General features: G+C 34.1%; 4 protein-coding genes across 6 annotated transcripts; 1 reads left to right on the top strand and 3 right to left on the bottom strand.

Annotated features, from left to right (window-relative positions):
• Window positions 1-34,938: 34,938 nt before the first annotated feature.
• LOC126778153 (uncharacterized) lies at window positions 34,939-37,952 on the bottom strand. Its single transcript, XM_050501590.1, has 4 exons — window positions 37,565-37,952; window positions 36,832-37,158; window positions 35,672-36,541; window positions 34,939-35,249 (listed from the first exon to the last, which is right to left on the bottom strand). The coding sequence occupies exons 1-4, from the start codon at window positions 37,742-37,744 to the stop codon at window positions 35,040-35,042; spliced, it is 1,587 nt and encodes a 528-aa protein (XP_050357547.1). The 5' UTR covers window positions 37,745-37,952; the 3' UTR covers window positions 34,939-35,039.
• A 4,671-nt stretch (window positions 37,953-42,623) lies between these two features.
• Window positions 42,624-76,255, top strand: LOC126778074 (protein polybromo-1). Of its 3 annotated transcripts, XM_050501429.1 has the most exons (33): window positions 42,624-42,914; window positions 43,074-43,223; window positions 43,558-43,729; window positions 44,349-44,479; window positions 45,147-45,401; window positions 50,124-50,279; window positions 50,671-50,773; window positions 51,175-51,406; window positions 51,611-51,726; window positions 52,229-52,479; window positions 53,059-53,332; window positions 53,867-54,131; window positions 54,681-54,779; window positions 55,129-55,290; window positions 55,811-56,017; window positions 56,352-56,531; window positions 57,051-57,199; window positions 57,553-57,671; window positions 58,529-58,642; window positions 61,876-62,042; window positions 62,190-62,256; window positions 62,622-62,727; window positions 63,514-63,647; window positions 71,477-71,596; window positions 71,763-71,886; window positions 72,403-72,594; window positions 72,937-73,076; window positions 73,647-73,749; window positions 74,336-74,377; window positions 74,727-74,955; window positions 75,045-75,121; window positions 75,433-75,562; window positions 75,899-76,255. In XM_050501429.1, exons 1-33 carry the CDS (start codon window positions 42,789-42,791, stop codon window positions 76,176-76,178), a joined length of 5,172 nt encoding a protein of 1,723 aa, XP_050357386.1. In that variant the 5' UTR covers window positions 42,624-42,788; the 3' UTR covers window positions 76,179-76,255. The 3 variants fall into 3 exon arrangements, with proteins under 3 accessions (XP_050357386.1, XP_050357388.1, XP_050357387.1); XM_050501431.1 differs by lacking the exon at window positions 74,336-74,377; XM_050501430.1 differs by lacking the exon at window positions 74,336-74,377 and having other exon boundaries at window positions 73,647-73,750; window positions 74,716-74,955.
• A 2,318-nt stretch (window positions 76,256-78,573) lies between these two features.
• On the bottom strand, window positions 78,574-81,570 carry LOC126778253 (protein BCCIP homolog). Its single transcript, XM_050501742.1, has 7 exons — window positions 81,361-81,570; window positions 80,742-80,868; window positions 80,539-80,666; window positions 80,021-80,157; window positions 79,427-79,563; window positions 79,081-79,226; window positions 78,574-78,753 (listed from the first exon to the last, which is right to left on the bottom strand). The coding sequence occupies exons 1-7, from the start codon at window positions 81,478-81,480 to the stop codon at window positions 78,682-78,684; spliced, it is 867 nt and encodes a 288-aa protein (XP_050357699.1). The 5' UTR covers window positions 81,481-81,570; the 3' UTR covers window positions 78,574-78,681.
• A 2,811-nt stretch (window positions 81,571-84,381) lies between these two features.
• On the bottom strand, window positions 84,382-94,790 carry LOC126778040 (odorant receptor 4-like). Its single transcript, XM_050501387.1, has 12 exons — window positions 94,752-94,790; window positions 93,933-94,039; window positions 93,263-93,411; window positions 91,907-92,059; window positions 91,278-91,457; window positions 90,416-90,568; window positions 89,665-89,785; window positions 86,085-86,181; window positions 85,521-85,622; window positions 84,943-85,031; window positions 84,522-84,588; window positions 84,382-84,445 (listed from the first exon to the last, which is right to left on the bottom strand). The coding sequence occupies exons 1-12, from the start codon at window positions 94,788-94,790 to the stop codon at window positions 84,389-84,391; spliced, it is 1,314 nt and encodes a 437-aa protein (XP_050357344.1). The 3' UTR covers window positions 84,382-84,388.
• Window positions 94,791-114,364: the final 19,574 nt, after the last annotated feature.

Genomic DNA, 114,364 nt, shown 5'->3' with positions numbered 1-114,364 from the left:
CAACTTGGTGCCCAGGGATAGGATAGGATAGGAGGATAGCGCATTGGCTATCTAAGGAACGGTTAATATTTCTAACATTGCCGAAATCTAAGAACGGTTAGAGTAATATTCCCGTTTTAATAAGGGATTGTAATGAAGTAAGATATTTTTTTACAATTTTTTCTACATAAACCAGAAGTTTATAGTTACCAGAATAGTTTTGTCTGTCCATGATAACTTCCCATTTTATATCATATAGTTACATAGAGACTATACAACGCTGCTAGCGCAAAAGCTCGTGTATGAAACCAGCAAAAGAGAGGGTTGTAAATTAAAATAAATTTTCGCTATACGTACATTAGTTCGAAACAAACAAAATAGAGTATTAAGCTAATAATATCAGTTTCTATATATTCCCGTCAAATACATATCTCTTATACACGACATATTGAACTTATGGCTTATGATATTCGTCTACATTTGCAGCTTTTTATAAAAAAAAAACTTCCTAAATAATATAATATAAAAAAATTATATATAATTTTATAAATATGTTTTGTTTTATATCAGATGAATCAAGATTAATGTACTATCGACTTCGCAAACTTACCTATTTTTTCCTAATACAGTCAAACTATACTTTATAATAATAAAAATCTACAAACCTAGTATAAAAATTAGACATTTGCTATTAAGCATAATGCAACGGCTATTTAATAGCTATCGAAATCCAATGAACATTAAGTTTTTTCTCATCCCCCGGGCCCGTGGACTACAAGCCCCCGTGTGACGAATTAACGAGAAAAATCGGCAATATGATGAATGGTACCACAGATTCGCTTCCCTATAGCGGTGAAACCGACATCCTGATGAGTAATAAGGCAGATCGAACACACAGCTGTAAAAATCTTAAGCTAAAATACTTTCACATACATTTCGGACATTTTTATGTATTCGTTACATATAACAATATCATACATAAATAATAATCAATGTTTTTTTCTTCATATATAAATGATGATTTATATTCGAATGATATGACCATATTTTCGATTGAAGTTATATTTATGTGTTTTTTATTTTTCAGATATCATTAAAACTGTGATGCAATGTCTATCTAAAAATAATAAAATCCTACGCAAAACACGCTGCCATTCAAGTGATCAAAGCGTTATTCTAAATTTAAAAGTTAAGCCAAACAGATAATAGACTCAGATTAAAAAAATAAAAATAAGACAAAGGTCAAATTATTAAAAAGGACTTGTGTTCATGGCATTAAGATCAGCTTCTCTTGTAGTAATTAAAACATTTTCAATAAAAAATGCAATTAATATTGCAATCTTGTATCGTTTTTTAAAAGCTCTGTTTAAATACGCCCTTAGCTGACAAAAGTGCAAAAAAATAAAACGGCTAGCATCACCGGAGTGTCTCCTATATAAAGTATAGCACACCCGGGTTCCACAAAAGCCTTTGAAAGTGAATACAACAATAGTTCATAATGAAGTGGTTTTGTCACTCGCTATTTCTCGTGTGGGTATATTAAAGTACAATTATGATATAAATGGGCGTTTATTGAGCGATTAGCGTGGACTGATCGCATGTTTTGAAACTGGCCTTTCGAAATGTACATTCGCCCACACAATACCTGATAATTATTGTTTTATGGCGATTTGTATATTTAATAATTTGTTGTTCTAACTATGGTTATCGTGACATTGATCGGACAATAAATATTTCACAATATATGTAATTAAATTATAATAAAAACGTTTTGTAAATGTCTTTTAATTTAAATGTTAGTGTCACAACAAAATGGTATTTTTTATTAATTATAGTAAAATATATTGATGCAGGTGAGTTAAAAATCAAGGTCTATAATATTTGGGCGAGACAAAATAATAATACAAGAAACTGCCTTGTCAGCCATAAAAACTATATCACGATTAGTTACCTTCAGTCTGTAATTACCCTGGCTGGCTGCTTAATATAGATTGCTTGTTGAAAAAATAGACGTTGACATTATCATTTATGAGTTCTTTAAAACTATTTCAATATTACTATAGAAATAACTATGTGTAACTCGACAAGTAATTTCATGCAACAAAACTGAATTTTTAAACTTTTTAACTGAACTTTTTTAATTAAGGAAACAATTCAATCACGTTCTCTTTTTGAAAATGAAAAACGAACGTCACACTTTCGATCACAATGAAATACTTCAATAGATAATGATGCTGTAATGAAGTTTGTGAAAGGAACATACAAACGTCCTCATAAATTACATATACTATATTGCGCGTGATGTAACAGTAATGCGTAAAGACACGGCATTGTAAAATATTATATTTAACACACTTAAAGACCTATTGATGTTTGCAACACTCACAGGAAATCTTTTAAAACAAAAAGTTCAACTAGCACACTATGTGTTTTAAAAATTGAAAATGGCGTCTAATAATGTAAGTACTATTTTTTTTAATTAAATGGTGGGCTCGCTTGATAGAAAGTAACTACTACCGCCTATGGACATCTGCAACACTTGAAGCTTGCAAGTGCGTTGCCGGACTTTGAGGAATCGTAACCTCTTCTTAAAGGTTTCCAAGTCGGAAAAAACACCCGCAAAACCTGGTTCTAAAGTACAGATTATGTGAGACAGAAAATGCTTTAAAATTCGCGCTGTTGTAAATTTCTAGATATCGATATTTTAGCGACATACCTCACTTTTACATCAAGAATATTGAATTTCAGCTTCAGATATGAAATTCTAATGCAACTAAACGCGAGTTTCACGTGAAAAATACGCGTTATTATAAAAATACCGATTAAAACAAAGATACCAATAAATTATCAAACATTAAATTTTTTACGCGATAGATTAATTTACAAGACGCTTAAGATTAAAGTTCATGAAGTTTGGTAATTTGTATTTAATAAAAAACAATAACTTAAGGCATTCCAAAAGGCAACTAGAGAATGCGGTCGACGCTCACTTGACAGGGCTTAGTGTTAAACAGATAAGAATAATTTTATTATCAGCTTACTCCATACTAATTCCCGTTCATATGAAACCATCACAAAATACCACCTTATTATTAATACAACAAAACTCGTATTTGATTGAACACATATATCAAAGCAAATCTGTCGCTTGACAAGCGATTACACTCGAATCAAAAGGAACAGTGTCTCATTAATTTCTCGTAAAAATCAATTGATACACCGACGTATCTTTAATACGACAGGGTTGTTGGATACTAAAAGATTAAATAGTTGTCAAGGATCGTGGCAAACTAGATGGGTCAACAATGCATCGGCTTCTTTGATTAGTGTGAGGTTCTCGTTAGCTTAGCGGCTGTGATGGCGTCTATTCATATCATGACGTGAAATTGATATTAGACAAGTGGGCCTTAAGTAGAGGCTTAGTCGACAGGGTATTTTTTAAAAAACAAATTATATTCACACGTGTTTAGTTATGTATATTGAAAACACATTGCTAGAAAAATGAGCTAATTTAATTATAAAAAAAAATAATAATCGAAGTATTGACCATTATTTTCGGCTTTCGGCATTATTTTTGGCTATTTTAATACAAGTTTAATAGAATAAACCTAGGGCCCGTCACTAATCGATGAACTCTTGAAAGTCGTTTTTACTGCCTTAATATTTTTTTCTGTAAAAAGTTATTCAAATCTTGAAAAATGGAAATCAAAATTGCAAAACTAATCAGTACGACATACAAGATTTATTATGATTTAAGCCAAATGACCAAGCTTAGAAGACACAAAAATAGGTAGATAAGTTACATGGGTACACAAAAATAACCTAATTAGTATTTTTTTTTTCAGCCTTTTGCCGTCCACTGCTGGACGAAAGAACGATCTTGGGCAGTCCGCATCCATCCCGAACCTGCCTGTAATTAGTATTACTAAGGATTAAATATATATTATTCAGAAAAGTTAGTTTTTTTTTTCATTTAAAGCAAATTACTGTCATTTATTGTAACGCGAATAAAATTTGAGTATTTAACATAATAGATAAAATATTACTGTAGGATATTTAATCCATAGTAATATATTTACTCTCTATTATATTTTTTTTCGGATATACAGCAATTGTTTTGCATAAAGCAAAGAATTATTCTGTAAAATTCTACTAACGGGCGAATTCGTTAACTTACTTCTGCTAACTTAGTCTTTTATTTCAGGGACGTTAAATGCTTGTAGACGTGACAACAATTACTTAGCTATTGTGGCTATTCTAGTGTCTTTGAAAGCGTTAAAAATATGTAGTCATACACTGTATCTTTATACAATATCCAGGTTTTCAGTATTGAGCAAACGTCTATTAGTAGTTTCTGCTTAAAACGTTAATAAACAGATCAATTTCCAGTTTCATATCGATTCAAAATGAATTAAAAAGACATAATTTTTAAAAATAAACTACACTCTACATCACACTTCAATCTAAAATTAAATTCTTTCTTACTTTTATTTAATAATGACTATCTTACCTATTAGGTCTAGTGACCTACATAAGGCCACAGATCTGTCAAGCCTCTTTTCATCATTGGATTATGATTTTATAACTCATAGAGAGTGAATCTGTGTTTGCGCACACAAATCTGTGTTTGAGCCGGTTGGCGTGGTTGGTAGAACACTTGCCTTTCACGCCGAAGGTTGTGGGTTCGATTCCCACCCAGGACAGACATTTGTGTGCATGAACATGTCTGTTTGTCCTGAGTCTGGTTGTAATTATCTATATAAGTATGTATTTACAAAAAGAAAAGTAGTATATGTAGTATATCAGTTGTCTGGTTTCCATAGCACAAGCTTTGTACAAGCTTAATTTGGGATCAGATGGCTGTGTGTAAAAATGTCCCGGATATAAATGTTCACATATATCTGTCCTGCGCAGTTGGTTAATCTCTCTTGAGGTTGGCCGCAGTGTCTCATATCGGTCTAGAGGACATCATAATTTAATAATAAATTATCAAAGGGTAGTATCGTATAGTGCTCTTTTTAAATATATTTTTTTAAATAAAACGTTATAGTAACAGTAACAGCTTGTAAATGTCCCACTGCTGGGCTAAGGCCCCTCTCTCCCTTTTTGAGGAAGAAAGTTTTATAGCTTATTCCGAGATGGCCCAGTGGTAAACATCGTAAGGAAACCGACATGTGTCTAATTTCACCGAAATTCTGCCACATGTGTATTCCACCAACCCGCAATGGAGCAGCATGGTAGAATAAGCTCCATAATGTTATAAGCCATTAATATTTATGTATAACAAAATCAGTATCGGTCTAAGCGATCGTCTGTGCATACTATTCTACTACATTTGCAGCACTTCCTTTCCGATCGTTGCTCTAATTGCTGCTTTAACAGGCTGCACGGATTCTGGGCTTCTATTTTTTGCCCAGAAATTTTCAATAGAATTCCGACGTTTGCAAATTGTAATTGTTAACAGTCCTGTAGTAGCTCGCAAGGACGTTGATCCTGCGCCTGATCCCTTTATGGTCGCGTCGGATTTTCTTTCCTATAAGTAGATGAGACTTGATGAAATAGCTTGATGAATGAGAGAGACAGATCATTATATTTGCGCACACACTTGTAAACAACACACACTTATAAACAATAATATACACAACAAATAACTGAGGATAAAATTGGTTAGGAGAGAAAAACATAGAAAATATTATTTCGGTTTTCTACTGAAAATCTATTTCTTGATAACATCGCTTTCTTAAAGCTGTTGCTCATTTCTTTCTTCGTTCAATCCAAATTGTGCATAATACATAAAACACTTCGGCACTAGCCCGTCTGTCACTTCTATTCAAGTAATAAACACAAATCGATTTGAAAACTTCAGTGCTTGCCGACGCGACGTTTGAACTTTCGACCGTTAAGTGTTTTGGAATATTGGTACTCGCAGACTGCAAGACAGGCCACTTTAGCCAATTTAAAAACTTCAACTAAAGCTGCGCACACATATTTATATTATATTATTATCATGTTTTTTCTTTCACCAAAGAGGGCATCGAATATTGAAACGCTCCTTTTATTTATGCCTAGCTCATGAATCGAGGATTTAAAAAACAAACACAATATATTATCATATTATTTTTGCTAATTTCATAATTTGTTGTTTAATTCAAACAAATTTTCTTGTAATATGCATAGGGAAATGACATTTCTTACGCAAATCAAATGTTTTTATTACAGTAATCATTACTGTAAAGCGTTTATGTATCGTCATTATTTTAACTATACCACAGTTTCATTATAGACAATATATAAATATACATTACATAAATTTACTGGTGGTAGGGCTTTGTGCAAGCTCGTCTGGGTAGGTACCACCCACTCATCAGATATTCTACCGCAAAACAGCAATACTTGATATTGTTGTGTTCCGGTTTGAAGGGTGAGTGAGCCAGTGTAATTACAGGCACAAGGGACATAAAATCTTAGTTCCCAAGGTTGGTGGCGCATTGGATATGTAAGCGATGGTTGACATTTCTTACAATGCCAATGTCTAAGAGCGTTGGTGACCACTTACCATCAGGTGGCCCATATGCTCGTCCACCTTCCTATTCTATAAAAAAAAAAAAAAAAAAAAAAAAAAAAAAAAAAAAAAAAAAAAAAAAAAAAAAAAAAAAAAAAAACATATATTCTAACAATGTGATATTATAAGATATAGGACGGATAGAGTAGTTTTTATCTCAATTATTGCTGTCTTACGTACACTCAACTCCGGATTTATGCCTAGGCGCAAGTCAAGGGGGCTAGCCGAAGGCTCCATCCATATAAAAATAAAATAATCGTACTCTAACCGCTTCGGAATAGGAAGGCCTCAATTGTCAAAATGCCTAGGAGTACTGTATCTCTAGCCGTACACTTTATCAAGGTACTTATAGATGAACGGAAGGGATGTTTAGTGATGAATGCATTTCAAAGAGATTAAAGCTCTAACGTTCTAGATACAAGTAAATCTGCATTATTTCACATTTACTAAAGTAATCAAGTGTAATGTAGTCCAGAAGCTAGCGTCCCATCAGCCTTTTAAATAATTTTTGACAAATTATTTTTTAATTGTGATCAATACGTGTTAAGTAAATAAAATGCAAATGAATATCTTAATATAAAAACATTTCTTTTTTACTATCTCCAATGAAACAAAATTATTTATTTTTATTTAATATGTTTTTATTTTATTATGATTAAAATGTATATTCATTTTTTCCATTATATACTAAAATTAACAAGTATATTATATATGACTTAAGTTTTTATTATTAATAATATCGTCAAAACCTGACAGTCAAACCCTAACAGTAGGTGGTCAGGTTGGCATTAAGCAGCGAGTAGATTAAATATGCGTTTCTGCCCGTCAGAATAACAACATGTCCCGTGCAAATAAAATCGTAACATGCCTGTCACTAGAGAATAGTATATATTGTAACTATGTAGGTTTTTAAATAATTCATTGCTAAAAATTAAACTTTTATGCCTTAATACGAGTACAATTTAAAATATTTAAAATGGAGAACAAATTTGACATCAACTCTTACACTAATATCCTAGTTTCTTACCATTACTACATTATTTCACTAACAAACAAGCGTTCACATCAAAGGTGGGACATAAAATTACGATTATGATATTTCGTTTGAAATTAATTACAGATGTAAACAGCAACGACCGACGGCCTCTCGCCTTTGATAAATCACTGCGCGTTTATAGTCTCCTGGTACCTCAGTTTATTATTTCAAAGATAAATAATTATATTATGGAATAAATTTCCTAGCGGAGAAAGGTCATCTCTATCGATGGTATTTTTCTAGCATCATAAAGGTTACATACAATTAACAGTAACACAATAACAGCTTGTTAATGTCCCACTGCTGGGCTAAGGCCTCCTCTCCCTTTTGAGGAGAAGGTTTGGAGCTTATTCCACCACGCTGCTCCAATGCGGGTTGGTAGAATACACATGTGGCAGAATTTCAATTAAATTAGACACATGCAGGTATCCTCACGATGTTTTCCTTCACCGTTAAGCACGAGATGAATTATAATCACAAATTAAGCACATGAAAATTCAGTGGTGCTTGCCCGGGCTTGAACCATGGTAATCCTATTTTATGGAACTGGCCGCCCCGAGTTCATACGGATAAAATTCATACACCAGCTCCCATTTCCAACGCCTCCCCTCCTCTGGAAGCCAAAATTTCCAAAAAAAATTCTGTATCGAATGCTTACGTTATAAAATAAAATTATATTCCTCAGATCTCAAGTCTCAATAGTTTTCCTGTGCGTTTATAGTCAGTCAGTACAAATGATTATAACAATAATAGGTAGCAGTTCCCACAACGCTACCGTAATTATTGGTACTGATATAATAATCTCTGTATTAGTAATTGGTTATAACTATGACATGTATAAGCTATGATGAATTATCATCCACTGTTATTAAGGAGAATAGTACCAGCCTGTAGATGACTCATTGCTTGGTCTTCTCTCCTCTTCAGTTAAAGCTTATTCCACCACGCTGCTCCAATGCATGTTAGTACAAACGTGGCGGAATACGACACATGCAGGTCGTAAAATCACGATGGAAATCGATCCCAAAACGTCTCATTGACTCACATAGATTTTCTATCATACTAATGTTAATCAAAAATACATAAATAAATATTCTTAAAATGTGATCTCAACTGACCAACGTAACAATAGCCGTCAACATTCATAAAAATAAATACTGTAAAATAAAATACAAATAAACGCCCTACAGTCAACGACCTTATTAAGATATACTGCCAACTGACAGTATATCTTATAAACTTACACCTGAAACATTTACAAAGACCATTACAAACATACGAATTGTTTGTACAAATATTTATTTATCAAATCAGCGAGCATCTTAAAAGAAGTCAGTTGTAACAAACGTCGTTAAACTAAAATATTCATTAAATAAGTTATATACCTAAAATAAATAAATATGTACCAATAATTTTTTAATTTAGTAATTATCTTTATTCTTTTCGTTTTAGTATTTTTTAAATTTGGAACAATCTTTTAAAATGACGTAAATGTAAAAGTAATAACAGTCAGTCAGTCAGTCGTAGCAGCACACCTGAATAAAAGTATATTTTGACATTCGGAGAGTAGAAGAGGTCTTTGCCGAGTAGTGGATTGAGAAGCTTAACAAGCCATAGCTTTATGTTTTTAATGGATGTTTTATTTTTATTCTTTACTGAACAGAGCCTATTTCACTGTACTGCAACAAAAAAAATCAAATTGGTAGTCGCTCTGTAGCTTCGCGAAAGCAGTATAACTAAAAAAACACAATTCGTCACATATATAATAAATATTCGTCATATATTTAATCATCAGTATACACACACAATTGATGGTATTTCTCTATGCATTGACAGCAGCGGACAATTGAAAGCTAGACGCGCAAGAGATATTAGTGTTCAAATCTGCGTGCAAGCACAGGTAGACTCTTTATCCTCACTATTATAATGGGATAACATAGCAATTCGACCAACTATCTGAAGCCCTATAAGTTAACCATTAGGCCAGCGAGGCAATGCTGAACCGAGTTTGATGATAAATAATCATGATTCCCACTCTCTTTAAATAGAAAACGTAGTATAACCGAATTCGAAACTGGTTAAAAAAAATCAACTTTTCCAAGACCGAGATTTTTTTGATAGAATAAATAGAACCATTTTGTTTGAACACGGTAGTCGCTCCCAGATTCTCCAGAAGTGCTACGTGTAAACTAAGTATTAATAAAACTAAGCAATATAAGAGCTATTCACATTACAGGGAACGATTATTAACTAAAATATATTTATAACAATTGATTTTGTTAACAATTAAATTAACTCGTGTTTTAATTTAACAATTAATGGCTATACCGCTTTCTGTTAAAATAAATCACGTTATTTCTCCCTACATAAAGCTAATTTTTTCTTGGAAACAAGAAGCGAGTTTTTTTAATAATTTCACTTACAGCATTGGCAATCTCGTTGATGGCACTACATAATAAATTACAGATCAGTTTCATGGTGGCGCCGGCGTTGTCTTTTCATTTGCTTTTTGTGATATTATATACAATAGAACCTACTTCTACTTATATGTAAATACAAATTAATTTATCAATAACTATCTTATGAAATAAACGCACAGATAATAAACGTATCTTTTTTTTATTTATCAGTTTTATAAATTCTTATGTTTTCTCTGTATTTCGATGATTAATTGTATTATTGACTTAATATGTCAATTAACAGAAACATTTCATTTCGACATATAATAATATAATTATTAACTTAAATCAAGTTTCTTACGAGCTGCAATGAATTGGTATTAAAAAAAAAAATAAAAGTAAATTAACCACGCAGGTCTAATTTTTATACATACCTACTTATATTGTTTTTTTGACTATCCATATATAAATTTACAATTACAACTTAATACGAATAAAAATCAACGCTATCCTATTCGAATACAGTTGATTTCCTTTTATACACTTTAAAGAAAATATATTTCTGACATTATTTAAAGTACTATATACTAGTAGGTTAATGAAGTCGACTCTTAGACCAACTCTGCCTCAGGTCGAAGCTGGTTGCGAAAGCTTCCAGCTGGAACTACAGAACCGATTTGCCATGTTGGAAACCAGGCAGGGCATTGACGACGCCACCAATGGTCTGGTGCGTGTCATCCGCGAGGTAGGCCAAAATTACTTTCGACAAAAGAGCAATGGACGTAAGTCGAAGCTCTCAGGCGAAACTCTGAACGAGATGACGAGGAGACGAGAACAGCAGAACATGACGCCATCTGAGTGTCAGGCACTTAACAGGAAGGTTAAAAAACTAATAAGGCGTGACACAAGACGAGCGAATACCCGGAATATTGAAGATGCTATAGCACTCAATAGGGGCTCAAAGGTTCTTGCAAAGTCACATACCTCCTGTTGTCACCTGACAAAACTCAGAACCATACAAGGCACAACCGTCACCTCAAAACCAGAGATTCTAGCTGAAGTCGAAAAGTACTATGGCGATTTATACTCATCACGAGTACCTCCACCTGAGTCCCACAGTGCGGATGACCCACGAGCCAGACTAACACGCCATCTATCAGACGATCTTCCCGACATCGATTTGCGCGAGATTAGGATTGCTCTCGGGCAACTTGGAAACAACAAGGCTCCAGGAGATGACGGAATTACCTCAGAGCTTCTCAAAGCAGGAGGCACAACAGTTCTGAGAGAGCTGGCAAACATCTTTAATTCCGTCCTCCACAATGGTATAACACCGAAGACATGGAGCAGAAGTGTGGTGGTGCTGTTTTTCAAGAAGGGCGATGAAGCTCTTCTGAAAAGCTACCGCCCCATTTCACTTTTAAGCCATGTTTACAAATCGTTTTCGAGGGTAATCACGAATCGTCTTGCTTCGATGACTTCCAACCCGTGGAACAGGCTGGGTTTCGAAAAGGCTTCAGTACCGTAGACCACATACACACACTGAGGCAAATAATACAGAAGACCGAGGAATATAATCAGCCTCTATGCCTAGCGTTTGTGGACTATGAAAAAGCCTTCGATACCATCGAGTCCTGGGCTGTTCTGGAATCCATGCAGAGATGCCTAATTGACTGTCGGTATGTCCAGGTGGTGAAGTGTTTGTACGAAGCCGCAACCATGACCGTCCAAGTACAAGATCAGAGCACAAGACCAATCCAATTGCATCGCGGGGTAAGACAGGGAGATGTAATATCACCGAAACTCTTTACCAATGCATTGGAGGACGTCTTCAAGACGCTCGATTGGAACGGACGCGGCATTAATATAAATGGCTAACACATTACACATCTGCGATTTGCCGACGACATTGTCATCATGGCGGAGACTCTGCAGGATTTGGAAGAGATGCTAAACAGCCTGAGCGATTCTTCAAGACAAGTAGGTCTCGGGATGAACATTGAAAAGTCCAAAATTATGGCAAACCGTCATGTATCCCCGAGACCAGTGGTCGTAAATGGCTCTTTATTTGAAGTTGTGCAGGAATATATCTACCTGGGCCAAACTATACAACTTGGCCGGCACAACTTTGAGAAGGAGGCTAAAAGAAGAATACGTTTGGGCTGAGCGGCATTCGGGAGGTTACGTCATATTTTTGAATCGTCGATCCCACAGTCGCTTAAGACCAGGGTCTTCAATCAGTGCGTCCTACCTGTAATGACTTACGGTGCCGAAACGTGGACACTTACCGTAGGACTGGTCCACCAATTTAGGGTCGCTCAGCGAGCAATGGAACGCGCGATACTTGGGGTTTCTCTGGCAGATAGAATCCGAAATTAGGACATTCGCCAGAGAACTAAAGTCACCGACATCGCGCTTAGAATTAGCTCGCTGAAGTGGAAGTGGGCTGGTCATGTCTCCAGGCGCATTGATGGCCGATGGAGCCGACACGTGTTGGAGTGGAGACCACGCTTAGGCAAACGTAGTGTAGGACGCCCTGTGACAAGATGGGCCGACGATTTAAAAAAGGTGGCAGGTTCGGGATGGATGCGGACTGCCCAAGATCGGGATGGTTGGCGTTCTATGGGGGAGGCTTTCGTTCAGCAGTGGACGGCAAAAGGCTGAAAAAAAAAATACTAGTAGCAGCCTGTGAATATCCCACGGCTGGGCTAAGGCCTCCACTCTATTTAAGGGGAGAAGGTTTGGAGCTCATTCCACCACTCTACTCCAATGCGGGTTAGTGGAATACACAAGTGGTAGAAATTTCAAAATTCAGTGAAATTAGACACATGCAGGTTTGCTCACGATGTTTTCCTTCACCGTCAAACACGAGATGAATTATAATTACAAATTAAGCACATGAAAATTCAGTGGTGCTTGCTCGGGTTTGAACTCACCATTATCAGTTAAGATTCACGCGTTCTTACCACTGGGCCATCTTAGCTTTAGAACCATATAAATTATAGTTATATATAATGACATAATTATAGTAAATCTTAATTAAGAAATAAGTTATTACAATTTTAATTACAAGCCCGGTCTAGTTTAGAAGTAATTTTACTTAATGCATTACTCAATATATAGGTTCTAGGTAATTTAGCACTGGTATTAAGCGCTTGTTGATCTGCATAGTTAATTGCCTTACTAACTGTTCTATCCTGTACAACTAATTATCTTATTAAGTGACCATAATATACAAGATAAACTAAATTAAAAATATACTTTAATTTCTTTGTTATTTTAATTGATTTAGTCTTGGAAGATCATTGAATTTTTTAAATATTAAAAATCGATAAACTATGAATCGTACAGGATCATCTCAATCTGCCCAGACATTACCCACACGCAGAACATAAACAATAATATAACCGAGCCGGCGTAGTAGTGAATTGCTCCTAATTATGTCGAAATAGGCGTTAATAGGACACCTAATGGCCATTTTTATGACCCCAGAGCGCCGACAAAGAGCCTTCCGTTGTTTTTATTGACCCCTTTTTTCCTAAGTTTTTGAGTAAACAAGTCGGATATATTTCGATAGATCAATTTGAGCCTTCAACTGTTCGTAATGTTTGCCTATTTTTATGTCACTGCATAAAATACGTTAATGTACGAAATGGATCAAATATTGATCACATCTACCATATATTATAAACTATGCAAATAGAGCAACAGCTTGTCTTGAGAAGGGGGCTTAGACCGCATCCTACCACGCTTCCGATGTGCCAGAATTCATCCGACTCACATTGGTTGAGATGAATTTTAATCACTTGTGATCTCGCAATTTTCACCTCGGACACCTTGGCTTCATCCTACATATAATAAATTTAACATAATGGTGTTTTAAATAATTTTATTTAAACATCATGTATCGGATAGATCTATATATTAACCATATTAGGTATTAACAAACGTATATATAACTCTTATTATAATATAATGTATTATACCGAAATACAATTTCGAGAAATGTTTACTGGTGGTAGAGCTTTGTGCAAGCTCGTCTGGGTAGGTACTACCCACTCATCAGATATTCTACCGCAAAACAGGATTACAGTACTTGGTATTGTTGTGTTCCAGTTTGAAGGTTGAGTGAGCCAGTGTATTCACAGGCACAAGGGTCATAACATCTTAGTTCCCAGGGTTGGTTCGCATTGATGTAAGCGATGGTTAACATTTCTTACAATGCCAATGGACGTTGGTGACCACTTACCATCATGTGGCCCATATGCTTGTCCGCCTTCCTTTTCTATAAAAAAAATTATGTATCTAAATTTAATCATTATCCCAATTTTTTTTATTTTTGTCATTGATATATATAATTTTTGTACATGATGTTGTATAATAAAATATGTGTAGCTTTATAAAAGTTACATTTGTGATTATTCTATTATTTGTATTTATTATTTCCATTCAATATATTAATTACAGAATGCACAGATAATAAATATCTTTTATTTTAAATTATCTGTGGTTCTGATACTAGTGTTACAATATGGAAAAAAGTATAACATGTATCTATCAGAGGTAAGACAGAAATAGCAGTAAAATTTAATTTAACCATCACAAAACCAATAAGTATTTTGAATAGCCGAGACCACTCAACTTTATCATTTCAATATGACTTCGGAAACCGCTTTAGCGTTGGAGCGCTATCAATTTAGTACGTAATATTCAATCTGGGCTGAAATTTCATTACAACTGATAAAGCATCATGTACAATCGAGCTAGAACTTAAGAAAATGAATCTGTCCGTTCGATTCGCTTTAACCTAACCAAGGTTCAAAAAGAATAGGTACCAATGCACCATAATTTATAGCAAAGCCCGAGCGAGCTATAACGTTATAATAGCCTTCCAGACACCTTCGGTGGTGCGACAGGGACGAAGCGATTTGCGTGAACGAGATGAAAGACCAGAAGCGCCGCTCCACGTCAAAATACGTGCTCCATTCGTTTTATTGCCGCACCGTGATGGTAAAGTGAGATTAAACGATTGTCGATATCGATGAATTTAATTGTAATTAATTCTTCATTATACATATATGAAATTGTAGTTGTACTTAATACTAATAATTGCTTATTTATTCTTGAGAATAAGGGAATTTTCATATATATTTTTTAACAATTTTTATCCTTTAAGGATAATATATATTTTTAGATAAGTAAATCGATCTTGGATTCGTTTTAAAATTTACTAATAAGAGCAGATATTTAATGTAAAAATTAAAATAAATTGAATCTTAATGAATCACAACTCACTTACTTTTTTGTAATTTAAATATATTTTTACCTAGAACCATATTTTTTAAAACTCTGTTATTCCGTCTTTTCTATATACAAATTTAATATCATATTAGTACCTTAATTTAATTGGGCTATTTATCGATAAAATTATCTCCCATACACTCACAGCACTGACCGCGGTACCGCGGCAACATCAAAGGAGCCCACCTCTTTGATGTGGCCGGCGGCGCGCGCCTCCAAATGCCGTAAGCGACAAATCCATACGTCATCCTCCTGTCATTATAACGCCTCACAATCGAGTCGGGAATGTGAAATTACTTAAGAGACAATATAAATTGACAAGGCGGTTTAATAGCGATTACTTGCTTGAACATGATTCAAGTGTCATTTTGGTCGAATGAGCTTAGTGATACAACGAGGGTCGACTGTAGTAAGATTTCAATTAGACAATATTAATAAGATACTTTTCTTTCTTTAAAGTAAGCAAAATAATAATAAAATGACAATACTTATCGTTAATAATAATTAAAAACGTAGGTTCAAATCTCGGAAACAATCTAGTTTATTTAATTAATTTTATAATTCGTGTTCTGTGATTATGAGGGTGCATCTGTGCTGCGCACACTCTTGAGTTTTATGATATTGACTGCGCAGTTGGCTGGTTTCTCTTGAGATTGGCCATCGTGGTCGAAATCGGTCAAAAGGAAGTCATCATCATTATACCTAATGCCTGTTATAAATTCAAATTATTTACATATATTTGAGAGCATATTATACTGAACTCGAACCATTTCTGTTAAATTTCAATATTATATACTTATTAAAGTACCTACTTATTAAAAAAATAATAGTGCATATTCGAAATTAATACTTTAACGGGTTTTTGTGCAACTTAAAATTATTTTTAAATAAATAAACTGTACACGCGTATTTTTTATGCACTTTGATTTCAAATTATACGGTCACAACTCAAAATGGTGGAGTAATTTGATTGTTTCCTGTTAATAACAAAAGTTTAAAGCATTACTTACGGCTTTTCCAATGTGCATCTCAATAACAATAGCTTTAGCCGATTGTGTAAGCAGAAAAAGTAAATTACAGGTTTGTAGCACAAGGGCATTGTTGGGATAATTTGGACAACCCCTTTAGCTTTGTGTGTGAATACTTAAGTTCGGTTAATTTCAGGTACTGTTCTTAATGACTGGAACTTTAGATTTAACTGTTTGATTAGAAATAATTTTCAGAGGCATCCGGACGATAAGAATTGTTCAATTTTTTACTGTTCTTTTTGTTTTTTGATTTCATATAATAATATCGAGACGTTACAGTAATATTATGAATATAAAGGTATTGAATAAAATTCTTCACAATTGTTTTAATAGAGAAGCATGATTACTATCCTTATTCTAATACTGTTTACAATAAATCGGTCTTGTAAGGATTTATATAATGAACTGTTTGCCAAGCGAGTTGCTTGACCTTAATGATAAAATATGTGACGGTCAAGGTGAAGATTAAGACACGGTTTCCGCAAGGTCGAAGAATCTGAAACACGAATGATACAGACATTATAGCGAATGATAAAAAGGTATTCATCTCATCAATCACACTCGAAACGTTCTAAACATCTGACTCTGACATCAGCTAATCATATAATTAAATAAATTTAACAGATAACCGTGCATAATTAGCAACAAAGCCACAGTTCCCGCGTCAACCTTTATCAACGAGAAAAATCGTCTAATTCACACCTTAAAGAACCCAATTTTGACATACAAAAGTTTTCGACTGGTCAAATTAATCAAGTGGTCCCTAATTATGGCGTATTTTAGAATGTTTTCGGACAGAGCGACACAGTTTTGACAGAGGCGTAAAGATAAATGATCGTTAATTGCCCAACGGCTGCCAGCGGGCGTGGTCCGATACGTTGTATCTAATGGGTTCTATATTGCAACTGTTGGCCATTTGATTACTTAAACTGAAACTTTACTCTATTAAGAAACATACTGCTATTAATTTCAATTGCAACCTCATTAATGCAAAAAGCAATAAATGGGAACGCATAATTAAATATACAGATTAACAATATTTAATACTTTATTTCGGCAATACAACATTTATACAAATAAAAAGCTATATACTTTATGTTATTTTATACGTATACGCTGACTTATTGTGAAAGCTATAAAATTATAATTTCAATAGTTATATACCAATTGCGAGACTTATTAATTTCAGATAATATTACAGAGCAATATCAATTAAATTGTAATTTTCCTGTACATATTCAATAATATTATGAATTGTTTCATTTCACAATTTCATTAATCAAAAAAAAAGTAAAGTAACAAATTGGTAAGTTGTTACTTTACTTTTTTTAATATCAGAAATTAAAGAAAAACGATTAAACAATTAGCATAGGCAAAAACAAATTATTTTAACACCGATTTTAAAATAATCCTTTGACATCTGATGATAAGTAAGTGTAAACGCTAAAACAGGTGCACTCTTAATTCCGTAACTCTCATAATCCGATGGAAGAACAAATCTGACTCGACCGGAAAGAGTTCAATCGCAGGATCAACGGTTTTACGTGCTTTCCGAGTCACGGGTGTGTATACACTTCCAACTTCCAGACTCCGGGTTGCAACTTACAATTATTCGGCAGAACTAGCCACTAGCCACCCAGGCAATCAGTTTAACATACGCATATTATGTTTACACAATTAGGTAAGGGTTTAGTAAAATAATATACAAATAATTAGGTAAAATCAATAAAATTATTGTTTTTTTTTCAATTCCTATTATTATCTCCTCATTTTTGTTCAGATTATATAACGACACGGAGATACAGGAAAGGATAGAGTTCAATATCATTTGCGCTCAAAAATATGTCAAATTTAAATTTAAAATAGGCGTTAGCTAGAATATGATGAAGATTTCCTCGTAACCGACTCGAACACGGCGAACATTCACAACTAAAACTGGGCAACTGTTTAAGAGATACAGTAGACAAGAGTGTGCGCAAACTATTGCCTCTACGCTTATAATTCTATTAAACGGCAACCTGATATGTCTTGAGAGAACTCAAAACGCTTTTCAGAAACAAGAGCATAAACACTGCCACCTTCAAAAATGCAGACAGCTACTGAGTATTTCTGGTTAGAATACCCATTTTTATTGACAGTTTTATAAGGTAACCAATAGTTGGCATTTGACAAATGTCAATTGAAAAATCATATTATATTAAACAAAGTCCGTATAAAAACAGCCCAAAAATTATAAAACTATAACAATTTTCTTAAGCTTGACTGAAACTGGTACAATATTTAACTGCGTCGTTGTTTTTGCTGAAGGTGTACCCCACACTAGCAGACCTGTCGTGTATTTATATATGTGTATAAAATATTATCTTTTAAAGAAAATGATAATAATTTTATTAAAATAATGTTTATTATACTTAATACCCTTAACTTTAAATGTCATCAAGTTGCTTATAATCTTTTTTCATAAATAACCTCAAATATTACTCAATTTTATGTGTTTATGTAAATTAGAAATAGTCTATAGTCTGTGAAACGCTATATGCGGGACAGCTTGAAAATCTCTAGACTTCTTAATCATATTCTAATTACCCTCTTAGCAAATTTTATTACCCATTTAATAAACATGATAACGGTGGGAATATTTCAATAGCAGCTTATATAATATCAACCAAACGTTTTATAAAATAAACGTGTGAATAATGTAATGAAACATTGTTTATTTAATATAATAATGTTAGGTGTGGTTCAGATGATGACTGCTCATGTCACGCCCTAAACTACAAAAATGGAATATTAATTTCGTAATTGTATGCGATAATTAATCATCCGAGTTGAATTCTGCAAACTAATCTTGCATTTGGTTCAACCTAAGTATACATTATAAGCGTATGAGAATCGCTTATCTTTGAAAAATCATTCCTTTATCGTATTGGCGATCGTGGGAACATTAATTTGACTCGTACCACTTCATAACATCGAGATGTCTACTTGAATGAATCAGCAATCTTTCTATTAACCTGCATCCATTATTACAAGAGCTTTTATGTCTCTTCGTTTCAGTAGTAGCTGTTGAGCTGGCTCCCGTTTTCACAGATCTAATTCCTTTGGTCGTATTACCTAATGAGTAGTTATCTTTTCTCCGAGTGAACGTGTCATAGATAATTCGATTTAATGCTCGCGTCCCTGTAATTATCGAATTAAGGACGTCGTTTGACTATTATTTTAAAAGCTTTTTTTTTTAAATATTATCGTTAAAGGAATTTTTTTATTTTTAAATTATTTTAATAAATTAAGGTATCTTTGTGCAAGGTTACGAATATATTTTATCTTCATGGCATTTTTAATAATAGGTCGATCCTTAATCAAATATCCAAATCCTCAAAACTATGCTCCTTAAAGTATGCTATGCTACTAAATTGTCTGAAATTTGACATGGTCAGTTTTCTATTTGTACGAGATCGTGTAAAGAATTGTAAAAATATTTGTTTTCATGAATGAATATAAAGTAAATGCAAAATTAAACTAATTGATATATAACAAAAATGCTTAGTTAATATTCGAATGGATAGGGTATAATGTGCTTAATATCTTAACCCAAGCATTTGATTTATAAACAATACGTCAATGACGTAAGCTTCTTTAGAGGCACAGATTTATCGCTAGAGATGCGCTGGCGCATGCTTTGGAGTTGCCGATATCGACTTATCGATGTTCAGCATTAGCATTTTGTAATAATTATTTACCAGGCTTAAATGATATTTAATGAAACGTTTCAAAGTGTATTTATTTTTTTTATATATTTTGAATATCATAAAGAATTTATGTTACAAATTACCTATAATGTGTGTTCTAGAGTATTACGTATTGTTATGTTTATTAGTACTTACATTGTAAATACATACATGGTGCTAAGTTAGTTCCTACTTGTATACTACGGGTAGGTACGACATCCTTATTTATTATATTTTTGCCTTTAGCTATTTTAGTAATTTTATATAAGTAATTATAAAATTTTACCCTCAAGTAGATAAAGAAGGTTTTTGATTCAAAGTTATGCTCGGTCTGATGATTCTATTATTATCATAGATAACCTACCTATACCTATGATAAAGACTTAATACAATATATTCGCCAATTTATTAAGTTACTACTGCATATCAACGGACCATTTCAGTTAATTTATAATAAATCCCATACATTTCTAAAGTAATAAACTGTGCTTAAATATAAAATTCTTGGGTTAAAGTTCTAAATTATATAAAATTATATTATATATATAGAGGTATGACTTAAAATAAATTTCATCCGCCACCGTAAATTTTCTACGAATATTCCACAATCCCTACAACGATTAATTTTATCGACAACGCAAATCACAGGCACCACTATCCGCCATTCCGGCGATCTTGAATCAACCCGTTAGTACTTCACTACTACAGAAACACACATTCCCATCTCTCTCGCGCAGACCGAGTTGCATATATTGCATTCCCCTCGCACGTCAATAAGTGGTCCCTGTGTGATGTGACGGCGGTTTCTTTGAAGTGTAAGCCACGCCTCGCTCCGCGCCCGCCCGCCGCCCTATAGTTAATTCGTCACACAGTAATGACAATGCTTTAATTACAAACGGAAACGTACAGAGAAAATATTATCCGTGGAAGTGAGACGGTAAAGATACGGTAAGCTTATAAATGAAGTTTCAGCTACGTTTTTGATATCATTTCGCGCCTTAATATAATAGTTAATGAAGTAATTAAACGACCGTTAGCGTTGTCTAAGGTGATGCCGTGGGAAACATGTTATTGCATTTTCGCTAAATATTGCTTGTATTGTATGGATAAGATTAGTTATTTAATTTTTCTTTGAATGTTTTTTTTTTTTTTAATCAAATATCACAGTTACTCTTTTGTCTATTCTTACTTCGAGCATTTTTTTTTTTTGTTATTGTGACGTAGAACTCGCACTATATTTAACATAATTATAAGTCTCAATTTTATTTAACTTTGAATGAATACCGTTACAATAGAATTACTTAACATAAAACAACAAACTTAGAATTTCAACTACATTGGTTACATTTAAGTAATAAAGATTTGTTTTTTAAAACACTTTAATTTTATCTGTACGTAAATAATATTCTCTCACTGGACTCAAAGATTTAGTGAATATACCGTAACCGTAACAGCCTGTGAATGTCCCACTGCTGGGCTAAAGGCCTCCTCTCCTCTTTTTGATGAGAAGGTTTGGAGCTTATTCCACCACGCTGCTCCAATGCGGGTTGGTAGAATTCACATGTGGCAGAATTTCAGTGAAATTAGACACATGCAGGTTTCCTCACGATGTTTTCCTTCACCGTAAAGCACGAGATGAATTATAATCACAAATTAAGCACATGAAAATTCAGTGGTGCTTGCCCGGGTTTGAACCCACGATCATCGGTTAAGATTCACGCGTTCTTACCACTGGGCCATCTCGGCTTTTTAGATTCACGCATATAAATTTGATTATATTCAAAAAAAATAAAAATATTAACTTACAAGTAAATGGCAACATTCATAATAAATATTAAAAATCATGAATCAAATATATATATCACGGCTAAAACAAAAGTCTTACCAATCATAATCAAAGCAACATGAAGTACATATCGAAGTTGCACTCCAGAAATCCTTTAGTTGATACACCGAAGCATTCTGAACACACTCTTACGTAATTACAGTCGGTCGGTTCAAAGGGACCGCCGAGGCGATCGGCGCCTTTGTGAACTAATAAATGAACTAACCACTGTACACTGAACTAAATCTTAATTTGAACTTATACAGTTCATTTTCGTACGAACATTGATGGTTTCCTTAACACCTTAGCAGAGTAAGGAGTCATATCGGTTAGGCATTTTGCCACGGATGTGTCAAAAGAGGTTTTATTAGGTACCTAAATGAGACCGCACGGGGTGTTAGGAATTAGGTCATTCGGGAGTTTCTGTTGTAGTGTTCTTGATTGGAAACCTTATAATACTATAATGTGATTACAATAATAATATTTAAACCAAATGTAATTTATTAATCATAGGTAAGCAATAAGATATTTAAAAATGGGTATGTTTTTATTATTTATATATGTTTATCTATATTTATTTATTTGGTTTAATTACAAACACTTACACTAAAGCAGAAAATATATTTAAAAAAAACTTAGTTTCATGTTAAAATAGTATTGTAGTGATTAATAATAAAATATTATTTTTATCTTTCATTATAAAATCAAAATATTCTTAAGGCATATTTTACTCGAATGAACGGCAACAAAATACATAATCATTTTTTTACTTAGCTAAATAAATAATATTTACCTTAAAAACTATTCAGAAAATTTGTTAAATTTAATAAATTATAGGTATGCATTGAAACTTTTCATAATATTAACATATAAATTATCATAATCACATAAAACTATTCTCCAAAGTAAATTAGTCTTAAATAAATGACCCCCACTACAAACATAACAGACCATTATTTGTTTTAATAAAACAAACTGCTCATTAAATCGAATCGCGTGTCCCATCGTCGTAAATATCGCGTATTACGTTCCACGTGTTTATTTTACTTTTAAAAACCTTTACACAAAACCATCGATTTACTAAGAATATTACGATACCTCACACGGCGCTGATTACGGGCCGTTTAAGGTTTATACCCCACGCGACTTGATACGAGTCTTTATTCTTAATATGTTTGAAGTCATGCTTTCAGAAATAAATATGATCATATTATTTTTATGGTAAATACTGATACTTATAGCAAGAGATTAAATAAGCTTGTCTCTTACATGGAGATATCCGTAAATTTACATATTGTAGAAGTTTTTTAATTTTTTTTTTAATGTAGTTACTAAGCAAAGGTACAACCTAATTCTACAAGTAGCACTGTATTTAAATGCGTACATATACAAATAAAACTAGATATCCAATATTTCCAATATTCATTATTATTCCTATTTTTTTTAAGCAATTTGTCTTAAGTGCCATGACATATGGTGTCGAAACGTGGACACTAACGGCGGAACTAGTCCACAAATTCAAGTTCGCTCAGCGTGCTATGGAGCGAGCTAAACTCGAAGTATCATTGACGGATAAAATCAGAAATGAGAATATCAGAAGAACCGTAGTTACCGATATGTCTAATATATAAATTAGTCTGCTAATTTTGCAAGTCATATGAAGTGGCAGTGGGTTGACCAAGTACGTCGAAGGGCCGATGCCTGTTAGAGCACACGTGTACTTGAGTGGAGACCGCGGATCATTAAACGCAGCGTAGAGCTCACTCCAGCCAGGTGGACCGACCTGAAGAAACGACTAGATGCGCAAGGCGAAGAACCGGTAGTCTTGGAAGAGGCCTATATCCAGTAGTGGATTATAATGGGATGTAAATTATTGATTGATTATTATTCTATTTTATTTTTAATTTACTGTACTAATTATTGAGCATGTATCGTTTTATAATAATAGTTACAATAAAAATAAGTAGATACACTTTATTCAAGTGGGATCTTACACGTTTAAGTTGTGATTTTAAAAGCTTATTATAATTGCAAGCATTTATTAAATGTAAAGCTGCCACCAGCTTGGAATGTGGATTAATTATATAGAATTACTTATATTTATAATGTATCCTGTATTGAAATCAACGATTACGAACTCCAAGATTTATTATCACTTAATCGCTTATGTATTGAGAAAAATGCCGTAATTATGTTATTTTTCTAAAATAACATTTGAAATTCTTAATTATCAAAGCTAAAGTTTCTGCCATAGAATACGACTTCCCCATGAAGTATAATAAGGTCCTACAGACCTATTTCGGCCACGGCGGCCAATCTTTAGAGAGATGAGCCAACTGCGCAGCACATATTATTATAGTGCACAAGTGTGTGCGCAAACGCAAGTGCACTCTCTATTCCCAAGCTCTCATAATTCGATGGAACGGCAATCCGAAGTAGTATGTATGTACCTTGACTTTGGTATCTACTTGTAATTGACTGTGGTATCCGAAACTTAAGATTTTATCTTAACTTCTCGTATTTGTATTTAAATAATCGATATTAATATGAATATGAATAATAATGTTGAATGAAATTAAATTCATTACTTTTATTTCAAGAACTTCATTCTTATATATCATATTAATATATACCAATTATATACTAACGATTCCTGCAGAATATGATCGTTTCAAAATTCGACATTGATATAAGTATTAAATGTAAGGTACGAATGACACTAGATACTGGCTTAAAATTCAATCCAAAGATAAAACAGCAAATAAAAAAAAAACGAAAATACGGTTAAAATTAATTAACTGAGTCCTTTAATTTACGATCAGTAGTCTGTAATTTGAAGTTATTTCATATATTAAAATTTATCGTGGACAGTGGAAATCGACAAGGGAAAAGACCGATTATTAAATGTTTTCTCTTAACTTGCCGATTACGCAGATGGAATTATTAACAGATGTACGCACGTACATCAGTAAAAGATTCTTTTAACCTTAGCTGACAAGTTAATTTTAGCCTCCTTTGCATGAAACGGAATTAATATGTAGTTCTTCTTAGGTGGCGGCATTTAACTGACTGTAACGTAATAATGGTAATACCTACTAACCTACAGTTTTTTTATTTGTACAGATACTTGAAAGAACGTCGAAAAAAATGTATTGGTAAAATAAAATTAGCCGTTTTGGTTAAAGCCTAGATTAACCTAACAAATAAGTCAGATTAAATGAATAAATATAAGTACCTACCTAGCTATGCCTTCTAAATAGGTCCTTACGTTCTGCTATATAATTGACTACAAACAGTTCTTGATTAATATAATATATTTATTTTTATTACAGCACTATTTCGCTTAAACGCTTATATCCACCGCAATTTTACTTCCTTTGGAAGTACTTTCCTTTCGATAAAAACTTCGTCGACATTCAAAGACGCCATTTTCGCGAATCCACAATGTAAATTACTCAAGATCTCGACCAATTACATCGCGTCAATTCAATTACAAAATTGTTTATTTGTCTTTGTTTCTTTTGTGGTTGGTATAGGTCCTAAAATTAGAACAATAAGTAAAAAAGAAGTTGAAGAAGTACTTGTCTAAACTTGACATAATTAGATATTTCAATACTGCTAGTGTAAAAGGCACTGCCGTTTAGAGCTTATAAGGCGCCATACACTGAGGTCACGAGGTACACTTTTGACTTTTTTATCGAAAAAATTCAGTAGCAGCTCAGTCTGGATGTTGACAGTCTACTTACATTCCCATGTCTCAGCATGCAATGTCATTGGTCCTGCGCCGGAATTCTCATCGATTATGTTACCATCTCATCGGATTATGACAGTGCAGTTGAACTCTCCGTTGAGATTGGGCGCCGTGATCCTAACTGATCAAGAGGTCATTATCATCACTGTAAATTTATTTAAAATATTAAAAATAATTAATTAAACATTAGTAAAATTAATATTTAGTAAAAGTAACAGTCTGTGAATGTCCCACTCCTGGGCTAAAGCCTCCACTCCTTTTTTGAATATTAATATTTATCTTTAATTAACATATATCATTTTTTAAATTGATTACAAACTTAATCGAAACCTACCAATAAAATTGTTTGTTTCCGATGTTGAATTAAATTGAATTAAATATCTTATCATAAATTATACCTATTGACCATAATTTTATAATATGTTTTAGAATTAATTTTATTAGTTTATATATTTAGGAAGTAGACACTTAATTACATTTAAGTATATATTAAACTGGTAAATAATTGGTTTTATGTATTAGGTATGTTTTTTACAAATATTATATTGTAACACCTAAATCTACACAAATGCTTACAATTTCATCAAAAACGTTTGTCCTTTATTTGTTTATTTACTAGTTCACCTCGGCTTCGCCCGCCTTTGACAACGTGTATGCAAAATTTTATGATTATCTGTTGATTAGTTAAGGTGTGACAAACAAACTCACGTTCGCATTTGAAATATTAGTAAGGATTAGGAAGGCATATAGCACATGGGCCAAAGGCGTCAACTTTGATTGCATTCTCTCTTCCAACCGGAATACACTAATCCAAAAAAATACATAGATTTCGATAGAATAACAGGTTAAAGAAACTTTATATAATAAATAAATAATTGGTGGCAGGTAAAAAATGCATTCTGCCACCGGCAGAACTTACAAAAAGCTTGATTTGTGCCCGAATTAGTGAAGTAATGCTAACGCTGTACCCAACTTATTCTTAATCATTTTTATAATATATAAATGTAAAATTACAAATATAAAGTGCTTTTAAAATTTGATTGTCTAAAGTATATTTTGATACAAAAATATTTGTTTATCGTTACGTTTTAATACATATTATAAACTACCTGGAGGCCATCGTTTTCAAAATATTTTTTTAATATAAAACGGTTTTGAATAAGGTAAAATATTTATTATTTATTTTATTTATATGACCATTATAGTACAAGATTTACATTTTAGTAGATATATATTATTTGATTTTTATTATTTTAGTCAAATTTAAAATAGTCCCTCCCGATTCCCACCCGACGCAAAGCTGCCCATAATGCAGGCCGCATTTCCGCGCTGTATGGCAATGGACAACCTTTGTGCCAAGTGGGACCCGGAGCGACTGTCAAATCCCCTCTCTCTAAGGCGACAGCCAATTTCCCTTATTAAACTAAGGGCATCCGACATCCCGACGTCTGGAACGCTAGTGGCACAAATAAATAATTTTTAAACAAGGGGGCATACTTCTCCCGCTTCCTCCCTGCTGCACTCTCAGCAGCCGCCCCAGCCGTCCGTGTTGTGTGGGCCAGTTGAGAGGCCGCGAAGGTATTGACACAGGTAGCATCCCATCCCAAATAATTGTTAAATACATATATAAATACCTACCTACTTCATCATCACCAAAATATTCACGCTTGCTTATTTTAAAAATCTAATTAGTCGTAAAGCTTGTGCTAGTGGTGGGAGCTACTAGTCCAAAGAGTAGAATCAAACCTGCGACTATTTACATCACTAGGTAGCCGATGAGCTATTGACGGATTTTTGTTTCTAATACATAACAAAATACCTAATTAAATTTACATGAGGTAAAAAAAACATATGATTTATTTTCTAGTCTAGTCTAATAAGCGCCATTAGGTATAAGTATACCATAATATTGAATCCGTTAATTTTTTTTTTTAAATAAAAACAATAATGTTGCAAACTGTAATGATATTAGAAACGATCATAAAAAACAAAATCGAATCACAATTAGCGTTTATCCGCCATATAGATAGCGAATTACCATCTTGCGCAAGCGTAATAGATCATTGTTTGCCGTTATTATTATGGCCACCCAAGAGTCATGCTGTCCCGCTCGCACTCTTGGTGGTCCATAACGAGAGCTAACAGGGAACCGAATATGAGTATCCATTTTTTACACGATTACCTCAAGTCTGTTTATAATAAATTATCTTACGACGAAACGTAATTAAGTTTATGGCATTGTAACCACAATACCATAAGTTATAGATATCATTATTGCGTGAATAAACTCAATCCTTAATACAGTTGACCACAAAAGCTATTTACAAATTAATCCAATAACAAACCTTATTTTAAGGACTTATGTGCTAATACTAATAAGAATATTTTGTTCTTCACTGTACTGCTTATAATCGATGAGACAGTATCAAAATTGCATTAATTCGATCTTATCCGATATCGATGCGTGGACGATTAATCACTCGATGAAACTTGAATCGATTTTATTCATCGTAAATTTTCAGGCGCGTAAAATGATTCATGGTCGAAAATTGACTGCTTTTATTTACAAGTCACCTACATCTGAAATGAAAGTTGATACAAAGCCGTTTGTCGTTTTTTTTTATATTTAGTGTTTTACTTGCTTTGCTTTTAGGCTTTCAAATTATTATTTAGACGTAAGTAACAATTAATTTCTTGTGTAAGCAATTACAAAATAAATATTATGTAGGTATATATAATATACATTCTTATTATAAAAATCCGTTCCTATTATATTATAATGTTTTTTTTTAATTATTACGTATTTTTTCCGTTAATAATGAACTATTATAATATTATTTATTTACAAGTTATAAATACCTTCCCTAGTAATACCTCTAATAAGAAACGTACGTATCGAAATTCTATAATAATTAACCAAAATAAATTACTAAAACTTTTTAATAAGTAATACCCAGTCAGCCAAATAAAATATCATAAAGAGCATGCTAAATAATTGCCGAAACTACGTCACATAACATCAACATGTTATTAAATAAAAATCATCCTATTATATACTTACGTCTTGACCTTTGGCCATTTATTACCCGTCACATGAAGTCGGGACATATTGGGACACGTTCGCACGTTTTTCCCGTCACCCGTCATTGAGGGCACGGCGTGTAATGGCAGTTTTGTGATGCGAAGACGTACAATCAATCATTCCGACATGTATCAATAAGATTTTATGGTGTTCGTGGACGGAGTACTGTTGTTCCGTACAATGGGAAAATGGGAAAAGGTTTACTTAGATCAGTCATACTTTAGCTTCACTTTACTCGGATTTTTAGGGATTTGTATGTTTTTTAGAAGAAATGGTGAGCTATGTTGGGAATGTTGGAATTGCGTTTGGAATTTTATAGACACACTAATTTTATATAAAAAAGGAAAATGGACTAGGCTACCTAATGGTAAATGGTCACCACCACCCATAGACATTGGCGCCGTAAGAAATATTAACCATACCTTACAACTCTAATGCGCCACCAATCTTGGGAATAAAGATTTTTTTTGTGACTATGACACTGTTAGTTATACAATATAATTTTATTTTCTTAAACGTAGACATTTGTTGGTTTTAATTTGTATAATATTTTCGTCTCATTGCTGTTAGGAAATGCCATAAAAGTTATACATTCATCAATAGGTAACGTAGTCTTAAAATGCTGGTTAACATCCTGCCTAAGTGACTCGATCCGAACACATTCCTATAATATATATGTCTTTAGTTACACCACATTCGGTTCAATTGGCAGTTGTTAATTTTTTTAGTAAATACGCAAATGAGTTTAATGGAAGGTGTCCGAAGCGAAGTCTTAAAGCCGTGATGAGGTCTTGACGACTAAAGTCACATTAGTCTATCCATGGTTTATTCCAAGGTTGTGGTTGCATTGTTCTATACCATATGCCCTTTTCTTTTGAACGTTCATCAAAATATTCTCTCCTGCAGAACATACATTTTTCTTTATACATTCAAATAAAATCTGAAAAATATGGGTCCACGGGTATTGCTATACCATCGACACTAGCTTGTTTTGCCAGGTGGTCCGCTATCTCATTGCCAGTTATTCCAACATGTGATGGTATCCACTGAAGAGACACAGATTTTGTGGTTTTATTTAATTTATCAATTTAATCTACGATAGTGTAGGCTATTGAAGTACCCCGATAACTGCATACCCCGATAAATGCACCACGCATTTAGTCAAATGCTGAAGAGCACTCTTGGAGTCTGTTAAAATTAAGAAATTCTGAGATTCAATAGTAATATAGTATAACATAATACAATGGATTTTTTACTAAGTTGAAATGTCAAATGATTTTTAGTTTGCGCATCATATAAGGCTCCACCTGAAGCGTTTATATCTTTTGATCCGTCTGTAAATATTTGATAATGATTTTTGTATGTATTGTTAGTAAACTGGTCAACTAATGTTTTAATTTCTATTAAGCTATATTTATTTTTTTATTTTTTATGGCATAAGGTTACATTTAACGGCCACTCAGAAAGGGGAACAAAGATGTTATGTGCCTTGTGCCTGTAGTTACACCGACTCACTAGGGTGAGTGACTCACAGATTCGCTTATAAAAGATTGCGAATGATAACAGCTTCTTTTTTTCCTCCTGAAAATGAATATACATTCCACAATACAGACGAGCTGAAAACTACCTAGAGAATTAATGATTTAACAAGCATTAATAAAATTAACATAATTATGAGCGTGCTGTCAATAATTATTAAGAAAACATTTATCGTTTTTATATGACTGTTGATAAATAAAATAATTTCGGAAAATATTTTAATATTATTTCGTGGCAGAGAACACATATCGCCTCCTTGAATTCTGCGATAAATGATGACCAGTTATACTTGAAATAAAGCTTTTATTTATATTTAATTTGTATGCAAATCTATAAAGTGTGATTACATACTCATTACAAAGCTATTAGTAGTTAGCCCTGATGGCAGCGTTTTGTGGAATCTCGTCCGCAGAGGTCGCACCCACTCATTAGTTATTCTACCAAACATCTATACTTTGTGTTGCTCTGTTCTGGATTGTATGGTGAGTTAGCCAGGCACAAGGAACTTAACATCTTAGATCCCACAGTATGGCATTGCGTATTGATAGTGATTTTTTTTTTGTCTGTCTGCTATGACGATATTATTATTATCAATAAAAAACAATAATAGAATATGTTATTTTTTAAACATTGTTGGCGACATTAGTAACACTAGTACTACGTATGAGTCACCTTAACCGATATTCTAATTTTGAAATAAAATGGCTTCTACTTTTGACTAACTTATGTTGAACAACAAGAAAAAAAAAACATTTTTCTTTTTATTTGCAGTAAAATATTTTTATCATTAATCTCGTGATATTGGTGCATATAATATATCAGAGTGTCACAATTTACACTCGTTTAATTATGTTCATAAATATATGAACATATATAGTTATGTCTTTTTACTTATCCTACCAAGATTAAATAAACACTTGAAAAGTAATGTCCTAATTTGAACCCGATATTTGCGAAATATTTTATCCACTGTCATTTTGAGATATGTATACAGGTATATATTATACGTCAATCAAAAATACAGTTAGTCAATCAAAAATAAAGTATAATAAATACAGTTAGTTCTTCAATATGAGTAGGTATAGAAGTATACTAGTTTATAACATACTATCGTTATTTTGTCCGTTTACTGGCGTTGATAAAATTTGCTTTTTTATTACATCCACAGTTTGATAAGTAGCAGGTGCTGGTCCCTAATTTTTTTTTTTGTTTATTTCGACACTAAACAACTATTTATCGGGAGATAAATCATCTCTTTTTATAAATCTAAACACTTTTAAAAGCCAACTTTCATTATATTTAAAAACAAAATATTAGGTGTGTACATTAAAAAAAATATATTGTATGTATTTTTTTATAAATGACAAAGGTCGAAACTTTCTAGAAAATATAACGTACCTATAATATTTTATATTTAATATAAAATACATTCATCGACAAAGGTCTTAAAAATAGGTTCTAACAAGATTAAATACATAAAATCATTATTTGTTTTAAATAACAAGAAAAACAACTCTCAACCAAACAAACATTAACATACAAAGCTACGAATTCGCAATCCACATACATTGTTAAAGACATTATTTTGTACTGGTCTTACGTATGAAAGAGAGGGACTGTCATCCCTCTCGTACTCGGGCGGGGCTCTACACGGAGTTGCCCACGTATTTAGAGGTCTCTATGTGAGGTCCCGAAAGTAATTTATTAAAAGGCCCCACAAATGCAGCTTTCGAAACACGATTCAAAAATTACCGTACGAATTAAGATGTAACGATACTTTTCTCCATTCTGTAACACTGCAAATTTACAATAATTATTTTAATTTGTGGTTTATCAGTGCTCTAATAAAATAGACTATTAAAATGTTATTTAAACACGATTCTAGAAAGTCTCGATAAATATTAATAGAATTTGTAACATTAGTAGGCGTTTATAAAATGTTTTATGGCCCATTCGTGATTTGTAATGTTTGGGAAAACTAATAAGCATTAGTGCCAAAGTGCATGACCTGTTATTTTACAGCTCCCTAGTCCAAAAATATGAGATGATTAAAGATTAACCTCCAAAACAAAAGATATTTTTATTTACTTGAATATTTAATTTAGGTACTTAGACAGTAAAAACAAAAAAAAAATCTTACATATATTTTCAATGAACTCACGCCTTGTCTCCCTTATTTTTGAAATGATAATATTTACACCTACATTCGTTTGAAATTAATTTATCTGTAAGGGGAAAGGAATTTCTTAAATTTCGTGAGTATGCCAGGAATATCCTGGTGATAAATAATTCAGAATTAACGGAAATGCTCACATAGAGCGTTACAAGAGATTTTGATGAAAACTAATTAACCAGGAAGTAAGAGAATTACAAAGTGGTTTAACTAAACTGCTTTATATTTTCATACATTATTAATACCGTAATTATTTCAATTATTCTCGTCTTTCAAAACATATTTTGACTACAATTAGGTACAGTCAATCGTATTCAGCGTATCAGATTATAACAGTTCCTTTAATATTATGGTTTTTTTTTTAATGGGCCACCTGATGGCTGATGGTAAGTGCTCACAACCGCCTATCGAAATATATTTCCCTCTCACATAATCAATGTGCCACCAAACTTGTGAACTGAGATGTATGTCCCTTGTGCTGTAGTGTACTTACTGGTTCACCCACCCTTCAAACCAGAACACAACAATATTAAGTAAATGTGTTTGGCGGTAGAATTCATTTATATGAGTAGATATTGTAACGAGAAAGATAATACGGACAGATAGACAAGAATGAAAAAGATGCAGAAAACTAGCAAGAAACGAAAGTTACAAATATTACATTTTTATGTTTAAATATTGGTCTGAAAAAAAAGCTATTATTATTATTTATAAGATACGGACTTACATTCAATTTCAATACAAAATACTAATATGGACCAATATAAGTACCTATCTAAGTTTTATCCTAAAATAGTTAAGAAAATAAGCTAAGCTTAATCTTCACTAGTAGCAAAACCAAATTATTCTAGATATGAATTTAAAAAATATGGGTCTATAATTTTAAATAAATTATAATTTTATTATTCAGTGTTATCACACTTAAACATACAGCACTCATTGTGTTTATTTAAAATTGTGTTTTAATTATAAATTACATCTGTAATATTTTTTTCTGTGTATTGTTTTTTTTTACATTCATTTCATTTGGTGGCTATCAAAATGAATTTAAAAATTATAGCCACCTAGCGTCTATAATGTGTAACTTACTTTCATATACGCTATTCGACACTAGATGGATTTAAAGAGTAAAACTTGTTTTACGTTTATATAATTAGAGTTTAACGTTTTCAAAATTTATTTTGTATATTATATTTCGTCATCAGCTAACACTTAAAAAATCTGCAGTCAACAATACCAAACAATAAAATCAAGCTTCCGACCGACTGCTAAGAAAAATAGACATTATTATCGCATCGTGACTTGGAATCGTAAGATCTGTCATCTGCCAGCTGTCATATCATATGACAAACATTAAAATTATTTACTAGAACTAGATTATATTCTTTTCTTTTTTTATTTAATAAATTAAACGATAATAATGAATATTGAATTAATTAAAAGATTGATTGAATCAAATAATGAAACCAGTCCAGAATTCACGTATTCCAATCCACTTTTAGACAAAAACGTAACAAGAGCATTGTCGAAGAGTTTTGTGAAAATTCTCAACATTTCAAAAAATAGCTCTAATAAAAAATTAAGACTTGCGGTCTTAGAAAATATCCGTAAAATGTGTAAAATTGAACCAGATGAACATATTAAAGTTGATGAATCATTAACTGAACTCCTGGTAAGTTATTATGAAAACCAAATTGAAGATGTGAATAATTCAAACAATATCGACGCGATAGATAAAAAGCTAGATGCTTTTCTTATTCGAAAATCAAAGGAAATTTCAATAAATTCTTCTATTAAATCGACTATGAACCCTGAAGTAACACAGGCTTTATTAAATTTAGATGAAAAAGTGACACTTAAAGACAGTTTAGCAAAAGACATTATTCATTGGAATCAAGATGACAAAAGATACTTAAAACTTTTAAAAGAATTCTGGAACTCAGATATGCACATTAGATGCAGTAATATGTGTGATGATACATCTATAAAAATTAAAAGCGAAATAGAAAAATTACTTCTAGATATTTCATATAATTTACTTCACAATGATAACATGGAAATTGAAGAACTACTAACTTCTAATATGTATAAAAGTTTAATTAAAACATGCTCAGTTTCAGCAGTATGTTTTCAAATCTGTATATGCATACTTAATACTTTATTTCTTTTGAATAATTTTCACACTAAAATACAAAATTTAATTTTTATTTTTGTTCAAAAAGTAAAGTCGGCATGCTCAGAAATTACATTTGCCATCCTGTATCCAACTCGTCTCACCCATTTAGTTACACTTTTAGATATTAATTTAGATGAACTACCATCAACTCTAAGACTAAATTATGTCAGATTAACAGTCAACTATTTGAAAACAATACATGAACAATCTCAAAGTGATTTAATATTATTATTTTCACATTTCCCACAATGGGACAACATATACTTCGGAGATTTAAATTAATATAATAACTTAATACTGTCCAATGTTTTATTTTAAACATATTCAAAACAAATCAAAAGCAAAAACATCAATTAATTTTAAACTTTTATTTTTAGCCTTTTAATAAACAAAACTATAAGGTTTGACAAGAACTTAAAAAAACAACTTTTTTTAAATAAGTTTCATAATAAAAATGTAATTAATGAAAATATTTTTTTAATTGCTTGTACTCTATCATGTCTGCTAAGGAGAATGATGGATCCAGATATAATTTACCACATATGTAGGTTATAAGTTTTAACTTTCTTCGTTGGACTGCATGTGGAAGACTTTCCAAATGTTTCCCCATATTCTCCCAAAATGGAAAAGTCTTATTACAATAGCCACAATGATATAAACCTGGATGTATCTGCAAATTAATAAAATTTTATTAATCCTAGTAGTTCTTTACATATACTCATTTTGGTGTTAGTATTTTTTTAATTTTTTCATTGTCACATCATTTTATAATACTTTATGTATGTAGGTGTACAATATTTTTCTTATTTTTGTACATCATAAGAAACATAATTAAAATTCAAATAGATTTAGGTAATAGTCTATTTAGAACCAATTTTTTACATTTTGTTACATAAACCATTAAATTAAAAAAATATTAAAATTCTCATTTAAACGGTTCAAAATATTGAAATTAATTAATTATGCTAGTTTCCACCTGTATGTGAGGAGTGCAGTTATTAAGTCCCCTGTGTCATTTTACATACCCCTGACAACATCTAGGCAAAATTCCATGATAATAAGTTTATATTACATGATAAAAGTAAGAATTACCTGTCGAACAAATTCCTCATAACCCTCCAATACAATAGGTAAAACTTTGCATTCAAACAAAATTTTTCTATGTTCTTTTGATTTTACATGTTCTTTTATCTCACTCATATCTATTGTCAAATCACAACAAAAACACTTCATCAACATTTTAATATCATCAATCAAGCACATTAGCGTATAACTGAAGGTGGTGAGGCCGATGCCATTATTTATAACAACATAACTTAACTCATCAATCTCAAACGGACCATACATTACACTTAAAAATGTTCTATATGGAACACTATTTATGTTAGGTTTCTCATGCTTTTGTTCTTTAATTAAGCCTTTAAGTTCCAAATGTCCTCTATGATGAGCTCCTTCCACATGTTGTTTTGCAGTGTAAATATGTGCTGACAGCCATTTATTACATAGTGAGCAATAGCCCTGTCTTCCACCCTCATTCAATTTTATAAAATTGGCTCTTCCATATGTAGCTAATTCTGCCCTTTCCTTGCCTCTATCCCGCCTAAGCCAGAATAAATCTGCCGCTATTATTTCTTCTGGCGATTGGTGAGACTTCTTATGCTGATATATTGCATCATATGTTAATTCCACTATTTCCTGACACTTCAAGCATGTAGCTTTGTTTTCAATTTCGAAACTGAAATATTTATCTTCAATTTTTTTCAATAATTGTGTCTCAAATGGTTCTTTGTGGATATTTGTGTCTAAACTTGGATTTAACTTTTTTTTTATATTTTTTTGTGATATTTTTTTACTATTGTTTTCATTTTCATTTCTATTGTGATTATCAGCCAAATGTGTTTCTAAGGATTTACTATCCAATACTTTAGCACATGTAAAGCAATAAAAGTTATTTTCTCCCAACTACAAGAGAAATTAAAAGTTTATTATTAACAAAAAACAATCAACTATTTAGCAATGAAATATAAAGACACTATTGCTTTGCCCATGTCTTCTCTCTCATCATAATTCAGAACTGCTAAATACCAAATTCCATAATTCTTTCAAAATGACTACCTTACTTACTACCTTAGGGATTAAATTTTCAAATACCTACTGTGTTCTATTGGGGATAGTTTGGGGCTGAGTGTTTTATGTCTGTCAGTCAGTCAATTAATCTTTTATATAGATGGATTTGATTGATTTTATTGTACCTGTCTATAAAGCTGATCATCCTTAATGGTGGTTTCACTCTGTATCAGTCTTATCATATGATTAAAGGAATTTATATGAGCCAATAATTTTTCAACTGTTTCATTGCATGTTAAACACAGATTATCTGCAATGCCATGCCATTGCAGTTTAGTGATAACTCTATTTTGTACTTTAATTGACCCATCTTCATCAAGATCTACATTTGATGCTCTTAGTTTATTCTTATCAGATTTTTTTATTTCTTCATGATTACTTCCTTTTATGTGATCCACTGCATTTTGTGTCACTATATTACATATTTCACAATAGTAATATTCATCAGCAAACTAAGAAAATAATTCTATATTAACTTAACATTAAATATAAATGTAATAATAAATATTAATAATGTTGACTTATACAACTGATTGGCTACAATATCAAGAGAAATGAAAGTTTCAAAAGATGGTATAACCAGCAATTTCATATCCTCGATTGTCACTGGATTGAACGAAATGGTTATCATAATATCTTATTATAAATTATTTTTTTAATTTATAATAAAACAGCATTACGTGCTTTCAGAGGCACGGGAGTGTTTACACACTTCCAGACTCCGGGCTGCTACTGAAAATTTTCGACAAAAACCCAGTAACGTTTTACTGGCGCGACCTGGGATTTGAACCGAGGACCTCGGGGTCTGCGAACTTATATCTAACCACTAGACCAACAAGGCATTATAATAATAATTACCTTATAAATAAAATCCTTTTTAAATTTGGGAGCATATTCCTGCTTTTTAATATTGGTTCTATGTTTCTCCCATCGCAGATGCTTTTCAACGTGTAGTTTAATTACAAAACTTTCTTGACATAAAATACAATAGAAATTGGCTTCACCGCATAGTATAAAGTTTTTATAATACTTATCCATTGCTGTTGTAAGAATTGTAATCAAATCTAACAGATGAAATGTTCGGATAAATTGAAACAAACAAGCTTTGCTATTAATGAGGGTAGAATACAAAAATACTTTATTAAGAAATATTTTCTCAAACACTTCTTTTATGAACACCTGATATGAAGTTACAAAATATATTTGCAAATATAAGCCGAAACCATAATTACTGATTACGGATCGTAATATAAATTAAAATATTTTGAATTTAATTCAAAATGTAAGTTAATTAGTTAACACTTAACGGATCTTTTTTAACATTGTTTTTGACATATAAGATCATTGATCAGTAACCAAAAACCACTTTACGAAATTTTTAACAATATAAAACACGTTATAATTTAAGAGTATCCGAATGAAATTAGTTACCTATAATAATGTATAAATATTAGTAAGTGCTAATATTAAACTGAATTGTAAAAATATCATGCACTATAGTTATTATTATAGATAAAAAGCCAATTTAGTATTTTGCTATATTTGAGAAAAAAATCTAAAAATATATTACTGAGACAGCCTAGGTATAAAGCATTCGGAAAATGTTAGCTTTAGTTCATAAAATAAAAATAAATTGATCAATTCAAAGTTTTTAGATTTTTTTATCTGTTTTTGAACATCATGAAATAGTAACCGTCTTTTTATTAGGTCCTTACATATGAAATTAGCGTTTTGTCGTACTGACCACTTTGATCTGAAATATCTCCTCTTTGGTTAAGAATTCCAAATTCAAATTTATAAATTCATTTAGCTGGTACATTTGAGTTTTGAAAACAGTCATTCATTTGTTTTTCCTCATTATTTTTTTCTTTGGCGTCGCTCATTAGCGCACAATTGAAAACATGAAATATCGGTATATTTACGAGTACGAGTTTTACCGTGGCTCCAGTGCTGTAGAAACAACTCGAAGAATTAATGATGTGTACGGCGCTGGTGTCGCAAAAGAAAGCACGGTACGTTTTTGGTTTCAACGTTTTCCAAAGTGGAAAATGAAGAATTAAAGGCTCTTGTGGAAGCGGATCCATCACAAATCACTTCAGAGATAACTGCAGGCCTAGGGGAAAGTTATAAAACTGTATTAATCCACTTGAAGCAAATCGGGAAAGTAAAAAAAATTGAACGATGTGTACGTCATGAATTGAGTGAATAGAACTTGCAAACACGCATCGACTGCTGTGTTACTTTGCTCAACCGACACAATAATGAAGGGATTTTAAATCAAATCATTACTTGTGACGAAAAGTGGATACTGTACAATAATCGGAAGCGCTCGTCGCAATGGCTGAACCCTGGAGGCCCCGCCAAATCCTGCCCTAAACGAAAATTGACTCAGAAAAAATTACTTGTGGGTGTTTGGTGGACTAGCGCCGGTGTCGTTCACTACAGCTTTCTAAAATCTGGCCAAACGATTACGGCAGATATCTTTTGTCAGCAACTGCAAACCATGAAGAAAGAACTAGCTGCTAAACAACCGAGATTGGTCAATCGCTCTAGGCCACTGCTGCTTCACGCCAACGCAAGACCACACACTGCACAAGAAACAACCACTAAGTTAGATAAGCTACAATTGGAATGTCTGCGAAATCCACCGTACTCCCCGGACCTTGCTTCAACAGATTACCATTTTTTCCGGAATGTTGACAACTTCTTACAAGGAAAAAAATTCAACTCCAATGCGGGCAGTCCAAACCGCCGTCAAAGAGTTTATTGATTCTCGTCCCCATGGTTTTTTTTAATAAAGGGATCAATGAACTACCTATGAGATGGCAAAAGTGCATAGATAACAACGGTGCATACTTTGATTAATTAAATATATTTTACAAAAAAAAAATTGACTTTATATTCCTCCCGTACAAAACGCTAATTTCATATGTAAGGACCTAATATTAAGTATGTCATACGGCTGTGTAAGCTCGAAAAGTTGCAACTGCCAACTGATCAGCGTATATAGGCCTTGTACTTTTTTATTTTCGCAACTAACGTAACATATGTCTACACAACCCCGTTGGTCTAGTCGCTACATAAACATGGAGGTCCTGGGTTCAAATTTCAGATCGGGCCAATAAAAAGTTATTAAGGTTTTCTGTCGAAAATTCTCAGAAGGTAGCAGTCTGGATGTGTGTACATCTCTCTTGAGATTGGTCGCCGTGGCCGAAATAGGTCTGGAGGATATTATAATTATGTCTACACAGCCAACTGACGACTTAACAACAGAGCGGCATGGCGACCAGCGTTTTCGTCAAATAACGGGCGAAATTTAAAAATTTAAATACATTTGAAGGCACTTATCGAGTGAATAAAAAAAATTGTGTGTTTTTAGTGGTTTATTAGCATTATAGAATCTAATTGAGACACTTTTCAAAAATTAGTGTTATACCCTATTCGGTAATATCAGTGATATTGTGCCGTAGACAGAGAAACTAATAGACCAAGGGGCAGTATAGCAGCGATTGAGACAGAGAGTGAATGTTTCGTATAATGTTACCATAGTAACTACATTCCCTGTTTTGGGAGATAAATAATTTTCAGGATTTAATTAAAACAAAATGAGGTTTTTTTAATTAAAATATTTTTTTGTTTTCCAACTACCCCCCAAAAACCGTTACATTGTTTGTTTTTGTTTCCGTTATCAATAGTACTTCAGCATTTTTATATGGTACTGGATTAGCGTTTTCCTCAGATGTTGAAATTTAAAACACTCAATTAAATTATTAATAAAGAATGGTTGCCACATATATTTCTATGTAAACCTCTTGACTCAGATTCTAATAATTTTATAAATTCATGAAGAATGTTAAATATTGTTGTTATTAGAAAATTATGAATACATTTACTGGTGGTAGGGCTTTGTGCAAGCCCGTCTGGGTAGGTACCACCCACTCATCAGATATTCTACCGCAAAACAGCAATACTTGATATTGTTGTGTTCCGGTTTGAAGGGTGAGTGAGCCAGTGTAATTACAGGCACAAGGGACATAAAATCTTAGTTCCCAAGGTTGGTGGCGCATTGGCTATAAGCGATGGTTGACATTTCTTACAATGCCAATGTCTAAGGGCGTTTGGTGACCACTTACCATCAGGTGGCCCATATGCTCGTCCACCTTCCTATTCTATAAAAAAAAAAAACGGGTAAATTAAAATAACATATTTATATATAACGAAGCACTTTAGGCTATTATTGGATTCCGTATTTATATGTTTACATTGTCAACGAGTCGATATTTTTTACCGAAAATCGGGACATTTTTTTAGCTGACGCTGGCAGCACTTACATGATAAATAATTATAGGTTATGAATGATAAAAACTGGAAAATCCTATTATCTTTAGGATTTTCATGCAATATAAGGTTCCGTCATGCTATAGATAAAAAAACATCACTGAGAAACTATATGGATGGTTTAGGGGTAAGAAGGCGTGAATTTTAACCGATGATCGTAAGTTCAAGCCCGGGCAAGCACCACTGAATTTTCATGTTCATGCTTAATTTGTGATTATAATTCATCTCATGCTATACGGTGAAGGAACGCATTGTGAGGAGACCTGCGTGTGTCTAATTTCACCGAAATTCTGCCACACGTGTATTCCACTAACCCGCATTGGAACAGCGTGGTAGAATAAGCTCCATACCTTCTCCTCAAAAAGGGAGAAGAGGCCTTAGCCCAGTAGCGGGACATTTACAGGCTGTTACTGTACTGTTACTGAGAAACTATATTTAAGGACGAAACCGTCGTACTTACACGTGAAAACACGCCGGCAATTTTCTTCTTGCTATCGCTTTAACATGAACTAATACGAACATGAACCATTGTATAACCTGCCATGTGATATAAGGATTGTTTCTCTGTCTTTTCACTGGATTAGAATCGTTTTCTAACATAAAAATAAGCAATAAACATGGTTACGCGATAAGGGACAAAAGATTTGATAACTCTATCTCTGTCTAAGCCATTTGTTCTCTTTCTTTTGTAACTGAGAAGGAAATCGTCATATGTCTATTAGTTTCTCTGTCTACGTATTGTGCATATAAAAAGAAGTACCTTTTAACATTATTGGGTAATATAGATAGACAAATGTTATAATAAATAGCTTTCCGATATGAAAGAAGTAAAAAGTTTCAAAAATCTTTAGAAGATTTTTATGAATTCATGACAGCCATATGAAAGCATTTTCAACATTTCAGTTGTAATTATTGTTAATAATTATCTCCATTCTCAACCTATGCATTTTTTTCATGCAAAATTTGTTTCATTTTTTTAAAATAACTTGTTAGAAATGGTAAGTCCCATACTTATTCAGTGCTTATTATGCGTACATTGCATTAAGGTAATTTTTTTCCTTTCCTTTCCGCAAGGAAATATAATCACTGCCAAATAAGATCAAAGCCAATAGCTCGATTTATGATCTCACAACTCAAATCTCAATTCAGTTGGTGATAGTTTTGCTAATTTATGTTTAAGCATTTTTATATTTAATATATTATTATTAATTAACTGAAAATCTAATTTAAACATTATTAAAATTATTGATTACACAATCCATAATAATTTTTATAAACCTTATTCAACAAATTCAAATACTCTATTGGCATTTTACAAATCGTACAAATTTTAACATTTTGTTTTGTATTTTTCAATGTTTTTTACTATGCGTCGAATTTTCGCACATATAATAAGCTATATAATTATGTACTGAATGACTTGATAAGATACTTCTTTTTATATGTATAATATCATTGTATGTAGCTCTTTCAGTTTTAACCAAAGACTATTAAGAATTAAGAAATGAAGCTGAATGCATTTTTAACACCTATTGAGAATGGCAATACTAAGCGTTTCCTTTCATAATAAGATGATAGATGGCTTCTTTTCGTAAATTGTTGATATTTGCTAAATGGACACAATTTTTATGATCATAATTCACCTAATTTATAGTGTCTATTATTGTAATGCTACTTTAATGTTGTTGAATTCACGGAAAAGCTTCAACAACGGGAAATCAGAGGTTCTTGAATAATTAAGACAATGAGTAAAAGGCGACGCGCGTCTTCGGTGGCAAGTAGAGGTGCTGATGGTGACGAAAGTGATGATGGAATAGAACTTAGTAATCCTGGGCCTCCACCAGCACGAAAAAAGAAAAAATTGGAACCGGTATTATAAAATAATTCCAATCTAACAAAAAAAAAAAAACGAAAATAGGTCATTCAACTTTAGTCTTGCATACAGTAAAGAAATATGCCGGTTTACCAAAGTGATCTAAAATTCTAGATAATTAATTTGCGGTACTTTAAGTGATATTTGTTATTACAGAGTGAAATTTGCCAGCAATTGTATGATATTATTCGTACATATAAGAAGGAGGATGGTACTTTATTATGCGACGCCTTTATAAGAGCGCCAAAAAGGCGCCAAGAGCCCCAATATTATGAGGTTGTATCTCAACCAATTGACTTGTTACGAGTAAGTAAATGAAAATATTAATTATTATTGATTTTTTCACTATATAAAGGCACTCTTGCCTGCAGACTGTGATATATAAAATCTAAAATATGATTTAATAACTCTTGTACTATAAACTCATAAAAATGTCCTTCATATATTTCATTTTGGCATAGTAACCGTACATTGGTGAGCATTAATGTAACTTTACTTCATAATAGCTTAATATTTGTAAAGAATTATAACATGTTAATTAAAACAATTAAGTGCACAATTTTTGGTATGCTATGAATGAACAATAAGGACATTTTTAATATAATAATTTATTTTGAGTACATTTTATTTTAATTTTCAGGTACAACAAAAACTTAAAACAGATACTTATGAGGATATAGAAGAACTATCAGCAGATATTGAATTATTAGTTAATAATGCCAAGGCCTTTTATAAGTCTGATTCTGATGAATACAAAGATGCCTGTGAACTTTGGAAATTGTATTCCAAACATAGAATGGCACTTGAAAGTGGTAATTATTTTTATTTAAATATATTTGCTGTTTTGAACAATTTAAACTTAAATATTTTAAAACATAACTATATATATACACATTGATCAGTCTTTCAAATAACATAATATAGTTTTTTAAAGAAGGATGAAAAATTGTTAATAAACAATAATGTCGCACTTCCAAAAAATGGAATTCCTTACCAGCTCACGTATTCCCCTCCTCTTACAACCCGGGTTCCTTCAAACGAGGTGTGAAGAGGTATCTTGCGGGCCGGCAAGGCGAAGTTGGCTAGTGCAGAACGTTTTTCCCATCTGTACTGGCCGTCGTCGCATTTGGACTCTACTATCACTTACCATCAGGTGGAGTAGAGTCATTTGCCCTCCCGGCAAATATAAAAAAGAAATAAAAAAATAATAGTATATAAATTATCAATGTCAACTAAAAATGTCCATTCATCCTAATGTCCAGTAGTTTTCCTCAAAATGCAATCATAGCTGTGCCAATATATATAATATAATGTTTATATCATTGCCTGTTTGTATGCTCCATATTGCAATGGAGTTTTAACACGTTTGTATATATATTAGATTTCTAGAACTTAAAAAGGTATTCAAATACTAATTAGAACAATTTTCAGGTGAAGAAGCTAAAACAAATAAATTATCACGTAACGGTTCCTCCAGTCGGAGATCAGACATTGCTGAGGATTTATCTGAGACATCCACTAATAATGAGGAAGAAAATATCTTTGAAGAACTATTTAATGCGGTAAGTAAACACTAATAATTAAATATATAATGTGTTAGTATACTTTTACTGTCATATTAGAAGGAAAATGTTTATTGATGTAAATAGTAATTAAGAAACTAGATTGAAAATGAAAGAGTGAATAATTACAGTAGGTAAAATTAAAGGTAGAAAATTACTGCCAAAAGTATATGCCATTCATTGATTGAAAAGTAAGATATGGTGTGTCTTTTATGACTGAGTGTATGAGTACATACCTATATACTTGTAGATGCATGCACACATGCATATTTACTGACTTACTACTATAATTACTATTTCACTGGTGGTAGAGCTTTGTGCAAGCTCATCTGGGTGGGTACCACCAAGTCATCTACTGCAAAACAGCAGTAGTTGGTATTGTTGTGTTCCTGTTTGAAGGGTGAGTGAGCCAGTCTAATTACAGGCACAAGGGACATAACATCCGAGTTCCCAAGGTTGGTGGCGCATTGGTGTTGTAAGTGATGGTTAACATTTCTTACAATGCCAATGTCTATGAGTGTTGGTGACCACTTACCATCAGGTGGCCCATATGCTCGTCCGCTTTCCTATTTTATAAAAAAATATATATATTTTTACTCACAAACACATATTAAAAATAATCCTCTTCTATTAATTGTAAAATATATAAATGATTCATTGTTCTCAGGTTATGATGGCTAATATCGATGGAAGGCCCTTATATACAGCTTTCCAATTTCTGCCATCAAAACGACGGTATCCAGAATACTTTAGTATAATAGAATCTCCTATTGATCTTAAAATAATTGCACAAAAGATTCAAGTTGGCGAGTACTCAAATTTAAATGAATTGGAAAGAGACCTGATACTTATGGTCAGAAATGCGTGTTTATTTAACGAACCAGGCAGTCAAATATATAAAGATGCAAAAGCTCTGAAAAAGGTAATTTTAAACAAATAACAAAACAAGCAAATACATGCTCATAACCAAACAATGCTAAAGAACACTTCACAAAATAACAATTAAGAAACAATTAGACCAGTGTGCAGTCTCTCATCATCTTGAAAGCTGACTGTGCCTATCCTGACATTTCTATATATTTACACTATACTTAAGAGCCCATACTACATCAGCTCGATTGAAATTTTGACCCCGTCTCACAACGCAATTACAACTATCTCACTTGCGCGTGTAATTGACGCGATTAAGGAGACGCATTGGTATATTTTCTTCATATCTGGTGCAATCAATTTGATTCTGTGAAGTGGTATTTCATAGAATTGTTTTATTACCAAAAACCTAACGTCAATTAAGTTCGGTTTAAAGACATTTATTTATTTCTCATAAAGAACACAAAAGTTCACTTATAATAAGAAATTACAATAATTTTGCCTGAGGGTACATTTAAAAGTCTGCCTTATGAATTATATACAGTGAGATAAAATGTTGCGGGTAGTTATATTACACAAACATGTTTAGGTAGGGGTTACATTAACTTATAAATTATTTTGCACATATTCCATTACACGTTTTAATATAGGAAAACTCTTGCTATTAATGATTAAGTATGATAATTTATTATAAATTTGAACTCCTTCAAATAAAATGTTTTTCTTTCCATAGTTGGTTCTGGTTTTTGGAAGTTTTAGTTTATTACGTTTTCTAGTGTGGTATGTATGTGTTTTTTTATGAAAGTGTAATTGTGAATGTGTTTTATTTGTTATTATTTTTCTAATCAACATGCAGGTTTTTAAAGTGTATAATTAATTTATATTAAGAAATTTTGTTTTTTTGTATAATTCAGCGGATGGCGTCATATAATCATATTTATAAAGAACTTTAATAATTTTATTTTGTAAAGTTTGTAATGGCTTTATGTTAGACTTCGCAGCAGTTCCCCATATTTCAATAAGATATTCTATATGAGGTTTTACTAAAGAATTATAAATAATAGGACGAATTTTATTAGGTATACATAAGGAAATTTTACGTAGTGCTCCTATCAAAGGGGATATTTTATTTTTAAGATGATCAATGTGGTATTGCCAGGTTAACTTGCTATCCATTATAAGACCTAAATATTTTTCATGATCAGTTTTATTTATAGGTTCGTTAAAAATTGTTAGTTGGTCATGATTTGGTATATTTTTATTTTTAGGCGCGAAGATCATATATGATGTCTTTTTGGTATTAATAGTTAATAAATTAGACAGAAACCATTCGCTAATAACATTTAAATCACGTTGAGCTACGTCAATTATATTTTTAATGTTATCACCAAAGTAAAATAAGCTTGTGTCATCCGCGTAAAGAGTTACATCTCCAGACAAATCAATTGTACTAATGCTATTTATATAAATTAATAATAATAGCGGTCCCAAGATAGAGCCTTGTGGTACTCCATATGTTAACGTTGCGGGCTTACTTTGAAATTTTCCGATTTTAACAATTTGCTTGCGACGATGTAAATATGATTCTAAAATTTTGATTGCCGAACCTGTTATACCTTCTTTATGTAGTTTTTGTAATAATAAATTATGGCTGACCGTGTCGAAAGCCTTTTTTAAATCGATAAAGATACCTAGAACGATTTGCTTACTATCCAACGCGTTTTTAATTTTGGTGACAATATCCACAGTTGCTGAAAGTGTATTAGATTTCGGACGAAAGCCATATTGTTGACTAAAAAAGAAGTTTTGTTTATTGAGGTAATTATAAAGACGGACATATAATTAATTTTTCTAAAATTTTTGACAAAACTGGTAAAACAGATATCGGCCGATAATTCCCTGGATCTGTTTTACTTCCGGATTTATAAATTGGCGTAACTTTAGCAATCTTTAGACTTTCGGGGAATTTTCCTTGTGTAAGACATTTGTTAAAACAGTCAGTAAGATTATCTAGAATAAAGTATTTTATACACTTTATATCTTTTACTCCGATGTTATCGATGCCTTTACTTGTGTTTACGTTCAATTTGTCGATTATTTCACTAACCTCTTTTTTTGTGGTGGGTGCAAATGACTGAATAGTGTTATTTTGTGAATGTGAAAGACTGGAAGTAAGTTTTTGATGATATGATTGGGGTATTTTACTTGCTAAATCTGAACCAACAGTGGAAAAGAAATCATTAAAAAGTTGACAAATCTCATAAGGATCATTTACTACTATATTGGAATCTCGAACAAGATTAGGAGGTATGATATTTATCTTATTTTTGTTACTGACGAGACTGTTAATTAAATCCCACATTTTTCTTGGTCGCTTTTTACATATTTTAAAGGCGTTGGAATAAGAGTTAATTTCAGCATTTCGTGTAGTTTTGAAAGCTTCGTACCTTTTGGTTTTGAATGTTGTTTCCCTTTCGGTATTTTTAATATCAGCTCTATGTTGGTTCCAGGCAATATTTCGATCACGCAAACTATTCAACACCTCTTTGTTTATCCAGTCTTCTCTGGGTTTATTTAAAATTTTTATTTTTGTGCATTTATTTTCTTGAATTTTAGTCTTAATTAAATTTTCTAATATTTCATAATCGTAGTCTTTATTTTGGATCACAGTTATTTCCATTGATTTATATAAAGCAGTATAATCAGTTGCCAAGTATTCATGTGTCTCTCTTTTCTTATCAACTTTAATCTGTTTGATATCTAGGTAAATCTGCTTATGGTCAGACAAGGAGGTATCAAGGAGAGCCATGTGGAAATTCACACCTTCCATATTTGTCAAAACGTGGTCTATAATAGATTTTGTTGTGTGTGTTTCTCTTGTACAAAAGTCTTCATTGAGATTGTTAAGGATTGCATATCCAGCTTCATTTATCATGTTCTTATAGTTATTTGTATTATGGTCATCACTTAGCAGGTTGATATTAAAATCTCCAAATATTAAGCGTCTACGTTTTTTCTCTAGCTGTTGACTGTAGCTTTCTATAAAATCTTTTGTTTTTGTATTAGGTGGTTTATATATAGCTCCAATATTAATTGCATATTTTTCTATATATATCCAAATGTATTCGTTTTCTTCTCTATTAATAACTTCAACATTTTCATGCATAAGACAACTATGAATATATGTATATAGATACTCCTCCCCCAATCCCACCCTTTCTATAACTATATATGTGCGTATAATTTGGAATCTCAAGTAATGATGCATCTAAATCAGACTTTATCCATGTTTCAGTAATCAGTATTATATGTATAGTGCTTTTTATTGAGTGTAATGTGTATGTAATTAGATGAAATAAAATGCATACCATTTTATTTCATCTAATTTATCAATTTTTACAAGACTTCTTATATTTGTATATAAAAATTTTAATGATGATTTAGTTTTATGGATGTCCTCGTAACAATTCAGTTTCTGATAGCTAATATTAAGTTCTTCGTTGTATTGACTATTTTTGGTCCCTGGCGCGTACTGTTTTTTGGGTTGTACTTTACAATTTTTGGAACATCATTTACATATTTTATAATAAGGTCTTTTTCTCCATTTTTTTGTCGGGATATCAGTTCATCTTGTAGTTTATTCATGTGTTGTTGTTGACACTGAGTTTGATCAGCGTAAATTCGGATTTTGTCTAATTTATGTTTGCGTTTATTTTTAAGTATATATTTTGCAGTTTCCTTTTTTTCAAAGCACACTTTTAGAGATCTATCTTTATTAGGGTTGTATTTTCCTAGCCTAAAGACTGTAGTAGGGTTTGGGCAGTCCTCATAAATAGTTTTAATTAATTTCATAGCTTCATTCTTGTCATAATCACGTCTGATTGTGCTATTAGGACTTTTTGTTTCGGGAATCCCTACTAGTATGACATTTTTTCCTCGCTGAGAGCGCTCTTGTAGCTCTGAAATGGTTTCCTCGCATGACAGGGGATATTCTTTGGGATAATCAGTTTTAGAGTTATTTTTTAAATAACAAATATCATTTTCAAGAACGTGTATTTTTTCTTCTATAGTATCAGTTAGTGACTTCATTTCTTTTAAGTCGACTTTCGTTTGGTTTTGCTCCAATAATAAGGATTCTAAAGCAGCATTATTAGACTTTAATTCATCTTTTATTTCTTTTATTTCCTTATGTAAGGATAAGGAACATTCCTGGTGCGTTTTTGTGAAATCTTGAAAAAAAGACATCATCTCCTTCCGAAATTCGTTAATCAAAGAGGCACAATCACATTCGTATTTGATTTTTCTAAGCGTGATATTGTAGTCATCCAATGTTCGTAAATCCGGTGATGACCCACTTCCGCTATCGCTTATGAGTTTTCCGCTAACGCTTAGTGATTGTGAACTCATGTTTACTTAGATTTGCCGATAGCGTAATGAGTCACAGCTTGACGAAGCGACAATTGAGTGAAACGAAAAATAGCAACTTACTCGTTTACTCGGGGGGTGAGGGGAGCTGCATATGCCCTTATCAGGATAAAACGCAGTAAGTCCTAATAAGCGAGGCTGACGAATTGTGTTCTTCACGTTGTTCTAATTAGGTGCTAACTTCAATGTCTTGTCTTTTTAAAAATTATTTTATTTTTAGTATAATCGGCAACACGTCTATTCAAAGCGGCAGACTAAGCATTACTCATAGTTCATAATTAATTTAAAAAATAATTTCACTAAAACATTTCAATAGATACAAATATGAATCAAAGTGTCGCGTGCGCAGGTGATCCACGCGCGCAAGCAGGAGCTGGAGCAGCACGGGCGCAACAAGACGTCGGAGCGCATCCGCAGCAAGCGCTCGTCGCGCGCCGCGCCCGCGCCCTCCGCGCGCGCGCTCGCCATCATGGAGCCGCCCGGACACGACGACGTCTACGTCAAGGTACGCCCCACCCGGGGCCCACGCTGCCTACTTTATCATACCAACTCGTATTTATTGAAGTATCCTCCTAAAGATACTTTTGAATCGTCGTCGAATTCGGAATGACGATTCTATCGAGAGGAACAGGCAAGAAACTCAGTAGTTAATCTTTTCCACAACTTTACGTAGACAGTAAAGTTAAAACGAGTATGCTTAATGAACATGATATATTTGTAAAGTAACAAATAAAAGGCATTTAGTACTTAGTGAAATTAAATATAGTAAAGATATATACAAATTGGAATTCAGAGCAAGTGATACTTTATTATACTTGCTCACTTACACTAACAACCGAGGCTTATACAACAAATTATAAAGACCTGTCAGCTTATATTATGATTTATTTCCATAGCATTCTGAAGATAGCGGTGACAGTGACGAAGATAAAATTGACAACGAGGATTCTCCGCAGTGGAAACTTCTTGACGTTATCAGGAATCACTTAGCACCCAGTGGTAAATTACTTTACTATAAAAATTTAACTCAATCAAAAACTTAATATTTAAAATATACTTCTATAGAAAATAACGCAATGTACCAACACATTGAATAATTTTTTGTCACGGCCGTCATTCTTAACGCCAATATATAATAATATATAACCATAAAGAATATAATGAATAGCCAACTGTGCAGAATATATTATAGAGCACAAATGTTTGCGGAAAAGCAAGTGTACCCTTCTAATACCTCACTCTCATAAAATGAGACAGCAATACGACACAAAATGCCAAATTCAGGTTACTAATGCGAATTATATGACAGAATAATTCAATAACTTTTTATTTGTTCGATTAGAGTTTGAACAGCCAAGATCAATGAGGTAGTTAAAAATTAAAGTTAAATTTATTTCTAGGCTCAGCAATGGCTAATCCATTCTGGAAGCTTCCATCGCGTCGCGAATACCCTGACTATTACAAGGAGATAAAGAATCCAGTGTCCTTGAATCAAATCAAGAATAAGATCAGACGAGGCAGCTATGGAACATTGTCAGAAGTGGCCGGTGATATGAACATTATGTTTGAAAATGCAAAGCAGTATAATGTGCCTTCCTCGAGGTTGTATAAGGATGCTGTTAAGTTGCAAAGGTAGTTTTATTTTTCATATAATAATATAAATATTGAAAATTTTCCAACTTTAAAGGGACAATAATAAGATTTTCAATTTAAAATGGTACAAATTAGTTGAACATGATTCTTATTTAAAAATAGAATTGTTTGTGTTTACTTTTTATATATGTAATAATATGTATGTACAATGTATATATGTAATAATTTACATACATATTTTAGATTAATGCAACAGCGCGTTCAAGAAATGTTAGACATCGTTCAGAGCTCATCAAGTGATGACGAGAGTCTATCGTCTGTTAAGAATCAGGCGCAGGCTAACACCCCGCGACCTAGAGGTATGTACTACTCAATAATAACTAATAATCATAGATTCACCTTTAATTGTTGAATTTAGTCTTACATTTATGGAATTTTTAAATAAGTTTTAGTAATTTTGAAATGTCAAAATTATTGCTATAGTGTATATAGTAACAGCCTGTGAATGTCCCACTGCTAGGCTAAAGCCTCCACTCCCTTTTTGAGTAGAATGCTGCTCTAATGCGGGTTGGTGGAATACTTGTGGCAGAATTTCAGTGAAATTAGACACATGCAGGTTTCCTCATGATGTTTTATTAAATGAATTATAAACACAAATTAAACACATGAAACTCAGTGATGCTTGCCCGGGTTTGAACCCACGATCATCGGTTAAGATTCATACGTTCTGACAATTGGGCCATCTCGGCTGTTTTGTACAACATTATTGTATTTTTATATAACGTTATTGTAATTTGGTCCAAGAAATAACAAAAAAATTAATATATGACCAAAAAGACTAAAAATTATAACCAATTTCAGGTCGTCCACGACTCAACCCGAACCCCTCCGCCGCACCATCGCCTTCCCCCTCTCCGATCATTCAAAAAACTAATCTCCCGCTCAAAAAAAAGCTACACTACATATCTAAACAGCTGGTGGAGTTTACATGTTCAGACGGAAGACAGCCAATGTTGTTGTTTATGGAGAAGCCAAGCAAGAAGTTGTACCCCGAATACTATAATGTTATCGACCGTCCCATTGATATGTTGACTATTGAAGCAAATATTAAGGTACAAATATTTTATATTGCAATCTGTTTTCTTATATACAAAAAATGATTCTTTTTGGTTAGGGATACTAGTCTTTGAGGCATAATTTAGAATTTACCATTGGTTTGCTACATACGGATTAGATCACAATTAACGGGTCATTTTCTGTATATATATTTAACTATATTATATAATTTTAACATATATATATATTTGTTATTAATGATGATGACAGGTACATGCCAATTTCAACTTTTTTGTGTTTCAACAAGAATTGTAAATGTCAATTAGACAATTCAACTATACGTTAGCAAAAAATAAAGTTGAGTAACAACTAAATGTTCTACTGCTGGGCTAACACTTCCCTATTGAGAAGAGGTTTAGAGCTTTTTCCACCATGCTGCTCCGCATGTTCTTAAATCTAAACAATGGGCTGTCTCAGCTCAACCGAGCTTTAAGGCATTATCTTTCCTTCTTATCATTTATTTATTTTAAACTAAAATAATGACTTAAATTTGCTTGTATTACAAATGAATAATAATGATATTTCTTTACAAGTAACAAAGTTATTTGGGAAATAATAAAGTATTTTGTTCTCAGAATGACAGGTATAATAGCATGGATGAAATGGTGTCCGATTTCCGGTTAATGTTTTCAAATTGTCGTCAATTCAACGAAGAAGGTTCTATGATATATGAAGATGCGAATCTTCTCGAACGCGTCATGAACGAAAAATTAAAGGAAATTAATAGTAATTATGAAAGGAAAACTCCTATAAAGACATTCAAAGCAGCTAAGTCGAAACAGTTGTCGCCGTTCGAACAGAAATTGAGGACATTGTATGATGCTATCCGGGATTATAGAGATCCAAAAGGTAAATAATTCTATTATAATTGTACTATTTTGCATAAGAACAAAAGGTTGACCATCCATTGAAATCAAATTATTTTGTCGGGAAGAAAAATTATATTATATAATATATAAATAGATTTATAGACTTCGACTCTGTTTTACCGATTACCATAAAAGTTAGCAGCACATTTATGTACTTTTTCATTGACAAGGTTTTTATAGTAAACAATTTGCTATAATTTGCCGCCAGATGTCGCTGCGACATATGTTTATATGTTATAGTCGTATAACGTTTAATTTAAATTGATCTAAGAGATATGGCAAATAAAAATAATTTACACAAGCATGTCAATGCCTGACGGGTTTTTCAGTAATGTACAAAAAAATTGCTAAGGTAAATGGTATAAAATTTAAATTTCCATATTTCTCAAATTATTTATAAAAACATCTACCAAACCTCCATATTTGTACCAATCATATGGATGATATTAAAATTAAAAATATATAAAACAAATATATGTTACTTTATAAGTTATATTAAAAAAAAATGTTTCAGTAAATCGGCAGTTGGCCTTAATCTTCATGAAGCTGCCAAGTAAAACCGAATACCCAGATTACTACGAGCTAATAAAAAACCCGATAGACATGGAGAAGATAGCTCACAAACTGAAAAATGGAGTTTACACCGCTGTCAATGAACTTGCCTCGGACTTCATACTAATGTTCGACAATGCTTGCAAGTATAATGAACCGGATTCGCAGATATATAAAGACGCGCTAATATTGCAACGCGTTTGCTTACAAACAAAACAATTGTTAAGGTGAGAGTTTCGTTGTTTAATAATTTTGTTGTTATTGACGGCGGCCATTGTCGAGGGATACTAGCGCGAAATAATTGCGCGTAACAAATTATAGTGCAAAAGTGTATGTCATACCCAAGTGCAAGCTCTATTCACTCACTCTCGTAACCCGAAGGGTTGGCATCCGACACGACTGCAAAGAGATCAGGCACAAGATTGATCCAGCATCGTAAAGAATGTGAAACCTTCTAGGGCTAAGAGTGTTAACAATGCCAATTTCAACTGACAATTTACTGACGGAAAAACCCATTAAATTATCATTAGCCTGGCCATGATCGACCTCATGAATGATGAGCCCGGTCAATTGATTATACCAAGAAGGCAATATTAAAAAATTCTTAATATTAATGTTATTGAATTTATTTATTATTTTTTGTTATCGTTTTTAAAATTATAGCTTTAGTAGTTTAGATTAATAATCAATCAGTCAGCTTTATATTGTTGATAGGATTTATAATTACAATTTTAAACAATAATAATTTGAGTAAAAAATAAATTTATTTTAAACAGAGAGGATGATGATGCAGTCCCCGACGTTCCAGCAGCGGTGCAAGACCTACTGCTGAATCTATTTACATCTGTGTATAATCACCAAGATGAGGAGGGCAGGTAAGGCAAAGGATTGTATTGACCTGGCCTTTATCAGGGTAGAGCGAGATTGTCTTTCAGCGGCCTTTGGTCGACGTTTTCACTTCGCATAAATTGCATTTCCGTTAATGTTATATATACTCATCGACGGAATTTTGGAAACAAAAATCGTTAATATAATAAAATTATAAATGTCGATAAGTCACTAGATATAAATATTTTTAAACGACTTCTAAAAGACGAGTAGGTTTTATATATGAGGCGTTTTTTTGTTGTGTTTACGATCTAATTGAAAGGTGAGATTGTTTTGCTTGAATTCGGGAAAAACACAATATTGAATTCTTTGTAATGTTAGTATGATAATTTTCAGATGTTACTCGGACAGTATGGCTGAACTTCCAGAACACGATGAAGCGGCTAATGGAGAAAAAGTTCGCGCTATTTCCTTGGATTTGGTCAAACGGAGACTGGACAAGGGTCTGTACAAGAGACTGGACCACTTCCAACAGGACATGTTTGCGGTTTTCGAACGGTAATTGAATTATGCGTAACTATTTGTTCGTTGACATCTGACTCGAAAATAAATTTGCCCATAGATTCATAGATAGTAGAAAAAGTGCAAGAATACAACTAGTAGTTGTGTAGTTATTTATATACGTAATTATTCTGTATGTGTGTTTGTCACCTAACGCCTCCTAAACGACTGGAACGCTTTGGATGAAATTTTGTGTGTATATGTATTTCAATGAATTGGTGGTTGGTATGAATTCCTGAATGGCTGTTTGAAAACTCAATTGGACCCGGTAGGACCCGCTGCTGCCGGTATGTCACCAAATGAAAAATGTCTAGATTATTTATATATTTTTATTGCACACCAAGGCTTTTCAAAGCAGTGATTTTCATGTAAGGGATATCCTGTGATAACGTTAGTTCAACAATTGAACTAGCGTTATCAAAATAGTACAGTCGATTGATGTTTGGCGGTAGTAGCCACTGGCCGACGTCGGTCAGCAGGCACGATAGCGAGTACAAGCTGAGGGTTGGGGTTGCAGCGCCCGGCGGCTGTCGCGCACGGACAGCCAGATCTTCGAGGACTCGGTGGAGCTGCAGTCGTACTTCACGGAGCAGCGCGACGCGCTGTGCCGCGGCACGCTGGCGTCGCCCGCGCTGGCCTTCACGCGCGACACCATCGCCACCAGCGTCGAGCTCGTCAAGCAGTGCAAGCTGCTGCAGGAGAACGACGATGAGGACGAGACCAGGTCGCGCTTCTTACTGTTGCACGATTTTCTTTGCACATAGTGTTCAACCTACAAAGTAGGCAAAGTAGGGTAGCATAAAACTTTATTTTAATAGTTATTTTTGTACATAAAAATATATGATGCGTCAGGTTCATCAAGTAGTTTTAAATAAAGATTTTAAAAGTTAATTATAATCAAAGCAATTGCCGGATCAGAACGTATCAAGAAAAGCCAAGAAATTTAAAATTTGAATATACCTATAGATAGTTAGTGTATAGTCGTTTACTTAGAATATTCACTATATTAATAAAATCCCGATACGTGTACCTGGCCACTTAATAATGCCATTTCACAGATCGAGCACGGACGAGTCGATGCCGTCTGGTGCGGCGCCCCCCCACAGCCAGTATGGAAAGGGAGACTTCGTGTACGTACAGCCCGAGAAGGGCAGCAAGGAGCCCTCCGTGGTGCAACTGCAGCGTATGTGGACCAACGCGGACGGAGTGCCCATGGCCTACGCGAGCGTCTACTTCAGGTCAACTTTTCAACCGATTGCATTTAATTCTTCTTGCCTTTTTATAATATCACGTTATGTATATATATATATATATATATATATATACATATAAGCTCGTCTGGGTAGGTACCACCCACTCATCAGATATTCTACCGCAAAACAGCAATACTTGATATTGTTGTGTTCCGGTTTGAAGGGTGAGTGAGCCAGTGTAATTACAGGCACAAGGGACATAAAATCTTAGTTCCCAAGGTTGGTGGCGCATTGGATATGTAAGCGATGGTTGACATTTCTTACAATGCTAATGTCTAAGAGCGTTGGTTACCACTTACCATCAGGTGGCCCATATGCTCGTCCGCCTTCCTATTCTATAAAAAAAATATATATATATATATATATATACATATATATATACTCGCATAGGTGTTTAAACATATTTGTTTTGAGTTCTGTTATAGATTGACATGATGTTCTTTTATATAAGTTACTGTAAATCAGAGTTTAGTAAATGTCAAATGAAATGTGTCATGACCGCAGGCCGCACGAGACGTTCCACGTGCGCACGCGCAAGTTCCTGCAGCAGGAAGTGTTCAAGACGGAGACTCACCGCACTTTGCCGCTCGACCACATCATCGGCCGGTGCTACGTCATGAATGTCAAGGAGTACTTCAAGTTTAGACCCGAAGGTATGTTATATTAATCGTTATGATGACAATATTTAAATAAGTATTAACTAAATCGAATGTTTTATGTTTACTGCAATATATAGAACTAAGTTGTTATGTAAGAGTTTCTTGTCTGTTTTTCTATATAAATACTTTATATAATTACTATTTTAACTTTCAAAATTCTCCTTACTTATAAGTCTATAATTGTTTAATGTTGTGACTGTTTAATTTCATTTCAAAGTGTGGTATGTATCAAATATGCTTGGGTAATACCATAGTTAAATTTCTCTAAAATGTCTACATAAAATCCACATTTTAGTGCACTAATCAATAATATTTCGTAACTTAGAATTAAATAACTTTGTGCCCAGGTTACTTGGACAAGGACGTTTATGTGTGTGAGAGTCGGTACAACAGCAAAAACCGCTGTTTCAAGAAGCTCAAGGCATGGGAAGGCGCTGAAAAAGAAGCTGCACTTATACCCCGAGAGGTGATTATACTTTCAAATATTTATGAAAAATGAAATTTTTATTACTATTGTAGAAGTAATGATTGTCAAAAAAAATATTGTATGACTTCTATGTACAATTTATATTTATTAAAGTTGGACGAAATGATGTTGTATCACGTATGTATATATACTTCAATGGGAGCAAGACTAAAGCTAAACAAACTGGAATTACATATTCCATGCGATTTCCTAAGAGCCCTTCTATATCTATAATGCATTACAAGCTGTTCTTGATTAATATTAAATATTCATTTATAGCACTATTATTGCCCTTAAATATTTATATATATCCAATTTAATTTGACTTCCAAATTTTCTATAACAACTTCATCATATATGCGATTATAATTTATCTCGTGTTTGACGGTGAAGGAAAACATCGTGAGGAAACCTGCATGTGTCTAATTTCATTGAAATTATGTCACATGTGTATTCTACCAACCCGCATTGGAGCGTCGTGGTGGAATAAGCTCTAAACCTTCTCCTCAAAATGGGAGAAGACGCCTTAGCCCAGCAGTGGGATATTAACAAGCTGTTAGTGTACTGTACTGTACTTCACCGCGGTCATTCGAAATGGCATTTTTTACAAATCCACAATGAACACTACAGATTATACAGGTGTCAATGACGTCATGTCAAATCATGGTCAATGTTGTTAATTTATCTTTATAGCTTTGGAATAGGCCATAGGGTTGTTGGTATAGAATAGAAATGTAAGTAAATATATAACCATGATTAGGAAAAAATACGTTTATATGATTATGACGTTTGTATGATTTACAAACTTATTTGTGTGTAATTGTGTATGATTTTAATTTGGTATTTTTTTGTTTAAGATTCATCTAGAGCCGAACAGAACGGTTTCAGTATTCCGTGAACGAGTTGAGAAACATAAGGATGAACTCGCCGAATTGGAAGTTCTGGAAAATGTTCAAGAAAAGGAGAGACCGGTTAGTTATTTGTATTTTATTAAGTTCAGAATCAATAAATTGTATTAGAGTGAAATCACACATGTCGATTTTTGGTGAAAATTTTTAAATGACATCTATACTAATATAAGGGTGTATCAAAAAATGACCGTTTTTTAACCAAATATTTGTATTATTATTTCTTTTATAAAAAATAAAATTAATACTTGAAGTATAGTCCATTGTTATCAACCGTCATTAGCCATCTGCTAGCTAATTGCTCAATCCCACGCTGATACCATTTCTTGGGATGGCTGTCAAAGTACTCTTGGACCGCAATTTCAACTTATGCAAAATTATCAAATATTTTCCCTTGAATAAAATGGTCTTTGGATCGAAAGAAGTAGTAACCTGATGGTGCGAAGTCTGAACTATATGGTAGATGAGGCAGGAGTTCGAACCCATGAAGTTCTTCAAACTTTTCTTTGGTTCGACGGCAAGTGTGAGGACGAGCATTATCTTATTGGAATAAAACTCCTTATCGATTGGTCAAAGCAGGATAACGCTCTGATAATTTGGCGTACATTTATCCAGTTGTTAGTAGTAGAGTTCAGAGTTCATAGAGCATCCATCAAGAATAAATTCGTGATGGATAACACCTTAAAAATTCCAAAAAACGCAAAACGTGGGCTTTTATCAAATTGCCCCCTTGCAGCAACCGGAAAAGCAGTTTGACCGCGACCTAGCTATTGCTCACGAGTATTCGGATTCGCCAATAAGCCCACTTTTCATCACAGGTGATAATCTTCCGGTAAAATCTCATATCAGCAAGGTTTTTCAATAAATTTTCACAAATTGCTAACCTCTTAGCTGATTGCTTAGGAATAAGTTAGTGAGGGACCAGCCTACTGTTCTTTTTCACCTTCCTTATGGAGCTAAGATGGCGACTTACAGTATTTTTCGACACACCACGCTCCCTGGCAAGTTTGCGATTACTTGTAGACGGATTTGACTTAACAGGTTTTCTGCAGAACCTTATCAATATCCATTAATGGTAGCCTGGAGTCCTTCTTCCATTCCAACGTCGTATCTCCACTGCTAAATTTTTCAAATCAACGCTGCGCAGTGCACTGATCAAGGACACCTTCCTCTTCATATTTAATAATTTCACGAGTTGCTTGGGCGGCTGTAAATTTTTTTTTCCAGTAATGCCTTAAAATTACCGAGAATTTCGTAGAAAACTGTCATGTTTCTTCTCTAAAACAAATAACTAAACCAGGCTTTTTTTTTAAAAGTCGGATAGGAATAAACAAGTTTAGAGAATGCTCTAAATGGATTATTAAGTATTGGTAAGTATAAAATAGGATTAAAATATTAACAGACTTTTAAATCTTAAATATGATAAAACGGTAATTTTTTTTGATATACCCCCATATTATAAATCTATCGCATTAACTCTGTTTGTCTATTACGATTTCACGTCTAATACACTGAAATTTAATACAATGCGCATTAAAGAGGCCATCGAGCGGAACAAAGGCTCTAAAGTGTTCGACAGAGATCTGTTCTGTTGGTCAAAGTCAACTGACAAGGCTGAAAACTGAGGATGGCAGAGTAGTCACGTCAAGATCTGAGCTGTTGGAAGAGGTTGAGAAGTTCTACGGTCAGCTGTACACGACAGCTCAATCACCTGTCAGTAGTCATGCTGCAGATCCCAGAGCAAGACTAACTCGACACTACACTGAAGATTTTCAGGACGTCAGTCTTTTCGAGATTAGAATGGCTCTCGAACAACTCAAAAACATCTGGTGATGATGGTGTTACAGCCGAGCTTCTGAAGGCAAATGGTACAGATCGGTGTACCATCCGCCTGAGGATCGCCTCAGGGCTCTTCAGAGGCTTTTTATCTCCGTCATAGCCAAAGGTCAAACGCCAAAGGTATGGCACGGAAGTGTCGTGGTACTTTTCTTTAAGAAGGGTGATAAAACCCTTCTGAAGAATTACAGGCCCATCTCACTGCTTGTTTACAAGTTGTTTTCGAAAGTCATTACGAATCGTCTCGAGCAAAGGCTTGACGACTTCCACCCGAACAAGCCGTACTCCGGAAAGGCTTTAGCACCATTGACCACATACATACGCTGCGGCAAGTTATACAGAAGACTGAGGAGTATAACCAACCACTTTGCTTAGCGTTTGTGGACTATAAGAAAGCCTTTGATTCGATCGAAACCTGGGCCGTGCTGAATTCTCTTCAAAGGTGCCAAATTGATTATCGGTATATCAGGGTGTTAAAGTGCTTGTACGAGAACGCCACCATGTCGATCCGACTCCAGGATCAGAACTCAAAACCTATCCAACTGCAGAGAGGTGTAAGACAGGGAGACGTGATATCTCCGAAACTGTTTGCCGCTGCATTATTTTTAAGCTTCTGGACTGGAACGGACTTGGCATCAATATCAACGGCGAGTACATCACTCATCTTCGATTTGCCGATGACATGGTAATTATGGCTGAGACCTTGGAAGACCTCGGCACTATGCTCGATGACCTAAGCAGGGTTTCCCAACAAGTGGGTCTAAAAATGAACATGGACAAGACGAAAATCATGTCGAACATCCATGTTGCACCCACTCAAGTCAAGGTTGGAAATTCTGCACTCGAAGTTGTAGACAACTATGTCTACCTAGGTCAGACCATCCAACTAGGTAGGTCCAACTTCGAGAAAGAGGTCAATCGTCGAATTCAACGTTCGGGAATCTACACGATATCTTCTCATCCCAAATACCGCAGTGTCTCAAGTCGAAAGTCTTCGACCAGTGTGTGTTGCCAGTGAAGACTTATGGATCAGAGACGTGATCGCTCATAATAGGCAAAGCTTGAACTACGAGGAAGCACCGAGGGGTACTTTTTTATAACAACCAGCATGTTAGCCAACACGTTAGGTAAAGGGCGCGGGCGAACACTAGTACAATATAAAAAAAGTGTTTAACATCCCATCCCAGTTTTCCGTTAACCACTGTCTGTAATTCCTTTTCTTTATCGCTGGAAAAACGCTTTACGCGTTTACCCACGGGTACAGTGGGTTGGGGGTGGGGGTTTGTCTGTGGGGCTCGCCGGGCTAAACCACCCACTAAAAAACCAGCGGTACCCTTTCCGTCTTATCGCTATTCGATACGGGATCGCTTTCGCATGCTACCGTGACGCTCAAATCTGTAATTCCCTGGCTCAAGTGTTGTTTTCAAGTACAAAGCTTATTCATGGGTCTGTCTTTGCAGGACGTGGTGATGTACAATCCGCTGGGCACAGACGACGAGAACACGTACTACGAGCAGTACAACACCGTGTGCTCCGGGGTCATCAAGACGGGCGACTACGTGTACGTCGTCACCGACGGCGGGAAGCAGCTCATCGCGCAGGTCGACACCATCTGGGAGACGGGCGAGTGAGTACTGGACACACAGTGACCAATGGAGAATATTGTTAATAGACTTATGGTTAGACTCATTACAGGGGTTATTAGTTATTAAAAATATATACTTATACACAAGGAAGATTTATCTCTGAATAAACTTTATCATTTTAATTTCAGCAACAAATGTTACTTCCGCGGACCGTTTTTGATCTTTCCCTCCGAAGTATCGAACATTATTAGCAAGGTAAGATTTCATTATCAAAATTTTATTTCTAAACTAATAATAATGTTTCACTGGTGGTACAGCTTTGTGCAAGCTCGTCTGGGTAGGTACCACCCACTCATCAGATATTCTACCGCAAAACAGCAGTATTTGGTATTGTTGTGTTCCGGTTTGAAGGGTCAGTGAGCCAGTGTAATTACAGGCATAAGGGCCATAACATCTTAGTTCCCAAGGTTGGTGGTGCATTGGCGATGTAAGCGATGATTAACATTTCATACAATGCCAATGTCTATGGGCGTTGGTGACCACTTACTATCAGGTGGCCCATATGCTCGTCCGCCTTCCTATTCTATAAAAAAAATTTTTGTAATTTTTCAATTTTCCAGCCATTCTACAAGCAAGAAGTGCTCCTGACCACCATGCACGATACAAGCCCCCTTGTTGGTATTGTTGGAAAGTGTGCAGTTCTCGACTATGACGACTATCTCAAATGTAAGTTGTACATAAACAATATTCTCAGAAACTAAATTCGGTCGCAGGTGTAAATACTGCTAGCTCGTGGTAATTCGAGAAACGATCGAATTTGTGATACTTGTAGTTCGAAACATTTTTGAGTAGTTCTTTTTAATCCCACAAATTACATAGCTACTTATACCGCTAACGAGGCACAATATGCTCATAAACAGATACATTGGATAATATTTGGCCCAATCAATGTGCTTTGCATGTATTATTATGGACATGTCGGACTAACCCGTGTCAAATTTACTGCTTTCACAAAAATACAAAATTTTATTATGTTTGCCCAAAAAATATCTTGAATCGAGAAGAAACGGTAAAAGATGTCCAATATGTTTCCATATTTATCTTATGTCCCTATAATGAACACATAGTATGTTATATACTAAATTGCTCATTGTTTATCATATATATAGAGAGCCGAGATGGCCCAGTGGTAAGAACGCGTGAATCTTCACCGATGATCATGGGTTCAAACCCGGGAAGCATCACTGAATTTTCATGTGCTAAATTGTGATTATAATTCATCTCGTGCTTGACGGTGAAGGAAAACATCGTGAGGAAACCTGCATGTGTCTAATTTCACTGAAAATGTGCCACATGTGTATTCCACCAACCCGCATTAGAGCAGTGTGGTGGAATAAGCTCCAAACCTTCTCCTCAAAAAGAGGAGAGGAGGCCTTTAGCCCTGCAGTGGAACATTCACAGGCTGTTACGGTTACGGTATCATATATAAGATTATTATTTATGTGTAAACAGGTCGGCCCACCGAGATATCGGAGAACGATGTATACGTTTGCGAGTCCGTGTACGACGAGTCCAATCGCATCGCGAGAAAACTCAAGTCCGGTCTGCGGAAGTTTGAGCACACGAAGGACGTCACTGTGGACGAGGTTAAGAAATACAATTGCATTTTTGATTTTATTTATTTATTTATTTATTTGGGAAACATGCAGCATAACACAACACACAAACACTTGGTAACAAAATAGGTCTCACATAAGCCAACAAAGTTTCCACTTTTACATTCAAACATGAAGTGAACCTAACAGTAACAAGTTATTTAACAATTAATTAAAATATATGAAAAGTATTTAAAATGTAATTTTAAAAGCAGAACAAATAAAAATATAGGAATATTAATCACAATCACAGTTATTTAAGGCTTCTAAGAACTTAAATAAATTTTCCTTAAAGATATCTATATTAGAGTAGCGTTATTTTAGCGTATTTTATTAAATATGTATATTTTAGATTAAACATTGTGACATTTATTTATGTAGTTATTTTATAAGTAATTAAAAGACATAATAAAAGTACAAGTAGCAGTAGTAGAATAGTTGTATAGTATTTTTGATTCAGAAGCCATTGCTTCGCTGACAATGTGAGAAAGTTTGATGTAGTTATCAATTGGAATAGTTTCCAATTTTGAATCGAACTAGTTTATTCGACTATTTTATTTCTAACACAAATAGTAGTAATGTAGTAGTTTATGACTTATGTTTAATCACATTTTAATTAATTATTTATATAATAGGTATTAGATTAGAATATTATTATAATTGATATTCGTAATTATTATATTCCAACTGTTCCATAATATTCACATATTATATTATTAATATTGACATATATATAAAAAAAACGATTACCGTGTCTTATTGTCTATGATTCTGGTTGTACTGAATAATGGACTCCGCAATTGTGCTAAATGTGTGGGATGCTCTTAGCAATTCGTTCATTCTCTATCATGTATGCTATACATTCTTTTTTTTTTTTTTAAATGCCCCGGGATGGCAAATGACTCTACTCCACCTGATGGTAAGTGGTAGTAGAGTCCAAACGCGACGACGGCCAGTACAGTCGGGAAGAATGTTCTGTACTAGCCGTCCCCGCCTTGCCGGCCCGCAAGATGCCTCTTCACGCCTCGTTTGAAGGAACCCGGGTTGTAAGAGGAGGGGAACACGTGAGCTGGTAAGGAATTCCATTTTTTGGTAGTGCGACAAAAAAAGGAGTTGCCAAATTTCTTTGTGCGCGATGGAATTGATGTCACAGTTAGGCGGTGACATCGAGAACCAGCTCGCGTGGACTTAAGAAGGAAGTGGGAAGCAAGAATTAGAGAGAATAATTCCTCAGAGCACTCGCCGTTATACAATCGATAGAAAGCGCTCAGTGCTGCTATCTCGCGACGCAATTGTAAAGGTTCAAGGGTGTTTGTGACCTTTACGTCGCCAATAATGCGTACTGCACGTCGCTGCAACCGGTCCAAGGCCTCCAGTAGGTACTTAGCGGAGCCATCCCAAAGGTGCGAGCAATATTCAACGCAAGACCGTACCTGTGTTTTGTATAACAGGCACAGTTGTTGTGGCGTGAAAAAACGCCGCACCTTGTTCAGAACTCCGAGTTTCCGTGAAGCTGTTTTTATAAAAGCCTCGATGTAATCCCTTGGACTAAGGTCGCAGCGAACGTCCATCCCCAGCATGGCGATTTTGCTTTGTATCATCAACGGTGTGCCACAGAGGGAGGGATGAGGGTAAAATGGCGACTTTTTCGCTGTGAGAGCGCATACCTGTGTTTTCTTGGCATTAAACTCAACAAGATTATTAGAACCCCGTTTGGCGATGAGTTCTAACGTCTTATCGAGTTCAATGACAAGATTCTCTCGCCTCTCCTCAGTTTCCGCCCGCCCAGCCACTGCGCGTCCGTGGTATCCACCATGCACTGTACTATCATCTGCATAGCAATGTATGTTCCCAAGGGAGAGCACATCATTGATATGCAAAAGAAAGAGTGTGAGAGATAGCACAGATCCCTGGGGGACCCCAGCATTCACTACATAGAATTGTGAAGCGCAACCATCTACTAAAACACGAAGGCTACGCTTGTGTAGGAAGCTGGCAATCCAGGTGCATAGCTGAGCAGGCAGACCATATGCCGGTAGCTTGGAGAGAAGACTTCTGTGCCAGACCCTGTCGAAAGCCTTGGAGATATCGAGGCTGACAGCCAACGAATCTCCATGCTTGTCGATAGCTTCACCCCAGAGTTGTGTTACGTACGCTAGAAGATCACCTGTGGACCGTTTTGGTCGAAACCCGTACTGACGATCATTAATTAGACAGTGATCTTCTAGGTAATGGATCAGTTGGTTGTTTAGAATCCGTTCCATCACCTTACAAAGTACTGAGGTGATAGCTATTGGTCGATAATTTGCCGGGTCAGACCGATCCCCTTTTTTGGGAACCGCTTGCACATTAGCTCTTCTCCAAGCCTCCGGCACACATCCCGAAGAGAGAGAAAGTTGGAACAGGCGCGTTAACACAGGAGACAGCTCCGCCGCGCACTTCTTCAGCACAATGGCTGGTATTCCATCAGGACCGCTAGCTTTCCGTATATCAAGTGATTGCAGCTTCGCACGCACATCACGTTGCCTGATTTTGATGTCAGGCATCGTGTGGCCACATGAACGTATTGTTGGTGGCTGCGCACTACAATCATCGATCACAGAGTTGTCGGCAAAGAGTTTATCCAGGAGGTCGGCTTTCTCCTGCGGACTGTGAGCTAGCGATCCGTCCGGATTTCTGAGCGGTGGCAGTGAAGGTTGGCAGAAATTGTTTTGCACAGACTTGGTCAGACGCCAGAAGCTACGGGAGCCCCTAGGATGCGAAATAAGGTCATGACCAATCTGTACAATGCGCTGTGCATCCGCTCTCGTGTATGCCTTCCTACAGGACTTGGAATTTTTATTGTAGTTTGCTTTCAGTGAGTCAATGTTAGATGCCCCGCTAATGCAGCCGTTGATCCATGCGCGATATGCCGCCTGCTTAGATGATACAGCGTCGGCACATTCACGAGTGAATCAACGGTTACGCGTACCCCTATTGATGAGATCTGAGCTAGGAATGTAGTATTCCATTCCTAACATGATCTCATCAGCAACAGCAGCGGCACTAGCTGTCGGGTCATTCCCACTGAAGCAACGTTCCTTCCAAGGGACTGACGCATAGTATTAAGCATTAAATGTATTGATATTTTTAAAGTCTCTTCCCTGGCGAAATATGAAACCCAACATACTGTAAGCTTTTGCGATAATTTTATTCACATATCTGTCAAATAATAAATTAGAATCTAGAAGCACTCCTAGGCTCCCCTAACCTCGGTTACCCTCTTAACTAAATGGTTGGAAATTGTGTAATCAAATAAAATTGGATTTTTTTTTCTAGAAAATGTTATTATATAACACTTATCAAAATTAAGATGTAGGCCATTAGATGAACAATATTGCACTAAAATATCTAAATCATATTGCAAATTTGAGCAGTCATCACTTTTTTTTATGATTTTAAATAGTTTTGTATCATCGGCATATAGAAGTATGTTAGGATTATGAAAATTTTTCAGCATATCATTAATGAAAATGTTAAAAAATAGGTTACCGAGGTGAGAGCCCTGAGGAACCCCAGATGTTATTGGGACAAAACTAGATATGTGTCCTTTGACAGCAACTGCTTGAGTTCTGTCACGGAGATATGATGTTATCCATCTTAGCAAATCACCGTGTACACCAATATATTCAAGTTTTTTAATTAATAACGAATGTGGAATTTTATCAAATGCTTTTGAGTAATCATTATACACAGCGTCTACTTGATGTCCTCTCTCCATAGCTAAAAGAATAACATCGAGAAACTCATTAGATTAGACTCAACTGATCTTTTATTCACGAATCCATGTTGTTGGCTAACGAGCAGAGGTTTTATTAAAGGAAAAAAAGTATCGTAAATAATCTTCTCAAATAATTTAGGTATGATTGACAACATTGAAATTCCACGATAATTTTTAAAAATGGGAACAATAAGGGATTTTTTCCAAACTGGTGGTATTATGCCCGAATATATGGATTTGTTAAAAACTAGATGTAAAGGAATTGATAAAGGTTTACTGCATCGTTTTAAAAACATAGGAGGTAATCCATCAGGGCCACTGCCTTTAGATGAGTCGAGTTTTGAGAGATATCTTTCAACGGTACGGCGTGATACATTAATAGTACTAATTAAGGACTGAATACCATGCTTGTTTAAAGTATCAATATCGGGTTGATTCGCAACATTTACTTCAAAAACTGATTTAAAGAAGTTGCTAAATAGATTAGAGATGGAAGGACCGTCGGAGCCAACAGTATTATCATGAAACATGGTGTCAGGTATGTAATTACTACCTTTCTTTGATTTTATAAAAGAACAAAATTTCCGGGAACTGTGATGAATATTATCTTCAGTCCTAGCGATAAAGACATCATAACACTTTCTTTCCATTAATTTAGTTCTGTGTCGAAGGTCAGCAAATTTGTCATAGTCACTAATATGACCATAAATTTTCCATCGTTTATGTACTTGTAATTTCTTTTTAATCAATTTAATTAAACACTCATTAAACCATACAGGATATTTATTGATATCGTATACTGTTTTAGCTGGTACAAAGCGATCTACAATATTATTATTTGTTAATTGCGTTGTAGTTAGCAACATGAAAGCGACGAACAATTCAAGGAGCATAACGTAAATTAGAATCATTCAACATAATATCCATCAACACAGAAAAAGTCGGATGATGAGCGTCTTCAGGCAAAGATAATGGTGTAGCTCTTTCGACCAAACAACTACAGTTAGACAGAACGAGATCCAATAGTCTATTATTACCATTAAAAATCCCATTATACTGACACCAGCCAGAGAAGCAAAAAAGCAAATAGTTGCATAACTAAATCATTTTCGGATGGGTTTTGGATAGCTAGTGTATTTTCAGAGTTATGTGACCATACAATATCTCCTATGTTGAAGTCTCCTACAACAATATATTTATCGAAAGGGTTATTTAAACTTAAATCTGATAAGAACACAAAAACTGTGGCTTCAGAATCGCACTGGTGATGATTTTGAAGGAAATAACAACAGAAAAGCCGTACTTTTTGTTTACTTGAACCATGTCCGACCACTATATTAACTAAAGTTATATCAGTACCTGGAAGAGACAATGGTGTCCTCGAGTTTTGCATGTCGACATAGATGCCACGACGTACTGCTATAAGTGTACCACCACCCTTACTTACCCCTAGAAGTTCATAGTCACGATCATTTCGGTACACGCTATAGCGTGAATCGAAGAGTTCTTCATCAAAGATATTAGGAAGTAACCAAGTCTCACTTAGACAAATTACGTCATAATTGGAATTTAACAAATTATAATAGAACTGTAAAGTTTTAGTGCGCAATCCTCTAACATTTTGGTAATAAAAATTTAAGTACATAGTAATATATAATTTAGATTATAATTATTGTGAGTAATAATATTAAAGAGATACAACTTTTCATTGCACCTAGATGCCAGATAAGAATTATAACATACCTTTAAGTCCATAAAACAATACCATATCAGCCTAATTTTCTTAAAAAATATAATTAAAATATTAACTATAAAAAGTAAAAATATGAAACTACAAAAAAACTTCTTAAAAAACTGAACAAAGTAACATACTTTAATATAATAAACCAACAAATTAATGACGCTTATAAAATTTTGTTTAAACACTCCTGGAAAGTATTGTGAATAACTGGTGAGTTGTTGGTCTTACGAACCATAACAGTGCAATTTTGAACCCAGCAGAATAAGTAACCTTTCTCTTTGCATTTACGTCGTGCTTCATTCAAAAGAGCCTTGTTGTAAGTGGACAGGTGGTCATTTATGTAAACAGGATTATTCCTGCCTGAAAAACCAATGTCACATGCCTTCAGATACTTTAACTTCCTTAACGATGAAAGAAAATCATCCTTTTTGTAACGTGCATTTTTAAAATAATGGGACGTGATTTATTTTCAGACGAGTCATTCCTTACCGCTAGCCTTGTTACAAAATCATATTAAAATTTATGGGGTAACCACTTTTTTCAGCAAGGGTTTTAATAACATGGACTAAGTTTTCTCCCTTATTTTGTGGAATCCCATTTATTTGAATGTTAGAGCGACGCACCCACTGTTCATTTCTCTTAGTATTTTCCGATAATTCTCTAAACTTAAGTTTCAACTCTGTGAGTTCTGTTCCAAAATTGTCTATTTTAGTAACTTCCTTATCTAGATCATTCATTCGATCTACAACAGAATTAATGGAAGACTCGATCGTATTAATTTTTGTAGACCAAAAAGTAACAGATTCTGAGAGCTTTTTAAATTCATCAGTAATGAAAGATTTGAATGACTCCATTGTCGAATGCAAACTGTTGAAACGGTCATCAAAATGTGCAATCAACGATTTTACATCTATGATTTGGGCTTGATTAGTATTTATTTTATCAGAGATCGTATTTAATTTTGGACTTATGTTATTGGCAGTTTTCTTAGATATTTTACAAACTGGACGTTTCCATTTAGCTTTATTCATAGGCAGAATATTTTTAAAATCGCTTTCATTTATACCAACACATGAGTAATGATACGTACTTTGACAAGCCGTACATCTAATCATTTCTTCTGGTCTTACAATCTCCGAACAATGTTTACAATCCATTTTGCTTATATATTATTATCACAAAAATGTAGGTAGAAAAAAGCTAAGAGTAACTTTGCTTAACAGACCGATAGTTGAATTGCAGTCAAGCCAGCGATTAAAAGGTCATAAGCGCCGGGAAATACGCGTCGCTTACGCGTTCACTTCAAACACTGCACACTGTTATTGCAACTTAACAAATAAATTTGAAATTTGTAGTTTTAATTTGTATAATTCAATTTTAACACATAAATTATTGTCATTAACACAAACTTTAACTATTTTCAAAAGTTCACTCCCGATTATCGACTTCTACACTGTTATAGAATAATTATTTACTTAGCGATTACACACAGCTGTTTACTAGTCGACAGACCGTACCGTACTCAAAAAATCAAGATTTAGATTAAATTGCAAATTTAGATCGTATTTTTATCTCGTTTTACGTAATATTTCCTATACTCCTATTATATTTTTCCTATACTTTAAACATACATTGTGAAGGAAGAGTGAGTCAGTGTAACTACAGGTACAAGGAAAATAATATCTTCGTTCCCAAGCTTAGTGGCGCATTGGCAATATGAGGAATAGTTAATACTCCTTACATTGCCATTTTTTTTTTAATATATATATTATATAAAATTTTTTTTATGAATAGGAAGGTGGACGAGCATATGGGCCACCTGATGGTAAGTGGTCACCAAACGCCCTTAGACATTGGCATTGTAAGAAATGTCAACCATCGCTTATAGCCAATGCGCCACCAACCTTGGGAACTAAGATTTTATGTCCCTTGTGCCTGTAATTACACTGGCTCACTCACCCTTCAAACCGGAACACAACAATATCAAGTATTGCTGTTTTGCGGTAGAATATCTGGTGAGTGGGTGGTACCTACCCAGACGAGCTTGCACAAAGCCCTACCACCAGTAATGCCAATGTTTATGGGTGGTGATCACTTAACATCAGCTGGCGAATTCCCCATCTGCCTACCTATTACATAAAAATTTTTTTAACGGTACTAGTTTTTGTATATTTCATACTGTATTTATTTATTGGTTTTCTTTTAATTGTATGTAGTTTATAATTAGCAATATCACCTATAATAATTATATGTTTATATAATAGTAAATGCCTTTTGCACTACATTTCTTCGTATTAACATAAAAATTTATGCTTTTAGATATACTACTTCCCCAAGCAACTTGGTCCGCCAGCTCTCGCCTCGGCTCAGGACGTGCAGACGTCGTCCAGCGCCTTCGCCCAGAAGCCGTTCAACCCTAACGTTAACGCGGACTCGATGGTATGTTTTATAATATATATGAACGTATACGCGATTATATAGTAGCTTTAAACCTAATACTTTAAATAAAACCTCTTCATCAGTTTTTTTAGCATTCATAAAATTTGAATTCTGTTCTATTATCTCTCGATAAGACAATCATATTTTTGTGCAAAATATATTTCAGGATGGCAAGCCACAGTTCACAAATCTCATCAACACCACAATCGGTAGCCAAGATGTTGAAATGATTCTGGAAAATTCTCTCGACGACTCGTCACTGGCGTCGCCGGCCACTCCGCTGTCTATTGGTAAAGTATTTGTGATAATACTTATTTTTAATCAATTAACTTAAATTTAGAAGCTTATATAATGTTTCGTAACTGTCAATTTTAATATTTAATATTTTTAGTCGATTATTTTAAAATATTGTTATTGATTGAATACCTATTACTATGTTGTATTCATTAATCTTAAAACTTTTTGTTATTATTATTTGTAACTGGATATTAATATTAGGACAATATTTTGTTATATTAATATAGGACATGCGGAATAAAGTATTTTTTAATTTACTAATACTATAAACATTAAAGCTTATATGTTTGTCCTCCTATTTCCGAGAACTCTATCTGAATAGGGAATTGTTCGTATGAAAATTATTTATGTATTAAATTTATTTATACTTTATTATACACCAAAAGACAATAGTACAGAAAATGCTTAGAACTAAATTAATGCGTAGTAAAATGGCCATTTACCTATTTCATTAGACAGTTAGTTTTCGATATTTATTGTATAAGTTTATTTTATACATGATCTCGTAGGTGGTAACAGCAATCCGTACAATCCGTCAATGACGCCGTCCAGTCAGGAGCGATCGAGCAGCCAGACGACTGCGACACCAGCCAGCAGCAAGAAGAAGAAGGAACAGAAACAGAAGATCGTCACCGGATACATTCTCTATTCGAGCGAAGTACGAAAAGCGATTGTGGCGAATAATCCAGAGTCAACATTTGGTAAGCGAACTTTTTGATATAATAGTTGATGAGGACTGTGGCGGCTAGCTCATTAGGTTACAGATCCTGAGGTCTGTGTTAAACCCGGGGTGGGGCAATAAAAAGATAATAAGTTTTTCCGTCAAGTAATTCACAGTAGCAGCCAGGAGTCTAAGCAGTCTTATAGTATATACTTTTATGCATTACATATTAAATACGCGGGCGATTCTAATATATACATAAATAGTAATAGTACTTTATCGTCAAGGCAATATAATACTTCAACAATACAGGTCAGGCAGTCGCCATTTCTGCGAGGCCTGTATAGTAGTATAGTCCACTATAGTCTCGTTTCTCTCGCAGGCGAGATCTCCCGCATCGTGGGCAACGAGTGGCGCTCGCTGCCCGCCTCCACCAAGCAGAGCTGGGAGGAGCGCGCCGCGCGCTGCAACGAGGAGACCGCCGCGCGCCTCGCCGAGGAGATGCGCGAGCTGTCGCAGCACGTGCGTACACATGCATACACACACACACACACACACACACACACACACACACACACACCCACACACACCCACACACACCCACACACACCCACACACACCCACACACACTTATAAAAATACGCACACAATATGTATATATACACACGCACTTATAAAAATACGCATACAATATGTATATATATATATATATATATATATATATATATATACACGCTTATAATGTCAAGGGCAGTAAACAACTTTGACCTTGAATTAACGTTACACCATTGGTCGATCTTTTAAATAAGCTTAGACGTTATGGATTCGTGAAAATGCCGTTTTGAATGTCGGCGAACTTGTTATCAGAATTTTAGAAGTTAAAATAATATATATTTAAGGAGTTAATTGGAATAGTGATATATTACTCAGGAATAGTTTATAGTACATAATATAGCTCAGCAAATTTTTTTTATCTCTACTCCTTATACCATTGGAATAGGCTATACGAATCATACAAAGATTGAAAGTTCATTGTTGAATTATACGTATAATAACATAAATGATATTAATAACGATGGTTTTATGATCCAGATACCAATGGAAATGACGTATGAGTGTGCGTGGGACACGTGCGATTATCAGTTCGAAGACCTCGCCGATTGTATGGAGCATTGTATAGGAGACGGTGGTAACAGTATGTATTTACAGCTTTATATTATAACTAAGACACAAAAATTGAACAACGCTGACGATATAATATATACATCAGTTCCATAATGAAGGATAAACTCACTTGCGCATTTATAATATTAGTAAGTATGTAAAACTAGAGGCAAATTGTACAAAAAATAGGCCAAATATGACATATTTAGCGACGACAAATGTTTTTTTTTTATCGCAATAATATACCATACTCTATAATATTTTTTGAGGCCGAGATGGCCTAGTGGTGAGAACGCGTGAATCTTAACCGATGATCGTGGGTTCAAACCCGGTCAAGCACCACTGAATGCTCATGTGCTTAATTTGTGTTTATAATTCATCTTGTGCTTGACGATGAAGGAAAACATCGTGAGGAAACCTGCATGTGTCTAATTTCATTGAAATTCTGCCACCTAATTTCATTGTATTCTACCAATCCTCATTGAAGCAGCGTGGTGGAATAAGCTCCAAACCTTCTCAAAAGGGAGAGGAGGCCTTAGCCCAGCTGTGGAACATTAACAGGCTGTTACTGTACTGTGTAATATTTTAAAAAGATGTTTTGTTTTAAACGCTGCTAGTGATTGGAACGTTTATCGAAACTAAGAAGACTAAGTTAGAACGTAAGTATACGAATAGAACTCACGTGAGCGCAATTATAGTTATAAAACAATTTGAGGTAAATAATTAAAGTTTAGGCAATTGCTTTTCATTTTAAGAAAGAAGACGTTATGAGATTTATTGTTTGGAAAAATCAATATTGTATTTCGTATTAGTATCGCTGTTCTGGTTTATATATATATTTTATCAAACAAATTTTAATATTTAAAACAATTATATTTTTTTATTAATCGATTGTTTAATAGTACTCATTAATTGTACTGTCTATATAATATGAGTGTATTGAAATTCTTATGTGTTTATATAAATATAAGCATTAATAGTACATTTTTCTTACATGCGCTACGGCAGCGGGTCACGTTCAGCAACACTACCGCTCAGGCGGCTCCAGCGCCAGTGGCAGCGGGAGCGGGAGCGGAAGCGGCAGCGGCAACGAGTACCCGTGTCTGTGGCGTAATTGCGCGCGGGTGAGGAAGGGACAGGCGCCTTTCCCCAACCTGCCGCGACTGCTGAGGCACGTGCGCGACCTGCACGTTAACAAAGGCAACGGACGGATGATGGCGGTGCACGAACGCTCTCGGTTAGTTTCGTTTGTTTTTACGTTCAAATCTTAATAATCGAATAGACATTTCCTATGACCTGAAATAATAATAAGGATTATATTTTCAGAAATTACGTTCTCTCTTCTAAGAAACCGCCGAAGGTATACTCGACTACTTTCCGTAGCGGCCTGATGTCTCCAGGAGGTAAACTTAGTTTTTTAATTTGAATAGTAATAATGTAGAAATAAAAATATTTTTAATTAAAGTATTTATTACAACTCGAGTAGAAATAGGAACATATTATTAATCAGTTTATATAAAAATCTAAGATATCAAAAACAAGAAAATGTCTTCAAATATTTGATCGATGCAATCGTATTTATATACCGAACCGACCGACGGTCACAGGTAAATTGTTTAGGACCGTACCGTATTGACGTAAACGGCTCGTTCGATCAACGAATAATGAATCAAAGACTTGAGCGAGAGTGTAGTAGTAACGTGTGTCGCGGCAGGCATGTCCCCGATGGCGCGCAACACGCCGTCGCCGGGCGCGGGCGAGGCGGCGCGGCCCGGCCTCGAGCCGCTCTTCGTGCACGCGCCGCCGCGCGCGCAGCGCGTCACGCACTCCGAGGCCTACATACGGTGAGCGCCACCTCCCCCACCCCTCGTATCACTGAATCCTGAGCTCTATATGGCTTTGTACGACCCGTCTGCCGGCGTACCTACGGACTCGCAAGGGTCGTCATGTTTTAGATAGTGGCGGTTTAAATACTGGTTAAAATTTGCTATAGAGCATTGACATACTCTGCCCGATGCTACTAGCCTAGCCTTCCTGACACCGTATGGTTCGTTGAGACGCTGAGTGTTGATGATATTGACGGATGCGTATTAAACGAAATTACAATGAACTATTATTATTATAATTGAAATATTCACATTTAATTAGTTACTAAATAGAAACAATCACAATATTTCCAGATATATCGAAGGTCTTCATTCAGAGCAGAAGTATATTACGCCGTGGGAGAAATCCCTCACACCGATGCCGGCCAACCCGGACCCGTCTCACTTCAATATGCAGAAGCTACCTTCTCACTGGATCACCGAGGAGGCAGTCAACGGTTACTTACAACAGGATAAAAATCTCTCTGAAACTGATGTACAGAAAATGGATCAAAATACAAAGATACTGAAAGGACTGTGTGCACTCCGAGATTTTATGATGAGAGATGCGTTATCTATATATAAGAGCTACTGATAATATAAAGTAATATAAAATATTTAGTTTAAAAATCATGTATTGACGATTTAAATAAAAACTTTTTATTAATGAAATTTATTTATTTAGTTATTAATCCTTTATTGCACACACTTTACAAACATTTAGTAACATATAATAGCAAGTAGTACATATAGTATGCAAAGGTGGCTTTATCACTTATGGTGATCTCTTCCAGGCAACCTCTGTAAAGAGAAATATTTATATATATATATTTGCCAGGATCATTCATCGGGCATAGTGTGCGAACAACTTATACTTAAAATTTATTGAGCTTAATACAAATATGTAATATACGAACCTACATACATATATATATATATACATATACACTTATACATACATATAAACTTATATAAGAAATAAATAACCATATACATATAATAATACAACATGCTATAGTTATATTGATAGATAATAATTATGCAAACGACTCTTAAAATATGTACGGATTCAGCTTGATGAATTTATCGGGCAGGGAATTCCATAGTTTGACTGCTTTAACCGTAAAGGAATTGCTGTATATTTTAGTGCAACTCAGAGGGATTAGCAATTTATTGTCTTGTAAGGATGGGAGGGATTCGGGATTGATTAATTTTGTGCCTTTGCTGGGAGCTGCCTATATTAGCAGCCTGCGATTTGCTCGGATTTATTAAAAGTCCATATGAATGACACCATACTACAATTTTTTCGACTTCGGAATTTAATGTTTGGATAGCATTAGCGAGGTTGTTAATTGGCGTAGTTACGTATAACTGTAGATCATCGGCATAAAGATGATAATAACAGGAAAGAACTGATGAGACAATTAATCAAGATAGAAAATAGCAACGGTGAGAGAACGCTACCTTGCGGTACTCCAAATTGGAGAAATCAAGATTTTTTTTTAAAGCTTTTAAAGCTACGGCGCATAACAACCGTAGGCTTATCTTTAGGTGGTCGAATTCTGTAGGAAAGAAAAACTCAATCGTGACAGGAAAACGCTTCAGCAGGTAACAGGCCGTGCGTCACGACATGATCAACGGAAGACACTAACATCAAGTCTAAAACAGAAGGTGAGCAGTTAGGAAAGAAATGAGTGGCGTTGGTTGGAAGAATATTAAGATTGGAACTATTTACAAAGATTTCTAAGGCGATAAGCTCGTGTGTCGTTTTTCATGAGGCATGTATTGACGTCACCCATTATAATTATACAATTATCTACCGTAGGTACATGCAACTCAAGAAGATTTTCAAAATCCTCAAAATAGTTGATACGAAGAGATGGGCTATAAAAAACACCAAGTAAAAATTTTAACTGTCCAGATAAAACTTCAATGAAAAGGTTCTCTGAAGACTGAGTATTGAGCTCAAGATTTGCTTATAATTGTGAACGGAATATTGCTGCGTAGATATATAGCAACCATCATTGTGGATTAAATGAAAACCAGGCACAGTAAGACGTGGAGGGCAAACAAGGCTTTAGAATTATCTCAGAGATAAGTATGGCAGGGATATTTTTATTATCAAATGAATTTAGGAGGTCTGGATAGTGATATAAGTAGTAGATATAAGAGTATAAATGCTCAAAGCATCCCTTATGCTTTGAGCTTTTATATGAATTACATTGAAGTTCTTAGGGTGAGCCGTAAATGTTGTATTAAGTGCTGAACTGAGCGGTATATATGTACTATGGAAACTGTCATTTGAAAAAGTTGAATCGTTAAAATTCGTAGAGGTGTCATCTGAAATTATACTATTTATGTCATTTGAGCTCATACTTTAAAATCATAAATTAATAATAATAAATAAAAATATATTATAAAAAATAATATAACAAATTATTGTTTCTTTTCATATTGCTACATAATGCCCTAACGTAATTGTTCATCCAAAATGTTGAAAGCACATTGTTGCATCCAGGATTCAACATATCTATAAGTTTTGGCCTTAATTCGATGCAGAGATTCAGATACAATACATATATAATTATGTATTTTGAGGAAAATGTGTATAAAATAAGTACAAAAAACATGATGATATATATTTTTTTTATAGAATAGGAAGGCGGATGAGCATATGGACCACCTGATGGTAAGTGGTCACCAACGCCCTTAGACATTATCATTGTAAGAAGTGTCAACCATCGCTTACATATCCAATGCGCCACCAACCTTGGGAACTAAGATTTTATGTCCCTTGTGCCTGTAATTACACTGGCTCACTCACCCTTCAAACCGGAACACAACAATACCAAGTACTGCTGTTTTGCGGTAAAATATCTGATGAGTGGGTGGTACCTACCCAGACGAGCTTGCACAAAGCCATACCACCAGTAGAAACAGATAACCAATAACTGAAGTAATTTAATAGGATGTTTAAATAAAATTCTAAGTTCTTAAGCTTAGCATAAATTTAATATTCTTAAGAGTATAAATATATAATTACATCCCGTGTAATAATGGCATAGTATAACATAACTTATGATTGAATAAGCATTTTCTTATGCACTTTCCACTTCTTCTTTCAGCAGCCTAACTAGCTGATTGAATTTACTGCCTTCAAAGATTAGTACCTGTAATTAAAATATTGGTTTTATTAATTTCAATATATTTATTTTTTATATATCAATATACACTTCATTTCAAATGTATATGATGCTTTATTATAAATATAAGTATGTATTTTATGATTGAATCAATGAACAGGTAGTTTCATATTACTGTTTTTTTATATAACAATTATGCTAATTTGTGAAATATTCAAGCAGAATATTATGCAATTTAATTACAACTTAACAGAGAATTGTCTGTGATAAAATGTATGAAATTGAGACAAATAATAAAAGTATTATAATACCATGGCTTTTATAAAATTCTTGCAAAATTTTTATGAAACATACCTTTCTACAAGGAGTCATAGCACCTCCATCGAAGTCCCACTGAGATAATTCTGCTTGCTCTGTTACATCCACATCAAAACTGGCTAAGGCCTCTTCAACTAGGGGCTTCTCCTCTTGGTTTGCAAACAATACCTCTGATTCCTCATCTTTAAATAGAAACAAACATATATATAATTTCATTTTGGTAACTGGTTTAATAAAAAATATAATAACAATTCCTTGAAATATAATTAAAGAATTTATTGCACGAACCTAGCATATATTAATAATTTTTACTATATATTTTCTTTTGAATTTGTTCTAAAATACTTCACAATTAACAAAAGTAATCAAAGATGAAACTCACCACCAGTTTTGTATGTTTTGCAAATCCATACAAGGTATTGGAATGCGTAGGGCATGTTCTTTTTCAATGCTTTGTCTAACTCATTCTGTAGTGATGAGAAGAGTGGTACGCTGATGGCAGCTGGAATGTTCAGAATCCTGAAACAAAATTATCACCTTATAAAAAAAAAATGTCTAAGAATCTTGCCTTTATAAATTACATTAAAATCTATTACCATATTTAAGATATAACAATTTCCACTACAACAAAAACAGAAGTGAAGGCCAACACTTTTGAATTTAATTGATGTGATATTATTGGTCGGGAAATATCCCGATAATTGAATAGAATTATGTATATATTCATTATAGAAATTTCGATTCTCAATAAAATTTCACAACCAATATCCACTATACATATAAAGAGTTAAATGGATTAGTGTTGTTCTTGATTAATAAATATTAATCAACTGTTTGTAGTGCATTACATAATAGAGCTATTAGTAAATTGCATGCATCTATGGTTAGCTCATCTTTGCTTCTTTGATTCTAGTAGGCTATAGGAATAATATTAATAAATAGTTTATAAAATATTTAATAAAACAAGTTTATGTACCTTTCATTTATAATTAAGCCTACATGATTTGCATCATCTGAGAGTATTTTGTTGACTAGGGCTTTAACTCGGTCATCAGCATTATCATTGGCAAGTGTGGTTAGCAATAATCTGACTTGTTTTATGCAATTTTCATCCTGAAATAATTACAGTTTTTTATTAAGATATATAAATAGCCATTTATCTTACTCCATAATTTCAACATGTACAATAATATTGTGTAATCATGCACTTTATGCTCTTCATATCTATTATATGGTAATTTATTATAACTAATATTTCATTATTATGTATTAAGCCGGAGAAATTATTAGTAGTAACTATTACAAGGATTAATTATAAAAAATATTACAGTTACTACTAATAATATAAATGTTTGTAATTCAATTAATCACGCCTGGACTTATATGTGGAATAATTTCAAATTACCGTAAAGAGAAAGGCATTTGCTCAGCAGTGGGACTCTTATGGAATGTTAAATTACTTTTTCAAATTTAATATCATAATAAAATGCTTACTTTTCTTTTGGTAATATTTATAATGGTGGTCATTCCAAAGACTCCATCACTGCCATCATCGTCATCATCATCATCATCTTGACCATCATCTAGGCACTGTTTTACAACACTGCCTATATAATTTTGTGCTATAAAAAATTATAAGTACAATTAAAAAATTATTGTTTCTATGTTTCTATATAACGTTGAAAATATTAACTTACAAATAATAATCTGTGCTAGTGCTCCCAAATCAACATTTGATTTAAGAAACAGTTGTCTCAAAAGTTGTTTTATTCCATGAAAGTCACAATCTTCTGGGTTTCGTCCTTCAAAGTCTGCTAGTAATTCCTAAAGAAAATATAGTTATTAATACTATTTATTTGCTTACTAATTATTATTACATTTTTTAATTCAACATGGCTGCATGCTAAGTATTTAAAGGCGGAACATTTTTGCGCCTCAAGTTAATAGTTATATGCCACATATTGTATACCTAGTTTGGGTAATTTTTAAATTTTGAATGCTAATAAATGTATATAGTCCTAAGCAATCGTTATAGTATTATTGAGTGTGTGTATCGTTTATACGAGCCTTTGTTATAATTATCTTCGTAAACATTGAATACGCAAGAAAACAAAAAGTTTTTTTATACAACAAAATTACCCAGATTTGTGAATTATATACATATGATTTACTTTAAACTTGTTTGTTTTGTATATTCGTATAAATCTAAATTTCATGTTTTTAGTAAAGTAAATAATACAAAAGTTATAAATATACTGTAGCGGCATGTTGTTATGACGAACGCCATGTGTTATCTAGGTTATATTTTTGACTTACCTTATCGCCAACATAATTTCCATCAGAATCAAAGTCTGAATCTCTCTCGCTGCCAGATTCTTGTTCTTCTTCACTTTCACTGTCTTCTCTTTGAATTTCCTTGTTTTTTTTATTAGACATTTTGATAAAATATTGACTTCACCGCCAAGAAATTCACCAGGATACACGATCAAACATCAAATTAAATATTGAACAGTGAACACAGATTATAAATACAGATTTTAGTTTTCACAACCGTCAAACTTGTGACATGATAATGACATTGACATTATCATTTACGAACAGGTTAAAAATATATTATTCTTAAACATATTTTATGCAGGTTATTAATACCTTTTGTTAAAAATTAACAAATTATTAGGTCCTTACATATGAAATTAGCATTTTGTCGTACTGACCACTTTGATCTGAAATATCTCCTCTTTGGTAAGGAATTCCAAATTCAAATTTATAAATTCATTTAGCTGGTACATTAGAGTTTCGAAAACAGTCATTCATTTGTTTTTTCCTCATTATTTTTTTCTTGGCGTCGCTTATTACCGCACAATGGAAAACATGAAATATCGGTATATTTACGAGTTATACCGTGGTACCAGTGCTGCAGAAACAGCTCGAAAGATTAATGATGTGTACAAAGCACTTCAGAGATAGCTGCAGGCTTCGGAGAAAGTGATAAAATTGTATTAATCCACTTGAAGCAAATCGGGAAAGTAAAAAAACTTGAACGATGGGTACCTCATGAATTGAGTGAATCGAACTTAGCTAGAAGATTAGCATCTGTAGGCCTGAATGTATTTAAATGTATTAAAATGTTAAATATATTTAATTTATCTTCCATTAATTGGGAGTTAAATAATGAATCCCAGTCAATTTGGTTTAAGTCACGAAGAAAGTCTGTGTTATTAAAATTTTTAAAGCTACGGCGCATAACAACCGTAGGCTTATCTTTAGGTGGTCGAATTCTATAGGAAAGAAAAACTCAATCGTGACAGGAAAACGCTTCAGCAGGTAACAGGCCGTGCGTCACGACATGATCAACGGAAGACACTAACATCAAGTCTAAAACGGAAGGTGAGTAGTTAGGAAAGAAATGAGTGGCGTTGGTTGGAAGAATATTAAGATTGGAAGTATTTACAAAGATTTCTAAGGCGATAAGCTCGGTCGTCGTTTTTCATGAGGCATGTATTGACGTCACCCATTATAATTATACAATTATCTACCGTAGGTACATACAACTCAAGAAGGTTTTCAAAATCCTCAAAATAGTTGATACGAAGAGATGGGCTATAAAAAACACCAAGTAAAAATTTTAACTGTCCAGATAAAACTTCAATGAAGAGGTGCTCCGAAGACTGAGTATTGAGCAAACACGCATCGACTGCTGTGTTACTTTGCTCAACCGACACAATAATGAAGGGATTTTAAATCAAATCATTACTTGTTTTTTTTTTTTTTTTTTTTTTATAGAAAAGGAAGGCGGACGAGCATATGGGCCACCTGATGGTAAGTGGTCACCAACGCTCTTAGACATTGGCATTGTAAGAAATGTCAACCATCGCTTACATATCCAATGCGCCACCAACCTTGGGAACTAAGATTTTATGTCCCTTGTGCCTGTAATTACACTGGCTCACTCACCCTTCAAACCAGAACACAACAATATCAAGTATTGCTGTTTTGCGGTAGAATATCTGATGAGTGGGTGGTACCTACCCAGACGAGCTTGCACAAAGCCCTACCACTTGTGACGAAATGTGGATACTCTACGATAATCGGAAGCGCTCGTTGCAATGGCTGAACCCTGGAGACCCAGCCAAATCCTGCCCTAAACGAAAATTGACTCAGAAAAAGTTACTTGTGAGTGTTTGGTGGCCTAGCACCGGTGTCGTTCACTACAGCTTTCTAAAATCTGGCCAAACGATTACGGCAGATATCTATTGTCAACAACTACAAACCATGAAGGAAGAACTATCTGCTAAACAACCGAGATTGGTTAATCGCTCTAGGCCACTGCTGCTTCACGACAACGCAAAACTACATACTGCAAAATAAACAACCACTAAGTTAGATGAGCTACAATTGGAATGTCTGCGACCACCGTACTCCCCGGACCTTGCTCCAACAGATTATAATTTTTTCCGGAATTTGGACAACTTCTTACAAGAAAAAAAAATCATCTCCGATGCGGCAGTCCAAGCCGCCTTCAAAGAGTTTACTGAATCTCGCCCCCATGGTTTTTTTAGTAAAGGGATCAATGAACTACCTATGAGAAGGCAAAAGTGCATAGATAACAACGGTGCATACTTTGATTAATTAAATATATTTTACAAAAAAAAAATGACTTTATATTCCTCCCGTACAAAACGCCAATTTCATTTGTAAGGATCTAATGTTAAGCGTACGGGTGGTATTTAATTTTTAGTAGCTTAGTACCAAGCCGTTATTATTGGCACTTAGCTATGTATAACGAAATGCACTTGTCAATATAGAAAATATTGTATAAAAAATCCAAACAGTTACCGAATTTACTACCTATTTGCAAATTCTATTTTTAATATCGGCATCGGTATTTTTTCTGTTTATCTACCTATTTATTTTCTTTTGAAGAGGAGATAAGTAGAGGTAATAGTTGGTAAGCGAGGTGCCAAGAATATAGACTAAGTATGCTGTTGGTTTTTTATACTAAAACTGCAAAGAAATATGAAACTTTATACCTAGTAATACATAGTTTATAATTAGAAACGAATGGGTCTTTTTAAAATAAAATTAATTACAATGAAACTAAAGGCTATAAACAATATATTTATTTCATATTATGCTAGACATTATTTCTGGCAACAAATGGATTAAACATATGTATAATAATAAATATATTATAAACATAATCGTTTTTCCAAAATCTTTGATACCTTCTTTGAACTTATATTTAAAACTACGATAACTACTATAAAATATTAATAGAATAAGCGAAGCATCTAACTAAAAATTATTTATGTCTATTACTTCTGGATTTATAATTATCTAATTGTTATTCTTTATACATATTAATCAAAAGCGTGAAGTATGACCACGATGTCTTAAGAATCTGAAAATAAATTTATTTCAATTAATTTAAATGTTTAGCTGTACGATTTAGAGTAGTTTTTTAATTATCTAGTCACCGTTGCATAACTGTCCAAAGATACGATTGAAAATCCATAAGTGGTTACATACACCTCACTTTGAGATCTGAAAGAAAATCACTTTACTATATAAAAATATATACAACACGTTTATATAAAACATATATAGTGACTAAATAAATGTAAATTGATTTTCTTCTACTTTTAAGATCGGAATGGTAGATAATGAAGTTGAATAATTCACTGAAATAATTTAAGTAGATAAATTTTTTTAAATAAATTAGTATGTATATAATAATTATGTTTTTTTTAATTTTTTAATATTATTATTTTATTTTATAGTTACTAAATATATTAGTATACTGCGTTGGTCATATTTTTCGAAATGGCTGTTTGCTGAGTCGCGTGATAATACATATCATAATTAGACAGACGGAAATAATTATTGTTTTTTTTGTACCTTTGCATCATTATGAGTACAGATTTCTTCATTCCTTTTGACGCCATGTACCAACCACAGTTGTATAGAGCATCTGCTACCCCAGTACTCTGTTATTTTACCATAATAATAATTATTTTTTTGTTTGTAACAACGTAAAGATATATTTTGCTTTTTCTTGTTTTTATATCGTTTTGTTTTTAGGAAAGTATAATAAATGTTGTGTGTATCCCTCCTGACCGACTTTGGTCACGGCGGCCAATCTCAATCGTGATTAGACAACTGCGCAGGACACATTATAGTGCATAAGAGTGTGTGTGCAAATACAGGTGCACCCTCTATTTTCTCACTCTCATAATCTGATGACTAGTTCAGGCGCAGGACCAACGGCTTTACGTGCTTTCCGAGGCACGGCAGTGTAGACACTTCCAACTTCTAGACTCCGGGCTGCTACTGAGAATCTTCGACAGACCATAAATCACTAACTTTTATTGGTCCGACGTGGTCTTTGAACGCATGACCTCGAGGTCTGTGGCCTTATATCTAGCAATTAGACCAACGAGGTGGTTGAGGCAGATCATCGTGGTGTATATACTTACTGTATCGAGTAACTGTTGTCCATACCAACATAGCATCCATATTTGCAAGATGGATGTTAAGCAAAATATTTTATAATTAAATTCGTTCCATTTCTCAATAACCTACAAATAAAGTTAACATTTAACATTATTAATTAATAATAACAGAGGTTAGAATAATAAATATAATATCCTGGGACACTCACACACGGCTCTCTGATCCTATGGAAACCAGACAACTGATATACTAGTTTTCTTTTGTATATACATACTTGTGTAATACATAATAATTACACTATATATACGATAATTACACCTAGACTGTTCACAATAAACAGACATGTTCATGCACACAAATGTCTGTCCTGGGTGGAAATCGAACCCACAATCTTCGGCGTAAAAGGCAAGTATCTACCAACCACGCCAACCGGAAGATTTATTTATTCTCTGTTTGTACATATTAATAGTTTCTTGTTACAAGAATCTAAGGTACTTATATAAATTATTGAAAATTTGTCTAGCGTAATAAATTAAAAAAATATTATTTCATTATTACAAAAAATATAAAAATAAATAAATACTAACCGCGCAGCAGAATAAGCAAAAACAAATAATAACTGAACTATTAATAAAATTGACAAGGAGAGTAAATGTGTACATGTTTTCAACATCACTGGAGAGCCTGTAAGAAGACAATAAAGGTTTTATATACTTAAACATGCCGTAAATGCCGGGATGAGCAGTGGTTGAAGGACGTGAAACTTAATCTATAATTTCGAGTTCAAACCCGGCTAAATACCTCTGAATTTTCACGTGCTAAATTTGCTTAAACACGTTGACGGTAAATGAAAAAATCATGAGGAAAACCTGCATGTGGCGGACAAAAATTTATCAGGTGTATCCTCCAATACGCATCTAATGCATGTGATGCTTTAAGCGTTATTTAAAGCCTTATATTTGACAAATCCGACTGACCTGAGCGTCTTAAAGAAATAAAAAAAATAATATACGAAAATACACTGAATCTCGTAAGTCTCCGTACCATGTAGGTGTAGACCTGTGCTACTGGATACGCTCATTAGACATCCGTGCAGTGACGGAGAAAGAATACATTTCATTGCCCCTCTCTTTTCCATGGGTGTCGTAAGAGGCGACTAAGGGATATCTGAGCGACCATCTGCTCATCTCGTGGTAGGATGTTAAACATCCGCCTGGCTTGTTACCACCGTACGCATGGTGAAAAACTCCTGAAGTGGCTTGCAACCGCGTTTCGAGGTCAGCCAGCGTACAGCCAGTGCCCGAGCGAGTATTGCCGCGATAGGTGTTGGTCCAGTGGAGACGTCTGTTAAACCAATGCCGGGGGAAATTGTATTGACAAGGAGACCCGAAGAAACGGCTGTTCCGCTGCCCGCCCGTGGTAGAGTACAGGGGCCCGAGCGTGCCTAACCAGCTCACGAGGCTGCCCCACCATTCCACGCATAATCTCGGTGTGGACCGTCGCGCCGGTTGGCGACCGGACGGTGGGGTCCCAGCGGCCACTTCCGGGGGCCCTTCCATCCGGCGGGTCAGTGTACTTTCCCTTTTGGCAACTTTGACCATCCTTATCATGGCAATACGTCGCTCGCTTCACGTCTCTTTTCCTTCTTTTTCTAAATGGTAGCGCAACTAAGAAATAGCGATCGTTCAGCGGTGCACATCCCCACCATACCTACGCCGTTTGAGGTTGTGTTCTCTAACATCCGTGGATTCCACGCTAATCTCAACGCTGTCCACTACCATCTCGAGACAGCACGGCCAGCAATGTTGTTTCTCATGGAGACACAAATACTCCGTCCTGTCGATTCCAGCTACCTTAATTATCCCGGCTTCATGCTTGAAGAATCCTTCAAAGCGAAAGTCGGAGTATGCTTGTTCGTCAGGACGGATGTTTGTTGTCAACGTCTGCGCTGCTTGGAGGACCCCTCCTTCTCCATGTTAGTGGTACGTGTGGACCTGGTTCGTCAGGTTAATGCTCATCATGAATAATGGTTGAACTTCCTCAAAACTGACTATGCTGAAAGGACTGCTCATGCTTTTGCTCTCACATATGACTTGACCCAACTGGTCGATCAGCCCACTAGGATCCTAGACATTGATAGGCAAGCGCCTTCTCTACTGGACTTTCACCCGGTGGAATATCAGGTTGTGGTTCAAGCTCCACTTGGTCACAGGCCAAGCTGTCGCCACCAGCGGTATGCAAACGTCGCGTTTGGCACTATAAGTCGGTAGATTGGGACGGTATGCGCGATTACTATGCGCAGATCCCTTAGGAACGTTGTTTCAGTTGGAATGACCCGACAGCTAGTGCGACTGCTGTTGCTGATGAGATCATGTTGGGAATGGAATACTACATTCCTAGCTCAGATCTCATTAGTAAGGGTACGCGTAACCGTTGCTTCACTCGTGAATGTGCCGATACTGTATCATTTAAGCAGGCGGCATATCGCGCGTGGATCAACGGCTGCATTGTCAGAAGCAAACATTGACTCACTGAAAGCAAACTACAACATAAACTCCAAGTCCTGTAGGAAGGCATACACAAGACCGGATGCACAGCGCTTTGTATAGATCGGTCATGATCTTGTTTCGCATTAGGATGGGCTCCCGTAGCTTTTAGCGTCTGACCAAATCTGTGCAAAAAAAAATCTGCCAACCTTCGCTGCTACCGTTCAGGAATCCGGACGGATCGCTAGCTCACAGTCCGCAGGAGAAAGCCGATCTTCTGGCTAAACTCTTTGCCGATAACTCCGTGATCGATTATTGTAGTGCGCTGCCACCAACAATACCTTCATGTGGCCACACGATGCCTGAAATCAAAATTAGGCAACGTGATGTGCGTGCGGAGCTGCAATCACTTGATGTACGGAAAGCTAGCGGTCCCGATGGAATACCAGCCATAGTGCTGAAGAAGTGCGCGGTGGAGCTGTCTCCTGTGTTAACGCGCCTGTTCCAAGTTTCTCACTCTTCGGGACGTGCCGGAGGCTTGGAGAAGAGCTAATGTGCAAGAGGTTCCCAAAAAAGGGGATCAGTTTGACCCGGCAAATTATCGGCCAATAGCTATCACCTCAGTGCTTTGTAAGGTAATGGAACGGATACAAAACAACCAACTGATCCATTACCTAGAAGATCACTGTCTAATTAATGATATTTAGTACGGGTTTCAACCAAAACGGTGTCTGCCTAGAGAACATATTGTTTTAAAAAAAATACGATAGTTTTTCTAAACATTTCAGCAGCTCAGAGTAAAAAAATTGAGTACATACCTCGATACCGTCAATAAAAAAAAAAGTGTAATGTGTCAATTGACAAGTCTTTTGGCAAAATAATCAGTACACAGGATTTATTTTTATTTCACTTTAAATCTAATCTGAAAATAAGTAAGTACCTACACGTATTTGAAATAAAAAAAAATATGAATATGAAATTGTCTATTACTTTTTTTTACGGAATTATTCAATAAATAAAAATAATAACGCCGATCAGTCATTCCGACGTTTTGAGTATTTTTTCAATTATTAGAGATTAATGGACGAGAAAAACACTCCATACACGTCAAAATATAGAACGATATTAATTTTTCATTTTTAGTAAGACAAACTGTTATTTATTGCTTCACTAAGGGCGAATGAAAATAAAATAAGGATACTTAAATATTATTATTAAGTATACCTATCCCTTTTGTATTTGAGTCGATTATGGAGGTAATCGACTTATTTACTTACTAAATACTGCATAAGAGTGCGGCCAATTAGTAATTGGTTGAGCATGATATCCAAGCACTAAAAATTTTGCATTCATGATTTTATTAAAGTAACCTGTACAAATCACACAGCTGGGCTGATGATTTTGAGGAGGAGATTTGGAGCACTGCGCTGTTGCACTGCAGGTACACATACACATATATTAAATTTTCATCTGACAATTGTAAATTTCGTTCGATGTCTTCCTTGACCGCCGTGCTTGAGGTGAATCATAAACACAAATTAGCACATGAAAAAGCAGAGGTGCTTGCCCGAGGTTGCAAGTTACACGCGATATTCAGTTGACGTGTTCTAACTGGACCATCTCAGCTCATTATAATATTAGTGTTGTTAAAATTGTTATTTCAATTCATTCAAAATGTTACCTTATCAATGCTCGATGTCTTTTAACGATGGAAATGAATTCTTCGTTGTACCTCTGCTCCGCATCGTTATCATAAACGCTCTCTATATCATTCATATTTGTACGTATTTTGGTGTATTTTGCTATAAATTCAACACACTTTATAATCTTAACATATTATATATATTATATAATGTATTCACATAATGTACTTATTTTTTTTATATTATAGGTAAGCGGACGGGCAAATGGGCCGCCTGATGGTAAGTGTTCATCACCGCCCATAGACATTGGCGATGTAAGAAATATTGACCATTCCTTACATCGCTAATGCGCCACCAAATTTGCAAACTGAGATGTTATGTCTTTCATGCCTGTAGTTACTCACTGGAATGCAACAATATTAAGTATATCTGTTTAGCGGTAGAATATCTGATGAGTGGGTGGTACCTACCCAGACGGGCTTGCCTAAAGCCCTACCACCTAGTGAACATCATTTGGTTTACAACGTTAATTCTAAATTTACTAACAATTTGTAAGTACTTATTTTCAAGTGGTAATTAATAAATAGGCAAGTGTTCGTAATAGTATATTTTATGAGAGGCGATTCTGCCTTTTGTTTTATCAAATTATACATTTATTGTTTTTTTTTTCTGTCTTTCTTATCAAGGCTTCGACCTTCGAAACCTTCGAATCGAATTTGTTAGTTTGATGTGCTTGCATGAAAAATACGAATGTTTATTGCATTCATAAAATTGCAATTGTTAACTTACCTAGTGTGTAAGATTCTACGAGTTGATCGTCAATTGGAACGTAAAGAAGTCTGTTTATTCTGATCGCAAGCAAAGAAAACTGTGTGGTTATATGACTGAGGAAGATGCAAAATAACAAATCTCCGCACACCATAAATCCAGCTGAAAGAAAACCTGAAAAGATAATCGCTTGGAATTTAGTGAACCTTCAATTTATGTGGTCACATAAAATTGCCAAATTACCTTTAATTTTATGTATGTTATCTGATATAACAACTTATGCCATTAGTAAACAAATTGTGCTAGGTTTGTTTAGAGATTAGGAATAAAAAAAATATTTAAACAAAAATATTCTTTTGGATTCACTACTTATAAGTTGTTGAATTAAAGGCTAAAAAATTCTAAATTCTTAATTTATTGGTAAAAATTATGCATTCGTAATATATTTTAATTAAAATAAAAACTAAATTTTATTTCACTTTTAAGAGTGCTTAAATTTCCTCTATACTAATATGATAAAATGTCGATGTAACTCTGTAACTTTGTTTTATTATTTCGCTTTCACAACTAAATAACTGAACCTATCGCGATAAAATTTTGTTCGAAGGATAGGATGCGAAGGATAGTAATGAATGAATGAATGAACAAATAATAAATAAATATGCTGTCGAATTGGAGGACGTTAGTAGCTACGACACAGTATTATACTATTGTAGTTACTATCATATATATTGTTTAAGATATATTTAAAAAAAAAAAAACAGTTTATTTTGTATATACCTAACACCTTCTCAACCCAACTCTTCGTGGGCGAAGTCGCTGTGGAAATGTGGTATAAATAAACATAGACGATTAAAATAAAAAAAAATAGGTAATTACTTACAATGAAATGTTTGTATAAAATATACGATTTCATATCGATTGCCCTGGAATGGATCGAAGGGCAGCCAGTAAGAGAAACCAAATATCAGTTCTACGTCATGGCCAGTTCGGTTCTTGATCCAGGCTATCATAGATGGCAACGTGAAAATACTCGCCAGCATTGCGTTGCATAAGAAATACACTGTTGATAAAAACATATTTTATAATAAGGTAAATAGGTTGATATTTTATATCAAATTTTAAAAACATGTATGAATGTACTACCTACTATTTTACTAGCATAAATTATAAAAAAACGAAGTTAGTACCTGATAATAAATTATCCATATTTCTACCCTCATTATCAACATGGCCTAACCTGTTCCTACCGACCTAATATTGCCAAGGCCTTTGTTTAGCCAAGGTATTTGTTTTATAGTAAAAGTTGCCATAATAGATTTTTAAAGTATTGCATTAAGCAAATATTTTGTACTATTCCAATTATTATAATATTTATCTCACGATAAAGATTATCTGTTTTAGATTTTTAAAGTAATAAGGCGGCGTTTGTGCACTCTTAACTGTAATAAGTTTGTGTGTGTTTTTTTTTGTATTTTAAAAAGCTTTTTCCTTAATTTATTTATTTCTAACCTTTTAAAACAATTTTAAGTCGATCCAGTGCATCACTTATAACTTTATGTTCCTCTTCAGTGATGTCTCCCGTTGGCCACATAGCTCGCGGCTCCAGGGCCAGATTCTCGAACACAGACCAGTAGCGTTTGATCTTGTAGGCCTTGGCAATAGCTATTTGAATATTTTATATTATTGAATAGTTACAAGCATTATATAGATATAATAAAATTATTTGACGAGCTGGTTGGTGTGGTTTGTAGATACTTGCCTTTAACTCCAAAAGTTGTGGGTTCGATTCCCACCCAGGACAGACATTTGTGTGCATGAACATGTCTGTTTGTCGTGAGTCGGGGTGTAATTATCTATATAAGTATGTATTTACAAAAGAAAAGTAGTATATGTAGTATATCGGTTGTCTGGTTTCCACAGCACAAGCTTTGTACAAGCTTAATTTGGGATCAGATGGCCGTGTGTGAAAAATGTCCCAGGATATTATTATATTTCTTACGCGTTTCGTAAGAAACTGTTGCCTGTTAGCTGTATTGCTTGTAAAATAATAATCTACTTGTTGGCGGAGACTGCATAGCACATCGTCAGAGCGTCACGGTAGCATGCGAAAGCGGTCCCGTGGCGCTCCTCGTTAAGACGGAAAGGGTACCGCTGGTTTTTTAGTGGGTATTCCGATGTTCGTGGTGCACTCACCGCCTTAAACACCAGCGAGCCCCACATATCCCCTCCACTGTTCCACGCGTTTTTCCAGCGATTATAAAGGCTGCTTAGAATAAATATGGTGGATGTGATAATTCGATTTCAATCAATTTATATATTTCACTACAAAAACTGCCATAAAGGTCGTTTTCTAAATCTGTTAGTTCCGAGTAAAATGTTGTTGCTAAATATTTTCCTTTTTTATATGCATAATAAATAAATAAAAATAAGTTACAACCAATAGGTGATGTTGATGATTGAAAATTCCCATATTATTTGATAGATCGTCACTGTGGATTCAATTGGACGCCGAATATATTTTAATGATTAATATACTCTATTTATTTTATTTATTATACTTTTTTATATTTCCCATCGGATAACAAGAGTGCATCTGTGTTTATGCACACACTTGTGCCTTATAATATATTCTGAGCCGTGGCCAAGTCAGTCAAAAGGACACCACCACTGTACTTTCTTTACAATATGAAAATATTCATTTAATGTCTACTAAATTTGCTGGTTTTAAAAAAAAAAGTTAGGCCGACTTTTTATCTACAGTGTGAGAGTGAGTCAGTTTTAAAACGGCGTTTTCAATATGATTTTGGTATTTTAATTGTTTTTTGCTAGTATTTCCATTCATAGTAAAATGATTTTTATACATACCTACTAGAAGGAATCCGACACACGGCATCATTTTAAACAGGTCAAGGAACGTTCCAATTGAAGCATGCACAAACAGGTTCGTCGTCTCCAATGCAGTCGATAACAGTATATTAGCAAAGTTAAACCAGAAAAATGAATTCCAACAAAAACTAAAAACATGTTTAAAAATGTCATTTATATATGACCGGTAGCGTCGAAATAAAGTTTCGTGTTTGGCAGAGATAGTTTCTCAAGTAGCTCTTTGCAGAACTAATGAACGACAGATGTGTCCTAACTGTGTAAATATCGACCGAGATTAGGTCACTTCGTATTGGCTTAAAAAAAACTGGTTATGAAGTTAAAATAATAAAATATCTCTAGTCAGTTTGTACTTTTTTGTATTTTTTTTTGCCATTTTTTGCGCTTTACTTATGGAGTTGTGTCGATATCGAATCGATAAATTCTATTAAATCCATGCTGGGCAAAAGACCTCCTCTTGCCTTAAAGAGAAGGTTTTGGAGCTTATTCCACTACGCTTTTCCAATGTCAGTTGCTGGATGGAAACCGCCTTTTGTAGATACCGTTATTTTATTTTGTGTATAACTGTATGTTACTTAAATCTTTTATTATAAAATAAAACATATGCTACTATTTTATATAAAAGCATTTTTAATTATAAGCAAATTTTTACCTTGAGAATTTTGTAAGCTTTTCTGTAAGGGGTAGTCCAATCATTTTTAATATTTTTTTAGCGAGGACATAAGTCTTGTCGTAATCGTCTACGTTTCCTTTATAAACCTAAAACAGAATATTAACAATAAGTAATATATAATAATTAAAAACTACAAATGCAAAACAGTATGACATATATATATACTATTAGAACTTTTTTTTGACTGCCTCTTTGGTCTAGTGGCTTGATGTAAGGCCGCAGACCCGGAGGTCCTGGGTTCAATCCTGAGGTCGGGCCAATAAAAAGTTATTAGATTTTTATGTCAGAAGATTCTCAGTAGCATCCAGGAGTCTGGAAGTTGGAAGTGTGTACACTCCCGTGCCTCGGATAGAGCGTAAAGCCGTTGGTCCTGCGCCTGAACTCTTTCCGGTCGTGTCGGATTGCTGTCCCATCGGATTATGAGAGTTAGGGAATAGAGAGTGCACCTGTGTTTGCGCACACACTTATGCACTATAATATCTACAGCGTAGTTTGCTAATCTCTCTTGAGGTTGGCCGCTGTGGCCGCAATCGGTCTGATGGACATTATTATTACTATTAGAACATACTTGAACTTTACCGCAGAGTATGATCATAAAATGTCAGAAAGTTATATGCGACATTGATTATAATAATTATTACATTTAAAGTATCAACATTTCACGAGTGAGATAGAATAAGCTTTAACTACATTAATTTATGAGCTATATACAATCAGTGTTTTTTTTAATTGTATGTGTAGTTCATGTAATAAAATGGAATGCTTATTGTAAAAATAATATATTATGTTAAAATATACCTTTTCTTGAGCTTCCAAGCTATTTTTTTTAGATGACATTTTTGTACGGTTAACTAAGATCCACACTAAATAACTTTTCGTAATGGAAAAATGTAGAATTTTTCGCTTTTATACGAGAAGTACGGGTATTGTGGGAAATAACACATTTAAAAGAATATACAATTATTTGTACGTAACCAGTTATTAAGTTTGCAATATTTTGCATCTTGCATAAAATAATATAACTTACACTATTATTATGGAATAGTTTATTCATTTACATTTTACTTTAAAAGTAAATTTTGTTTTTTAAATTAAAAATCATTGTTCGTTTTGTCTGTCTGACTAACGCTATTTTAATTTAATTGTTAAAGCTTTGGTTCTTTACGTGTTTACGCCATTATAGTGAAAAATATTTTATCGTTTCAATTTAGCATTGAGTCGAGATGGTGCTTCTAACACATAAATTTTAACTGATAATTGCGGTTTAAATTCGGGCAAACAACACTGGTTTTTCGTGTCCTTAATTTATATATAGTTATAATAACCATTGCTTATCTTTTTTATAGTGCCTTTTTTTATTAAATACCACTATGTAACCTTAATTTTGTAATTATATTTAGTCATTATTGAATATGTTTGATGGGGTCTATTATAACTGAAGGAGTCCTATCCTATATATTAAAACATATTTGCACGAATTTTGTATCTTTTATTGGAGATCCTTAATATATTATTGTACTCAAGTAAAAAGAATGGGATCTAATCTCTGTGGATCTAAATTTTTTCTATTTATAACTACTTTGCCTTTTTCACAGACGTAGTACAGTACAGGTACAACAAGACATCACTTTATAACTCTGCCAGTTCCCGTTTAATCTCATATGAAAAAAAAAACTGAAAATACCGCTTAAATTTTTTCTTATTCCTTCTACTGCTTTTTAACCACTTATTTCATCGTTGGAAATGTTTTTATCCCTTCCAGAATAAACGGAGCTGGGGGCACTCCTGAGTGACAGCCAGACTACCTATTAAAACATAAATAATATTATTTATCTGGTGCTTGCCAGCTATAAACATGGCTTTTAAATCATTTTTGTAATTTTTCAACGCCAAAGTATATTTTAATATGGTATATCTTTCAAGGTGTAGAAATATGGTTGATGCAATGTTTTGCGTATATTATTCATAAACTAGACAGACCTCGTCTGTTACACAAAACTGTAATACAGTTTGCTCTGTTTTAAAATTACAAGTTTATAATTTTATTAAATATGTATATTTTAGATTAAACATTGTGACATTTATTTATGTAGTTATTTTATAAGTAATTAAAAGACATAATAAAAGTACAAGTAGCAGTAGTAGAATAGTTGTATAGTATTTTTGATTCAGAAGCCATTGCTTCGCTGACAATGTGAGAAAGTTTGATGTAGTTATCAATTGGAATAGTTTCCAATTTTGAATCGAACTAGTTTATTCGACTATTTTATTTCTAACACAAATAGTAGTAATGTAGTAGTTTATGACTTATGTTTAATCACATTTTAATTAATTATTTATATAATAGGTATTAGATTAGAATATTATTATAATTGATATTCGTAATTATTATATTCCAACTGTTCCATAATATTCACATATTATATTATTAATATTGACATATATATAAAAAAAACGATTACCGTGTCTTATTGTCTATGATTCTGGTTGTACTGAATAATGGACTCCGCAATTGTGCTAAATGTGTGGGATGCTCTTAGCAATTCGTTCATTCTCTATCATGTATGCTATACATTCTTTTTTTTTTTTTAAATGCCCCGGGATGGCAAATGACTCTACTCCACCTGATGGTAAGTGGTAGTAGAGTCCAAACGCGACGACGGCCAGTACAGTCGGGAAGAATGTTCTGTACTAGCCGTCCCCGCCTTGCCGGCCCGCAAGATGCCTCTTCACGCCTCGTTTGAAGGAACCCGGGTTGTAAGAGGAGGGGAACACGTGAGCTGGTAAGGAATTCCATTTTTTGGTAGTGCGACAAAGAAAGGAGTTGCCAAATTTCTTTGTGCGCGATGGAATTGATGTCACAGTTAGGCGGTGACATCGAGAACCAGCTCGCGTGGACTTAAGAAGGAAGGGGGAAGCAGGAATTAGAGAAAATAATTCCTCAGAGCACTCGCCGTGATACAGTCGATAGAAAGCGCTTAGTGCTGCTATCTCGCGACGCAATTGTAAAGGTTCAAGGGTGTTTGTGACCTTTACGTCGCCAATAATGCGTACTGAGAACACCGAGTTTCCGTGAAGCTGTTTTTATAATACCCTCGATGTAATTCCTTGGACTAAGGTCGCAGCGAACGTCCATCCCCAGCATGGCGTTTTTGCTTTGTATCATCAGCGGTGTGCCACAGAGGGAGGGATGAGGGTAAAATGGTGACTTTTTCGCTGTGAGAGCGCATACCTGTGTTTTCTTGGCATTAAACTCAACAAGATTATCAGAACCCCATTTGGCGATGAGCTCTAACGTCCTATCGAGTTCAATGACAAGATTCTCCCGCCTCTCCTCAGTTTCCGCCCGCCCAGCCACTGCGCGTCCGTGGTATCCACCATGCACTGTACTATCATCTGCATAGCAATGTATGTTCCCAAGAGAGAGTGATTCTGGAGGTAGACGAGGACGAAACAGCCCCTTTCAACTGATAAGATCGCAGGATATGGTTAGAAGATTTTCCTTGCATAAAAAAAAAGTTTTGAATCATCATTCATTCCAGTGAAAGTTTTCAAAGACGAGCCGTTTCTATAAACGAACAATAAAAAGTAAATTAAGTAATAAATAAAATATTAAAGTAATGCCAAAGTTTATATACTTTTTTTACGCTTTTATTACAGTTAAAATTGAACCAGGTGTTGTCCTGGCATGGCACTTTGCATATTAAAAGTAACATTTTAAGCGTTTTTGTTCGAGGTTGTTTTTAATAAAATTATGTCAGGTAACTTTTGTAATCACTCACATATTTAGATTATATTAAGTTTTACTTTAACTCTAACTTGTTACCTCCAAACGAATTGAATAATTACTCTGTTTAAGATTAATCAATAATAAATATGAAAGTAACAGCCTGCTGATGTGTCACTGTCAGTTAAAGGTCTCTTCTATTTGGGCGAAGTTTGATACTGATTTCATCATACAGCTCCAGAGTGGGTCGATGGATACATACACGATGGATACAGTGCAACCTGATACATGAAGGTCTCTTCATGATGTTTCTTTTTACTATCGAGCATAAGATGAATTATAAACACGTTATAAAACGTGAAAAGTAATCCTTGGTAAACTCGAAACCGAGATCTTCAATTGAGGTTTTGAAACTTAACTTTGTATATTCATATACAACAACACTAATCCTTGTCTGATATTTTTAGTAAAAGTTTAAATAAATATCATTATAAGTAAGATAAAATTGGTTTGGAGTCAATTTGTCTTAGAGATATTATATTTACACACGCACACACAAAGAAAGGCACAAAACACAACTGTGTTTTTATTTATATAAAAAATTTAATGAATATTTACATCACGCTACCTATTGACCACCCTTTTACTTAGCATTATTATGACGTCCACCAGTTCCACTTAAAATTTATCAATTATTACAGCGAATTTCGACTCCATCGAAACCTGGGCAGTGCTCGACTCATTGCAGAGATGTCATATCGATTGGAGATATATCGAGGTACTGAGATGTCTGTACAACGCCGCTACAATGACTGTCCACATCCAGGACTGTAAGACGAAGGCGATCCAATTGCGCAGAGGGGTGAGACAGGGGGATGTAATATCCCCGAAACTGTTCACCAACGCGTTGGAAGACGTTTTCAAAACGCTGGAGTGGACTAGGTATGGAGTCAATGTAAACGGCGAGTACATCTCACACCTTCGATTTGCCGACGATATCGTCATCATAGCAGAGTCGCTGGAACAACTCACCGAAATGCTGCGTAGCCTAGGCGAGTCTTCCCGGTGTGTCGGTCTCGGCATGAACTTGGACAAGACCAAGGTCATGTTCAATAGGCATGTCGTGCCGGGACCGATATACGTCGAGGGGAAACCTCTCGAAGTTGTTAGTGAATATACCTACCTAGGACAGATTATACAAATCGGTAGGAACAACTTCGAGAAGGAAGCCGATCGAAGAATTCGCTTGGGATGGGCAGCATTTGGCAACCTTCGTCAAGTCCTCAAGTCGTCTATACCGCAATGTTTGAAGACGAAAGTCTTCAACCAATGCGTCTTACCTGCCATGACATACGGTGCCGAAACGTGGACACTAACTGCGGGACTAGTCCACAAATTCAAAGTCGCTCAGCGTGCTATGGAGCGAGCTATGCTCGGAGTATCTTTGAAGGATAAGATCAGAAATGAGATTATCCGGAAAAGAACCGGAGTCACCGACATAGCTTGCAAAATTAGCAGGCTGAAGTGGCAGTGGGCTGGTCACGTATGTCGTAGGACCGATGGCCGTTGGAGCAGACGAGTCCTAGAGTGGAGACCGCGAATCGGCAAGCGCAGCGTAGGGCGCCCTCCAGCCAGGTGGACCGACGACCTTAAGAAGGTGGCGGGCACCAACTGGATGCGGAAGGCGGAGGACAGGGAGCTTTGGCGCACCTTGGGAGAGCCCTATGTTCAGCAGTGGACAACGATTGGCTGTTGATTGATTGATTGACAGCGAATATTAGTCGCTAAAGCATGAAAAAGTGTTTTCATATTATTTTTCTTAAATTTTCGCCAATATTGATATACAAATATTCGTATATTAACAAGCACATTGAAACCAATTCGGACTCGAACTCACATTATCAATTATTTGACTTCCCATGATATACATAATTTAATTTACGTTTTTATATCTATGGCAACTCCAGCGAGCAGTGAGACGTTGCCGCCCTTCTTTCTGTATTAACATATAATAAGTTGGTAGATAATTATTATTTATGTACAGGTATGTTACCGTAGGTGTGAAATTTAAGATTTTGAAAAATAAAATAAATATTGAGATCAAATGTTATTTATTACGATAATATCAAATCAAATGATACAAATTGTGAAAATTTTACGACAATGTAACGTCCGTATATATACATATGTTAGAAATACTTATTTATGTACTTCATTTAATATATTTAATAATTACATATTTCTATATTGTATTTGATTTAATAAAAATATAATCGGTTTCAGAACGTCATTGGTATTGTTTGGTAAAAAAAAAGTTAAAAAAATAGTTTTTCCCGCGCAGATATAAAAAACGGGGAACTGAACGATTGTCATCGAATTAACAATATATGATATTTTGTTATAATTAAATTTAAAATATCTCATAAATTATTATATTAAAGATATTAAAATTAACACATAATAAAATTTATTACTTCTACTGGTGTATTTATTACATATATGTCTTAATAACTACAAAACGCGCAAGTGGTTAGTTTAAGCCCTACGAAACAATAAACAGAATATTAAATCTAATACAAATAAAATCGTTGATTGAATAATAACGTCTACAATTTTCTGTAATCACTTCGCGTTTTACATGTATTAGACATGACAAGTATACGGACGATACATTGTCTTAAAAGTTTCACAATATATATCATTTGACGTCCTGGACGTCAAATCTTGGCGTTCGACGGTGTCGTATCGACGGATTAGGAGTCTGACCTGGCGATAATGACTGACTTGTTACACTTTCAATTGGTGGAACCAATACATTTTCATGATACTGATATTGCTCCAATATATTTGAAGGAACAATGGTCTGACATGGTAGCAATGATTGGCTACAAACGGTATGATTTTTTGTGTTATATGATTCTTCGCTTTCACTTAGCGGAATATACATATTTAAATTATAATGAGATGACTCCAACATATTTGAAGTGACAGAATTTTCAATTATTGAATTGTCACTATTTTTAACAAGAATATGTTCGGTTTCTTCAATGTTGACATTACAATGTTGAGTAGCAACTTGGTTTATTAAATGTGTTTCATCGGTGTTGAGTTCCAATGAAATACTTTAAGAAGTTAAATCTGTAGTGCAATGCGACACATCCTTCAAAGAAACCGTCAAGTCGTCAGATAGATATGAACTGTTTGCAGTGTCATCGCCTGTAAATGGCATATAAGCTTCATCTCTGTTCTTCTCATTGTCAGTGGTGTCCATAAATAAATCATCAGTACTGGTAATAGGTATTACTATTGAAGGCAGATTGTGGCTGGGCCTCTGTAAAATAAAACTATTATTCGGCTAACTTATTAAAAACATAAATGTAGTGTTAGGAATCCTGTAACTTACACTCATAAAATTACTTAACAAATTAATTATTAACAAAAGCTAGCCAAGTGTTGGGCTACAAGCCAAGGATGGGAGACGGGGCTTCGAAAACCACTCAAGCACCTTGTTCCTCGGATTAAGGAAATAGTTGGTGCTATACACAGGCTGCTGACCAATTTTATATTTTTTAAATTTTAATGTGGTACTGCCACGCTGCACGTCTGGGAAAGTACCACGCTCTCACCTAAGACCGACCGAATACGTCTGTCCAAAGTTCTTCTTCAAATAATTTTTTTGTCAGCAATAAAGACATTAAGCTTGAGATTTAATCTTAATCAACATAATAACAACATACATATTTTGACAACTATCATTGACTCATATTTGAAAGAAAATAAAATTACTAAGCATTGGTCGTGTTTTTACGGCGAGGCGCGGTGCGTGCTATATGGTAAATATTATTATAGTAGGTAATGGATAAACAATTAGTGATCTTAAAAAAAATAGCAGAAGTTAGCGAGACTGTTAACTTTTTTTAGAGTTAACTGAAATGTTAGTATGTTTGTCGAAATGTCGTTAATTAACTATTTAATCTATGGATTAAATTATTAACTATCATATTTTACACGTTAATTTGAAAAAATTATATATGGACGTTACGTTCAGGACGTCAAATGATACATATTGTGAAACTTTTATGACAATGTATCGTCCGTATACTTGTCATGTATAATACATGTAAAAGGCGAAGTGATTACAGAAAATTGTAGACGTTATTATTCAATCAACGATTTTATTTGTATTAGATTTAATATTCTGTTTATTGTTTCGTAGGGCTTAAACTAACCACTTGCGCGTTTTGCAGTTATTAAAACATATATGTATATATACGGACGTTGCAATATCGTAAAAGTTTGTTATTATATTCCAACGTTCGTATACTCGTATAGATACATTTTTGTATTTAATAAATGTAATAATAATGTAATAACAAAGTTTCACAATATGTATCATTTGAGGTCCAGGACGTCAAATGATACATATTTTGAAACTTTGTTATTATATTCCAACGTCCGTATACTCGTATAAATACATTTTTGTTTCTTTCAGGCTGCAATCGGGGCCATTATTTTAATACGTTAAACAAGTTAGTTTTTTTACAAGTTTTTTAGATAAATTATCATAAAGATCGATGTGCGCTTGGATGCTTATAGGTAAACAATTTCCATGGTAATGGATCCGCGCCACCCGCACCGCACCTCTCGGGGACTGTCCACTTATGAACTAGTCGTCACTTTTTTTTTTATTGCTGGTAAAACGCATTACGCGTTTCCCCCACGGGAACAGTGGAGGGGTATGTGGGACTCGCCGGTGTCCAAGGCGCCGAGTGTGCCCCGAACATCGGAATACCCACTAAAAAACCAGCGGTACTCTTTCCGTCTTAACGAGGAGTGCCACGGGATCGCTTTCGCATGCTACCGTGGCGCTCTGACGGCCTCCATTCTCTAGGAAGGGTTCCCAGGGTACTGTGAACCACCCCCCTATTCCCGGCGGCGCCTATTGTGGCGGGGGGAGAAGCCTTTTTCTCCTCCCCGGTCTTTTCCGGCGGATCGGGTCTGCAGCGGCATCTTCTGCCCGCGCCCGCTCCGCAGCCTCCTTCTGTGACATCACACTATCGCAGAAGGAGACCATCTCCGAACAGCACCCCTCGCTTTCGAGCATCGCGTCGATGATGCTCGGCAAGGAGAGTTCTCCTCCAACAACTACCGCCAGGGAATGCCTTTGGGCCCCCACGTGGCACACTCCGTCAGTGTGTGATGCGCCGTGTCGAATGGCGCACCACACTCGTGGCAGGAGGGTGACACTTCCCGCCGCGCTATCTTGTGCAGATAGTTACCGAAACAGCCATGTCCGGTAAGCACCTGCGTGAACTAGTCGTCACTGCTTGCGTTGATGATTTTAATAATGTAGTTTCGCCTGTACTTTATAATTTTTTTCTTTAGATTCTTACGTAATATGTGAACGATGCCTATTTAGTTTAATGAATAATAGGTTACCTGCCTAATTATCTACTCGTAATTATAATTGAAAAAATACGTACCAATGTACGTTTCTCGCCATAACAGTCATTTTTGTGTTTTCTTCTAGGTCGAGGCATAAGGATGTTCTTATTTGCCACTGAAATATTTTTTTAATTACTAAAAAAGTATAAAAGAAAAGGTCAGTTTTAATAAGAAACGACAGAAGATTTAAAGATTTCTTTTTGCAGTCGGTTAAATACCTATAATTGAATTTATACCAAGAATAAATTCAATTCAATCAGTATCAACCAATATATTAAAACAATAAAAAAATAATTTAGCAATCTTACCTTCAAGTCCGGGAATTAATTTAAGCAACTTTTCACATCGATAATTTTTTCTGAACATTTCGCTTAAAAAGACGGACGCAATATCGTATGTTAACTGAAGGCGTGTGAATACTCGAGAATCGCGAACATAATGAGCATAACAGGATCCTACAAGTACGGAAGAGTTATGTGCACGAAGTGGCAACGTCACATTTCGATCTTTCGCTAGACGTCACAAACGGCTAGCAATGAAAGTATAGAATAATGACGACAGCGCCACTAGTTTTTATGACAAAATCTAGCAGAACTAAAGCAATATTCAAAAATGCCAGATTGGCAGTGAACTGACGTCCAATTTTTTTTTAGTTTTTACTGTTCTGATATTACCACGACAATCCAAGAACATTGTAAAGATCCTCCGATCCGGCATCCGGACCATATCGGACGTCGAAGCAGGTGAACGCCACATTAGATGCAATTTTAGTCATATAGGACGCACAATAAGTTCAAGGATATAATAACATATAAATATATATTATATAAGAATTATATAAGTTTTATTAGTTATTAATTGTGGACGTAGTTTTTAACTACGTAGATTTTAATTTACCACGGAGGTTGCCTATATATCTTTTTATTTTTATTGATTTTCTAAATGTTTTTTTTTTACATTATAGACAGGTGGACGAGTAAATGGTACACCCGATGGTAAGTGGTCACCACCGCCCATAGACCTTGGCGATGTAAGAAATAATAACCATTACAATTCCATTTTACATTACCAACCATTCATACAGCGCTGATGCCCCACCAACCTTGGGAACTGAGATGTTATGTTCCTTGTACCTGTGTTTAATCACCCTTCAAACCAGAACGCAACAATACTAAGTACTGTTGCTTAGCGGCGGAATATCTGATAAGTGGTTGGTACCCACCCAGACGGGACTGCATAAAGCCCTACCACCAGGTTATTATTATTTTTTTTTTTATAGAATAGGAAGGTGGACGAGCATATGGGCCACCTGATGGTAAGTGGTCACCAAACGCCCTTAGACATTGGCATTGTAAGAAATGTCAACCATCGCTTATAGCCAATGCGCCACCAACCTTGGGAACTAAGATTTTATGTCCCTTGTGCCTGTAATTACACTGGCTCACTCACCCTTCAAACCGGAACACAACAATATCAAGTATTGCTGTTTTGCGGTAGTATATCTGATGAGTGGGTGGTACCTACCCAGACGAGCTTGCACAAAGCCCTACCACCAGTAAAATTTATTATATAAATGTACATAAATAATATGTACTTATTACCTTAAAAGTCCCGTAAAAATTTCATTTATGTGGTTTATTTTGTTCGCATTCCACGTTCTGCTTAAACAGGTATTCCTAAAATTCTCATTTTATTTAAAATTTTCAACTTTACATGCTTTGCAGTTTCCTGCTAAAAATATCTTTTAGTTTCTTTGTTGTTTGTTGGTATATAAATTGTTCGTTTATGCTTTTGTTTATTGCTGTATGAAAGATAATTTCGTCATTCCCTTGGGCAGTTAATAATAAAATAATATATCTTATCAATTCGAGTTTAGAACAATTCCTGGGTATTTTTTTTAATAATTATTTATTATTTTTTACAGGGTTATGTAAAGCCACTTAAAACTTACTTTAACATAGAGAAATTTACAATTGTATCGTAAAATGACTCGTAGACAGGCGAGTAGTAATATATGTATTTAGTTTATTTAATTAAATGAATATAAATACAACATATGTACATACATTTGCAATACATTTTTGAAGAAATATATACGATGTTTTGTCGTATTTTATTATTATTCATTATGACAGGGGTTGAACCATAAAATATTGGAAAAAAACAAAGTTGTTTTCGTTATTAAAAATGTTTGTCACGTGAGAAATCACTCTGGCCGCAATGGACTTTTCTTGTTGCCACCGTCATTTGCATTTGCGTTTTTTATTCTTAGTTATACCACTTTTTGCATGGAGCTGATCTTAATGGGCTTAAGTTCTTTATTTATTATTATTTCTTAAAAGAGCCGTGATAATCCAGTGCTTAAAAGAGATGAATGTTAATTCTTAACCATTGATTCAAGTTCAAACCCGGGCATCAATCTCTGATTTTTCATATGCTTAATTTGTGTTTATAATTCATCTCGTGCTTGGCGGTGAAGGAAAGCATCGTGAGAAAATGCATGTGGCGAATGAAAATCTGCCACGTACCCACCAACTCGCATTAGTCGTGTGGTGAAGTAAACGGGACATTAAAAGGCCGTTACTTTACTTTAGAAGAGGATTCTTAGATCATGTACTGTAGACTTAAGTGTACTAACAGCCCGTTGATATTCCATTGGTGGAAAACAAAGGTTTTTTTGGAAAACCGTTCGAAAACTTTTTATATAATCCTGTAAAATTATTATTCAAAAGTCTTTATAAAAGCATACTAGAATAAAGTATATTTTGATTTGATCTACTCTGCTATTTATAAATCCAAGCCTTTACTGTTACTATTGAATTTCTTAACAAAGTAATTCACTTTTATTTAGCTGACCCGAGATTTAAGTCCTTATAATTAGAAACCAAACGGGCCAGTTACTAGAAAAACGACATAGATTAACTACTTTCGAAATGTATGAAGTATTGGTACAAGAAATGATTAATATTTCTTACAGTTCCAATGTATTGTAATCCTGATAGGAAATGGAACTTACGGAGTGCTCGACTACCTATTATATCCTTAATAATGTAAATTCGAAAGTGAGTTTGTGTGTTGTTTCACGTTTTAACTATTGAACGAATCATCATGTTATATACGTGTTGTCGTGGGGTTCAGAAAAGCATATAGGGTACGTAGAACTCAACACGCGAGCGAAAATTAATTTTGTAATATATTAAAAACAATACGATCTCCAGTTAAATTATACGAGTTATATTCATGCCACCATTTTATTTTTATTTTTCATGACCACTCCTAACGTAATGTAGATAACGTTACGTGATAGAAATTTATGTAAATTAGGTTATAAAGTATTTTATTTTAATTTTATATTCAAGAAGAAAATTTTCAAAAGATGAATCGATTTGTTCAATTATGGTAATACAAAAATAATTTTAAATTAATTTACTTATGTTGAATTTATTAAGTCTGATTAATAATAATTGTTTTTTTATTTTAAAAAGGCCACTTGGCAAATCTGATGATAAGTGTTCACCATTGTCCATAGACATTTAACCATCCTTTACGTCACCAATGCGCCACCAACCTTGGGAACTATGATGTTATGTCCCTTGTGTCTTTAATTACACTGGCTCGCTCACCCTTAAAGCCGAAACACGACAAAGCATTGTTGTATAGTTAGTAAACTATCTCTACTTGGTGGTATTATATTAGATGGATAAATGTAATGCTTATTACAATTAATTGTAACAAAAGTTAAGGTTCTTAATTTATACGGTCTAACTGTTTCATTAAAATTATTGTCTGAAATTCTTATAAATAATAACTCTGTCGAGAATAAAGCATTATAACTTATTTCACATTAAAAACATTAATAATCTACAGCGTCTATATGTACCTATATAAACTCATATAATTGGCGAAACGCATATTATATACAAATAGCTACATAAAAGAAATCTCGTATAAACCACTATAAGACAAAAATACACATAACGACCAAAATATTTTTTAGTCTGGTAAAAATGTTATTTGCTGGCTTATCGATTGTTGATCTTGTACAACTAATAATTGAACCGACCGAATGTGACTGACAAAATCTTAAAAATATTGTATAGTTTTAATAGACAAAGTACCGTAGTCCAAAAATATTAATGTGATAAAAATATATACTTATAAACGTGTTTTTGGAAGTTAAATAACTTCGAAAAACATATTACCGGGTGGTAGGGCTTTGTGCAAGCTCGTCGGGGTAGGTACCACCCACTCGTCAGATATTCTACCGCAAAATAGCAGTACTTGGTATTGTTGTGTTCCGGTTTGAAGGGTGAGTAAGCCAGTGTAATTACAGGCACAAGGAGCATAACATCTTAGTTCCCATGGTTGGTGGCGCATTGGTGATGTAAGAGATGGTTAACATTTCTTACAATTGCAATGTCTATGGATATTGGTGACCACTTAGCATCAGGTGGCCCACATGCTCGTCCGCCTTCCTATTGTATAATATATATATATATATATATATATATATATATATATATATATATATATATATATATATATAAGGCATCGTCCATTCGTATGTATATGATGATGATGGCCGCCAAATCGATTTCGGCCACACCGTAGACTCTAGTAAGTAAACCATCACGGTACTGTAATAAAAACCATTAAGAATGCTATTCTGCATACATTTCTTCTGAAAGCAAAGGAAGCGACTTCAATAGATTATAACTACGTTTTAGCGATCGAGAAAAATCTAGGGCATGCTATTTGATTTACTTAGTTGATCTAGTTGAGGTTATATTTAATAAGCGGAAAGAATTTTAATTAATAGTAAGAATTTTTTTTTTAACTTTACATAAGTTCTAAGTTTGAAATATTATGAAAAAATGGTCATATCGAATTGTAAAATAAATAAGCGTATAAGTTTCGCGATTTCATTGTTTAGTTGTCTGACAGAACAAAGCGAATATTGGTTAGAATTTTTGATTACGAAATTCAAATTATGAGAGGCCTGTTTAAAGCTACACAAGCTTTTAGAATAAAAATATCTTTTTAAAATAAATATTAATAAATACGGAAAATTACTTAACACAATATTTTATAGATATTTATTTTATTTTATAGAAGGGCTTTGAGTTAGTACGCGTCGATCATTTAATTAAAGCAATTATTGATTAATTTTGTTCTAGTATATAATACATGTTTATATACTTTGTGAAAAAACCTAATAACTACTGCCGGTTCTTTTCGGTAAAATCTTAATTCTAAGTAAATTCTAATTCTTAATTTAAGAACTCGTGCTAATAAAACTTAAAAATGTGATTTTGTTAGACATTACACTTCTAGCCTACTTCAAAAGCATAATGTTATTTGGAAGAGTGAGTTAATTGTGTGTACATTTGTAATTAGCCCCTTAATCAATAAAAATTAATCATTATTAATGTAGCAATTATTATCCTATCAAACTAAGCCGACAAGGTCAAAGAAGCACATTACGAAATATTTGAAGATAATTTACTTAGCGAGCAAGCAAATATCTCTATTGTTCTGTGTCACTATTCACCCAATTATAACAAACGACTTCCTTAATCAACCCTGTATATATTGGGAATGTTGCCCAGTGAATGATGCAAAACATGCATAATACATCTTACCATTTTTTTTCAATTGCGACACTTTCAACAATATCAGCAATCTTGACTCGCTGATCTATCCTGTCATCATATTCCAGTTTATGCGCGATGACTAATCGATTTCAGCTATGGCGGTCATTTTCAGGGGACACTAGTCAACTGCGCGGGACATATTAAGGTGTGCTCAATCAATGTGAGTGTACCCTCTATTGATAAAAAAGTTAGTTGTAGTTAGTATTCGTTGATACAGGAAAATAATAATTTAATTGTATTTAATTATCTATGTAATGTGATTGTCGGAAAAGAGTAGTTATCAGCCTTTGCCAGTTGTTATCTGTAGAATCTACATTCCAATCCAGGGGTAGCTTAAAATGACGATTTAAGAGTGCTCGCAAAAGCCCACTTGAATAAAGTATATGGCGAATTCTAATTGATAGGAAACAGTTCAACTGAAGGATCAACTGCTTTAAGTGCTTTACGAGGCACGGAAGCGTAAACATTTAGCCAATTTTCAGTCTCCGATCTGCTCAAGATGTTTCAATAGAAACAATAAAAAACTTTTTAATGACCCGACTCAGAATTTAATCCAGGACATCCAGGTCTTATGACTTATAACCAGGTATCAAGATCGCGCTATTTTATTATACGTAGAATTCCAGCGTATATTATACTGACAATGTCAGAAAGTAACCTACTCGTAAATATTCCGTACAAGAAAATATATTTGTCGGATATTGTCGACATTATAATGCGCCACGCAGTCGAATTTATCTGGTATTAGTTATTATATTAGAATTAAGTAAAGGCTATTATTGTACAGGCAATACTTTTACGTACGTTACAGACTCTTCGACCTTGACCTTCTAGGTATAGCGATTATATCTCTAAAATTAAATTCAATAAAATATTTATTTAAGTCAAGCTTATTGTGCATTTACAAAATTTATATTTTCAGGAAATTGCTTCTTAATTTTTTTCATATTAATGGCTATAATTTATTTTGTAATAAAGGCTGGATTTATATTGTTTTATTTGGAAATTTAGTCTTTACGAACAAAGGAATAGGTGTTTTCACCATATGTACAAAAATTACATTATTATATTATTTTTATAAGTCATCGGTAACAAGATTTACAATATAAGTTACAACTTTAAATTGCAAAATAAAGAGCGGACGAGATGTTTAATTTAATTGAATCGATTCAATTTGTTCAGACTCAATAAATACTCCTTACTGCTTTTGTCTCATAGGGTTTTATTTTTACATTTTACTAGCGTTTATTCAGTTCTACGATTTATTGTTATTTGGACTATAATTATAAAAAAATCTAATGGTCATTATCTTGATTTTAGAATTTAAATTACATTAAGTTATCATATAATATAATTTTAAAATTTATTTTATATATATTTATTTTATATTAATATTATTATTATAATATAATTTTAAAAAATATAATTTCAAAATTTATTTTATAAGCTTCCAATGGTAGTAGGTAGTTGAAATACTTGAGCCGTAGTATGCTACATATTGACGGGTTGGCTGTCTCATTCGGAAAATTGCTATTCAGCGAGAAATTCTAATAACATTTTGCCCCAATTTTCAATTGTAAAGCTGCGACATCTCTCTGCAATTGGGAAATTGTGTTGAAAACACCCTGTAATCACTAAAGTTTCTGTATTTTACATAAGTTAACAACAAAATTTTAAATTAGTTAAAATGTGTAATTTGTGTGTTTTTGAAAAATTGCAAACAATTTTATTAGAAACAACAATATATTACACTGACTGCATTTATGTATGTGTAGGTATATTTAGGAAAAAAAGTCGTGCAGACGACTCCGTCGACTGCACGACTTTTTTCAGGTCGCATGGCTTGGCTGATGCATCTCTTTTAAAATTAACAGCAAAAATTAACGTACGATCGCGGCTAAAACGAGATTACCTTACAGGTGTTTTTAAACCTAGATTAAGTATACTTTTACGTGACTTTCATCATTATTCAGATGATTTTTCTGAAAAGGTATAACAAATCTCCCACTGGTGGTGACATATGAGGACTTCATTTATTAGTATTATTAGTAAAAGCCTGTGAATGTCCCACTACTGGGCTAAGACATCGTCTCCTTTATTTGAAGAAAAGGTTTTTGGAGCTTATTACACCCCGCTGCTCCAATGCGGGTTGGTGGAATACACACGTGACAGAGTTTCAGTGAAATTAGACACATGCAGGATTCCTCGCGACGTTTTCCTTCGCCGTCAAGAACGAGATGAATTATAACACAAATTAAACACATGAAAATTCAGGACTTAATTTACGCCTAGACAATGGAAATTGTAATTCTACGAAAAGTAAAAAAAAAAAAATATTTTAACGAAATATTTTTTCCTCGTGAACGGTTAAATTAAATTTATTGACAATACCTACCTGATTCGGTGTTTATTCCTCAACCGCCAGTTTTTATTTCTAACGTTAAGGGTGTTTTTTTTTTATAAAATCGGAAAGCGGACGTGCAAATGGGCAGCTTGATCGTAAGTAGTCACCACCAACATAGATAATAAATAAACTGTAGTTGCACTCATCCTTCAAATCGGAACATAACAATTCTAAGTATTGCTGATTGGTGGTACAATATTTATAGTAGTCCACTGGCTCACTCACTTTTTTTTTTTAATCTTTCTTTCAATTTACATGATGCCCCTTTCAAATTTTAAAATGCTTACAAAGATCAATTTATAATCTGTGAAGATATTTAGTAATATACAAACAAGTGTCAAATCCCATAATTCTCTACTTTTATTCTTTAAATCTACAAACCATCGAGTAACATACACAGTAACAGCCTGTTAATGTCCCACTGCTGGGCTAAGGCCTCCTCTCCCTTTTTGGGGAGAAGGTTTGGAGCTTATTCCACCACGCTGCTCCAATGCGGGTTGGTGGAATACACATGAGGCAGAATTTCGATGAAATTAGACACATGCAGGTTTCCTCACGATGTTTTCCGAAAAGCACGAGATGAATTATAAACAGAAATTAAGCACATGAAAATTCAGGGGTGCTTTCCCGGGTTTGAACCCACGTTCATCGGTTAAGATTCACGCGTTCTTACCACTGGGCCATTTCGACTTTTTTTAACATACACACAAAGGCCGAACTGATAACCGCTTTCTTTTCAAAACCTACTAAAAAGTGGAGCCTGCGATAAAATGTATGTAGATATATTACGGATGAGTAGATAGCATCGTTTACATACTTCATTAAATTAATGTAACGCGGTGAAAAGCTACGTGGTGGATAGCTAGCTGGAGATGAAATGGACTTTAAATTAAAGAACAGTTATAGTGAGAGATTAATTTGGTATGCGCATACCTTATGATTGCGTGCGTACCTACAGTCAATTAATAGTCGCCTAAAACGAAACAATTGTATGACATCCTTGTAGGACGCTAACGATCCTCGCACCACAGCCACCGACGTACGAGAACGCTATCAATATAACATAACGTTACATATATGTATTTTTCATTAAAATGAAGGTCATATAAATTATATAGTTTTTTTTTGAATTATAGAAATTTCGTTAATTAAAATATCGTTTTCGATGTAATTTGTAAGTAGTATTTTATGGATATACTTGAACGCAACAGGCGAAGATCTTTAAGATTTTTTAATAGTTTTTAAATTAAGAATTGGAATGTGTTTGAATGTCCGCATTTGTTTACATTAGTCTTATGATTCTTCGTCGTGATCTGTGTCGTAAATATTTTAGACCAAAGCGCTTGCACAAATTCCGGTTCCCTCTGTATTCTCATAGCGCGATGAGACGACAATCTCGGGATTTACAACATTATAAGCTAATTACTTGGTCTGCAAAACGCGGTTCGCGAGCCGCATGCAGCTCTGGAAGTTACAATGAAGAATTATTATTAATAAATTAGACGGGCTAATGGACCACTTGATGGTCACCATTGACATTGGTGCCGAAAAGAATACATTGTATAGCTGTCAATAATGCAGTCTTTGTATACACATAAAAAAGGTCCCGCTGTACAACCGGCAGATACCCATGTTAGTTTTCAGAAATAATAAAAAACAACTGCCAGGGCCTTCGATTTCGGAGAACATTATTTTCATTTACAATAGTGATTAAAAACAAACACATGTGTTGTAATCGCTACCGTGCTAATATATAGTTAACGGTTTTTCTCTTAAACTTTATTTCACTTAACATACTCTGAGCAGAGAATTTTTATGATATGTAAGCACAAGTTTCAAAGTTTTTTAAAGTGTAACTTAAAGAGCCACCTTAGTTTCTTGAAGGAAACGACAGCGTTGAACTAAATAATAGTTATGTAGTTCTGTGTTTTTTAATAAAACAAAAGGGAAACAAATTGATTTATAAACGATGATTTTTCTCAAAATACAAAGGGATTATCCGTAACGTAAATAATAAAATAAAAATCGTATTTTAATTTTCAAATGGTTCATAAATATTTTTCATGTAAATACATTTTAAGTGACAATACAATACGAATAGGCTTTTTCTAAATCATAATATTAATTAAAAGATGTATTCAGTTACACGTTCTTTAATTAAAATCAAATAATTATATCTGAAATATTATTTATCTTGATAAATCATCTACTCTGTTTCTAAAGAAAATCGTTACAGAATGAGTAAGTTTTAATTACGGCCACGGTTACAAGTTTATCATCTTCCGTAATTAGCAAACTATGGGTATAAATCGCGCTTCATTTTATATTTTCATCCCGATTTGCAATGCGCCTGCGGGGATCTTACCCTAACTCTCACTCCTCAGTAGTGCTCAGCTCACTTCATTCAGTCGCTCGCTTGACTCGTACCGCGTCGATAGACCGCGTGAAATGACACGATACAGATTAAAATATTCTATTTTCCCGCGCGATTCCTGTGTGGTTTGAGTGACGTTCAGTTTAATAGTGCTTACTAAAAAAATTTATATTATTGTGCATTTTTTTTTAATTTTATGAAAGTTGTGAGTGTAAAAGTTTTATGCCGTAATTTTAAAAAAAAAAATTACAGGAACGTGAAATAAAAAGGTAAGTTAATTATATTTTTCCTATTAATTATTATTTTAAGTTGAAGTATAAATATAAAAAATATATAATATTGACAGCGAAAGTGATTTGTTATATTACTATGAAAAATACTTTTCACGTTAAAAACCTCGAATGTTTTTGGAGTTGGAAATCGTGTTTCAAGGCAGAAAGAATCCAAAGAGTATTTTCTACTGATGTAAATAACATTTAATTTGTACAAAGAAATATTTTTATAAACTTTCTCTATTAATAGCTATCGCTAGCGATACCGAAAAACAAACCCGATTTATTTTCAATGGTCGACGAAGATATAAAACATAAACAGTTTTTTAAAGTATTTATTTGAAATATATGTAAGTAATTAGTATTTAGAAGATATTTTAATAAATAGTTTAACGTCATATCTATAATTTAAAAGTATTAACTGCCTTAGGCTTATTTATGTCTAATGTCACGTGTAGCTTCTGGCCATCACTTTTGGCTGATCACGTACAGGTGGCGCAATGGCCAAGACATTAAGAATACCGCGTAATATAAT

This window comes from Nymphalis io, chromosome 25 (assembly GCF_905147045.1).
Source record: "Nymphalis io chromosome 25, ilAglIoxx1.1, whole genome shotgun sequence".
Classification (NCBI taxonomy): Eukaryota; Metazoa; Arthropoda; class Insecta; order Lepidoptera; family Nymphalidae; genus Nymphalis; species Nymphalis io.
The sequence above is the reverse complement of the archived record's forward strand: the minus strand, read 5'-3'. Positions and strand labels throughout refer to the sequence as shown.

Excerpts from the sequence above, each read along its gene's own strand:
- LOC126778153 (XM_050501590.1), bottom strand. The coding sequence starts at position 37,744 with ATGGATAAGTATTATAAAAACTTTATACTATGCGGTGAAGCCAATTTC. Across the intron at positions 37,159-37,564 it reads AAAAGGATTTTATTTATAAG|TTTGCTGATGAATATTACTA; the intron begins GTAATTATTATT and ends TTATTTTCTTAG. Across the intron at positions 36,542-36,831 it reads ATGATCAGCTTTATAGACAG|TTGGGAGAAAATAACTTTTA; the intron begins GTACAATAAAAT and ends TTTCTCTTGTAG.
- LOC126778074 (XM_050501429.1), top strand. The coding sequence starts at position 42,789 with ATGAGTAAAAGGCGACGCGCGTCTTCGGTGGCAAGTAGAGGTGCTGAT. Across the intron at positions 55,291-55,810 it reads ATGTTTGCGGTTTTCGAACG|CGCCCGGCGGCTGTCGCGCA; the intron begins GTAATTGAATTA and ends TTGGGGTTGCAG. Across the intron at positions 75,563-75,898 it reads CACTCCGAGGCCTACATACG|ATATATCGAAGGTCTTCATT; the intron begins GTGAGCGCCACC and ends CAATATTTCCAG.
- LOC126778253 (XM_050501742.1), bottom strand. The coding sequence starts at position 81,480 with ATGTCTAATAAAAAAAACAAGGAAATTCAAAGAGAAGACAGTGAAAGT. Across the intron at positions 79,227-79,426 it reads CAAAACATACAAAACTGGTG|ATGAGGAATCAGAGGTATTG; the intron begins GTGAGTTTCATC and ends TTCTATTTAAAG. Across the intron at positions 78,754-79,080 it reads CTATGACTCCTTGTAGAAAG|GTACTAATCTTTGAAGGCAG; the intron begins GTATGTTTCATA and ends TTTTAATTACAG.
- LOC126778040 (XM_050501387.1), bottom strand. The coding sequence starts at position 94,790 with ATGTCATCTAAAAAAAATAGCTTGGAAGCTCAAGAAAAG. Across the intron at positions 93,412-93,932 it reads AAGCTTACAAAATTCTCAAG|TTTTTGTTGGAATTCATTTT; the intron begins GTAAAAATTTGC and ends ACATGTTTTTAG. Across the intron at positions 90,569-91,277 it reads TTTTATACAAACATTTCATT|GTTTTCTTTCAGCTGGATTT; the intron begins GTAAGTAATTAC and ends TTATCTTTTCAG.